A 144179-nucleotide genomic window follows, 5' to 3' on the forward strand; every position below is an offset into this window, starting at 1 on the left:
ATCCTCCTGTTGGTTCTCGACTTTTGAGGATGTCTCAAAATCCTCTGTTTCAATTGACGGGCAAACTGAAGTTGCTGACTGTAGCCATTCAGACTCTGGCACACTGGGGGTATCTTTGGAGTCTGTGCCATTGAGGAAGGCTTCCCACAGATCACAAACAGAGGGTTGTTCTCCCAGATTGTCCTCGGACTTGTCTGATGTGAGCTGAGCTGTGGTCCTCGTTCTAATCCAGATGTCATCCTCATCTGGAGTCCCCGCCCGCACTTTCTCTTTGCCCCAGTCCAGGGATAGTAGGGGTATCTGGTGGTATGTCATTATTTGAGGGGTATCATTGGTTTGTTTCTTCTGGCGTAATCGTAGGAGACTGGAGGCGCTGTCCCTTAGGGGTTTGATGCTGATGTCAGGCAGTGAAGGTGGTTTCTCCAGTCCATTATGTGGTAGCCCATTGGAAATGTGTTCCCGTCTTGCTGCCTGCTCTCGCTGGGAAAAGCATTCCTGCACTCGTGCTGAACGGGCCGCCCTTCGTCTGCTCCTCTGACTATCCCCCTGTCAGTCAACAAGAGAAGGAAAAGGGCATATTTAGGTTTGGACTTAATTAGTTGCCTACACTAAAATGTGTTTTAACATCTGATCTAATAAGGACTAATATAAAACATATTTTAACTTATTGCAAAAAATCAAATATGTAACTTTTGTAGAATATTGCAATGAGATTGGAACTTAGGGTGCAATACCATTTTTTTGCATGACTGCAATAAAAGAACGTATGGTATGCTCTGAAGTATCATGTAAAATGCCTCACAGCCTCCTCACGTACAGTAGGTTACACCGACTCACGCGTAACTAGCTGAAGTACAGACATACCTTACTGCAGAAAGAGCATGGTTGGTAATAATGGTCAAACATGTATTAACTATATGTATTTTATGGTGAGAAATGTGTTAAATATAGTTTTCTGTCAAATGTGTATGAGAAAGTAGCATAGCACCCCACCCAGGACATATCAAAATGTTTGTCAGCCCTTTAGTACAAATTATTGACCTCACCAAATGTTTGTGATGGTAATCCTCATGATGCAAATTAGAGAGCAGATGCTCTGCGTTGTCCACTGTTTTCCTGCCAGCCCCCTCTGCTCTATGTGTAGCTGAATCTGGAAAATAAATGGCTCAAAGACTCAGATCCACAAGCATGGTGTTCAGAATTCACAGACATAATATGAGCGATACACACCTGGAGAGTCTGTAGTGGTCTCCAAAGAGTTCTCCTCAGCGCTGTACATCTTACTGTCAACACAGAGGAGAGATCAAATTACATGAAGTGTTATGGGGCAAAAAAAGGAATAGTGTTCGTCAAGAATCAAAACACAGAGGTAGTTAAGCTTTTGGTCCTAAAGTTAAAAAAAAAAAAAAAAAAAGGAAACATGTTTTTTTCCCCCAGTCAATATCAGACGTAATGGAAAGATGGAGTGGCAGTAGATCCCCGACACTGGATCACATGGGGAGCTATTTTATACAGTAGCCTAGCACAATGGAAATCTCTGATAAAGCTAACTCCAATAATCTAACAATCATGCACAGGTGATCCATCTAGAATTATGTAGAAGACATTTTATTTATTTATATATATATATATAAATATGTCACACTAATAATCAAATATTTTCCTATTTCACTAAGAGATAATAATATGCTTTAAGGCTATTACTCAATTTGCTGGCAGAACTACTATTTGTTTGTAATCTATGCTATAGTGATTAATACTTAGTTCTTTAATACTTCAGTGATAGTGTGTTTCTACCGTTTACTGTCAGCAGCGGGAACAAGAATAGGACCGGGATGACTCCTCACCTGTTGACTTTCAGACAGCTTCTCTTCTCTCTCCAGTTATTTACTTCCTCTAGCTGAGGCTCCATCGCTATCAGGTCTCTGCCTCCCTTTTTATGGCAAAACAGCACATAGTTCATGTCACTGTTGTTTGCCCAAAAAGTTCCCACCGATGTCTCGTATCTGAGGCAGAACTCCACTTTGGTGCCCTCCATCTCAAAGGGAGGCACGAGGGTAAGCCTGAACGCAAACCTGTCCGTTGTTCCATCGCTGGAGCCCGGGACGTACTCAGCCAGCAGGTCAAAGTTGGTCTTCCAGCTATCCAGAGTGATCCGGATATAAAGGGATTTATTGTAGCACAGGTTCACCACCCTGATAATACCCCTGAGCGCGGTGGTGCCAGGAAGTAACTCAATGCTCTCCAGCTCCAGCTTCTGATCCTGGAGTCTCTGTTCGAGTTCCTCCGGAGACGAGGGCACGGTAAACAAAGATGACAGGAAATACTCGTCCGGTTCTTTAACTTTGACCTCGGGCTTTGGGGGGTCAGCGACCTCTGCCCCCGTCAGGTCTGTACTGTCAAACTCCTTGACGTACACCAGATCTAGACCGAAGGCGTCAGCAAAGGACACCTTCCTACAGATGACGGCCGGGGGCTCGGGCTCCGAACCATCTGACTCGTCCGACTCGTCCCTGGCGCTTTTCTGTGGGGGGAGGCTTCCTCGCTCCTCTTCCTCCCTCACTCCCCCCTCTTTAATATCCCTGCTGCCCCAGGTTCTGGTGTCTGGAGCCTCCATGAAGTTTGAGGGCCCGAGAGGCCTTGGATCGTCTGCAGACAACAGTGGGCTGGCTGTCTGTCTACATTGGGAAGGGAGGACAGAACCAGAGCACTGTGACGACACTCGAGAGGACGTGACTTGACATATGGGGTCCAGTTACAGCTGAATATTGCGGTGTAAGCCAGGCCTATTAATAGGTCTCATATAATATGCTAGTCTGGCCCCTGCAGTCATCTGTCACAACATAACGTCTCTCATATCTGTTGCAATAAAGAAATATACCAGTAATAACAAAAAATATATAACAAATTTAAGACAGAGGCAAAAATGTATATTGAACTCATCTGTGCAGATATATTAAATGACAGAATAAGATGACTTTGCTTTCACTTACCGATGGTGGACGGTGTTTATGGTTCCTCAGACCGCAAATGTTGCGTGCAGGTCACTTGCAAGTGTCGATAAAGTCCTCCAGTCATGGATCAAAAGTGGAGCCTGGGCCAAGTCTCAATCCTCAACAATGGATTCCTCATCTGTCCTATACCCTCTTGCCATCATATTACTATAATTCCCCAAGTCTCAGGTTAGTGAGGACAAGGAGATAGGACTTAGAAAGCAAATTCAGGGTAAATTATTGTACAGTAGCCAAGCTCTCCCTGGCTCTCAAACAATCACCTCTCTGATTTTGACGTAAGAGTAACATCTACTTTGTAAAATGACATTTTCATTCCTTGAATCTGGTCAGATAGGAGATGTAAGAATACCTGTAAATCTAACACACCCCTTTCAACAGGCTGTAGGTCTAGTTATACAATGCAGCCCAGGTGTGTAGACCGGTTTCACTCTCAATGGATTCTTTGTGCAAGGTTGTTACTGGGGCTAGATGGATTTTTTTAGTCTTGAATTTGCAGGTTTTGTTTTCAACATTACAACAAAACAGTGCATTGTTATTTCTACATAAAATGTCATGAAACTGACATGAGTATGATATTTACTGTACTGAATAATCAGATCAGTAGATGGCAGTGTATGACCAAAGTGGATTTCATCCATGCCCAAGTACTTTGATACGGCATGAGGTCATCTATTCAGCACACCATGTTTGACCTCAACATATATTACTTTTTATCGCTGATATGCATTTCAACATCATCAAATGCATTAGGTTAGGTAAAGTCAATAATAGCTAGATAAACAACACACATTTATTAACCTATTATAAGACATGCAGTACATACCTGTGACCCGTGTGAATGGAATACACTAAATTACCAGTAGGTGGCAGCAAAGCACCATTTTCCACACATACATTTATACGTTTTTTTTTATACTTCATGACATCCAAAATGATCTTTCCTCCTATTTATAGAAATTATGATGGGATGATCATTCTCACTTAGAATCTTCAAAAATGTCATGGAATTGGATCTTTTACGAAAAATATATTGTATTTTAAACACTTTAAAGATTTTAATCTTAATCGTTGATGCCGTTTATAAAATCTATATGAATTTATTTCATTTTGAATGTACACTATTCCCTTTTATATATTTATCATATCTGCACATGCAGATTAACTGGTGTGAATTGCAAGTTTGAAATTGTTTACAAGTTTGACAATGATATGTAATATTTGTTTTTAAAGTAAGAGTATTGTTCATTTGTTGTGCATAACAAAACGGAACAATAAAATACTAAAAGCATATCCCTAACATTTAAACAAAGCAGAGGTTTGAACGTCACATTGAAATTAATGTACCTTTTTTTACACATAAAAACGGATGCAAATTATTTCAATCAAGCTTTTAATCAATACAAATTTGTTTCAGTTTCATTACGCCGACTTTATAATTTAAAATATATATACGTGCATTAAGGAAAATGTGTTTTTCCTGTATAGGTAAAACAAACAATTTTCACCCAATATTTTATCTATAGGAAGAGTAAATAAACGTAACATACAACAGGTCAGACCTTGCACGTCAATCTCTCCGGTCCACACCGGTCAATGTAGGTTCATTGCAGTGAGGAGCAGACAATGCGTTATAGCAAATAGCTTTAACATATATAAAGGTTTAAAACATTAAGATATTTCTTAATATATTGATGTCTAGCACTGGTCTAATTTTAAATGTTTACAGACAAGACTGATCAAATTGCAATGGCACAAAGATGACTATTAAGTATATTGATCACACATCAATAGATCAAACGATCAAACGTCATCACCATTTACATTCCAACGTTAGCCGTATGTATAGCTTATTCTGATGAGTTTGCGTGTTTATCTAATCTCATCATGAATCATAGCCTATTTTAACATATTTATTCTGCACATGAAAATATAGTAAACAGTGGGCCTATATAAATTCTCTTTTCAAAAGAGTTAAATGAACAAAAATATTATAACAAACCGTTAGGCTACATATTTTTGCTAATGCATTTTCTTTGCGCTGACATTACCAATATACACCCTTATTTGGGACTGATTAGTTAGTAAATGTGCACTAAACGTTTTAGTAATTGCTGTTTTGGTGTCTACATAATTTATTTCCATGGTGTGCACATACCTTCCAAATAAATATCCGTGTTGATGCTCACATTGATTCATATCTGTTTAAGATCAGTAGGTTAGTCTACAAGTAACAATGTATATGTTTATTATAGAATAGATTACACCTTATTAGGATATTTAAATATTTCATTTTTCAAACTATTGTCTTTCTCCTGTGGCCAACTGTGTATAGATCTCGGGGCTGGCTTCATCTGGAACAAGATTTACATGGAAATGGGACTGTTTGCTTATCGTTGACTTCCAAAAAGGAACATATATATATATTAATATATATATAACTTGCAAATAGTTTTTTGTTTACATAGCAGGTGGACATGACGTCACATGGGACCGTAGCACTCCGAAAAATAACAAGATTTAACTCCGGGTAAGTGCCTCCCCTGGGGCTGCATTCTAATAAGCTAGTCCAAAATAGTTCGTGGAATACATCTTGATGTATTGAATCGCATTGCAAAAACAAGCTACTTCTTCGCATCACGCGTCATGCGAGAGCATTCAAACAGGACTCAGTGTACTGCTTTTTCTGTTACATTAGTAATAACAGCAGCATTGACTGAAGACAGCAGGAGCGCAAGACAACGCTTGTATCTCTGAGTGCAGCGCCAACGGAGGAATATTTGAGCTTTTATTTACTCTACGGCTTGTTGTTCATTTTTTTCTGCTTTATGGTTACTTGTACAGTCACGTGTGAAGATTTCTTGAAGCTGAACGTACACCGACTTCTTCTCACCTGGAGGCTCTTGTTTTCCATTAGGAAATAACGCTGCGTTTTGGTAAGTTTGAACCAACGTGTTTATTTCTTTCCACCCTCTTGAGTTTCACTGATTCTCTTTATCGATTATTGCTGTCTACTAACTGAAATTATGATGCCATAGTTTGTGCGGATGATTGTGAACAACTTCAAATCATCCCAACAACTATATATTGCATATGTATATATATATATATATATATATTACATATTTCATGTTTGTTTCTTGTCGTGTACGTCACACAATAGTCGACTGTGCTTTTTCGTTGCCAATGACCCTCATGCAACACTGTCCGGCGTGTGCAGCCAATAGGGAGGATAGAACTCTTCTATAGATGACCACTGACTCGCTGAAGCCGATATTCAACAATGTATCCTACGCATCTTTCATTTCAGTATATCAGAGATGGAACTACGTATTGCCATTAGCACTAAATACAATACAACGTTATGATTTTTTTGTTGTTGCGTAGGTTGAAAAGTCAGATAGAATAGTTGTAGGCAACCAGTTGAAAGTAGCCTACCAATTCAGAGATGCATTAACTTATTCTGATGTTTTTGATCTACTCATAAAATATCCTATAGGTTAGGCGAATTAATTAAAAAATATATGTAATATTCAAAGTCACATTCATTCACTGGAATGGAATCTCAAAGTATTCTCATTTAAATGTAACAATGAAAGTTTGAAATGCAGATACATTTATTTTTGCCCATTGTTCCAATTATAATTTGGAAAGTACAGCATTCACCACTATCATATTAATATGCAATTATTGGGAAAGTATTTTCTCTAAAACTCAAAGTTGAGCTATTATAACTGATTCATTGATAATAATGTATTGCAATCTAGTTTACTATCTGTGGTAATGAGAATTTTTTTGTAGTGTCGTTATCAGTTGTGCCACAATTCTTACTATTATCATCACCTATGCCTAATACTACTATAGTACTACTACAGTAACTTACTTCACTACATTACTATTATCCGATGTCCCTTTTACACTACAGTTACTACATTACTACTGTTGCTGCTCAGACTACCAATGCTTCAAATGAAAGCAAACGTATAATAGTATAACTAGCTGTTGATGGGGATGATGATGAAGATCAATGGTTAACACCTTACCGTTTACATTCTTGCTCCATTCCTAGCTACAGCATATTCCATATCTTCATAGCCCAGGTATAAAATGAGAGACCAGTTTCAGCATTATCCTCATAGTTCTTAATGAGCATGATGGACTTGTAGTTTGGACGATGGGTTTCTACACATTGGTTATGGGCCTCCCTAAAAACACTCTAAAGTAACCCACTACTTTAGTTAGCACTGCACCTAAATCGATAGCCTAGGTGTAGCTTTTTTTCTTATAGAAACGCTAACAAGGTTCCCTCAGTGCTGCACCCCTACGCATGCCCTTGGATCAGTTTTCACCCCTGGTGGCTTAACAGGACTGGACCCTTTTGTTCAAGCCGTGGGTGCACAGGTGTTCCCCAGCCTGAAATGCAGGTGTGCTCCACTGTTTCATCACTCAACACTTTTCCCCTTCCAACGCCTGTTGTGAAATATTTTAGGACCATACCCTATCAGCCCCTTGTTTGGAACCTCTGTAATCATTGCATGGTAGGAACTATATCAGTCTGTAGCTATAGAGGCCCTGTTTCAGTGCTTTTTAGTTTGTTGTTGAAGTTTACTTTTGGGAAAGTAACCTAATATTTCACTCTGCTGTCTGCGTCAAGGCTATATGGTTGAATGTGGACAAATGGTATCTGACCAGCATTAGTAGCGCGGTGCACTTATTATTGTGCCACTCTGCATCCATTTTCTGATTGCTGCATTTATCATTTTGTGGTTTGCTGCTACATTATGGTAATATGAAAATGAATGTCCTCCCAAGGATGAATAAGTATACGTTTATCATACCTTTTAATCATTTATCAAAATTGAAGCTGCCATATATAACTTTTTTGGGCAAACTGACATAAATCACATAGAAATTTGAGTAATAGATCTGTCATTCTCATTGAAAGCAAGTCTAAAAAGCAGTAGATCTGTTCTATGTGCACTAGTTCTATGCTTCCGTTCTTAAATTTCGTGTTTGCATCTTTTACTTTCGGTTTTGTACACCAACTTCAAATAGCTGAAAATACAATATTTTTGGTTATTGATTTTTTTTTTCTCCCACAGCTGTTTAGATGGTACAATGATTCTCTACAATCTAAAGTATACATTGTTGTTTTGTCACATAAGCTCTAATTAGGCGAACTATTCAAATTTTAGCAAACAGGAAATGGCGGAGCGATTTCTGCATATTGCACCTTTAGGTTTAAGATTTCAGGCAACCAGTCACAGGTTAATGCATGATGTATGCTAGTAACTGAGAAATAGTAGATGACTTGTTCTGTTTTGCATGTATATTGAGTCTTCATTTAAATCATTCAAAGGACATGTCATGTAGTGCAGTCTGTATTTTGAATAAAGTACATACTGTTTTATTTTCATTTATTACATAGCAACTTTGAAACAAATACCTACTTTTTCATTTAACTGAACTCTAGCCTCTCTCTTAGCTTTTGTATCATACCACCACCCATCCCCCAACATTTTATTTTTTATAACTATCAACTATTATCAACCTTAGAGGTGTTGCTCTGTTTTGGGGGGAAAAGGAACAACAAAGGGTGGAGCACCCATAGTTTCATTTGTCTAAATATGAGCCCTGTACCCTGTCTGTGTTTTAATGTATGGGCAAGTCAACTCTGCTCTCTAAGTCTAATGGCAATTAAACTGGAAAGCTTTCTGTTTTTATCCCGTTAACTTCATAGAAATGTTTCCATGACAACCTCCATGCAAGTTAAAGCAACCAGAGGTGATCAAGTTTTTTCTCCCTCCCTCCCTCCCTTCAGTAAGAATGGAATTTGTTTTGACAGTTTTGGCCTTTAATGGCACTTTTGTGCTGCGTGAAAGTATTTGTTTACCAGGATCATATGCTGCTATCTGTCACCCTAGAAGAGATTGACTTCTTAAGATAAAAGAGTATATAACATGCTTAAGAGGCCCCCAGGCACTGTAATAATCCACATAATGGTAATGGTGTTTTGTGTGCCACAGTAACTAAGAGGCCGGGAGCTCAGACTTTTTTAGTTACGCTCCGGGTCACTTCTATAAGCTGGACTTTCTGCTGTTGTGGGTAAGAAACACTGTGACTTTTGGCCAAGGAAAGATGTATTGGGTGGGGTCAGGGGATATGGATTAAACGGAGATTGCAGTCTGACTCAAGACTTAAGGCTGCGTTAAGTGTTGTCTTTGAAACAAGTCTCAACACCGACGTGTTTATTTTACACTGAGCATTTGTTTGACTTTCCGGACTAGTTTGGAGGAGTGTCTCATTGCTCATTGCGTTATGACTCATTTTAGAACGATGGGATGCTGATAACCGTTCTCACTTGTCAGTTTGAAACACTTGCCAATATTTATATTTATGTATAACAGTCCTAAATGCCCGTGTTTCTAAGATAGGCATCTAAATATCACCTTGTACGTCACCGTGCCACGATCTCAGGGTTGTTGCAACACAAACATATGACCAATAACATGTGAGCCGCAGGTTCAGCGGGTTCCCAAAACCTCATAACGACTCCTGTACTTTGACAAAGAATAGAACCTGCAAACTGCAGCCAGACTTGTGACTGATGTAAACAAACTTGCTTTACCACTAACCAACAAACCATTGTTACCATTGCAGTCTACCAATGCAGTCCTGCTGTATCGGCTAAGGTCTAGCAGTAGATGCTTGATCATGACTTATAGACCTTGACAATTGAACCACCGGTTGACCCTTTAAAAGGCCATTAGTTCTACCTGTTACGTGCACTTGCTGCGTTTCAACCTGTATTATCTATGAAATTGTGCGATGTCTCTTTTAGTGGTTTGATTGCCAAACGAGAATAGATTTGATCGTTTTGGATCACTTCTTGTTCACATTTTCCCCTGTTTTGTGCAGCCAACACTTGTTTACTCTACATGACAGGGATGACAGGGATGCCAGTCCTCAGTGGCCCGGAGTAGTGTCACACTTTTTCCCCATCCCTAGCAAACACAACTGATTAAACAAATTGCATTTTAAACCGAAGATCATGATTTGTTGATTATCGGAGTCTGGTGTGTTAGCGGGGCTGGGGCAAAAGTGTGACACCAATCATGCCCCCGAGGACTGGAGTTGCCCATCCCTGGTCTATGCTATGGTCACAGCAGTGTAAAAGAATGACAGCTTTTGCGTTTCTTTAAGTCACGGTTGGATGGAGAAAGAAGGGACAGTGTACTGGGCTGGTGTGAAAGAATGTGTTGGTTGCAGGGTCTTGCCCTGAATCAAAGATGGATGGTCACTCATAGTGAACGGCAAGGTCGCCATCACTCAGGCGAAATCTGCCACAAGACTGTCTGTATCACCGTAAACAACTACTCACTTCAGACAGATTGAGAAATAACAGGGCTATTGTCCTAACTCTACAATTGTTAAACGGTTAATTAAGAAACAGGTCACGTTCACAAAATTGTGGAATAAGTCATGTCTAGATCTGAGTGCTAGCTTCATCTTACAATCTGATTATATTGTTGGTCAAATTAACATGGCTTTTTAAACATCTGGGGCTCATTGAAGTTCTAGGAAAAAGGGAGGGAATGGCTAGTATTGATTTGAAGCAGGCATGTGCTGCTCAAACAGCAGGAACACAAACAAACACTGACCTTCCTCTCACTGGTGCTGTGTGTCTCTGTGGACAATTCTGTTGGAGAGAGAGAGATGGCAAAAAAAACTGTTTATTTCAAACATGTTGTAAAAACACAGGATTTGTGAGGGTAATGCTTTTTGACAGGCACATTAGGCTGCAGAAAGAGCATCGAGCTCGGGGCTGGGGGCATATGGTGCTGCCTTCTGCCGGCGTTGCTCTAGAACAAGTTACAACACTCTGGCAGGGTCACGACGGTCTCAGGTTTGTTCCTTCTGTCTCGCTGGCTCGTCAAAATCAAAACAGCCAGGGAAAAAACAATAAGGCTTTTACAGCTTTTGTCTTTCAGAAAGACATGGACACACTTTAAAGGACAAAAATGACATTCTTGGCCATGCTATTTTACAGTGATATAAAAGGGAGGCCATTTTCTGGAATATGCCTAGCTATTTGTTGTTGTGTTTTTGATATCATGGCCACATTATAATATCTACTGCACGTTGGCTAGTTGATTAGACCATAAATGTCTCTAAGAGTCCTATTAGCACATTCTAATACTTTGAATACTTTAATGATTTGCCAATGTATAACACAGAGGTGACATTACACGCTTATAAGCTATTTACTAGCTAGCTATTAGTAACACTTCATACCAACATTTTGCCCGCTATAGAGTTTCCTCAAACTTGTACTTGGACAGTAGTCCTTTTGTCATAGGGCCATAGTTTTATTTCCTGTAATTTCAGAGGGATGTACTTGGACATGATGAAGTGAGATGCTGACGCAGTGCTTTGGTTAGAACAGAGGGGATTGGTTGAGAGTAATTACAGGCTACTGTGTGGCTTGTAGGGTTTCCCTGGATGACAGGGCCATGAGCCTTCATTCAGCCACTTTTATAAAAGAAATGGCCACAACATATGGGCGCAGCAACACAATGGTTTATTTTTATGATATTTGATGGGTGGTTTTTGATTTAGATTGTCACTTCTGGCAACCAGCAAGGCAGATGGTGTAGACTTGAGTGCCCATCAGAGCCTAAATACCTTCGGGCAGCTGTTGCTAATAAACTTTTTTTTTGTGCATTTTTTTCCTTCTAACATGGTCAAGAGGAGTCAAACCTGTTACAACACCTGTTTCTGCATATGTAAATCTGTTGATTTGTCATTTCATTAGACAAGAAAAAAAGGTAGAGGTCCCTCGTGGTTGCAAACGCGACTGGCACTGGGCCCACTTGGCACGGTACAAAGACAAAAGGGAAAATACCTTAGAGAGAGAACGAGGGATGGAGGGTTTCTGTAGGGAAGCCATAGGATGCCTCCTCTGTTTTAAGCTCTCTATCTGGAAGGTTGCCTGCAATTCTGAAGAGAGTGGAGTGGGTCCCAGAGACTACTGGACAGGGAAGAGAAGGCGTTCTCTCTCTCTCTCTCTGTCTCTGTCGCTCTCTCTCCCTGTGAGAGTAGCGGTGAGGCAGGACATGCCCAGGAGCCAATGACTGGCACACGCGTGGCTGCCACGCGCCACACGCTTCCCTCCCAACCCACCCATCATCTGGTGTGCCCCTGTGGCTCTTGCCTCTCAACCACATGTGCCAGGGTCTGCTTGGACTCAGGGGCTAATTGTTCTTTGGTAAACCTAACGGCATGCTTGTTGGATCCCGACATTAAAACCGAGACGGGAAGGAAGATCGTGATCTTTCTAATGCAGTTATTTTTCATGAAGTCTTGAAGGTTTCGTTTATAATCTGGTCTGTGTAGCTGAATGTAACAAATGCACCATGAAATTAAAGGTTATTGCCTGAACGTTGTTCGAAAGCTTGGAAGATTAGTGTTTCTCTGTGCAGAATTAGAGCAGGGAACTTGATATGGCTCGTTCTTGCATTTGGATGTTATGCTCCTTGAGAGAAATGGACTGACATGCGTCCAGAAACAATGTTCATTGCCTTGTCATCTTTCCATCTGTCCTCCATTCTCTGGTGATAATGAGGTATTTGAGGCACTTAATGTTGAAGTGTTGCTGATGTTGATACTGTGAAGCCAATGTGTAATAGCATATATTCTACTCTATCCCACTCTATTCCACTGTCTTCAGTAGTCTTGACAGACCTGGGGTTGTATTGGCCCCATGCAGTGAGCTGGTCTAATGTGGCCCTCCTCCAATAGCTGTGGGTTGTTCTGATTTGTAGCACTTCCTCTTTCCCTTCACACAAGCAGCCAGACAGGCAGCATTAAAAACAGGCACAATCCCCCTCTGATACAGGAGTTCATTAGAGATGGGCCTTTGATGGGCAGCCTTTTTATGTGACTACGGGTTTCAAATACCTTGATGTAGAAGCTTAAGAATCCATTGTGCAGTAAGCCCTCCTTTTGATGCGACTTATTTAGATCTGCATAGTAAATCAAGGAGAGTAAATAACGAGGCAGCAGATGGAAGCAAGGAGATAAGGCCCCGGCCCGAACAATCACATTTGTATTTTGTTATGATGTTGACAGCAGCTAAAACTCACTAATCTAGCTCCACTGATCTGCATTTCAAAGAAATCTCATTTAGCAGCGGGGAGGATAAAGTTCTTCCCATTGTGTCCGTTTTATTGCGTTCTTCGTTAATTTATCTGCTGGCAGATTTAACGTTCGCCGGTGCTCGGGGAGGAGAGGAGAGAGAGCGGCGTGCGCTGTGGCGGTGGCGTTGCAGAGAGATGGGGTCTTAAATTCTGTGAAAGCGGTAACGTCTAGACTGCGAGCCCAGGGTAATTACACGTCCGGTGATGAATAGAATGAGTTTGAAGACTCATCTTTGTTCGGGGGCCTGAATTGCTCGCCTAACACCGATAAGGACCATTTGGTTCCCTGTAGAAAATATTATTGCCGGTGACTTTGCTATAATGCCCCCCCCCACCGCCGTAACACAAGGATGGTATTTACGTTAAAGATAAAATTATTGTGTACAGTAATCTGACTTGTTAGCATAATGTCCCTCTTTCATCCCCAGACCCTTCTATAGCTGCTGTGGAGGTATTTCTGCCCTCCATTTTAAATAGTTTATCTTGACTAAGTGCAGCGCTTTATGTAAATAACAGCCTATGGTATTATTAGGCCCCTTGAATGCTTGAATGCAGCCTGTATTTATACGTTGATAGAATTTAAAGATCATTTTTTTGTATTTAGGCTAAGCATAAAGATATGTGTGATATTTGTAAATCTCTTGAATTGGAGGTCACACAGACTAATAGCATTCTTGTTGCTTTTCCTCTGAATAGAGTATTACATCTTCACAGACCACCGCTGTATTGAAGTAAACTCAGCAAGTCATTTTGGATGAATGGAACATTAACTCAAAATTATGTTTTTATCCAACTTATAAGGCATTTTACTTGAACGTTTATTCACACAAATATAGCTAAGTGTTAAGTAGTTTGATGCAGATTTGGTGTTGTGTTATTAGTCCTTTATTACATGTTTACTTAGCCTTCATGCTAGTACTAAACAGTATAGTATTTTCGTTTGAAGTACATCAGTACTAGAATAGATGATTGTGTACGCTAACAGAAACGTCACCATGCCTATTTTCGCAATAGACAGTACAGTAGATGGAAGGGGAGATGTGTATCCTTTTCCCACTGCACAAATGTTACACGGCAATCTGTGTGTGCACTGTGCAACACTTCTTTCCCCAAACTCAAACAGTAAAAATAATGACACTTGGCAGGTTTTGTTTTCCACGGTGCTCTTTGGGCTGAGGGCTTTTTGTACAGTTCAGAGAGCACATTCCACAGGATTCAGCAGTTGCTGGTTGCCTACAGGGGTCATTGGAATTTGGGAAGAAAAAAAAGAAAGACAAATTCTACAGGAACGTCCAGGCTGGGCCATTGGTCCATGTGTCTTAAGTATCAGAGAGAGAGAGAGGCTGCCTGTAAAACACTCGCTCAACCACGAGGGGAATTCAAATGTTGCGAGGGGTCAAGCGCTTAAACACGATGTATAGGCATTAAAAGCTTCTGAGAGGTTATGTGGCTGCAGTTTGTAATTTTTACCGTAATGTAATAAAATATAGCAAACTTTAGAAAGATGCATGTGAAAATAACAGATTGATGATTGAGGATTGTTTGATACAGAATTGCAGTTAGGTGTATTATAAGGACATGGAACATGTCATTATTGTCGTTAAAACCTGTCATTTACTGGTTGATCATTTGAGCCTTCAAGGCACTGCGACCTTTCGCTTGGGGAAAAGACACTTCACATATATTTCTTTAATGTGTACTGTACATTACCTAAATTCAGAAGATCAGCCCTCATCTTTCTTGCACAGCCACACACACACACACACACACACACACACACACACACACACACACACACACACACACACACACACACACACACACACACACACACACACTCGCATGCACCCACAAGTACACCCCTCCTTTTTTTTTGCAAACTTCACATTTCCCTAGTATAGGCTACTTATCATAATGAACGATATCTGCAAAAGGCCTGCGATAAGTGATAGGTATGGTCGGTGTTGATAATTTTCGGTTTATCGTCTCAGCTCTAACATGTACACACAGGTACATATTCACTCACATGCATACAGTCATCTAACAGGCAAATCCAGTTGTACTTTGTTGTTCCCAAGTTTATTGCTTTCCCCTAAAAGCCATACTAATAACACTCATGTGAAAGAAAACCTACCCACATTTATCCTATACATGTTTGCGGCAGCACCATCTACCCCATTTACAATTTACTATTTGAATTGGAAACTTGGTTGATAATGTTTTACTGTATGGGAACATGCTTTTGAGTAATGGTTTCTCTCTAATCTGCTCTCCCTCTGCAGATCCTCTACAGACATCTCTGGACTGGAGTCCTTCCCCTCCTGGAAGAGACGGACAACAACCACACGTTTTCACCCTCAGGGTAAGTACTATAGCACAACCTTTCATGTCCTGTCAAAGGTTTTCTCCCTTTGGACTGATAATTGCTGTGTGTAACTGTGTAACTATTAATGGATGCAAACAATGTTCTTCCCCGAAAACATAGCAAAACTACACAATCTGTTTCAGTAGCTATAGTTAGCTAGCTAACTATATAGCTAGGTGTCATCATCTAAAATAACCCTAATTTATGAGACAGTTCTTATTTGATTAATGGTGGTCGGACCCATCTATGTGTAGCTAGCCACAATAAGGATTAGCCACTATAGTGGACTTTGCGGTTACCCTTCAAAATAAAAGTATGTTATTGACAGTGATGCAAATGTATACAAATAGTAGAATTATGTCATAATTGAATAGATCATGCTAAACGAGGTTGGAATATTGTTATATAAAATCAACAAAAGACAATAATTTGTTAATTTGACAAAAATCTGTTGAAATCACACTGGATGTATTATACTTTAGAATTGCATTGGGACATACTTATTTCACTGTACAGCCTTACCTATGGATTGTGGATCAATGACATGGGGTCTGTCTACTCAGTGACACCCAGAGAACATTAGCATCGTAGCTCTTATTGCGAGTCTCTGAAACAACTGTGAGTTGAGCCACATTTATTGTCAACCTAGGTGTATTGAACACTATTCTCGAGGAAAAACAATACTGCGTGGATGTTTTGGAGTCTGATAACTCTGAGGAGGACGTAGGGGTAAAATATCTTGGGTATTGAGTAGACTGTTACCCCATTTCATTGATCCCCAATCCTTAGGTAAAGCTGTAGAGTGCAATAGGAATGTCAATACACACAATAGGCTGACTGGGGAGGTGATTTCACACAGTCACAGTCCTGCGATAAGAGCTACAACACTAATATTTGCATAAACTCTTCACAGTTGTGTTCTGTGGGTGTCACCGAGTAGACTGATACCCCATTTCACGCTTCACGTTCCATTTTTAACATTATCTAGTCTAAATATGGCATGATTACAACAATTGTAACCTTCTGCATCACTTTCAAAAATGTACTTTTATTTTGAAGGAAAGCAGCAAATTCCACTATTGTGCCTAATCCTTATTGTGGCTAGCTTCACAACACATAACCTGGTCAGGTCGAGCCTACCTAGACATATGAAGCTAGCTGGCTGCTTATACCGTTAGCTTTGGGCAACAGTGTTAAGTAGCTGGCTAGCTATTTATTTCCATGAACTGAAGTTCAATTTCAATAGGCGAAAATCAAGTGGCTACCTAGCTAATACACACAAGGATTCCTAAATCATTGCTAAGAGTAGTGAAATTGACTGCAGTTTCTACTGGTCATTGTTTTCAGGCTGGTTGTATTGGGGCTAGCTAGGTACCAAGCTAAAGCTAGCTAGCTTCCCCAGAAGTTGCGGTCAAACAAATAATGCTTTATTACCAACGCAGTATTGTAAACACGTCATTCGTGGCCGGTGTTTGCTTGTTTGCAGACTTTTTTGTACAGCTTGACAGTGCTACTGATAGTAGTGGTGGCGCTTGGCTTGCACGTGCAAATTCAGAACACACAACATTCTATAATGGAACTGTATTATTTGACTTGTCAAATTAAAAGCTTATTTAACGGGTCAAATAGTGTTATTTGACGTGTATCTTTTTTGACACGCAAAGACCCAAACGGCGTTCCATAGTATGTCGTGTAGCTAATAGCAGTGACACTATTACTGTGTAACTCCGGTAGGGCAACATCTGAACAATAGCGCACTTGGTAACGTTAGTGTGTACCGGTGCTCGACCAGTCGCGAAAGCCAACATCACCCACGACAGAGAACGGTTGATTGTCAAGGGCAATGAATTCCATTATCTTGCCGTTAATGGATTTCGCCTTTGAGTTAACTCGCAGATTTTTTTTTACTCTTTCAAATGACTGCTCGACTTGTTGACTGCTCGATCCACACAGCAGACATTGTGGGCTAGGTTAGGAATGCTGTGTTGCAGTTGTAGCGCAAAATTGTACGTGGCGTCATTGCGTCATGTACCTACGTTATATAGGTATGCACGTCACCTTTGACATCGGTTTTTGACATCGGCGTTAAACTAGACATCGGGCCGATACCGATGTTGGCATTTTTAGCTAATATCGTCCGATTCCGATATGTTCATCGATATATATCGTGCATCCCTAGTAACTATACTTAATATTTCCATCCAAGATCATTAATCTCAGAGGCGTCATGCATACCTTTTTTTGCGAGGGGGCACTGATGGCCAAATCTTTGACTTATGCATAAAATAAACTATAATTTCTCAATTTTCAGTGTACAAATGGACGAAACTTAAAGGTGTTTAATTTTGTTGTCGTTTTTTTACTTGTACCTGGGCAGGAGTGTTACTGCTATAGCCCAGCTGAGGCACAGTTACCACCATAGAATGTAACAAATCTTCATCTGTCCACCATGATAGAATTCCACCTCTGCAATGAAACCTTTCAGGTTGCGCCTGTTTGGTCTTCACACTTCATAGCCTTCCAATCTACTGTAGCTTTGAAGTTATGATATGTATTAGATTCAACCAATGTGGACTGGGAGGAAGGATATCTGAAAGTCTTCTTAGTGAATGTTGGGGAAAGTTTTCTAGACGCCCATATTTAATTGAGAATGATCTGTCCGAACACATCACAATAAACAGAGGTTATTAACACCGAGAAGCTTGACGTGTTGGAATGTATTATGTGTACATGCAGGAAGGTGGTGTTGAATATACACCAGAATGTTTGCTCATAACCAATGTTCATTTGTTTAGGATGAAATATGCAACGGCTGTGAGAAGAGCATCCACATTCTGAAGTCCAAAGTGGTGAGTCACACTGTCTTTTACACTGATCTTTTGCATGCCCTGTGTTGTGTGTTTGTTCTGATTATTGTCCGATCAGAACAGTCACATCCACTGCCAATTCATGTTGAGATCAGCTCGAGGGATTCACATACACTGGTCTTTTGAGGCTTGAGGTACAAGACAAGACAACTCCTATAAAGTGATAAAGCTCATTCAAAATTTCAAACTGAGAAGCGTCGATGCTTGAATCATCGGGAGACCCAGTGGCAACACACACACACAGTTTGCACAACTCAGAGCTTCTGTAGTCCCCTTCGATTCCCCTCTATGAGACGCTCAGCTTCTGTATCTGTAGCCCCTTAGATTCCCAATGAGATTCTCTATGAGACATCCAGCGGTGATAACCGAGGCAGTTTGTCGTCACCAAGTCAGTACAAAACGAGCCTAAAGAATCCCAACCAGCACAGTAAGTGTGACACACACTGATTATGTGACTGCTACTACGGCGGAGGCCTGCCGTCATTACTAATGTGTCCCCACAGCAGCCAGACTGAGACAGACACACAGGTGGTGTCTCAGACTGAACAGAACATTGCCAGACGGTAAACTGCAGTAGCGATGGGGAGGAGAAGCCTCATCATCGTGAGGGGAATGAGGGAATGGAATTTAGCCGTAATTGGATGGGAGATAGATATCGAATGCTAACTTGACAATGGGTGATTGTTCAGTGAGCACAGAACAGTTGAAGTGAATTGCTTTGCAGCTAAAATCAAGTGTAAAGGTACTGGCTTCTGTGTTTGTAGTCCTCCATAACTTCTCCACTATCAATTATTAGTGTAATTAAATGTATGTTGCAGGTATTTCTCAAGTATTTTTCATAGAAGTCACCCCATAAACTTTTGAATTGGAATAATTCTGTGAAAAAAAGTCAGGGCTTGCGTTGATCTGTTTTTCAATGTTGCGGAGGAGAACTACTCTTTGTCAGGTTCATTCCTGAACCCAGGCCACTGGTTTAATTTGATATTTTGACCCCGTCTGAGGAAGAACGTCTATTTGTCTCTGTATTCAGCTGCAGAGTTTTGCCTTTTGAGGTCCCAAGTATGATTCAAGCGAAGCAGCTAGGAGCCAAGCGGAGCGAGAGGCTGGGTTAGGGTGGCTCAGCTCAGCTGTAGGCCTCAGCCCCGGCCCACATCCCAAGAGTCATCTTCACAAGACTAAGCAGAACCGAGATTCCCTTCCCTATTCCGCCTAAAAGAGATTTGAATATTAGTTTTTAATTTGTTGAGTATCCCATTTAAATCTTCAAAGATGAACTCTTAAAGTATATCTGTTCTGGAACAGAAGTACTCTAATCATCCCAAAGAAGTATAATTGACCTAACTTTCACATTACTGTGAATGTACACATATATACAATCTACAGCAATTAAAGCATATCTCTGGCTAGTTTAAAGAAGCAGGCCACAGACGGATGGCTTTTCCTCAGACTTCCAATTTGGAATTGATTTCTTGTTATAGATCAGAGCTTCTGTCATTTCATTTCCAAAACCCTAAAGGGTTTTCTGAGCCAAGGAGTCCGGCTGGCTTCCCCCTGAGTAGGAGAGGGTAACCTCCACTACTGGGGAGGGAGAAGAATCAAAGGGACTTGAGTCGTCCCTGTTGGCAGGCTCCATTGTGGGTCTGATTTGGGATTGGAGGGGATGGGGATGGAGATCAGGCTAGCGCCCATTTTTCTAATCTTTATCCACCATTAACCCCGGCGCCCAGTGTGCGGCTGGGATCAGGTCATTGGTCAATCCCCCATTCAGAAACACCCCGGAATATTTCAAAGTTAAGCCCCGTCTACAACAAAAAAGTATTACTCATCAAACGTTCACTTTCTCACTCTCCAGTCCTCCCAAGGATCTGCCTGCCTCCCCTTCTTCCCTTCCTTCTTATATTCCTCTTTATGGTCCACTGTTTTGTCTTCCCACTTGGAGGGGAAAAAAGTTTTGGAACTTCCCCAAGTTTCCATATTCCAGTTTAATGAGGTTTGGTTTGGGGTCTGATAGTGTCATGCTGTGAGCAAATTGGACCAAGAGTGGACCCACGTCCTACTCTTTACAACTCTTTGGTTGGATTAGGAGTTGGAGTTTTTTAAATACAATTCTGGAATTGTACTTTGCCTCACAGGAAATATATATTCACACCTGATGCATATATTTTCAACCTTCCCCTCGTCCTTCACTTGGCGCAAGCACACCATGTGTAGCCTATTGCTTCTCCACAGTATGTTCCTTCAGTTTCCAAAGTCTAACAAGGTAGACTTTTAAAAAAAACTTCAAATCTGTTTTTATCAAGAAAGACCTTGGCGCTGATTTGTTGTCTCTTTACCTTTTCGATCCGTTTTGGTTGTTACAAGGTTTATTCGCCTCTCCTCCTGCCTGTTCAGAAGAGGAGTAATGAGGACCCAGGAAGAAAAGAAGAAGAGGAGTCTGGAATAGATAGAGTGTAGAGGAGTGTTTGTCTGGAGTGGACAGTTGCCATGAGAATAGAGTTACAAAAGGGGGTGTCTCTACCTAGCTGCCATCACTCCTGATGGAGAAGACACACTGACTCAATGAGATTATTGATCCAGAGAGGAGAGGAAGGGGGTATGCTAATCAACAGTGTGAATGGCCATGGATGCAGTCCTGGCGGGCGGCTGGTCAGTCAGCCAGTCAGTATCTCTCTAAATGTCTCAAAGGCTGAGCAGATCACACTGGGGGTTGTGGCCCCTTATAAACTACTCATAGGATAAACTATAGGACTTAAGTCCACCTCCCCATTCAGCATGCATTGGTCCCTGCTTGCTAAGTACTTTGGACATGACTGATTGCGGATACTGTATGCACAATCTTAATTTTTTATAAACGAGACACATCTAGTGTTTCACATGTCATTCTTTCCCTCTGACTCAATTTGGGAAGAGCCTTGGTGCGGAAGCCCAGCCTGATGGCATGTTTCCAAGTGCCTGAGATTATTGTGAAACAAAAGCCTCAAAAGGCATGAGATCAGAGCGGCATGACATCAGAGCGGCTTGACATCGGTTTGAACTCGTTATTTCAGGTGGGAAGAATTACGAGCCGCTACAGTTGCAGGTGATCGTGTCCAATGAATTGGTTTCACATAGTTTCCCGTTCTTTGCGGCAGGTCTAATGTTGATTATCTCGACAGTTTGAACCTGTGCGTTTTCGTCGCAACATTCAGGAAACACGGTCATTTTTCTAAACGTACACAAAGCCTCTGTTGTTATCTTTTGCTATCTGCTTCCTTTGGATTAAGATAGGTGGGGATTTGTCAACACAATGTTTACCGATCATGTTGATAGAATGTATGCGTGTTATAAATATATGTGCCCTCCCTAGCTCCTTAAATATCGTCATAAATCAATATATGTGCAGCGCAGAAAAGAATACCCATGACCCATTTTGAATGAACTGTGGCTGAATCCTATGTGGAAGTTGAACCAAAGTGAAAACATTGTGTAAATGATGTCAATAAAATAAATACGCTATTAGCAGCTATTGGTTTCTAAGAATCCTACATTTTTAAACCTTTGAAGCAATGGAGTCTGAAGGATTCCGGCCTCCTGCGGTGTTATAAGACTCTCCGATTATTGGAATAATTGGCCACAAAGAAGGTTCATATAAATGTAAATGATAATACATGTGCTCAGTTTCACATGTTGTATATTATGCAAACTTTTTTTTAATACTAATCCAAATAGAGTAATTATTCACCAACACCACCAGGTTTACATCTTTCATTTTGATCGTATACGTCAGTAGCAGTCCAAAGTGTAACACATTTTTGTTTTGGAACATTAAAGAAAACTTAACTGAGATTATTAAGATTGCGAATTTGGCATCAAAATGTAGCGCTGTGTTTGCTCTTCAAGTTAAGATCCTGTAGATAACGCTATTTCACAAGCTATTTTTCCTTGCTTCAAAATCAAGCCCCAGTCACAGCCATTGCAAAAGCTTTTACTACAGAGGCAACAAGCCAACTGCTTTGTTCATTATGATCATTTGATCGGGGCTTGAAAAGAGACGCGGAGGGGAGGAAATACTACAAGCGCCTCGAATCCCACTTCCCTGTCCACAAACCACAATCCTAGACAAAATGTCACTTGCTACCTGCTTTTCCCAGAAAGAGAAGAAAGCATCTGTCTATGTGTCGAGACGACAAGCCGACAACTCGCTTGATTTGGGTCAAAACCCTGACAGGAGTTGGAATGTAGAATCTATATATGTTGACAAACTTGGCTACCCCTCTGAATGGGGTTTCTGATTACACCTCATCATGCGTGGGAATTTCAGTGTGTCCCCAGCCCTCTCCGAGAGGTGCCTCTCGGGCAATCATGTGGTCATACTACCTGACTCTGTGCTGCTCAGAGTGCAGTTGACAAAAACAGCCTGAGGCACATCATGTGGAAAAGATTCGGTCTGCATACATACATCCTGTCTGCAGCACCTCTCCAGTTAAGTGAATGAAGCACCAGGCTGTCTGTTGGTCCTGCTCACCTGTGAAGGGAAATGGTGTGTGTGAGAGTGTGTGTGTGTGTGTGTGTGTGTGTATGTGTACTTGTGTGTTTTTCCAACTTTCCCCCCTAGAGAGCCTCTCAGTTATACTCTGCCGCAGCAGTTGAGTTCCACTCCTTCTCATGTCATGTAAAATGAAGGTCCCGGTCAGTGAGAGCTTTCACTTGTCAGTCATCCTGAAGAGGTCCTGGGGTGTAGAGCTGCTCACCTGTGTTTATTGTACACTTTCTTGACCTTACTAGTTTCTTTCTCTCTCTCTCTATCTCGCTCTCTCTCCCGCGCTTATCTCATCCTCTCTCTCCATTTTACCCACTCTTCCTCTCTTTTCCTTTACCCCCACCCCTTCTCTCTTCCCTCCCTCTCCCTCCCTCTATCCATCTCTAGTCTCCCTTCTTCCCTTCACTCTCCTCCCTCTGTCCCCTTCTCCCTCCCTCCTGCTCTCCCTCCCTTTGTGTTATTAGAGCCCTCTCACTGCACTCGGTTGCTTGCAGCTCAGCCTGTCTGCAGCGTTGCTCCCTCCGCTGCACCTCGCAGAGCACACACACTGCTGCGCTGGCTTTAACGCAGACTGACGCCGCTGCCATAGGACTGATTGAAATTCGTCTCTCAAAGTTGCTAATGCTCACTGAACCATTTTATTGAAGATAAAGTAAATAAAATAGGTTGCCATATGAGAATTCTCTGGAATAGACTGGAATGATCTGGCAGGTAAAACACACTCACTCACAGGCAGGCCGGCCGACAGGCACACACGCACGGATGCACACACGACCGCATACACGTACACGCACACAAACACTCACACGCACGGAGTGTGAAGAGGTACAATTCCTATTGGCTCATGGAGTTTTGTTGATGGACTGGGTGGCGGAGGTGGGGTGGTGATCAGGAGGTATGAGGGAGAGAGAGGTATTTTCTATGGCTCAGGAATTTCACAAGTCCAATGTTTTTTAAGAAGCTTTGCAGAAAGCTAACAGTTTGATTTAAAGCCTGTTCCAGGGAATGCCACCTATACATTCACAATCTATAGATTGTACGGTACAGCGTCCTTGTCTAGCCCATACTTTTGTGATGAGGTAGTGTACATACGTATGAATGTATGGTATGTGGACGAATGACTATCCTAAATCATTGTATGCTTAGGGTAGATGACACGTGTATTGCTAGCATGCAGAAGTTAGCATCTGAAAAGTTGCTTACAGTATTTGCATGAAAAAGGAAAATGTCCTCAGGGCTCTCATCTATTTGTATTTTGTTGGTTAGTGGTAGGAAACTGTCCCAAACCAAATAGCCCCTGACGACAGTCTCAACTGTGTCGTAAAACTCTTATTGACTGTAAATACAGAGTTTTTCCATTACTCTTCAACTTGTGCCTACACAAACAGCCCGAAGGGTGCACATCAGCCAAAGACGTTCATATCATTTTTTTCTGTTGAACTTTAAACCTCCTTGCCTTTTCTTTCCCATTAATATTTCAATATATTTTCTGAATAGATGGACTAAGTGTGTTGGTTGAATCCCTGACCCAGTCATTGTTACTTCAGGTTTAACCAAATCACATAAAAATGATCATTGTGTTCATTTCTTAAACTTCTTGTAGACCACTATGGACCCCTCGTTTAAAGAACCTGGCTACCTTTCATATTCTCAACCAGAATTATGTAAAATTCCCCTTGTGTTTGATACGATTCCTTTCTGCATTGGAAAGTGGTATAGGTGACAAGGTAATACTTTTGCCATTGTGCTCAATAATAAATATTCTTCCAGGTCTTACTCAGTTGGCTGCTCACGAAAGAGCGTTTGGACTGTGTGTGCATTGTCGCAAGGCGGCGAGGTCATTGGGAATTCAGTCTCTCTTGCTTTTGTCAAATATTTCTGTGCTGTGATAGTTTTCTCATTTATTTAGTGAATAGTTGGGGGTGGATGGAGAGAGAGAAATAGTTTTTACATTATGTAAATGATGGAATGGGTCTCATAATCTCACATGTATTCATCATAGCAGACATTGGACCCTGTGATACTGCCCTCCATTTTTACCATTGTTCGCGTTTCTCCCCTCTTACTGTTCCTCTCAATGGCTGTACCAGGCTTTAATCCAACCTGCCTTTCCAATGACAATGTTTACCACCTATCATTCAATAAGAGACCAAGAAGAGCACAATTGCCTTTGTAAGTAAATGCTACATGAATGCACCCGAGCCAGCCACAGAAGAAAGGGATTGTTAGCAGTATGAGGATAAGGTTGAAAGGAAAGGTTAGTTTGATGTGTGTGTGTGTGTGTGTGTGTGTGTGTGTGTGTGTGTGTGTGTGTGTGTGTGTGTGTGTGTGTGTGTGTGTGTGTGTGTGTGTGTGTGTGTGTGTGTGTCTGTGTGTGTGCGTGTCTGCGTGCGTGCGAGCGTGCGAGCGTGCGTGCGTGTTTGTGTCTGTCCTCATAGGAGAACCCTTTTTGGTTGAAGGTAGAGCGCTCTGTTGAAAACGTTCTACCTGGAACCAAAAAGTGTTCTTCAAAGGGTTCTCCTATGGGGACAGCCAAAGAACCCTTTTTGGTTCTTGACAGCACCTTTTTTTTCTAAGAGTGTGTAGTTCCACGTAGGCTAGACAGCAGCGTATGTTTCTGGCATTAGCTAGAGATTAACCTGTACAGGCCCTTTGGAAAGGTGTCTGTCTACGGAACAACAAACTGACATCACAACATTAGGTAATTATTGCCTGTAAGTAGGGATTAGATTGTAGATGTTGACAGTAAATTGGCCCTCCGCATGTGTGTTTAATGCACCTTTGTGTGGATCAGACACACTAATGCACACAGGCAAAGTGTCTGCAGGCACATACTAGAGTAAGTCTCACCACCAGTGTCCCTCCCCCCGCCCCTTCCTCCATTTTTACAGATCACCACAAAAGGAGTCTTTATTTTTTTCGCCCGCCGCATTGTCATGTCTCTTTCTGTTTGTGAGATTGTGCATTATAAGTGAGCTAATGAGGTTTCTAAATATAAAGATTTGCTCAGACTCCTACAGTGTGATGAAGGCCAGATGTTTGTCTTGGCGTGTTCTTTTTTCGCTTTTTTTCCCCATAAATTGTTTTCCCTTCAAGAGTCTTGACAGCATTAAAGATTAGCACTACAGTATAGCTGCTAACAACCATTAAGTATTTTCACCATTGTGTCACACAGTGTTTCTCTGTGTTTCTCCCCCCCCCGCCCCCACCCCTTCCTTCGCGCCGAAGCAGGGAAAATGAAAAACAATCATTCTGACCTCTGGCGACCCTTTTTGACGCACAGTCAGTTAAATGGTTTGTAAGACGTTTAATTACCAAATGGTATAATCGTTATTCATCTCATCATTAGATGTATGATATTAAGTGAATCGCCTCCCCTGAGTACTGTGTTTCACAGATCAATAGATTTAGACAGGGCTGGAAGGGAGGAGAGATTTAAACACTGGATATGAACAGACACTCTTTCTCTCTGTGATACCCTCACTCATTTATTTATGTAATTAGCTTTTATATAGGTTTAATTATGCAAATTGTCATTCCACACTCGGGGATGGCGGCAGTGTCTACACCTCGTTTTCCACGGTCTATACATCCTCGAGTGCATATTTTTCCGGGTGTAAGGACGTGTAACAATGGGCAAGGTTATGGATTTTCCTGAAAACATTTTATTCTCTTGTTAGTTGGAATTCTTACGTCGCACTGTACACACAATACAATTGATATGAGTATTGTTTTGAAGGCATTTCATGATTCTTAATTATCTGTGTCCCCAAGAGGTGCTAAGAAACGCTTACAGTTAGATAGTGAGCATAAACCAGTGTGAATCTGGTAGATTGGGGACCTTGGTAGACTGGGGACCTATTCGTTGGTTGCACCTCTGTCACTTGGTTACGCCATGCCGTTGTTATGAACGTTCTCAAGCCGCCCTCCACCACAGTGGCGCTCAAGAATCGTAATAAGCCCAGGCATTCTGAACAGAGGCTGATGACTGTTTCATCTAAATCACACTACAGTGCTTGGAAATACGATGACATTGCTAAAGTAGGCAAAATATTTAGTAGGAAGCAACTTTGCCGTCATTGTCCTGTCGTCAAATTTACTTCAGACAGATGTCAATCAAATCAAATGTAATTTGTCACATGCGCCGAATACAACAGGTGTAGGTAGACCTTACAGTGAAATGCTTACTTACAAGCCCTTAACCAACAATGCAGTTTTAAGAAAAAAACAAGTGTTTACGAAAGTATTTACTAAAATAAACTGAAGTAAACATATATTTTTTTAAATAACAAATAATTAAGGAGCAACAATAAGAGAACAGTAGCGAGGCTATATACAGGGTGTACTGGTACAGAGTCAATGTGCGGGGGCACCGGTTAGTTGAGGTAATTGAGGTAATATGTACATGTAGGTAGAGGTCAAGTGACTCTGCATGGATAATAAACAGAGAGTAGAAGCAGTGTAAAAATGGGTGGTGGGGTGGGGACAATGCAAATAGTCCGGGTAGCCATTTGATTAGCTGTTCAGGAGTCTTATGGCTTGGGGGTAGTAGCTGGTTCAGAAGCTTTTCGGACCTAGACTTGACGCTCCGGTTGTCATTAGCTAGCAAAGTTTGTAAAAAAAATGCTAGCAATGCCAACGTTAGCTAACTAAAAATCAGATGGCCTCACATTTATACTGCATCTAAAGTCAATCTGGCGACATAAACACGAGACAAAAGGTTTTCCTAAAAATGATTTTCCTCCGTTTGAAATGTCATTGTATTTACAAGCCACTGTTATGCACTTCTGATGAAATCTTCAACAGCGCTCATTGACAATACATTGAGTAGAAATATCTTGTGCCTTCATCTTCTGTATTAACTCCTTCACGGTCTACTGAACAACCCATCGCCTACACACTGTACTGGCTATATCTGTCTTCTATCTTTCGTCGGATTTATGAAGATATCTATTTGAAAAACCTTTGAATACCTGTAAATATGTGCAAGTTAGTCAGTGGTAAATATCTATTGTTGTTAACACAAACACCGATCACTACAGTGAAGGCTTAAGTATCTATTACTGTTACTGTCAGAGCCCTAATCGGAAGAGGGATCTGTCTGTCTTAGCACTTGAGGAATCCTCAGAAATTTCACTTGATGGCACTGTTTCCTTTTTCCTCCTCTGCGCCCCCAGGCCAAAGCAACAGGGGATGTTTTATGTATGTTCCGCACGCTCCAAAAGCCTGGATCCCTCTTCTACTACTGAGACAGAGTGGCTTTCCCTATCTTTATCTATGGCTCAGGGAAACAAGTTAAGGATGAACCCTGACAAACAAAACAATAATTGAATTTGTTAAAAAGTAGGTTATTATATTACTACAAACCTGATAGTTGAGTGTGACAGATACAGTATAGTTATGGCCTAAGGCTTGTCTTATTTCAGGTGCCTTATTGAGTATAAATTAACAATTTATTTATTTATTGGATGATATTTTGGACATAATGTTCTTAAAAAGTCTTAATGATATATCTGAAACGCTGATACGAACATTGTTTCCTTAGCTGACCTCTTATCCGTCTGTACCTCTTCAAAGACGGAGCATAGCCTTCCCTATTGTTTAGTATTTCCCAAGCATTGCCAATTCCTGAATTCCAGGAATGTTAATTTTCAATATAAATCTCTTACAACAGGAATTCCGTAGTTATTCACCCGTTTAAATTAATTAAATTAGATTCCTCTGATGCTGCCAGGCGTTCCGTTGATAATTGCATCAACCAGGCGGTACATAATAAGGCTGAGAGTGTTTCTATGGCTGCAGCAGTTCATTTAAATCCACATCTTTACCTACCTTCGCCACCACACTTGATATACTGGTAACTATCTGTCGGTAGTGTTTCAGTAATGGCCTCTGCGCGTTTTAAAAGCCTCTAATTCTTTGTTCTTTCTCGGACTTAAAAGTCTAAAATGCTAAAGCATAACGGCTGAGAAAGAGAAGGTGTTCAAGAAGAGAGCTATTGACCTTTTTTTTCATTACTCCTGATCCTGTCTGAAATAAAGTGAGGGCACCTCGTTTTCCTGTATGAATCAAACTGAGTTTAAAGATGGGGTGGTGGTTTGGGGCGGAGGGAGAGAAGATATTATGTGCTCCAAACTAAATGGTTAAGCATAGCATTCATAGGTGTTGGTCTTCTAATGCTCCTCCATGTGTACAAATACCCTGTATAAAGGCGATATATCATAGTGAAAAATAACCAGGTATGTCAGTAATATCTGCATCATAAATCAAGGTGGGAGCATAATTGAGCCCGAATTATTGCGTGGGGGGGGGGGGGGGGTGTCTCCCCATGGTGGAGATGAAAAATGGAAATCTGTGTACTGGTAAATAGATAATCACACAAAAGTAATTGAGGTTTTCAAACCCCAATCTACTCTGCCAGCGTGAGCTCGTTTGCATGTTAATCACCGGAGTGATTCCCTTTCCCTTCACCGCGAGGAAGTCCGCACACTTTCATAACCAGCTTTTAATTGCATTTAAAATGTCACAGAGGTGGAACACATGTAATTTAGCCATAACTGTGTCCAAATTAATGGGCACTACAGAGCCGTTCCGTTGGATGGGCTGAAATGAGACAGGCTGTTATGCGTCTTCATTTTATTTCGAGATGCTTCACTGTAATATAAGTGTCTTTCTGATAACGTCTCAAGGGCATCTTTTGACAAATACGTCGAGATATTTATTTACGCTAAATCAAAATTGAACTCTATGAAACTGTGTGTATGTGTCTTCGTCGCAATGATTGCCACTCATTGGAAACCCGTGAATGAATGCGATTAAAGAGAGGTGAAAGAGTCAACGTATTGGGTTTGAGTGTATTTTCTTTCATCGCCAGGTGTTCTTTCGCGTATAAATTACCGAGATGATGTTTCCATAACACAGCTTAGAGCACTCCGGAGAGGGAAACCTGCAAAACAGACCTATTTAATTTTTCATAGAAGAGGACCATCAGGAGCAATAAGCCAATATTCCTCTTCCCCCCCTTTTCCAGATGCTTTTTCCACCCCTGCATCTTTCCAAACCTAGCCCTTACATTTTTTCCCAGAAAAAAACAGCGGCAGCACTGCCGAGACCTACATGAAAGGAAGGAACTGTTGAAATGTTAATTTTACCATCTGCTGTTGAGGCCTGCTACCTGTTTGGTGTTTTTTCCCCCTGCCTTCTTTAATTCCCAGTAGTTCTGTTCTGTTTTATGAATGTGCTGGTATTTTGGTTGTTTGAAGTTTGGGGATCTCAGAGCACGACTCTGACTGAAGGGGGGGGGGGGAACGGGGAAAAAACAGAGCGCCACGTGGAGTGACAGTCCGGTTAGCCCTCTTTTTCAAGTCCCAGTGCCTCCTCCCAGTCTCCCTCCTACCCGTCTGTCCCCTGATCCCAGTTACACTGTCTCTCCTCCCCAGTAACCCCCCCCGTCTCTCTCTCCCTTTCTCCTCCCTTCTCTCTCTCTACCACTCTCTCTCTCTCTTCTCTCTTTCTCTCTGAGTCTTAGTGTCTTCAGGGACCCATTTAGTGTGTTTATCTAACTGCTTGGGATTTTAATCATTAGTTTACAAGACCCCAAACACCCTTTGTCTAATAATGCTTTCTTTGTAACACTCACACAGTCTGCATAGCTTCCTGTAAGCCTTATAAACCCCCTGAAAAATAAATCATACGAAGCCAAATGTTTAAAAAAAAATCGAATTCCTTTCAAAACTGTTCGTCTCCCTTTTTTCCCCGGTAAAAAGTTGACACTTTTTAAAACGACATTTCACCAGGTTTTGCTATAAGGCTTTTGCCAAATGGATAGATTCCATTGTGAGATTTGATAGTTGGCAATTAGGGTGAGACATCCTGTGTGCAGAGTTGCTTAGCATTTTCCTTGGCTGGGATCTGATTGTTTAGTCTGCTCTCATTGTGAGCTGTTTCTGAGCAGCAGTTGACGGTTGTTTGCAAAGTGCTAGGAAAATGTGAGAGGAGGGCAGGGGCTGTGCTGCGCTTTCTCTTATATTTATTTATTTTTCCCTGTCCTTGGAGCTTGGACATCTGATTTGTGTTCATGTTTCTCTATTCTTTCTGAGCGGTTTTTAAGTGTGGCTGCTGAAATCTAGACTTTGTATGACCTCACTGCACGGCCTGTATTTCATTAATGACCAGGCCTGTGGTTTGGGGGGAGAGGAAAATCTTTCATATGATACCGTCTTGCATTAGTGCATAGCAGCAGCTGCAGAAACCCCCCAAAAACATCACATTTTGTGGCTTTGAAAGGTGTGAAAAGTTTAGCTCCTTAAAGCAAGCCTTGCATTTATAAGTGTGTGGTCTGTGTTTAGAAACAGAACTACTGTAAATAAATAAAAAACATCTATTAATGACACATTTGTCTTTCATTCGTCCCGGCATCTTGTAAAGTCAACAGGGAAGAAGATACATTTCAAAGCAAGATGTTTCCACACACACTTTGACGCATTGTACGTCGGAGAAGCCACCTAAAATAACAAGCAGGTATCCAACAGAAACTAGGCTGTCAGCATTTTGGCATTGACCCGTATTATTTTGTGTACTTTAAGTACTTTAGGCTCTACATGGTCTTCTTGTACAAGTGGGTTGTGTTGTTTCTTTTTGTGGAGTAGTGGCACATCTGGCCTGTGTAGCATTTCTTCACAGATTGATTTGCCAGGCTTTGTTGGAAGCGACTCACGCGAACCACTCCGCAATTGCTCTAAAAAAGCCATTCGACAATACAACAGACTCACTTAGTGAACCTCTGCTCTCTGTGCTCTCTCCTCCTAGCTAAACTTCCAGACACTAGACTACTGTAACTCTGTTGGGTACCTTGCAGGATATTGAATATCCAAAAAAGAAACCCCAGATTTGTCCAGTCCAAACAAAGAGCCCTTGTGTCACCCCCCCATCATCTCTTTAAACCAGAGAACTGTCATCGTCATCATGACACAACAAATGCTTTACCTCAATGCCATAAGAAGATACCATGTGCATATTTTCCCAGATAATTCCTACTATCATTCATCATCAAACACTCCCCCTATGTGTGTGTGTCAGCGTGAAGTGTTCCGTTGTCAGTTTGGAACAGGGGAAGGAGTTTGGAACAGCAAAGATGGCCGCGTACCAAATGGCACCCTATTCCTTATTATAGCACACTACTTCCAGAGACCGTATTGGCTCTGGTCAAAGCTAGTGCACTATAAAGGGAATAGGGTGCCATTTGAGAGGATTACCCAGAAGATGGAGTGAGGTTGGTTAGTCAGTGAGGCTCAGTGGGTCTGAACAAAGGAGGGATTACCTAATAGTCCCGCTATGTATTTGAAGTCGAGTCTGCTGTTTGTTTGGGGAGGTGCAGGGTGGATGGGATGGTGGGATGTGCTGTGAAACATCTCTGCAGCAGCTGATGGGCACTTTTAAGCTGTCAGAAACAGCCCCATCTGCCATCCGTCTTTCTCAATAGATAGGAACAGGCTTCGACGGGGCAGGGCAAAATGGAAAGGGGATAGAAAGTTTAATGATGTCAGAACGTTCTCCCAAGTTAGTACGCCCTATAAATACAGTGTAATCGGGTGTCTGTGTTGTAAATTAAAACCCACCCAGATAATAACATCACAACATCTTCCCAGTATATGACTGTAAACTGCGTTAGATGCACAATCCAATAAGTATTTTGGGATCTGATGTGAAAGGATCTGTAGTGAGAATGCTGTCTAAATGCATGTAAACTAACTCATTAATCTAATGTTTGTAAACACACTCCCGGATTGTCACAGAAAACGGTGTTCCCTATTACGCAGAGATGAATTCTGTCTCAGCAAAATATCATCAACTTGTCGTAAACCATTTAATTGCATGCCAAGAGAGTAAAAACAAGCCTGTAGGAGAAACACAGAACACATCACACGTTTGTTGTAACTGTTGGGGACTTGGGAACGACTTAAGGTAATTGCTTTAATTAAGTGTTGGGTTTTCTTAGATTAACCTTCACAGCCCCCCATTTAAAAATACATCAAAAGTGATAGAGAAACACATGTTCTCTACACGAGTCAAGAGTTGACTACAAGAGATGGTTTCTTTCATTTGTCGGCAATTTCTACAAAATGAGGGTGTTCACTAAGTTATGTCATTGTAGCCTACCCTGCACAGGGCAGCTTTTTTTTTTTTTTAACTACTTGAGTTTAAGCCACTCAAAATTTCTCCAACAAATTTCGAAAATATGACCTTTCTCCTTGTCATTTTGAATCAGCCATATTACAACGTGTACGCCACTCTCAAGCCCACCATCAATTTCTGTTTTGATCAATTGTGCGCCTATTCCCGCTTTTAATGCCATCGCAGTCTGCTTTTCCCTCCACTCAAAGCCCTGAATGTGGACAGCTTTTAAGGTAGTGAGGAAGAAAACTGGTAAGTGGCTAATTTCTCCGGCTAATGTCTTTTTATTGCAACTTTAATAGTCGCTTTATAATAAACTATAATGTATTCCTCCAGATTGCAAATGTCCTCTCATACGTTGGCCGCCTGGCTATGGCTAAAATGTGGTCTGAAAGTTATTGTGACTGTACCTTTTTAAAAAACACCAAATAAATTACATGTTGTTTAGGTAGTTAAGCCCGCTCGGTCACTCTGTGTTCAGTCAATTTTCCCAATGCCAAATGGAATGGCCGTGGAATAATTGCAGTAGGTAACTATTTTCAAACTGATATTCTTCTTCATTCACTGTCCCACTCTGCAAGATGAGTCTGTATTTGTTTGTGGTACATGCCCATGGATGGTTGTCAATCTACTACATACTTGAGCTCACCATACAAGAGTGCACTGGAACGAACGGGTAGTCATTGAAAAGCAATGTGAAGCTTATTGCCAATCCCGGTATTTTCAATTGGATGGAACATTGGAGTTTTCATTGACATTGACATGTTCCGGGAAAACCATCAAAGTGACTTCTAAATTCCACCAAAGTTCAGCCAAAAACTTGTTGCTGAAAGACTTTTTTAGTTTTCCGAGGCAAATTGCAGAGCATCACACCGAGTCTCGAGAAGTGTGTCACAGAATCATCTACCAGAAGTAAAAATTGCCACTTGCATACTGTCTTTGACCGAGGAAAGCCTTAACCACTCCTGAGGAAAATGTGCCGTTTAGAAAGATATAAAGAAGTAATTTTATTACGAGGTACATCTCCCTCTCAGAAGTGATTTCATTTCTCCTTTCAGCCTCCACGGGAGCCTTTATTTGATCTCATATTCCTGAGTTTAACTGCCTCAAACCAGCCGGCCTCAGTTTATTTTCATTTGGAAAACAAATTTTCTGCTGAAGAGGAGGTGGAGGGGGTGGTTGAGGCGTATATCTTGGAACTGCAAGTTTCTGTATTGAATGTAAACGTCCCGTTTACAGTGCGCCTTTTCACTCTATTGGATTGTTGGAAACCAAACCAGACGGAGAAAGAAGCTTGATTGGTGTGTTTTGCCACGCTCACAATTTAATCCCTATCTCCTCCTTCTTCCTCTCCCTCACTTCCTCCCTTGTGAATGCAGAGTTTTAGGAGTCTACCTCCACGGAGCTTAACTTCATGATTTAAAAAATGACATTCCGCAAAAGTTTCCAGACAAGCAACTACTGTACCTTCATTGAGTAAATTCTTTGAGACTGTTGACCAAAAGTTGACCACCAGGTGCGGTAAAATAGAGAGAGCTGGTCCAGCATCTCAGTTCCAGAACCTCAGGTGTGTGTTTGCCACCAGCCTGAGTGTAGAGCTTATTATAAACCAAGACTTAACAGAGCTGGCATCCCACCAGCTTGCAGGTCCTCTCTGACCCCCTGGCCTTTTACACAAACCCCCCCGCATGGGCCTCTACAGATGTCCAGCTGGAGTAGCTCTCTCCCTTTCCTGCCTCTCTCTCCTTCTCTCTATCTCTCTCTCTTTCTCTCTCTTGCTCCCTCTCTGTCCCTCCCTCTCACTCCCTCCTTCCCTTCCACACCTCCATCTCCAGAAATCATCTTTCTCCGCCTGCAACACCTACGTCTTCTTTAAGCCTAGACTGATGACAGCACGATGAAAACATTTTTTTTGTGAGAAGTGCAGTTTCAGAGCCCGGAACTCCCACTCTCCTGAATAGTTCCCCTTTTTTATTTGGGTAGCCTCCACTGGGCTCCGTTCCATTCTGAGAATTACCTCCAGATGTAATTCCTATCCCGCCCTCGCCGAATTAGTGGCTAGTAAAAATTAGGTTTAAATTAGCGGCGGTGTGGTGAACGGTTAAGTTAGAAATGTCCATATAATGATATTATTATTCTTTGGTGAGATGCCATTTTTCCTGAATTAATTGAGGTTTTCTTTTATGTAATTGGTGTCTGGTTGAATGGTATTACTGTCATGAATGGATGGCCTCTGTGTGTCAGTGGTAGTTCAGAACAGTGGGGTAAGTGGAACTCCAGTACCAGACAGGACAGATCTATGTACCACTGAACTGCTGCTGATAGCACTGGCCTTTTAAACACCATCTAATCTACTGTCTATATACACTGAGTGTACCAAACAATAGGAACACCTTCTTAGTTTTGAGTTGCACCCTGTTCTACCCTCAAAACAGCCTCAGTTCGTCAGGGCATGGACTCTACAAGGTGTTGAAAGCATTCCACAGGGATGATGGCCCATGTTGAGTCAAATGCTTCCCAAAGTTGTGTCAAGTTGGCTGGATGTCCTTTGGGTGGTGGACCATTCTTGATACACACGCGAAACTGTTGAGTGTGAAAAACCCAGCAGCGTTGCAGTTCTTGACACACTCAAACCGGTGCGCCTGGCACCTACTTCCATACCCCGGTCAAAGGCACTTAAATCTTTACTCATGCCCATTCACCCTCTTGAATGGCACACATACACAATCCATGTCTTAATTGTCTCAAGGCTTAAAAATCATTCTTTAACCCGTCTCCTCCACTTCATCTACACTGATTGAAGTGGATTTAACAAGTGACTTCAATAAGGGATCATAGCTTTCACCTGGATTCACCTGGTCAGTCTATGTCATGGAACGAGCACTCAGTGTGTATCTATGTTATCAAACTAACTCCACCATATGGAATCTACAATGGCACCTGGTACCTGCAAATCTATAGCCAGGATGTTGTTGACATAGTAGAAGGAGTTTGTGGTGTGTTAAAATACATGTGCTGCGGTCTTTTGATTTTCACTGGACTTTGTCTTAACTCTCATTTAACAGCGTAGCTATGGTTATGTGAAGACTATGGGAAGCAGTGGAATCCTCAGCACACAGTGTACGAAGGTCAGAAATGGCTTTCCTGTTTATCTTTAACAGGAAATACATCTGTGGAAGCGGGCTATTGTATGAATCCTTAACCGTTCTCTTTCATCTGATGACACCTTGCCGGCCAGGAACATTAAAACCCAATATCCATGTATTTTTCTATGAGTACGAATCTAATTTAAACTGCAGCCTTTACAATATGATAATATCTACGGTGAAAAAAAGGGGAAGTTGTCTGCTATGCTATGCTCCTAGACTTTCATCTGTCTCCAATCTGCTGTATAATAGGTAAACTGCTGTGAGGTGCACTTGCTTGTTTAAATTTACCCGCACAGCCGAGCCTTTGATTTCATCAACGCGTCTAATTCAAATACGTCCTTTTGAAGAAAACCTACATTTTAAAGGGAGAGAGGAGAGCGGAGCGCAGAAGAGCCAATTTAACCTGGAGTGTCTGTCGCATTCTCCCCCAGTTTTTCTGTTTGAAGTGCCCGGTCAGCTTGAACTGTCTGACTTCTGTCATTTCGATCTCTTTTATTTTTCTCCGCTGCAGCAGTAACATATATACTTCAGTTCCCCTGCCTGCAGCTGGGGGCTGGTGGAAGGGAAGAGAAAGGAAAGGGTGCAGCTAGGCAGGCAGGTATCATTAAGCAGCGAGAGGAGAGAGAGAGAGCTGAAGCCAGTGGAACGGCGCTGAGCGAGTGCTATACGTGGCTCCTCGTGGCGCATGTTGATATTTCTGTCCTTATGAATGTGCAGCCGGGTTTATTTTCAATAGGAACTGAAGCCTGGGCAGTTCCACCTCAAGCTGCTTATTCGGCCTGTTGATATTGAGTCAAGCAAACACTCACTCTGGGATGTCCTGTTGGGCACCGGGCCAAAGTCGCAAATGGAAGTCAAATGTGAGACTCCTATGTAGGGAGGGAGGGAGCCTAAAGAAAGGCAAGCAGCCAGCCTAGAGGGTTAGGGTTGGTGAGCTGCCCAGTGACCACCAGTTTAAACTATTCACTTAACAGCTAATTTTTAACCACTGGATGGAAGTGGCATACTGTAAATCTTGATTAATACACTGAGTTGCTGTCTTGATCTGTTAGGCTACGTCGCCGTGAATCTGAATTGTACTTCTTTTTTCTCAATACAGCTGCTTGGCTCAGTCGCGGCCGGCTCCTGCTTCTTTTTTTTAGATGAATGACTGATTAAAAACATATTCTCGCTGTTGTGACTGTGGCAGCTGCTCTCTGTCTCTCCCTTTCTCCCACTTCTCCCTTCATCTGAAATATCTATGCAAATATGTTTGGACACTGTCATTATAGGCTACTTAATATGGATTTCATTAGGGATCGTTCTTAGCAAGGCACAGGGAAGTTGCCATGGATACTCCAGTGCTTAAGTACAGTATATTAAAAATATTCAGCCTCTAATATAATCACTGAGCTCTAATGGTCCATTTTGGCCACATTCAACTTGTTGTGGGGGGGGGGGGGGGGGGGGGGGGGGGGGGATAAAAAGGCTTAAGATCATTATGTCTTGTTAATGTGTTTGTGTTTACATGCAGTATAACTGTGTTATTCAGTTTTGCTTTTGGAAACGTATCATAGTGACATGAAGGTGGTCTGTTTGTAGATATACTAGGAGGGATGCTCATTCTATTGACATACTGCAGGTGTCTGTCTGTATGAAGTCCAACTGTCAGTACCAGTGCAGTGTGTTCGGTGTTCAGGATATTGAGAGGTACCATATATTCAGCTGTTCACTGCATATTGTAGCTCTGGTCTGGTCTGGTTTAAAGGGGAGGGGAGAGGAGGAGTGAATTCATGTGGATAACCCTCCATGCAAAGTGAACATCATGGCGTTTGGGCAAAGGGCTGAAACAAATACACACTCTCTCAGTCACTGCACACACAAGCCATAGGGCAGGGATCATAAAATAGATTCAACCGCCGACTGATTTTTTTTCTTGAGTGGATGGTCGGGGGAGGCGGAATATAATTACAAATAATTTGTAGACTGCAAGAAGCCCAAACAGATATAATATTTGACTAAAACATAATCATTACGAACCTTGCTTACATTTGTATGTGATCACGTGTCTCTCTATTACGCGTGGGAATACTTGGGAACGGATTTCCAAAATTAAAATCACAAATCAGCTGTGTTCCTGTTGTTTTTACAGTCCAACAATGAAAATTCTAACGACAATTTTCTTTTTATATAAATATTTTTTTACTCGGAAAACTTGGAGGGCCAAATAAAACCACCCACGGGCCTAATTTGGCCCATGGGCCGCCAGTTGGGGAACCTTGCCATAGGGTCTCTCTTTCTATCTTTCCCTTTCTCACTCTCTCTCCATCTTCCTTTCTCTCGCTCTCTCTCTCACTCTCTCTCTACTCCAGACTCATTCCATTGCTGGGCCCCTTTTTAATGCATTTTTCAAACGCAGCACCTCTAAGTGGCAGTTCCACACCAGTGTTTTCCCCTTCCTCTTAATTTCCATTTGTTTCAGCGTTGAAGTGTTTTGGCCATAATAAATCATTCTAATGGTGGGTAAGGTGAAATAGGCTTTGGGTATCTCTGTGTCAGCCCTGAGCCCAGACAGCTGCCTGTGAGATTGACTAGCCCAATGGCGCTAGTGGTGATGGTGGTGGTGGCAGCGGCCATGGTCTCAGTCTCCAGCATGGAAGTGTGGAATGTAGAGATGAGGCTCTTGACACTGTCTGATGGCCCCGGGCAACGAGCTTTGTGTCTGCTTTAATTGAAAATTAATAGTTAGAGGGTTGCTATGGAAATGATGCCATCGCTCCGAGATAGAAACCTACACCACCACTGCAACTGCCATAGTTATTACCATCCCCCACCCCGGCACTACCCTCCTCTCTACCCCCCTGCTACCCACGTCTCTTCTTCTGCCACGGTGAAGGGACGCTAGTGGCGTTGTTTGTCCTTATTGACCTTGGTGCTGTGAAGGCCTGGAAGAAAATACAGGCAGAAAACACACAGTGAAGTGTTAGTGATGCACAGTGTGTTGCTGTTCTCTGGCTGACAATGTCAAGGAGTGGTGGCCGGGTGGCTTTTCAACGCCCAGACCACTGTCTCGTGTTTTGTCTTTTTAAGGATGGCCCTCCAAGTGGTTTATGGGGTGTTGAAGGAGCATCGTAGCCACGTGGCTCGACGTGTTGAAAGTAAAATGGGTGTAATTGCTCGGCCTAATGTTTGCGCTTAAAGCAATTTAGAGCATTGAGACAGTTGTGTGTAGCGAGCTGTTTCTCAGGCACAACTCCCCCTTGATCTTGTTAAGTGTTTACCACGCTGCTTCAGACAGTGAAGGCAAATGAAAATGCTACATCTTTTTGGCCGCTGTTTGCTGTTTTAATAATGATATCATACAGCTCAAATCTGCTGGTTGGTATATAATGTGCTATTCAGAGCATGTTAAATCATGCTAACGCACTGCTCCGAGCTGTGAGTTCAAGTGGTCTTATACCCCGAGTTAGAGGCTGGATCTTTTACAAAAAAAATCTGTCATGCCTGCCTTGGGTGCATCTCTCGGAGCATGAACGTTCTTCCTCTGCATACTCTCACTGTCTATGCGTGCATGTTTGCACGCGTGCGTGCGAATTTGTATCTGTTTATCTTTGCTTACGCTGTAAGGAGTACATATTCATCCACCAGACTTAAACACACACGCACTTACGCCTGTGCGCGCACACACACACTAGCACACACACTTGTGGGGACACGTCTGTTTCTGGTCTGGGGAAGCCTGTGTGAGTTGTACCAAGCCTTTCCTCCACATCAGCCTCCCCTCCTCTTGTTTCAGTGGTGTCTACACAAACACAGCCAGCCAGACGAAGCCTAGGATTAAATCTCCCAAGTCCATGTGGTGTTGTGAGCTGGTAGCAGATGGACTTGCTTTTGCATCTGCTGTGTGCAAACTGGGCTTTGTACTGTTCTCTTGGGGGATACCGAGGCTTTCTTCTCTACTAGTAGATTCCTGTCTGCTGGAGCAGCTAAGGAAAACATCTGTGGCATGCAGGAAAAAGAGAGAGAGAGAGAGAGAGAGAGAGATTTTTTTTTTTAAGTGAAAATTGACAAACAGCATTAGTTCAAAATGTTCCGTCTCGTTTCTGCCGGTGTGTGTTGTTTACAGTACAGCAAATATGTGGCGACGCTGTAGCTGGCAGACAGAGAGGACGGTTGTTCTTTGGCTCCGGTTAACCATCGTTAAATGATGAAATGCACTTGTGCAAAAGACTTGAGGCTTGATGAGCATCTGTAAAGACAAATGTGTCTTTTGTGAAGTGGTTGCGAAGCTTTATCTGATGCGGATGGAGGAAAAGCTGTGAAAAGCCTGTCTGCTGTTCTTTTCCCCCCCTTGTCTCTCTCCCCTCCGCTCGAATACTTCCTCTGAAAAGAGGACTTTTTCGAGTTTCGCCAGGCTTACAGCACATTGCCCTGAAAAGGGAATACAGAAGCATATTAATCGGAGTCGTGAGAGCCGCATGGCAGAAGAGGCCGACACTCTTCTGTAACTGGTGTTTTCCTGAGAAAATAAGTGAGAAAGGCACTCACTGTTTGGAGATCACGCCTGGTTCGCTCCTGAACCTTTGTCACTCCTCACGCTTGCTACGCAGAAAGAAAAACACCCCCTCGACCCCCCCCCCCCCCCCCCCCCACACTTACCCCCTCCCACCCCCCTGCCAACTCCTACCACCCCCTACTTCCCCCTACCCTTGCAATCAAACCGCTGATTTTTGTGTACGATTGGTCCTCGGGTGCCAAAACAATCAGAGGGGATGCTTGACTTGTTTTAATTACCAGATGTTGAAGTGCAATGGGTCTTGGACGTGAGCAGGCAGAGGTGCTCTCTCACAGTAGTGTCAATACTGCTGGAAATACCTTTTTGATGATGCCTTTGACAGTTAGCGTCAGCTAGTTTTTCTTTCCTCCTTTTTTCTCTCTCTTTCTCCCTCTCCCTGAAGCTGTTTTCTACCAGTGGCATTTTTCCCCCCTTGATGCGCCGTTGTTAATGCTCCGAGGCGTCTAAGAATATCTTCAAATGACTCTTACGCGGGGGAGTGGAGTTCTCTCTTGTCATTGTTTCAAAGGTTGGTTACTTTCTCTCTCTACTTCACATTATTAGCAGTTTGTCTCGATGATTTGTGTTTGTGAACATATCTGTGTGCATTCGTAGTTCTGTGTGGTGTGGTCTGAGGGCAGTTATCCAGTAATAGATAGAGCGACGTGTCTAATTGTTTTTAAGAGCTCTGCTACTCTCTCTCTCTCCCGGAGCACAGTGCACCGAGCCGAGGCTACAGGCTGCTCTGCTACACTCGCTCTCTCCCACTAATCCTATTCCTGTTTAGACAGCGACACAGAGACAGAGACGCTGAGAAAGGCACTGAGCTGTGCTAGAAATAAAGCCAGGCACACATACCTCTCTGCCAGGGTGTCCGAAAATGCTCCCTTTCAGCTGCGGTTCTCCCTCAACTGGTTAGTTAGTTCCCCTCGACGCGCCGCCAGGTAGGGATGCAGGCTGTGCCGGCGAGAGCCGAGGCAGCTCGCTCGTGTGTGTGTGTGTGTGTGTGTGTGTGTGTGTGTGTGTGTGTGTGTGTGTGTGTGTGTGTGTGTGTGTGTGTGTGTGTGTGTGTGTGTGTGTGTGTGTGTGTGTGTGTGTGTGTGTGTGTGTGTGTGTGTGTGTGTGTGTGTGCGTGTGAGAGAAGGAGAGCTCCTGCAAGTAGCAGATGTGCGTTGAGAGCGAGCGGTGTGAGAGAGAGTCGCCTGGCAAGCGTGCAGACGAGGCACGAGGGGAGACCCGGCTCGCATCCTGTGAGGAGTCAGACGCTCTACATGTACGCGTGTAAAGGTCCCCACACGCACACACACACACACATACACACACACACACGCTGCACTCACTCTCACACACTCACTCACTTACCCTCTCACTCACTAGCCAAAAGCAGTAGTAAAAATTATTATTATTATTTTTTAATTGTTTTTGAAGGTCACTCTCAGATCAGAGACCGAGCCGTAATAATTGAAATGTCTTCAAAGGCAATAAAAAAGGAGAATGAAATGATAAGTAGTGTTTTCAAGTAATTGTGATATATTTCATCAGCGGTCGGCAGGCCAGGTGTATGATGGTCTAATTATGTCCTGTGTGTCAGGAGAGAGAAGGCACTGTGTCTAGGCTATACATTTCCATGTTGTGCACTTTTTTCACTCCCTCTCTCTCCTCTCTCTCTCTGCCTGAGAAGGCAGGCAGCAGCCCCCCTCTCTCCTCTCTCTCGCTCTCCTTCTGATCAGCTCCTATTGGGCCTGTCTGAGAGGGGCTGCCTGTTGGTAATTGCCCGGTGACAACTGGAAATGATAGAATAATTGTCAGGAGGGCCGTTTTTTAATGGGCGACGGGGTGATTTAAGTATGCATGAACAGGGCTTCGAGAGAGGCAGGGAAGAGCAGTGGCGGCGTTGTCTTGTTTATGATGCGAGCCTCTATAAACACAGTTGGAGTGATGACACAGATAGAAGCCCCTCTCCCCCTGTGACACCCCAGTCTGCTCCTCACCACTGCAAACAACACCAACAGCTTTCCTTCTCTGGCCACCAGACACTGTCTCTGACACTACTCCTCGCCTTCAGGTAATAAAGCCAAGCAACTCCAACTTCATCCATCCTTTCTCATCCTCCTCTCCACGCACCTCTCTCTCTCTCTCTCTCTCCGCTCTCTGTACCGCTCACCTCTCGCTGTATTAATGGCTATGTTTTTATCGGCAGGAAGGCGGGCTGCTCGTCCAGTATTTAGCTGCTGTACTGTGGCTCGGGTTGTGTTCTGTGTGTTTCTGTGGGCTGTGCGTTCACGTGCTGGTGGTTAATTGCGCTTGATGAATGAATGGTCGGGCTGGTGATTAGTGTTTGACTGTGGACCTGAACATGCTGCTTTTACGGAGCTCTTAGCCGTCTTAGTTTTGTGTCGGCTTCTTTATTTGATGTGTGCAGTTTAGGGCGCTGTTTAGGATGTTGTGTTGATGTGGAGTTTGCTGTGTTACTAATGGGCAAATTATTGACAATTAAAATCAAGAGGTGAAAGTAATGTTTTTTTTCGGATGAGATTTTACTGGTCTAGTGGTGATTAAAGAAAAAAGGGATTCCCCTCCACCGTGATTCTTTATAAGCTAATAAAGATCAAATGTGAACGAGTTGCAGATATTTGTTTTACTAGGGTGAGTCTTTTATTTGGAGTTATTTAGCGAGATAAAATAAAATAAAATGTGCAAGGAAGGATCCCGAACTTTATAGGGTATATCTCAGAACAGCATATCCATATAGAGAAAATCCTTTAAGAAAGGAGAGAGAGGGAGGGTCACTGAAATTATAAGCGGGCGAAATACTAATTATCTTTATCAAAGGCGGGTGAATAATTTGTTTACTTAAATATTCATGACATTGAGTAAAGCATGGTATTGGGCTATTGTGAGCATATTATTAACATTTCATAGGTCTTTGTGCTGGAATGCGGATTGGCTTCCTCGTCATAATTTAATACCCAGATGCATAATGAGCTATGTGATTAGTTCACGTGGAGAATTGGTCCAACTCCATTTTGAAGGCAGATAATTTACATTGTTCTCCAGAGTCCTGAATATAATAGGTTATTTAGTGCAATAAAATTAAATGCTACACGTTTTATATTTCAGCTTACAAATCCCCCTGGCGATATTCTGTTTTGGAGCTTTTTTTCCCCCTCTCCTTATTCTATCTGTCTATCTCTCTCTCTCTCTCTCTTTGTGTCTCTCAGAAACAATGAATTTTGAAATTGTTTAAATAAAACACATGTTTACCTACATGTTTTATTTAGAATGCACCGTGGCCAATTAACACTGTTCATTAGCAGAACTGAGTATTTGTTTTGAAAGTTTAACCAATCACTTTGTTATGCTAATTGTGATGTAATTTAATTTGAGTCCCGTAATGATGATGCCGCTATTATCCACATAAATGATGCAGTTAAGCAGCACCACGCTCATTTGCATGTGCTTGAAGGGGAGAGCGGAAACGAAGCGGCTCCGGTATCACTTTGCTGTAATTTTCCACCTCTGTTCACTCCCGCCCTTTGGATCGTCCCGGGCTGTCGTTGGCTATTGATGATCAGCACTTGTATCAGATTTTTATATTTTTTTAATGGCAAAAGAGGGTGCCAACTGATTCCAAGAATTGTAGGATGTGGAAATTAAATAATTGAAAAAATGCAAATTATTCCTCAATCGACGTATCAAACGTTAAGTGAAGTCTCCGTAGAAACGATTGATTTGTATTTATTTTTCTTCTTCTTTTTTGGGGGGCGGGGGGGGGGGGCAGAGGGAGGGAGGGGGGGGAAGTACCTCCTTGAATTCACATTTGCACATCAAAGTGGATCCTTTGTTGGGCGAGAGCTTAATTTTGTATCTATTGATTCCATCATCCATGGTTTGGACATTATGCAGATGGGGTCTAGAGTGATTAGCTGGCTGTGTTTAAAATGGAAAGTAGCTGTAGCTGGTCCTGTAGTGGGGCGGGTAGCTATAGCTGGTAGTATTTTTAAATCAATTCCTAAAATCCTGAGAGGGGCAGGAGTGATCTCCGTTTGGAAACCTCCAGCTGGCTGCTTGGTGTGTGACTAAGCCACTGTTAAAGACTCCCTTTTATCTGTTTTGTCCAGGGTTAGACTGGTCATTTTCTTCTGAAAAGATGATTTTTCTCCTGACCAATCTCCCCTGTTATGGACCTAATTGGTTACATAAATCTTGTCTCGGTATGAATGAGAAATGTTGGGGTCTTGTCAAGTGTAATCTTCACCCTTATTTACCAATTCATTAAGATCTATCGATGCAGGACTGGTGAGGGGGAATGACAACATAAATCAGGCCGGGGACATAATGACCCTAATCAGCCAGAAATAACTGGAAACGTCACAATGAGCTATGTCTCTGTATCACTCTGACTGGATCCCTCTCTCCTCGCTGCAGCTCTGCCCGCTGTCCCTCCGTCCGCTTTACCGTCATTAGCTCCTCTGTTCCCCCCTCACCTTCCCTCAGAAGAAGCCGTAAGCACCTCTCTGTTGCTTGCATCAGTCAGGAAGTCCTTCTCACCTCACAGCTTGTTTTATCTCATGGCCCCAGCAACAAAAGCAGACCATGTCACGACAGATAATTACATCAGAAAAATGCAATGAGAGATGAAATATGCGTCGGAGGAGTTGGGTAAATAGTCCCTGGTAGATAGATGGATGTACAGGTCTCCAGCCACTGAAGAAAGTTATTTCTTCCCTGCTTCACAACGCTGCTGCGTCCTCTGTAGATATGATTGGAGCAGACAATGGGGCCTTCTCTTTTATAGGTCAATTACTCGTGATTAGGTGGGCTAAGTTAATTAATGGGAATTTCCCAAAAACGCAAACGAGGGCCTAGCTTGATGAGCTTTCGTCACTGTCTGCTTGTGGTCGCCCACTTTGGTGCCACCTCCTCCTCCTCCTCCTCCTCGCAGAAGGAGGTGCTTGATGGGTAAAATGTAAATGATATGGGAAAAGCTTAAGAGGAGAACTTACGCACTAACCACACGAGGACTTAGAATCTCCTCCTCCCGTCAGTGCTCTGCTACTGTGTATTACAGACCCAGAGGGAGATAGAGAGAGAAGACACTCTCCATACACAGACAGGTGTAAATCTCCACTGACGTCCAGAAACCTAAAGAACGTCGTGGATTTTCATCTCAGATATAATTAAAGACCAAGTTGAATATTTATTTCCCCGGACCTTTTTATGTATTATCATCGATTTATATCGAGTGTTTTCATATTTAAGGTGATTTGTAACCAATTGGATAATTAACTGGAACAGTTAGCCATTGTTTTGTATATTAAAACACACTGTCTTAATGGAGAATGAAACTGCAGAGTAAGACACTGTGTAATATGAATTATTTAAATGTACTTTAGGACATTTAATACAGTGTAGACTTCCTTGGTTACGGTGGCAGAATACACACACACACACACAAAACACACACACACATGCTCCCAGACACTTACACGTACTCTCCCCTTTATCTCATTCTTTCTGTCTCGTCTTCCTAATGTAAACAGAATAGAATTAAGTTCGGAACATTCTTTCCACAGAATGACTGGGAACGACTATTTATCGTCAGCTAAAATGATGAATTGAAATATGACTGAGGTTTTCTGAGCACGGTCTCATTGTGCTGCCGATAATGACGTGTGATACCGTTTCTGGAGAATAATGTTAATCCAAAAAAAGCTAAGTCTATTATTCATTCATATTCATCCCTTTTCCATTTTTTTCCTCCAACCCCTGATTTTGTAAATATGATTTCTCCCCCTGAAGCAATCTCATCTTCTCGTTCCGTTGTGAGTCACTTTGAAATCCCTTTATCTGAAAGAGAAACCCTTACCATTATACACAGGTTTTAGAAATAGTCATTAATGCTCTTTATGGTGTCCCTTCAGTGCCAAAAAGGAAGCTTGTATTTTCTGAAACGGCTAGATCTGCTCTGACTTGCCTATACTTAATCTCCACTAGTGTAGCTGTGTTGAACAGAACTTCAGCAGTGGCTGTTCTCTCCCTGATCCTGGCTCACTGCTTAGGGCTCCGGGAGAGGTAGCAATAAACCACAGTGACTTCCTTGGGCTGCGAGGAGCGAGGAGCTTCGCTAGCGAATTACACCTCAAGTACAAACAAGCATCTTGGTCACGTGTAAGGGTTTATGTAAGCAACGAGCTGAGTGGTAACATTCAAATGAAATAAAATTGGGTTTTTTTAACTTCTTTTTTTACATTGTTATTTCAACTCGGGGTTGGTGTTATCATTTTCTAAGTGCCAGCTCAAAGCCAGTGTTTTAAGTGGTTGATATCTGTCATTTTGATTTATTAAGCAATCTTAAGTGTTAAATATTTGAGCATAGCCAGGGCCCGGCACTTCTTTATTTTGAATGCGTTGTAACTTATGGCAATGATTAATTAATTTCACTGGAGCACAGAATATGTGATTATTTAAAACGGTATCCATGTCTTGACTTGATCTGAACTGAAGGAGCCAGCAGACGGTGAAATGTCATTTTTGTATTATTCTTCCAGTGAAAGTAACGTTAAGAATTCCTACTACCTGAACTGTGAACTGATAATGAATAGACTTCTTGGATCACGGAGTTAGTGGTCACGTTTGGTTTCTGAAATGGTCATCAGGCTTATTTAGACTGGAGTGCTGTTTCATATACAGTATCATGCAGTCACAATGAGAATGGATCAGGGTTCCTGACTGCAGAAAGACACTGCAGAGTGGAATCCTGTACACTCAGGCTATTTGAATCCTGGGCAAATCTCAAATGACACCCTATTCCCTATAGTGCACGACAAAGTCCACTACGAAGTAGTGCACTATATAAGGATCAGGATTTCATAAGAGATGCAGCCTATGTGACACCCTGCCACCTCAGTTCAGTTTTGGGGCAGATGGAGACCTTTATGTGTCAAATAGGGGACAGTATAACACAGTACATCTAGATAGATGGCCTGTGTTGTGTGTTTGGTACCTGATGAAGAGGGAGACATGTTAGTTAATGAGGAAACATTAGGGGCTGTTAAAGCAAGGTAAATGTGTGTGTGTGTGTGTGTGTGTGTGCGTGCGTGCGTGCGTGCGTTTCACAATCACAATTCACAATCTCAGCCCGGAATGCGTTGTCAGGATTCTGTCTGGGATTCTTCACCTGATGGAAAAGACAGCTTTGCACGGCGTAAAATTCAAGAGCAAACATTTACTCAGCCGTAGAGGAGTAGCAAGCAAGTCACCGTTACAGGGGGAAACAGACAAAAAAAGAGAAGTGACTTTAAAGATTCGCAAATAGTGTGTCTCTCTCACTGTATCTCAAATGATTCTCTTTCTATCAGACCCCGTAATAGGAACGTTGGAGTCATCCGTGATATTTGACCCGCAGACGGATAAAATAAAGAGTTCCGTTTTCTCTCACTATCTCCCCTTAAACACTTTGTATGACTATTATTTTCCCTCCCTAGCTGTACACCTATAGTATTACCAGTGAATTACGCTGGCAATAACAGTCTGTGTCTGTGTAACTGATTCATATAATATGTGGTCTGGTACTCCTCATTGGAAGATTATGGCTTGAGGAAATGGCGTCAAATAGCTGGTGTGTTAAAATGCAGGACACTACCAATTTAAGGGATGTCAAACACACAGGCAAGGCAGACATCCCCGAGCCTTATTCACTCACTCATGCACTGTTCAACTCCTCCATAGCCCATAGACTCTGGATAGCGCTAGTCCAGTAAATATTGTTACTCTGGGTGGAGGACTAGATGCTTCCGGTCTAGTTGATTCTAGGACAGGCTGATCCCAGGGCAGACTGGTTGGTACCCCCGAGGGGTATAGAACATGGGAGAAGACCTGCGATAGACATACACTCACATACACACATGTACGCCTAATGCACAAACACACACAGACACACACGCACGTGCGCGTAAGCGTGTCAGACACACACGACACACACACCGATACACACTTACCCTCTGGGGCCGTACATTGTCACTATCCATCTCTCTCAATGTGTACAGTGAGCCCTGACACTCCGGCAGTCACCACCACAGTCAGATCCTCTCTCTGTGGTCTGCAGCCAGGGTGGATCTAATTGACATTCTAATTGGCAGATTTGAATGCTGCCTTTAGATGGCTAATTAATTTGTCTCACCGCTGTCATTAAGGTTAAAGCACCATCTGATCTCTCGGAATATGATTAGCATATATCTGCATTGTCATTATTATCATTATCATCGGTTAGACACATGCACAGATTTTTGTGGAGGAGGGAGAAATTCTACCATTTTCATGATTAAGATGGATATTGTATTAATGTTTTGCATTTCCTTGATTGAAATGACAATATGATTCTCCCTTGTTTCTCGTTTAAGCAACATTTGATAGGTGGAAGAGGATTCACCTTCTTTTAACCATATTTCTCATTCCAGTTCAGTTTGTTTTATGATTTATGAATCATTTTCAAGTAAATTACATATAGTAAATTGAACCTGTCTTGTGGGTTATTAAAAATCGAATCGGTTTAATTTCAAAATCCCTTATTTTAAGTTGAGTTAGGTAATGCTTCACATTGTATTAACATGTCATTAAAATATCCTTATTTTTCCCTCATATATCTTCAAGTTTTCCTCGCATCCATCGCCCTTCCCCAAAAAATCTCCATTAGAATTTTCATAAAATCCTAGTAAAGGCAATCAGGCAGTCTTTCTCTGAATATTTTAAACATTGGGCATGTAAAATGTATGCCTAATTTGAATACTTATTAGCCGCATGATCTCGGCTGCTGCTTTGTGCTTCTTGGGCTGAGATTCATCACTGGTTTGGGTGTCACACATTGTGCCAGTCTTACCCTCTCGCTATGTCCTTCTCCTCTCTCTCTCTCTCTCTCTCTCTCTCTCTCTCTCTCTCTCTCTCTCTCTCTCTCTCTCTCTCTCTCTCTCTCTCTCGTGCGTGCTCTCTAACTCTCTTTCTCTCTCTCCCCCTGTATCTGCCCCCCTTTCATGGTCTCTCCTTTTATGTCTCTCTCTGTCCCCCATCTCTCCCTCCCCCTGTCTCTCTCTGCCCCCCCATCTCTCCCTCTCTCCCTCCCTCTCCCTCTCTCTCACCACTAATGTGGCTGTGCCCTGTTTTAACAGGGAGTGTTTGTTCATAAGCACGTCTTGTTCACTGCTTATTTACTGTGGCCGGAGCAGCTGTCACCCTGCTCTGTGTAACTCCCGCTCCTGTTTGTTCTGCCTGTATCCTGTTTATCCTGCACCCTGGACATCCTTTAAAGACTGTCTGCTGTTAGCTGGCTTTGTGGCTGGGTCTGCCCCTCATCACACAGTTACACAGCCTGGCCCTGTCATTCTAATGGCATTTACTGATGTGAGAATGCGGTTATGTTAGAAGCAGAATCTGTTTTGTTACCTGAACTGTGAATTGATAATGAATAGGCGTCAGAGTTGTTGGTCACGTTTGATTTCTGAAATAGTTATCAGGCTTTTGAAGACTAGTGTGCTGATGTTTTATATACAGTGAGCTCCGAAAGTATTGGGACAGTGACACATTTTTTTTGTTCTCTAGTACTTTGGATTTGAAATGATACAGTGACGCACAAATATCATTCCCCAAGACATGCTAACCTCTCGTCATTATTCACGATTCATTCAGGATTATCCTTAATCATGGTAGTATCCACATTAATGTAGAAGTGTTTAGAAACATATTCTATTCTTATTTACAATAAAAGTGACTCCAAAATGACACAATACATTATTTAACATTAATTTCTATTGGGCACAAAATAATCGACCAACTACTACACTTTTGACTGCTTTTATACACATATAAGTGAATTTGTCCCAATACTTTTGGTTTCCTTAAACTTCGAAATGGTTCACCCAATATGGATAAAAATACCCTCAAATGAAAGTTGACAGTCTGCACTTTAACCTCATAGTCATTGAATCATTTCAAATCCGAAGTGCTGGGAGTACAGAGCCAAAACCACAACAAAATTCACTGTCCCAATACTTTTGGAGCTCACTGTATCATACATGGAGATGGGATCTGTGTTTCGACTCAAGAAAGACAGACTGCAGAGTGGCGTACAGTCTATGGGCAAATCTCAAATGACACCCCATCGTGCCTCCTCAGCAGTCAGTTTGGGGGCATTTGAACCTGTATGTGTCCCGTTATTGACAGTATAACAGAGGAAATCTATATTCCCACCAGATAGAGATGGCCAGTGTTGTGTGTTTGCTGCATGATGAAGAGGGAGACATGTTAGTTAATGAGGAAACATTAGGGGCTGTTAGAGTATCCCTTCTAAGGTCAATGTGTAGTGTGTAGTGTGTAGTGTGTAGTGTGTAGTGTGTAGTGTGTAGTGTGTGTGTGTGTGTGTGTGTGTGTGTGTGTGTGTGTGTGTGTGTGTGTGTGTGTGTGTACGTGTGTGTGTGCGTGCGTGCGTGCGTGCGTGCGTGCGTGCGTGCGTGCGTGCGTGCGTGCGTGCGTGCGTGCACTGTGCACGAGCACGTACGTTTGTGCATGTGCAGGCATGTGTGTATGTGATTGTGAGTGAGTGATTGAGTGAGTGAGTATAGCATTTCTTTATCAGCATTATCTCTCAATCCAAAATCAGTCATGGTACAGGATGCTCTGAATCAAAACGTAGTATTAATTGCTCAGCCTAAGCATGTGACACAATTGGTGTATTTAATCTCAGAAAGGGAGGAGGGCAGTACTGTACCACCGCAGATATAAAAATGGATATTATTTAAATATGAATAACCATACATAACGATTTGAAATATAATTATTGCATACAGACTACATTAATGGTATAGACATTATATTTTATTGAAGCGAAACTGAAATATTAATCCGCAAAAATGATACATTTGAATTATTAGGTACTACCTTAATTAATATGCTAATTAGGGAGAGGCTGTCAAGTAGAGGGGCCCCGTCAGAGAGGCATTAGAGATGCAGAACACACCTCGAACAGTGTGTTGTGTTGGGCCAGTCAGTGTGATCTGACTTATTTTATTTATTGTGAGGATTTCCACTGATCCTGGGCAAGACTCCACATTGCTCCAATTTATGCAGGGAAAATTATTTTAAACGATAAAAAAAAAAAATGTATTACAGGAGAGGAGGTTATATGCATAATTGATGCTGTTTTTAGCACAATCATTAGTGATATTCGTGATCTATTTTTTTTTTCTCTCCTTCATCTCAGCTTTTCATATCTAATAGATTGCCGGTGAAATTAGTTCAATATCTTACATTTATTTGCCCATGTTAAAATTGGAGGCTTAAGTCTTCGTCTCGTCGTCTCCCACTGTATGGTTTGATTGCAGTTCACGGACCAGTTTAATTGTGTCCCGTGGAGAACAGCAGTAAATGTTTTAAATGTCACCAAAATAAATTAATATTTGAGGTTTGATTAAAAAAGAAAAAAAATCTAGCCAATATGTGACATATGAGCTTTTTCTCTATGGAAGCCTCGGAGGCACATTTTATTTAGACACAGCTAAGGGAGAGGAAGCCTATTATATCATTTATCACCGGGTGATACCATGTGATTTGGATCCCACCTCCTCCTCTAGCACATTTTAATTTTGCATGATTAGCTGTGCGTCATTAAGCAACTTCGTTCAGACGAGACTCGCACTAAAATCCTGACAGAATCAAGACGGGGAATAGTTTAGGAGGGTCTGTGTCTGTGTGTGCCTAGACAGGGTGAGGATATATCAAATGAGTGAGCATGTAAAAAAAGAAGTGTGTGTGTGTGTGTGTGTCTGACTGCGTGTGTATTTGTATATATTTTTATGCTACCCTTAGAAAAAGTATTTCTGTATTAAAAAAATAAAAAAATACAGTCATACATTAAGTGTCCCATACACATATATTCCCAACGTGTGCGTAATGCAGCAGAGGCCCTATTTGTGCCGAAATTCTAGTGATTAAAACACTTATCACGTTTAGACTCTACACCTCCTTTACAAAGAGACCAAGAGGACGTGCATCTCTTTGTATTGCTTCATTTACACAATGAATGCATAATTCCTCCTGCATCACCCCCTCCCCCCTCTTAAATGCTTTAATTTGCAGAGGGACCGGCGTTGATAATAATGGGAGCTTCAAAAAAAAAAAAAAAAAGGGGGGAACAATGAAAAGAGAAGGAAAAAAGGGTTGTAACAAGAGCCTTAACTGGTGCCTCTTAATCACTTCTAGGTTTTAAGTCATGATGCAGGAGTCGGCCACAGAGACAATAAGCAACAGTTCAATGAGTCAAAATGGAATGAGCAGCCTGAGCAGCCTATGCAGCCAATTAGATGCTGGCAGTAGAGATGGAAGATCAAGCGGTGACACGAGCAGCGAAGTAAGCACAGTCGAGCTGCTGCATCTCCAACAACAGCAGGTAAGTTGTGTTTCTCCTGCACATCACAATGCCCTACTGCTTAGCACAGGGGACAGGCACTCTTTTTATGGAGATGACACTGTGTATTTAGTATAGAAATAAGGTTGTGTTTTTGTTTGATGGATTTTTGTGTGTGTTTATGACTGTTTTTATTGATAGTTGTTGATTGTGTGGTTGGGCATTTATGTGTTTGATTTTGTCATGTTGCTGTTGAGGAGTACTTGTCTGGAGGTTGTGTAGTGTAGTTGTTGCTGGTGTTTTATTGTGTTTTCTGCTGTTTTTATTGATATTTGTGTGTGTGTGTGCTGTGTTGAGAGCACACTTCAGCTGAGGCCGTGTGTGTGTGTGTGTGTGTGTGTGTGTGTGTGTGTGTGTGTGTGTGTGTGTGTGTGTGTGTGTGTGTGTGTGTGTGTGTGTGTGTGTGTGTGTGTGTGTGTGTGTGTGTGTGTGTGTGTGTGTGTGTGTGTGTGTGTGTGAGAGAGAGAGGGAGCGACGTACAGAGCCGGCTGCCGCTGCCGTTGTGTGTGTGTGTGTGCCCTGTGTGTGGTTGTGAGAGCCGTGGCTCAGCTGTAGCCACCAGAGGGCCTCCTAACTCGGTCCTATAGCCGTCCACTCTACTCTGCCACATCCCCGGGAGGCAAACCTTTGACCGGACCCACTTCTTTAAAAGAACCAATCTGCATGATCTCTGTTCTGACTGCTGTCTCTCATCTGGCCTGTGGAATTAACAAAGAATTCATACATTTTTGTTGTGTAAATGTAGGTGCGTTTTTATTTTCTGTTCTGTTGATGGTGTTGATTTGATTGATTGCTGTGGGATATTTAGATGTGACTGGGGCTGTTGTGTGGGAGCTGTGAGAGTCAGCCGCTGCTGGGGAGAGGAGTCAAGTGCTCGTGTCGTTTCATGGTGAATGATGGCTTTGACAGTTTGCCAAAAGAGCAGCGGTAGAGGTCGGGCTGGGCTTAAGGAGGCCAACGCCGCGGGTTTGGAACAATGCGTGTTGCTTTTGTGTTTGGAACCGTGCGAGTGTGTTTATTGCGTGTGTTGTCTACTTGTAACTGTGTTTTTTTTTGTTGCTGTGAGAATGTTTCTATATTTTTACATGTGTGAGTTTGTGTCTGTGTGTGTCCGTGTTAGTGTGTGTGTACGCGCATGCTGGTGGAGGCAGCTGAAGCCCTGTGGTTAAGTCGTGCCGGTGTGTGTGTGTGTCTGATGGTGTGTGTGTGGGGGGCAGCCAGTGTAGCAGAATGAGGCATGTCCTGCAGTCCTCCCCCGGCCCCCCCCCCCTACACCCCGCCTAACCCCCCTGCCCCAGCCCCGCACCACCCCCGATGCTCCAGCTGGTGATTACAACAGCATCACGACACCATCGCCTCACCCCCTATTCATCATCACACTGCCTGTCTCTCTCCCTGCAGACGGCTGATTGGGGTCAGTTCTCTCCTTCTCTCATTATTCTTTATGTTTTAACCTACTGTGGAGGACTGCAGATACAAACTGACCGTATTTCTCACCATAGGGCCCTGTGTGCTATAGGGCTGGAAATCTATCTGCGCTCATTCACTAGTGTCGGGTGTGTGGAGTAGAATAGAGGTGCTGGGACACATTTATTTAAAAAAATAAGTCAAAAGAGTAGAAACAATAGTCATCTATTTGTAATTTTTTTTTTTTCACTGCCATTTTACAGACGTACTATTATTATTTTCTAAAATATATTATTATATTATAATGATGTTTCATGTTATTATTTCACTATGATGAAGGTTAAATCGCGTCAATCTAAAACGCGAGAGCAGATCTTCTAACTTTAGTCAGAAACTCATTTACTGACAAAGGAAGTCGGAAGCCATAAAAGAGAGCCACGGAGGGAAAGAGCAACGCAGGCATAAAGTATCTAGTTAAGTCGTTGAGACGGACACATTGTGAAGGGGAAATGTGGAGCGATGTCACAATCTTCTCCTGTAAAGAGCAGCTTTATTTCGTCGGCGAGACAGACACATTGAAATGAGTGGTCCAGCTAACAGGTCTCCCGAGGCCTTTTTTAAACAGATTCCCTTGTGCTGTTAACTTCACACACTTCCTGTTCTGGGCGCTGGGCTCACATCGCTCTCCCTCTGGTCTGGTCTGTCCGTATGGAGAGGATACCTCTACCTTGGTTAGCATTGGTTAGCATAAGCTTACAGTTGTTCATGAGTGGTTGGTGGATTGGTATAAAGGGTTGTTTTGTGCGCGTGTGTGTGTGTGTGTGTGTGTGTGTGTGTGTGTGTGTGTGTGTGTGTGTGTGTGTGTGTGTGTGTGTGTGTGTGTGTGTGTGTGTGTGTGTGTGTGTGTGTGTGTGTGTGTGTGTGTGTTAACGTGATTTAGGTATGTGCTGATTTTTATCCGTACATACAGCACGGATTGTACTATACCGTATGTGCATGAGAATGCTTATCTAAGTGTATTCCAGCACTTTTGAAGAGAGCCTGAGTTTAATTCTCTGACATACTGTATTTGGAATGACATTGAGTGTTCCAGTGGGCATAAAGGGAGCTGATAGAATCTCCACTCTCTCATCATGGTGCTAGAGAGGATGATTAATAAGCACTGATGAATTCTCCACTGTCCCTTTGGGTTCAGCTGTTCCACAGTCATCGCAACACACCACCTACAGCTATAATTAGAAAGACGGCATTTTAGCATTTTCTCTTTTTTGTGTGTTGATTTTCTTGAAGGACGCAAATCAGCATGTACACGAGAGCTTTTTAACTTTTTGGCCAAAAGGAGGGTGGAGAAGGAAGAAAAAAAAAAAAAATGTGTACATTTTTTTTCTTTTTTTAACTTTTCTTCCTCAATCAAAAACACGATAGCCTTGAGATAATTTCCATGCTTGCGTTTGCATTAATAGGAAGGGATTAAAAACATTTCACTAAACAGGTGGATCGCTAAGGTCAATGTCATTGCCACGTAATAAGCCTTTCTGAATAATAAATACGTCCGTGTCACAGCTGAATTTCAATCACACATTATGTCATCCTCTCATCACCATATTCCCAAGGTCTCCCCTAAATAGGCCTAATTTGATTTCAGATTGTAGATTAGATGTTCTGTGTATCTGATTGCAATTTGCCAGTTAGGCCCAGGTAGCCACACACTGATACATGTTACATACAGCCTAATTACTATGCAAAACCATGATGATAAAAGCACTCAGAAATGTTGCTCTCGTGTTTTTTAAATGAATTAAATCAACCTATACGGCAGTGGTCGTACAAGTGTATTAATATGCGATAAAAATGAGTATACGTGGTGCTCTGCATTGATCTGCTGGATCCATACCATAATGTACTTTAATGGAGCTGTTAGTTGATTGCAGTGGCCTATAATCTATATGGACCTTATCAGGAAAATGGATGACTGTAGAGGAAGGAAAGGAATATTTATTTTATTCAGATGAACTGTCCTGTTATGTACGGAGGCCAGGACCATTCACCTCAGCTCTAGTCCCCTGGCTGTCCCATACCAGTTTATCTGTCACCAGTACCTGATGCTCTGCCAATTTAAGGATTCCACACTTTCTCAATGGATTTAATGGCTTATTTGAAATAAATCACTCTTGTTTGAGCTATTTAAAGTTGTGCATTTCCATATTTGTGGAATGTTTATTTGGCCAATTGTTTAAAAAAATCCCATAACACAAGGTGTCTTTTCTTTTCACATCTGTGGTTCCATCTGCGGTTCCAGTGCCACTGTGTTTGTGAACGTGTGTGTGTGTTATATACATTATGGGAACATCAGCACGTTCCTTACTGAGAACAGAGTTTAAACAGTCACTTAGTGTGTCTGGCCTCGGCTTGTTGGTTTTCACAAATAAACACTCTCCATCTACTGCTGCAATACTAATGACAGAGAGCTCCCCCATCAGCACCTAACAAACAGACCTCTGTGTGTGTGTGTGTGTGTGTGTGTGTGTGTGTGTGTGTGTGTGTGTGTGTGTGTGTGTGTGTGTGTGTGTGTGTGTGTGTGTGTGTGTGTGTGTGTGTGTGTGTGTGTGTGTGTGTGTCAGGTGTGCAGGGGGCCACTGGGAGTTTTAATTACTGTCAGTCAGGAGGATGCAGGCTCGAGACGCTTGTACACAACAGCTTGCCAGGGCTTCTGTTTTCCTCACAATCCATATTCTGGGTCTTTGCCTATAGGGAAAATGGTGGAGGTGGAGGTGGCAATGCTACATTAAAAAGTCACTGATGTGATGCTGGATGCTGTATATATCTACTCCATCCCAGCTCATCAGGACAAACAAATATAAGGATTCCCCCCCCCCCCCCCCCCCCTCAGATGCAAATCTGGGCTTTGCCCTTGAGCATAATTGAAAGGCCTAATCACCCTGGTTCTCTCCCCTCTGGAGCCCGGTGAGGGAGGTGACTCTCATTTGCACTCTTACACAAAGAACCTCATTAGGTTTATCTTTACAGACTGGCCCGACTCGAGTGTGTAAATAACACACCTCGTCGTCAGTCTACCATAGACTGCACTGTGCTTTCCGTCAGGTTATGATAAAGGGTTTCTTCTTGAAAATGGACAGTTGGAAAGAGAAGGCTGTTGTATGTAGTCATCGTTCTAAATGGAGATAAGAGTGTCGGTTTGAAAGGCAGAAAGTGACAGGAACCCACAGTTTATGTCTTACGTATTTCTTTTTTTTCTCTCCATCACTGTGTCCACAGTCGAAGGATGGCCCGTGCCTCCCTGCTCCATGCCCCACTATACATTTAATTTAGAATATTTCACTACTATCTCCCAGACGGTCCCTTAAGTACTGCACATACAGCCTGACATATAGACTCGTCCTTCTCCCCTCTATGTCGATGACACTCAAGATATAGGATGTGAATGACAGACAGGACAACGTTGCTGCTGTTTGCTCCCCTCCCCAGACAAAACAGGAGTATTATTCTTTTATCTTTCTAGTCACCCCTCGCTTCTTCTTCTTTTTTTTCCTGCTTTAAACCTGGAGTGTCCATCTGTGTTTAAGACACGTTACATGTGGCTTCATGGAATTTACAGTGTGGCTCCCGCAGTAACTCCATTTCACGTCCTGGTCTCCTGAGACCCACGGAAATGTCAAGCTGCAAGGCTTTGAAAGAGAGACGAGGAGGAGAGAGGAATGGGGATGGAGGAGCGGGGGAGAGGAGAGAGACAGAAAGGGAGAGGAGTGAAATCTGCTGGAAACAAACACTTATGAGCATTTTATGCTTGAGCAGCTGGGTGCAATTGTGAGGGGAGTTGCGTGCGAGCGGGGCGCGTGCGAGCGGTGCGCGTGTGGGTTGAGGTGCATCATGGGTGGAACACAGCAGGTTAGGGGCAGGTGGGAGGAAGGGGGGACCTGGTGTCAGGAGAGTGTGTTCCCCGTGTCACCGACGGTGTCACTGCCCACACGCACACTCATGGCAAGCTGCCACTCTCTCAGAGAACACGTGGCGATGAGGTCCAGAAAAGTTAGCATTATATTTCTGAAGGTGCTATATTATTATGTGATGTTATGGTACTTAGCATTAGCAAGATGAGAGTAAGTGTAGGCTACATCCAAAACAGTAGTAGTGCAGCATTCATCTTACTCCATAGTGCTAGAATACTGCTAGGACTGCTGTAGGTTAGAGCCAGTGATTAGAGCCAGGGTTAACCTCTCTTTATAAATAAGACCCAGCCAGCCAGTGCAGGTCAGGATCAATGGCCACTTCACAACTCATTTCCTTTTATGCCTCCTAAACCGCCCTGCTCCGCTCCCTACGACCGGGAAATAAATAGTGCTCGATCCATAGTCCTGGATCCGTAAAGCCCCCGGCTATTGCTACAGCTCAATGCCCAACAATCATTTATTTGCAGATGGCTTTTTTTTCGTCTCTCTAAGAATGCATCGCAGATTTTTCAACCCCTTAACAATAATTGTATTGAAACAGGCATTCTGTCATTGTTTGTTGCCACTCCCCTGTCATTGACTAACAATAGACTAGCAGGTCGTTAATACGGCGAGGTGGAGTGGCCAGTCACTGAAGGTGTATACATAATGCCTGGGTTCGTGATGTAGAGTTTGCAGGGGGGGGGGAGGAAGTAAAAAAAGCATCCTTAAAGATGCAGTTGTAGAGAGTAATGCGTTTGCTGCTTGCCTTACGCAAGCGATTCCACAGAGCAAGTGGCTTAGACGTTTGATAGCCTGCGACACCGCTATCCATTTAACAGAGCTTAAATATAACACATATGCATATGCCCTACGTCTTAAGCCGACAACCAAGAGGCAGGATTTGCTAGAAGGCAGCTTTGGAGCGTTGTGAATTTAACAAGCATGTCTAGTATTACAGTTTCTCTCCGCTTTAGCCATGAATAGTCACACATCAGCCTCCGAAACGCCTGCCTTGCAGTTGTTGTTTTTCCTTCCCTCCCGTAACAAATATTAAAATGATCCAAATCTTGTTAAAGGGGATGACTAGAAGTAGGCGGCTCCAGTGTCCGCGGTCCTTAGCCCTTTTCTTAACCCCAATAGTTTCCACAATCCATTGACCAAACACCAGATGTCAGCTAGCAGTCTCTACTTCTTATGTACGAACACTATCAGGTGACTCCAAACAGAATCTTCCTCCTGAATATGTGAATGGTCTGAAAGCTGTGGCTGGAAGCCTGCTTAGGGAAGGGATGCTCATCATCCACCCACAGCCTCCCAACCAACGCTGTATACATATGTAGTAGGGGCCTTTTTCCTCTCTCAACTGGCTGCTCTTCTCCTCTTCAGGGCTTTCGAACAAACGCAGTAAATAAGCCCGGGCCTCACCTCGCCAAATACACAAGAGGCTTTTCAAACAGACATACATGTCACTTAGCTCTGGCTTTACGGTCTGCCTTTCTCACGAGCGGGCTCTCGTTTGAAGCGCCCCTTATTGGTCCAGAGGCCTTAGCCGCTGACGTTCCCGTTCCATTTCCTCTCCTGTCATTCTGGCCCGGACGTCTTCATCACTTCCATCAGCCATTCTGGGTGTTTCTCTCTCGTCTCCTCTTGTCTGGCCTCACCCCAGTTTAAGGGAGGCCACATGGAGGTAAGAGTAGAAGACCTACAGCAAAGGACCCCAGCCTTGCAGACCAGCCAGACCCTCTAAATGAAGCTGTTCTCTGTTCCCCATCCCCAGCAGCCTGCCAATCCTCATCAAGGCCCTAACCACTGGTTATTTACCCGCACTGGGACAACTTAACTGGGGTTGAATTGATCAGTGATAGCAGTGGAAAGCTGCTTCGTTGTTTCAGCCTGATAAGGGAAGGCTATGAGCATATGCAGAACATGCTTTGTGGTATGCGTAGCGGCGCTTCAAGCTCGAGTAGACACTAAGCTGATATTGGGTTTCACGCTTGAGTCTTTGTGCACGAGGCACCAATGAAAATGGGAAGATTTGATTGTTTCTGCATATGCATTTATCAGAAGTTTACATGATAAATATACATTAGCTGAGTGACTTGGCCATGCGTGGGATTGTTTCAGTGATATTGCTGCTTTATGCGTTCACTTGCACCTGTTTGGACTTCATCATCCAATTCCCTATAAAAATGATAATCGTAATTTGCGCGAATGTCACATTTTTACCCCAAACGAGTTTCTGTCGTTTGTCAACCATGGGCTTTTGTCAATGTTGTTAGAGTGCAGAAATATTGCTTCTTTGGTACAAGTTTTTATCATCCGCATAATTTCACAGTCGATTTCCTATATTTCAGACTTCACCATTACAGCATGTTTATCACTCTCTGTACGAATTGTAACGACATTATAGGTTCAATAGCATCGACGATATACAATGCATGATCATCTGAACAATGTTGAGGATTGAGAATCTTACAGTATGAAATCACCCCCCCCCCCCCTTCCTCTTTTTTATATTTCTATGCAGTAGCTCCTTCCTTCGCTATAAATTATCTGTCATTTCTTTTTGATGTAGATTCAAGTCAGAGGTTTTTTTAATAACCAGTGTAATTGTGCCGGGCCTTGTGTGGAGTGCTGTGGAGGGAGTGATCATGCTTTTGGCACATTTATCAAAGCCTTAAAAAAAAAAAAAAACGCAAAAAGCCCCCGCTTCTCACATGGACACACTAAGTGAGCGACACAGTGATACATTTTCTTGTTAGGAGAAATTACATCCACTAACTTGAGTTACTTCAGCATGAAATTGAAAAAGAAGCATTTCTCCTGAATCTCCATTCTTGATTCAATGAAAGATGTAGATTAGCCCTTTGGATAGGGGAGGAAAAGAATGAAACTAAAGAAGTATGACTTTTTTCACGCTAGGAGGTTATTCCTATAAGCGTGTTATAGGATGCCGGTGAAAAAGGGCTTTTGTTTATGGAAGCAAGGGTATAGTCAGCCAGGTAGTGGTCTGAAACAAATATATTTCACGTTGTTTTTTCCACCAGTGTGTGTGTGTGTGTGTGTGTGTGTGTGTGTGTGTGTGTGTGTGTGTGTGTGTGTTTGTGTGTGTGTGTGTTTGTGACGGCTTGTGTCTATGCCTGCAGATGTGTCCACTGGTGTGTGTGTACGTCTTTATCAATGGGGCTTGTGCTCCTCTCATTTCCCACCTTAACCATGCACAACTCTCTAGACAGAGCAGTGTGGTGATAGCGCTTCCAGAGCCATAGCTCCTCTCCTCCTCTCTCCCTCCCAGCCTTCCTCCTCTTCCCAGCCTCCCTCCACCGCGGGCAGGCAGGCAGGCAGGCAAGACACTGATTGATAGACGCGGCGTGTCAGAGAGGAGAAGATAACTGTATCTATCGCAGCTCACTTAAAGGTCAGACCCACGGAGTAATTGGAATATTCACAAGACAACTGGATGAGATAGAGTGGTGGGGATGGTACGTGCAGAGAAGGAGGTGTTGAAAGCGTAAACTCCATAAGCAGGGAAACAGTTGACGGAGATGCATTGGCCCTCCACGGCTAGATGTAGTGGCCATTAACTTCAGTGATCTTTGGTGGAACCGGGCGTTCATTGAGATTGGGCCCCGGAGATCCATCACCCTGGCATCTTGGATGGGCCGGAGGCTCTTCCCATAGAGGCTAATGACAACACAGGACCTAGGTAATCGAACAGAAAACAACCACTTTCTGGTCACCTACAGTAGGTGAAGGTGTGCTGAGCGAATCAGTGCACAGTGTTGTCTTATTAATTATTTCGTTGTTTGAGCCGGCATTGTTGGTAGTGTCAGGAAAGCTAGATTAATCAAGTTTAGGACTGCGTTATTCCTTCTCGCGCTGCCAATTGAATTGGCTACAAACATGAGAAACAGCCTAGCCCAAACAACTGCTGTGTGCGCTCTATATTCCAGCCCACACACGGTACTAGCCTAGCTCCACACTCAGCCCAATGGCTATTGGGTTAGACATGCAGTCATTAAGGTTAAGTCATTTACAACTAAGGTCAGAGTTGCATTTAATCGACCCTGGAGGTAACACTTACCACACAACCTGAGCCCCAACCAGGTCCCGACGCTCTCTATTGACCTGCAGCATGAGAGCCTCCGAGGGGGTGTGATCAACTGGCTACAGCAAAGCACACTGGAGCTGATTATCCCCGTTATCTAAAAGCTCCATTTCTGTGGAAGGGAAGAGTCAAGGTTTCAATCTACTTAATGCCAACGAAAGACGCTCTTGTCATTCATGGACAGTATATGATTCCTGGTTAAGTCCACTTTGGTTGATAAGCAATGATAAGCAATAGGGGCGCATCAAGGTGATTTGGTAATGATGGGTGTTAATGGGTGAGATTAAACACGCAAACAAGCTCAAGGATAGTTAGTTAATAAAACATTCAGATATGGGCCCAGGCCTGTTTTTGGCATTGGTAATAATGAGTTGGATATGGTGAAGCTTTACTCTCATATTTCATATTTTCATTTCAATAAGATTTTGTTTACAGTCCTATTATGACTCAAGGGTTAGGGTTTTGGTAGTGTGTAGTGTAGTGTGTGTGTGTGCGTGTGCGTGTGCGCGTGCGCGTGTGCGTGTGCGTGTCCGCATGTGTGTGCATGCACTTGTGTGTGTGTGTGTTTATCATTTTAGGCATGCGTATTCTTATTGACATCCTGCACAAACACATCATCTTCCGTCGATGCCGTTGAAAGGTTCCCTGCACTCCTGTGCCGTAGTCAGAAAGCTCGTAGCCTCCGGCCGTCCACTTTGGTGTGTGAGCCTCTTAGTAACTCCCCGTCATTAAAGACAGACACAAACAGAACACTGATGGTGGAAAACAACTTCATTCTGCCTTCCCCTAGCGCTCAGAAACACACACGTTTTTAGCTACAATCCATTGCTTTCCAAGCACTGCTTCTTCCACTGGTCGGCCCTGCTCTAAATGAACTGTAGATGCTTTTAATGCAACGTTTAATAGTAGGTATTCTTCCAACGGTGTGACGTTCAGCCATCTGGAACTGTGAAAAGGAGATGGATCATAATCACTTGAAGGGGGAATCAGGTGAATCAAGTGTGTGCCTGAACCATTAAGAAGTGGTAGGGTGCAGACAAACACACAGGCATGCACATACACACACACCCCAACACATATACTGTATACCAAGGAGGGGAAAAGTACAGCTTGCAAGACATAAAAAAAATATATATATAACTTTTTCCCCCCCAATTTCTAGGTATCCAATTGGTAGTTTGTCACGTCCTGACCATAGAAAGCTTTTATTTTCTATGGTAGAGTAGGTCAGGGCGTGACTGGGGGGGTTGTTCTAGTTTATATTTTCTATGTGGGGTTCTAGGTTCATTTTCTATGTTGGTGATTTGTATGATTCCCAATTAGAGGCAGCTGGTTATCGTTGTCTCTAATTGGGGATCATACTTAAGTAGCATTTTTTCCACCTGTGGGTTATGGGATATTGTTTATGTTTAGTTGCTGGTTAGCACTGCGTTGTCGTCATGGTTTGTTTATTCTTTTTTTTTTTTTTGTATTTGCTTAAGTTTCACTTTCATTAAAATATGTGGAACTCAACATACGCTGCGCCTTGGTCCGACCCTCAATATTACGAACAACGTGACATAGTTACAGTCTTGTCCCATCGCTGCAACTCCCGTACGGACTCGGGAGAGGCAAAGGTCGAGAGCCGTGCGTCCTCCGAAACACAACCCAGCTAAGCCGCACTGCTTCTTGACACAATGCCCGCTTAACCCGGAAGCCAGCCGCACCAATGTGTCATAGGAAACACCATACACCTGGCGACCGTGTCAGCGTGCGCTAGAGCTCGATGGGACAAGGAAATCTCGGACTGCCAAACCCTCTCCTAACCCGGACGATGCTGGGCCAATTGTGCACCACCTCATGGGTCACGGCCAGCTGTGACACAGCCTGGGATCGAACCCGGGTCTGTAGTGAAGCTTCAAGCAATGGGATGGAGTGTCTTAGACCGCTGTGCCACTCGGGAGGCCCCAGCAAATAGATTTGAACAAATAATTGGTCCCCCAAAAAATGCAGCCCTCCGTTGAATTTCAAAATCCCGATGTGGCCCCCAAGCCAAAAAGTTTGCCCACCCCTGCTGTATACACACACACTAGGCATGCACGCACGCACGTACACTCACACATACACTCTCTCGCCACACACCTCCCTCAGGTGTAAGTGAAAGGCAGTCTCTTCTCTTTTTCATAGTAGATTGTGGTAGCTTTCAGTTGTTCAGCTGTAAAGGACTTCCCTAAGACGAGCAGATAAAAGAGCTGTGAATGGCCCGTGAGTCACCGTATCTAAAGCCAGTGATATACTGCAGTTTTAAAGTGAAGGCTTTACTAAAGCCACCAGAAGAGAAGCGGGATAAATAGAATTTCATAAGGGAAGAAACAGGGAAGAGATGCATCGAAACGATGTCAGGTGGTTCTCTGACTCGCTCCCAGCAGTGTGTTTTATGTGGTGTATAAGTTCACCTCACAGGTTGCTGGCAAACTGTAAACTATTATGCTCGCTCCATAGACAAGATTTCCTTGTATTTGCACAGAATATCCATGACAGTATCTGCAGGAGGTGGGAAGTGTATGAATGTTTGTGGTTGCAGTGAACGATGGCAGGCTCGCTTTGTTTGGTGTGTTATTGCTGGCACCGTTTCTCTCTCCGCCAGGGCGGATGGATAGAATATAATAGAATACTCTCTCTCCTCTCTCTCTCTCTCTCTCTCTCTCTCTCTCTCTCTCTCTCTCTCTCTCTCTCTCTCTCTCTCTCTCTCTCTCTCTCTCTCTCTCTCTCTCTCTCTCTCTCTCTCTCTCTCTCTCTCTCTCTCTCTCTCTCTCTCTCTCTCTCTCTCTCTCTCTCTCTCTCTCTCTCTCTCTCTCTCTCTCTCTCTCTCTCTCTCTCTCTCTCTCTCTCTCTCTCTCTCTCTCTCTCTCTCTCTCTCTCTCTCTCTCTCTCTCTGCTGATGGGCTGAGCAGACCCATGTTTTGTCTTTCTCCCGAGCTGGAAAGATAAATGTGAGGTTGCACAATGGAGCAGGATTCCATATTTTCTACCCCCCTCCCTTCCCCTATAAGTGCACAGCTTCCTGGGGTAGCAATGACTGAATTCATCTTCCAATTCACCGGGGAGGGCTGAGCTATGCCGGCTCTGTTTACAGTGGCAGAAAGTTAATATAAATTTTCATCAGAGGGGGAAGTTTACACATATGATTCTATTTGTCCTTCGTTATTAGCACCTGAGTCTGGGGCTGAGGAAGCATAATTGTCTACAGACACAGGCCAAATAGATGCAAGGGCATCTATTTGCACACCCCAAAAATCATTTCCATTGTTTGTGTGTTACAATCCCTCGCCCTGGGATTCTTAATCTAGAGGATCAATAAACAAGGAGAGAGAGGGAGGAGGAGAGAGAAAGAAGGAAAGAAAGAAAGAAGAAATAAATTGAAGGAATTCTTAGAGAGAGAATTACCGAGTGAGAGATAGAGGGGGGTTAAAGATAGAGAGGGAGGGAGAGGAAGAAACAGACGTAGAACGAGAGAGAGAGAAATGGACGTAGAAATAGAGAGAGAGAGAGACTTTAGCTCTGTTAGTAGTGAGTCGTGGCACCAGACGGAGGAAGCAGAGCAGAGCAGCACACAGAAGCCCATTGTTCTGCTGGTTAGCTCGCCTCTCCGTCCTGTGGCTGAAGCAGATTCTCAACGGACTGCTCTCTAGCTCCTTCCACCTTTGCAGACTCTGTTGATTTATTGACTCGTACATAAAAATGCTCATTACTCCCACATCCTCTCCCTCTCCTCTACTGCTCAGGTGTGTGTGTGTGTGTGTGTGTGTGTGTGTGTGTGTGTGTGTGTGTGTGTGTGTGTGTGTGTGTGTGTGTGTGTGTGTGTGTGTGTGTGTGTGTGTGTGTGTGTGTGTGTGTGTGTGTGTGTGTGTGTGTCTGCACAATAACCATAGAAAAACACTATCCTCTGATTCCGCAACAAGTTGTTTTTTCCCAAGTATGAGATAATGGCATGATTTATTTGTGTGAACTCTCTCTCCCCTCCCTCCGATGCTGATCCACCAACTCACTGACTTTTGTTTACCTCTTGTTTGTTGGGCCTTAGTCGAGCTCTCCGCTCCATGCTTCTGTGTACTCTGACTCTGCGACAATTTGTTTCTGTAACTCCAGTCTGAAAGGGTGTCGTTATTTTCCCATAATGGTTTCTATTCTGAGGAGCCAGTCAAGCAGAGTGCAGGCGAATCCCCCTGTATTGTGTTGGAATGGCTTTGTGGAGCTGGGGGATGATAAGGGAACCACTGCCAGGTATTGTTGAAGCCACTGGTGCATTACTGTTCTGGGTGACCTTTTATGAAAGGGATACAAATCTTTCTACTCCTGCTAGTAAGTCACTTCAGTTAGGGGAATCAATAGGAGGATACACCAGACAACCAGACAGAGGCTTTGGTCCTGTGTCAGACTAATTGGACGATTTTGTGTACAGAATATACAACACACTTTGTATGCAGATGTCATTCATGCGTCCGTTTTCCTGTTTGATCCAGTGAAAGACTTCAACAAGATTCCAATTCCATCGTTACAACGGTACCAGGTCACACTTTGCTTGTTTTCGTGAAAGTCCATCCACTTCTGCATTCATGAACTGTGTACAATGTTTTATCCCCCCCCTTCATCCCGCCAGCCCCTCCAAGGAAGCCTAAGCCTCTGTTCTACCCTGAATCCACTTACATAACGCAATGTGGTGTCAATATTTTGCTGTGTAGTGTCAGGCCCTCCTATGCTATCTCCTGCAGCCGTACCGCCAGCAGGCCACAATCCAATCAGCCCCTGTTTGTTTGTTCAGCTTAAACTGTTTGTGCCTCGTTTTCCATGGTTTTCTAGTTGTGTTTCCCGGTAGCAGTGAAGGGAGGGTAAGTGGAGATAAGCCCACGGTCTGGTGTCTAGTTGGACATGTCTGCTTGGAGATGTTCTGGATGACAGAGTCTTGTTGAACAGCAGCCCTCTGCTCTGCACAGAGGATGGGGCCTACTGTTAACACACGCACACACACACACACACACACACACACACACACACACACACACACACACACACACACACACACACACATATACACACACATATACACACACACACTAAGGAAGTAGCATCATACAGGTACTCTACATTCTTTAATGACTAGAACGTCCACCACCTGTGCAGTTCAGGAAGTGACATACCCAATCCAAACACAATGTCACGGTTCCTTTTGACATACCGTAATTCTGATTTCAGGGTGCATTTCATACAGTCACTAGTATACGTATTGGAACGTGTGGCATTCCTTCAGATGACTTATTTCTCCCTGGCCTAACATAAAACACAGCCACCATAAGCAATCTGTCGATTTGTAATGGTGTGGCCAGTCATGGCGAGCCGCTAATGTATTTCATGCTTGTTTAAGATGTTGGAATGCCCCCCCCCCCACCCCTCACAAAGGTGCATTGTGATGTGTTCCTTATTACCTCTCTGCATTAAGTCTAAACACAGGCTGTGGAATGAGGGGGGGGGGGGGGGGTGAGGGGAGTGGGAGATATGGCTGACATATGTTTCTATAGTCTGTCTCTCTCCTCTTTGCAGTGATCTCTGCACGCCTATTCATGTAGCAGGGGGGAGCGCCTGTGTAAACATTCTAGTTTCTCCCTCCGTTTCGCATAATAGTTGCCTGAATTCATTTCTCCTGACCTGGCTATCTGAAACCAATTACACCACATCCATTTGGGCTGAATCTTATTTTCCTAAGGATCAGTCGGTGGAGCCGTAGCCTTGTGTGTGTGTGTGTGTGTGTGTGTGTGTGTGTTTATTTTTTTTGTCTTCTATCCCCAGCGATGGATATCAACATCAAATATGCCGTTCTGAGTGCCTTGTTATTTATGTTAGAGCCAGAGCTCTTTTCGCAGGCCCCTTACAGCCGTCTCAAGAATGCGCGACATTATTCTGTTTATACAGTGTGTGCATTAACAGACAGGAGATGTCATTTTCCGTGCATAGCAACCCAGGTTAAATAGGAGGACAGCTCTGTATGTTTTGTCTGCGCGCCGTCACGAATCTTCAGCAAAAACTTTTGATGACTTTTCTTGGCATGCCTGCTTTGTATAGTCAGAGGGGGGAGAGAGCTCTGTGTGTGTGGAGTTAGGCCAAGTATATATGGATGGTGAAATCGGATGGCTGCTTTCCCCCAGTAACGACTGAATATTCAGAAATACTGACAGTAGGAGAAACGTAACCTCGGCTGCACCGATGACTTTCCTGTCAGTTTTAAGGCATCGCAAACTCCCGCGCTGCTTCCGAAAGCGGGGCTGTGTTGATACGGAGTGCGTGAGAAAAGTACAATTCTAGATTGTGACCAGAGTTCTCCTCTAATAAGCTTGAATGGAGTTGAGCTGTACACTCCCAGTCGCAACGCTGTCAGGGCCGATATCGGAAGCGCCATTAAAATGGCTCATTCCCTGTCCTGTTCTCCTCCTCTTTACTTCTGACCCTTGTCTTGTATTGAGTGACTTTCTTGTCTTTGTTTTTCTACAGTTCAGCAGAAAACAGTCCGTATTGATTCCAAGGACAGAGAAACATTTCCTCCTGCTGCCAATTGTTGTGCGGCATCCATCAGCCATTTACCTAGCCTTCCCAGGCTGCCTGATTCACACTACAGAGGGCAAACCAACCCAAGCCACTCGGTAGTGGTTCTGTTTGGCACTGTATTGTGAATCAGGCATCATTGCTGGACTTGGGTTTCAGAAAGTCGCCCAATTCACTGTCAAATTTAGATTCGTTGGAGCCACATTTCAGTACTACACTGATTTCTTGGAAGTCTCGAAGCCGGGAAAGTTGCTCCGTCACACAAATGCGAACATCATTTGAAATCGGAAAACAAATCTGAATTTCTCCTCATTCTAAAAGCCCAAGCAAAGCGTAGAAAGACCGACAAACAGTGACAGAAGTAGTACTGCCAGCCCTGGTAGATGTTGGTGATTTTCTTGTCTCTTTCTTGTGAAGTTTAAGGCCATGGCTCATCACACTGGTGGGTTTCAGCTGAGGCTGAATCGGAGGCTCGTCTTTCTGAGGTAGACGGATCAATGCAAGTTAGAACCCAGCGCCACTGCATTGTGTTTGTTTACTTTGGTTCAGCGCGTCTGGCTCCTGTGAGCCTCCAGCAGACAGACTGTGGCAGCCCCAGCCCTCCCCGGCCCCAGCCCCCTTGCTCTGTCTTTTCATAATTGATCAGGGGGATGGCTGCCGTCCCAGAGGGTTAAGACGTGGCAACCCTCGCTCCCTCTCTCTTTCTCTCTCTCTGGCTCTTCCCTCTCTTTCTCTTTCTCTCTCTTTCTCTCTCCATCTCACTCTTGTCCCTCTCTCTCTCTCTCTCTCTCTCTCTCTCTCTCTCTCTCTCTCTCTCTCTCTCTCTCTCTCTCTCTCTTGCGCTCTCTCCCTCTCTCGTCTGTCTCTCTCCCTCTCTCTTCTCCCCCCTGTTTGCTCAGCATCTCAATGTACTAGTTCAAACATTGTTCACACCAGCTGGCAGTGCAGTGCCATATGCACATCCTGTCAAAGCAGCTGTTGTCATGGATACTGGCAAGCAGCAGGAAAATAAAACAAGGCCCCATGATTCTCAGGGAGAAAGAAGTGTCACTCCATCTGAAGGAGATTTGTTTTTTTTCCCGTTCTTCTTCTTCTTCTTCTCCTTCACTCAAAAATAAACACCTGTGAAGGTGTTGTGTTGTTTTTGTGTTTTTAACTGTATGCGTCTGTTTTTTTTTTGTTGGAAGGATATTTATTCTACAGTATGCTGCTGCCAGCTGCTCTCAATGGTCTTTCTGGCATATTGACTTTCGTCAGATGTAGCCTTGAAGCAGTGGAGGAGTAGGTAGCCATCGTACCTATGAGTTTTGTACTTGTCAGACACACAGTACACTACACGGGCTTCGGTTTTATCTTCTCATCGCACCCTGAAAGTGTCTGGGAAATCAAGCCTGTCTATAAATCTATCAGTCATGTCTAGGTGTTGATGATAGATGTTTAACATTTCCGGAGTGTGATTTTTATAATTCTTTCTGCCATATGTAAACAGCATGTGAGCCAATTTCATCTGGCAGAGAAAGGGCTTCTCTCTCTCTCTCTCTCTCTCTCTCTCTCTCTCTCTCTCTCTCTCTCTCTCTCTCTCTCTCTCTCTCTCTCTCTCTCTCTCTCTCTCTCTCTCTCTCTCTCTCTCTCTCTCTCTCTCTCTCTCTCTCTCTCTCTCTCTCTCTCTCTCTCTCTCTCTCTCTCTCTCTCTCTCTCTCTCTCTCTCTCTCTCTCTCTCTCTCTCTCTCTCTCTCTCTCTCTCTCTCTCCCTCCCTCCCTCCCTCCCTCCCTTCATGCGCATAAGCAGCGTTAATGCATAGTGTTAAACCTGGCCTCCTAGTTAATTCACTCCAAAGGTAATCTGATGTTGATTTTGTCAACTTTAATTACGGCTTCTAGGAACACTCCACATCGCCTGCCTCTACTTCAAATTGATATTATGAATATGCAAATGGACTAGTAATTTGCCGAGAAGTGGGTATTTCAGTTGAGCACACACTAGACAGGTCAATTCTACTGATGCCTTGCTTTTTTTTTCTCCAACCGCCTCTTCAAGGGTGCTTTAGACAAACTGTATTTATCCTTGATCATGGCTCTGTGTGAATTATCACAAAAATGGATCTCTGGCGTACTGTAAGCCATGTCAGAGAGTGTCGCTGAAAATATTGGATAATATTTCTTGGCAGATTTTGGCTAGTTTAATAGCTTTCATTAATATTTTCAGATGTTGTGGTTGGTTGTCATCCCAAAGAAATCTAATGTTTCTCTTTTTTCTCTCTTTGTCTCTCTCTTCTGTAATTCTCCCCCTCTCTTCACCCCCCCCCCCTGTCTCTCCCCCATCTCTATCTCTCCCTGCTCTCTCCCCCTTGTCTCTCTCTCCCTATCCATGTTTTCTTCTCTCTCTTCCTCTCCAGGCCCTACAAGCAGCGAGGCAATTACTCTTACAACAGCCAGGCAGTGGCCTGAAATCTCCAAAGAACAACGACAAACAGCGTCCACTGCAGGTGAGCAGCATGGTCACTAATCTCTTAAATCCATCCATAATACATGCTGTCTCAGAAAGAAGATTTCCTCTGCTCCACAAGTGTTTGATTTGGCAATGCAATTCTGGAACCTGTCATTGGAATTCGCAAACCTGGGACAGCCTGTCCTCAGAGCAAAGCAAGCTGTTTTATACACAAAGAAACAAATCGATTTGTCAGCCTCTGTTTTTCCAACTTTCGGTGGTCAAATCTCCACACATTGTCTTATTTTTTATATCTTTCACCAGATGTAATAGAATTAGGGTGGGTGTTAAAGACGATAAAGTATTATGAAGTATTTTTTCTTTGTGTGATGATAAAGGTTATTGTATGGAATGGAACGCAACGATATTTGCAAGTTGAAGACGTAGGAAGTGCGACGTCGATGATCTCAACACTTTTCCACAATTGATCCATACTATTGCAATGCCACCAGATCCAGAGGGGACTTGTTTGCACAACACGTCCGGTTGAATCCAGGGGTTGTTAAAGGCAACTCCATTTTAAGTAGCTGTCCTTTGAACTCCTCAACGCTCATTTTGCCTTATTGATTCATAGCTACTGTCTATTTTGGTTGTCAGCGATTTGCATAAAGGTCACAGGTCACACTGCGTCATCTGCTCCGTTCTTCCTTCACTCCTCTTCTTCTCTCCTTTATTCCTGTTTATTCCTTCTCTCCATCCACAGTCACACAGGATCTATCACTCCGCTCATTTAGTCAACAATGAGACGGTTATTTGTTATGCTAGCTCCATGGTTATGTAAGCCCCTTGACATCTGCGACTGTTTCTCAAGTTTTCGTTTTTTTGGGGGGGGAGGGTTAAAATTGAAGTGTGAGAGTATGTGCCCTCCACTCGGCTAATAAGTGCTATCAAGGAGCACTGGTTTACCTCATTACTACCCCTGTGCATTTAATGAGAGATGGTGAAAAACTGGCTTTAACCTCATCGTTAACATTTTTCACAGAGTCTAACAATGGCGACACCTTCAATTGGAGTCACACTCCTGTGTACCTCATTACATGGTGGCGATAAGATAAGGTTCAAGCCGCCCGTCGTCACACTTTCTTTTTCATTGAAATAATTCAAGTCGAGGAAATGTGCCTGTGTCGAGAAGTGTTAATATTATCAGGCTTATTCATTCATGGATCATTTTTCTGTCGTGTTTCACGCAAAGAAATTAGCATTACTGGCAGTTTGAAGATATTAATTGTTTATCAAACAAAAGCACTCTATTCTCTATTTCTATACAGTATTGTTAGGTCCATAGCATTTCACCAGTTGGGTATACTGCATACAGAAAATAATGGGTTTCACAACCCAGTGAGTGATCTGCAAATTGCTGTACTTGTGCAATACTTGTGAGGAGTGGGGAATAGTATTAGATGGGGGGGTAAGTCTCTGTGATAGCGCTAGCAGCAGGTCCATGACCGATCCACGGGCTCTAATAACAGCAGAGAATGGTAAATATTGAATATTTACATTTGCTTACTCCCATCCTCTCCTCATGTTAGCGATATGAATCAATATGAATCGGGCGCCGTGTGAGCAGCGTGTAGTGACTCTAGTTAATCCATCTGTTGATCCGTCCTTTATTGACGTCTTCACCTCTTTGTTTTAAGTTGTCCGGACAGAAAGTCTTTGTAGAGACGTAGTAGGCTAGCCCGTTGTAGGCTAGCCCGTTGTAGGCTAGCCCGTTGTAGGCTAGCCCGTTGTGTCAACTCGACACCACGTTGCTTTGATTGTTGCTTAAGCTGTACGGTTTTATTTCCGAGTCCGCCATTTTGACTTGTCTTTCTATTGTTAATAATGAATATTTGGATCGTTTCAAAACGCACGATAATTAGTACAGTGTGTATGCTATTCAGGGCCCATGTCACCCAAGAGATTCGCAATAACACTGTCACATTTTCATATGGAGCACTTTTATGGGACGGTATCGCCGATCTTCCAATTGAGTTTACCCAACAATCTAGCTTTATTTACCTGGATTACAAGGCCAAAAAGCTCCATATCGTCATCACTTCAATAGTACCTGTCTTGATTGAGTCACTAGCAAAACTAACTGCATGTGTTCCTCTGCATGTATCAGAGAAATTGATCCCCTTGTCTTATTAAAGCAGCTAGACACATGGAATGGATTAATATTAGTGTGACAGGTCTGCTTATTGCTTATACGATTCTAAGTTACTGATAAATCCCAGCGTTTTCCAGTATTTAAGAGCAGGGTTAGACAAATACACTGTAGGTTATTTAGTACACAAGCATATAAATGCATCAGCTTGCAATTTTAATTACTTGTATTAACGGCTAAAGGCTCGCGCCTGACTAATTCTATCCGGTGGTTCATTGCGGTGTTGACGTGGCGACACAAGCTGCTTTTCCACATTTGCGTAATGTGACAGGTCTATCATTACCCGGTAAGCCCATGGGAGCGCTCAATAAACACCTATTTCTCCCAGTAAATCCCCTCGCCTTCGCCATGCTGCTTACAAGGATTTCCCAAGGCACACAACACCCTCTCGTCTCTGTTCTACTGTTATACCCTCCCTCTCACTGTGGCAATATCTATCTCCCCGAACGCATTTATACACTGACATTTGGAATACAAATAAAGAGACGGGCGAGATGACGAATAGGGAAGGGAGGATTACCGAGGCCTTTGCAGTCTGACAATTGTTCTCCCGAACCAAATCACCATCTCAAGTTGTCAGACGCCGTCGATAAGGCTCTTGTTAGTTTGTTTGTTTTCTATTGTCTGATTCCCTCCTCCCTTGATGTGGGCTGGTCCCTGGCAGCCTTAGCATTCCACCTGGGACGTATGTGCCTTTTAACACGCTGGGTACACCACAAAGCCTGGCACGGTGACACATGTATAACGTGTGCGCTGAATAACGATGGTGCCGCGCCGTGTGGTAGGCACGTTAGGTGTTTTCGGGGGGAAGGGTTGGGTAAACAGCTGTATATGGGCTGGATTAGCGTGTACGTGTCGGGGAGTGAGGGGCTGCCGTGGTGGTAGGACATGTCACATTGATGAGCACAGCATAAAGAAGCTGGGGGTGATTCGCTGACCTCCTCTGAAGACCGTTGGAAAGGGTTGATCGAGCCCAACACACACACACACACACACACACACACACACACACACACACACACACACACACACACACACACACACACACACACACACGGTGTGAGAGGCGCATTAACGAGGTGATCGCACCGCACTGTAGATTAACAAAGGAGGTCTTCACTCTGTGTGTCAAAGACACCCCGTGGTGGAGTAGCTAGCTAGACCCTCCATGCCTCTTCAGATTATGCAACCCAGACAATAGATCAGTGCCAGAGGTTAAAATTGGATTTGCCCCTCAGCTCTATTAGCATAAAAGACATAGGAAGACTCTCTAGCCTCTCCCTCGTTGACTTTCCCTGACTCTCTAGTAGTTGACGGTTAACCATCAGCCATGCAAAACCCGAGCCGTGACAGGTGTTTTCGAAAGCAGTTTCTCTTTTATGCAATGTTGTCAAGGAGTGCATCAACCAACACTATGTCATGTTTTTAAGGCAGTTTAACGGTAATGACACCAAGTATCATGCCACCAAATCCACCTGATATGAACATACAGTACAGTGGTTGAACTCTGAACCGTGTTAAATGACTGACTGTTCCAGGTTGGTTTTATGGATGAGAGGAGCTGTATTATAAATATGATGTTGGTTCTTGCCTTTCTTCGTGGTTTAGTGACTCCAGATCTGCCTCCCAATCAGACTGTGGGCACTGGGCCATCCTGAGGGTGTCACTGTTTTAAAGGTCGCCGCCATACATCTCATCACAGTAAAATATCCCTACGCCACTTTTCTTAACATTCATCTGACTATAGTCCCCCATCTGGAACACGGAACACTGAGAAAAGGCTACAGAGACATTGGTGGATAAGGTAGGAAACGTAGGCTGAGGATGGTATTTTACATTTACATGTATTAATATCTATCTGCTCTGCATTCCCCCTGGTAGTGGTAGGATCTCAAAATAGGAGAGAAAAAATTATCACAGCGGAAAAACATTTTGTTATTATTCATGAAGAAACCTTCTGTTGACTCTTGGAGAAGGAGGAGGAAAAAAAGTGTCAGCACATTTTTACTCAAACACCCTCGGTGACTGCATGCTTTTGTAACAAGAAAACAAGATTTTATTCTCCCCCCATCTGTGTTAGTTACACACACCTACAGGACAAGATTGCTAAATTGTCGAGGACAGAGGAGGTTCATCATTGTGATGCAAAATAAGTTGAAATATAACCCCAAGGCAAGCGGCGGCAGAGTAGAAAAACACGAAGAAAGTGCTACATCCCCAGACCTTTGATGTAGCAGCAACAAATGTACCTTCTGACAGAAGATGCATGGAAGCAATAAGCGAGTTATACCAGACCCTTACACATGCAATCTGATTATTCTGGCCCGGGTGTTAATTGGATACTACCTGGCAGATCTGATACGAGTAGCAGCCCTGGTGGTGGGAAGCCTTTCCAAGTGATGAACTATAATTCACTGAGCTGCTTGAAGCACTTGTAATTTAGAGCGTGTCATTTGATGAAGCGGCTGATCCAGTGGTCTCTGTAGTACCTGGGACATCACGAGGCGGACGTGCTACTCCAAGAGTACCAGCTACTACGGCACACACCAAGACAACTGGTAGGAGACCCGTTCGGGAAATATCAACTGAGAAAGATAGTACAGTCTGCTAGTGTGATAATACAGTGTGTCTGCTCCTCTCCACTAGCCACTGGAGGCTATAAACACTATTATAGACACTGTTGTAATGACATATTACAGTTACACAGTACATGTCCTCCGCTTTATCAACGAAAAGGTAATCAGGGTTATCTACACAGAGATAGATAGGTTTTGTAGGACCACTGAGCCTACCATAACCCCCCCCCCCAACTGTTTTATTAGATGACTTCATGCCATTGGTGTCTTTATGTTTTGATAGATTGCATGTCCCATACCGTGCTGATTTGGGAAAACATTTTCTACTTTACTTAGCTCTAGTCCTGACAATCTGGAGTATTGATCTCCTAATCCGAAGTGTGTGTGTGTGTGTGTGTGTGTGTGTGTGTGTGTGTGTGTGTGTGTGTGTGTGTGTGTGTGTGTGTGTGTGTGTGTGTGTGTGTGTGTGTGTGTGTGTGTGTGTAAAAGAGCAAGAGCCATTACATTATGTATAGCACTATGCCCACTTCTCTGGGAAGTTCTGAAAAGTTAGCAACGCTTGCAGGTAGGGAAGGAGGCCTGGGAGGAAGCCTTGGTGGTCTGGCTGTGAAGTAGCCCCCTATCAATAAGAGCCTGGCCACCATTGGCAGTAATTGGTTAGTAAATGAGCAGTGTCAGCTGAAAGGGACTGGAGGGGTCAGAAGTTCAGCAGCTCAGAGGGAGTCTGTAGTTTGGGGCCCATGGCCCCTGGGGAGCCCGGGATTGAGATGAATTAGTTGGGGACACTGGAGGAATTTCATCCTCTCTCTCTCTCGCTCCTCTCTCTATCTCTCTCTCTTCTCTGGGCTAAAATGGGTCTAACACCTTAATTAACACTGAAGCTTGTCTCTGCCAAGCAGCTCAAGTAATTACCACCTTACGCCCCTCCATTTCTCATTTTATTTATCTTAACAGTATCTGTGGCAGCACTGAGACCGTTTAGCTAGTGCTGAAGAGACCCTAACGTTATTCACTCCATTCACCATCAAAACCCGGCCCTGTTTATGCCTCAGTCCCACATCTAATCGGGAACTTCCCCCACTTATTACCGCTAAGTGAATTCTACGGAAATTGAGAGAAATTCACGTATTTTTTTCACCCCTTAATTGTTTAAGTTTTAACTCTGATACTGTGGGATATCTCCTACTCCGGCCTTTAGTGTAATTTGATTTGGTCATAAATCCATTGTCCTAAAGATAAGCCCAATTGCGTATAATCGCCGAAGGTGCATTCATTTGCCCATTGGTCCGGTTCGATGCAGAGAGCCACCGAGCGGCGGTGTGTTTTTAATCGCACAATTCTCAGTCAAATCAAACAAAATACGAGGCCTCTCACCGGAAATAAACCGCAACCGCTGCCTTGGCGGAGTCTAGAGGTACCTGATCACTTCTCTCCGGAGAAGAAGTTGACCTTTTGCAGCCGTGAAGAGGTTTGTTTCGTTCTCTGGCACGGAGTGTGACGAGCGAGAGAGAGAGCACCTTAATGATGTGCTTGTTCTTGTGAGGGGCAGCCAATGTTTTCTCATCAGGATCCAATTTAAAGGTCCTTTTGTTCTGCACTCAGACTTTGGACCTAAGCAGCAAACCACACGGCCTCCAAAGTTCAAGTTGATAGTCATCGTCTTTCCTATATACCTTCCTCCGCTTTCTTAAGGCAAAGGAAATAAACAAATAGGGAGCAAACAGAAAGCGCCCGAGACTGCTTTGATTGCCATGCTGTGTATTGTTTTGTTTAGAATCATGTTAACCCACATACCAATGACATGATGTGTTACTTTTTGAGGATTTGGAGTAGGATCATTTTGGAACACGCCCATTTGGGAACAATTTGCACATACACAGAGGTAGCAAAACTGTACTTCAAATCTATGATACTCCCCCACTTAACATACTGCTTGACTAGTTGGGCCCAAGCTTGCTGTACAACATTAAAACCCATTCAGTCTGTCTACAAACAAGCTCTCAAAGTGCTTGATAGAAAGCCCAATAGCCATCATCACAAAGGCCAATCAGACTTGTGAACATAATCCCTAGGTGTGTATTGCCGCTTTCCATGTTGTATGTAGCTCATGAGGTGTGGAAACACTGTTGCTTTTATGTATTTTGTTTTGTTGCTTTTTGCGCTATTGCTCTGTCTGCGTGCCACGTGTTGCTTGTTCTATGTTTCTCTGTCTGGGTGCTACGTGTTGCTTGTTCTATGTTTCTATGTCTGCATGCAACGTGTTGCTTGTTCTATGTTTCTCTGTCTGCGTGCTACGTGTTGCTTGTTCTATGTTTCTATGTCTGCATGCAACGTGTTGCTTGTTCTATGTTTCTCTGTCTGCGTGCCACGTGTTGCTTGTTCTATGTTTCTCTGTCTGCATGCAACGTGTTGCTTGTTCTATGTTTCTCTGTCTGCGTGCCACGTGTTGCTTGTTCTATGTTTCTATGTCTGCGTGCAACGTGTTGCTTGTTCTATGTTTCTATGTCTGCGTGCAACGTGTTGCTTGTTCTATGTTTCTCTGTCTGCGTGCCACGTGTTGCTTGTTCTATGTTTCTATGTCTGCGTGCAACGTGTTGCTTGTTCTATGTTCTCTCTGGGTGCTACGTGTTCCTTGTTCTATGTTTCTCTGTCTGGGTGATACGTGTTCCTTGTTCTATGTTTCTCTGTCTGGGTGATACGTGTTCCTTGTTCTATGTTTCTCTGTCTGGGTGATACGTGTTCCTTGTTCTATGTTTCTCTGTCTGGGTGCTACGTGTTCCTTGTTCTATGTTGCTCTGTCTGCATGCTACGTGTTGCTTGTTCTATGTTGTTCTGTCTGCATGCTACGTGTTGCTCATTGGTTGTCTGTATTGTTATTGTAATTGTTTTTAATAACCTGCCCAGGGACTGCGGTTGGAAATTAGCCGGCTGGCTAAAACCGGCACTTTTACTGAAACGTTGATTAATGTGCACTGTCCCTGTAAAAATACAAATAAACTCAAAACTCAAATATATATTTATATACATCCATTTCTGTTATTTCCGTCCTCCCCAGTTACCAACCTCAAATGTAGCCAATTTTCAAATGATTTAAGAATAGATTGGTAATGGCTGACAGAGGAGCTACTGTAGCTAGCTAGCCTAGCGTTGTTGGATATCATGGTGGTTGTCTGATCCTGTGTGTGAGAGGACCGTTCATTGTCTGCCCGTGTTTATGACGGCGACGGTCCCTGTAAATGCTCATTAATTTTGTCCCTTCGTGGCAAAATCATTTCGAGGAGAAGCAATTCAGCCTCTGTTCCTTTCAATTCACTGCTCTTGTCAATCAAGCGGCCCGGGCTGCGGTATCCTGCGGAATGGAGGTGTTATATTCCGGCAATTATCATGTCATATACTCGAAAATGTAAATGAACGTGTGTAAAATTAAATTTATGGGTTGTCAGTGAAGAATAAGAACCAGGAGAGCAATTACTTATCGTCTTTCATCTTGGAGGCTCTGATACGTCAAGCAGAAAAGCGTGCAGTTAAACGCCTGGAATTAGCATTGTGCTGGGGCTTCAACAATGAACCGAGGGCCGGGGTCTTCCTCTCCTCCGCCTCGCCTGCCTCTCTTTTTGTTTGGGGAAGAGCGATGAAATGAAGATGATTATCATCCATCACTCGCTAGCTAAAAAGCTAATGAAAGCGGGAAAGCCACTTCCGTGACTTCATTTGTTGCCTGTTTTTCAATTTTCGGTTTTGAATCCCCTTGTTTTCCTTCTCAGGATGTGTAGGCTTTTTCCCTGGCTTGTTGTTCAGATACAGTATTATCCTCATCCTGTACAACTGGGCTAGTAATGCATGTATATATACCTCTTACAGAATACATGGTGTTTAGTGGTGTAGCGATTCATTATATGATATTGTATGGTTATGTCTTTTCACTATTTACATGTTTACATTTAAAAACCCAGACTCACACCGGGTTCCCCTTTTCGTCAACCCCATTAACCGCAGGATCCTCATTCAAGCAGCCAATTAATGGGTTTTAATGAAAGCATTGTCATCCTGTCCACCACAATTCAACGGGGTGGCCCCCAGGGTAATTGCAAGTCTCCGATGTATCTTAAGGTTTAATAACACTGAAGGTGGAAGCACAGCGCATTTAGTTACGTGCAGATGTTTCATTTGTGACTTTTGTTGCTTTGTTCGGCCTCTTTCTTTTGTGTCTGCTTAACGAAGTGCGGAAGAGAGTGAGGCTACTGCTATACCACAACAGCCTTCACTCACGCCCACACACACACACACACACACACACACACACACACACACACACACACACACACACACACACACACACACACACACACACACACACACACACACACACACACTCTCTAAGACCCTAATGAACAATGGTGTCCAGACTAAGATTTGTTTGAATATGAATGTGGCGGTGCGGCGGGGAGGAGGAGGAGGATGGGGCTGGGGATGGAGTTTGACCTTCAGCTGTGATTTTCAGTTCATCAGGATTAGTCAAGCTGGGCGATCAGGAGCGCTAATGCATAATGACTTCTAAAATGAAAAATGTGTAGTGACCATGCAAATGTCTCAGCTAATCAAAGAGGGGAACCTGGGCCGAGGAGAGGAGGGAAGAGCAAAACATGGACGTGTCAAGGCCTGAGAGATGGGGGTGGGGGGGGGGTTGAGGGGAGGGGGGAAGAGCAAAACAAGGACGTGTCAAGGCCTGAGAGATGGGGGGGGAGGGTACAAGGAGAGATGTATGGAAAGTAATCAAGCAGCTTGATTAGACAGCAGCGTTGCACGTTAGGGGGACAGGAGGGTCTTATTGGCCCTTTTTGTCATGCCGTCGTAGTATACTTTCATAGCGACTATGTGCTAAACGATGTCGCAATTAACGAGGGCTATGGAATGGCCACGACTAAAAGATTCAGTGTAGTCCCATTCTTTAAAGATGCCTGCAAGAGGTTTAATCAATCTTATCTTAGCATAAGATACTATTTGGTAGACTATTCTGCATCTGCAATGGTTGGATGTGTAATAGAATATTAAAATGACCAAAGCCCTTACAGTCAAATAACACTTTCAGATTAAACCGTGGCCCCAACAGGTGAAAGTGAAAGACTCTGGGGAGAGTTTCAGATTCCTTCGTTTTGAGTTTTTGTTCCAAACTTCACTGCAGCGTAGAGGAGTAAACAAACTCGTCCCAGCGTTTGTTTTCATTCCAGTCATTGTAAAAAAATAAATAAATAAAAATACCAGGCATGAAGAATTGAACATAAAGTGATAGAGACATTAGAGGTACATTCCCCTGTTGCTATGTGCTCATGCAGGCAATCAAAGTGAGAAGCAATGAAAAGTTGGATCTTTCTTGCTTTGTTATTGATCTGTTGTGTTAGAAAGTCACTATCTACTGTCTTATAAGACTTTGGCTGAGAAAAATCTGTCTTTGTTTTGTTTTGGGGAAGTTCTCTCGAGCAGTGTTGACAGCAGCTCTTAGTCGAATGATTCTTATCACCTAAGAAAATGTCATAGGTTTTTCAAAATGACACGTCAGTCAGGAGAAAGAATTGAACCTCTGGCTGCTTTTCGTGAGAATGAAGAAGTAGCAGAACTTCAGCAGAAAGGCAGCTGGTAATTCCACTCTATAAACAGAATTGTCTACTAGCACCAATCGCTCTTTTCCTCTCTGAGAAAGCTTCTCTAAGAATCATCTCCCTCTCTGTCTCTCCAAGGCTCTTTCTGAGTGATCTCCAACCCCAGGGTCTGTCTGGGTGCTTGCATGCTGATTGTGCATACCAAGTGTCCACTTCAACTGTGTTATTTTAATCAACTTTGGAGTTGTGCATTTTCCTGCTGTTTCACAATGGCCGCCACTGATAGACATGCCTAAGGCGGTTCAAGGGTTCAGCTAATTAGGGTATACGTCTATTTAAATCCCTCTCTTCTCCCAGCGGGCGGACTGTCAAAAATAAGGCAAGGAAACACAAAGGCACAGCACCCATCCATCCTTCAGCACAGAGTGCCACAGCACAAGGGTGACGGGAGACATGCTTTCTCTACCTTTTGGTCCCCAATTACCATGCTCCCAGTGGGGTCTGAGGCCAGACCTGATGAATTCTCTCTCTCTCTCTCTCTCTCTCTCTCTCTCTCTCTCTCTCTCTCTCTCTCTCTCTCTCTCTCTCTCTCTCTCTCTCTCTCTCTCTCTCTCTCTCTCTCTCTCTCTCTCTCTCTATGTATCTCCGTTGCTCCCCCCTTCTCTCTCTCTCTCTCTCTCTCTCTCACCCACCCTCCAGGTGCCGGTGTCGGTGGCCATGATGAGTCCCCAGGTGATCACCCCCCAGCAGATGCAGCAGATCCTCCAGCAGCAGGTCCTATCCCCTCAGCAGCTCCAGGCCCTGCTCCAACAGCAGCAGGCTGTCATGCTGCAGCAGGTACCTAACATATACACACACACCTAGTAGATACACACAGAGAGACACTCACAGTAACACACCCACCCACACAATCACATACACATCGAGAGACATTCACCTAGATATATACACACATAGTTAAATAGTCATACGCGCACAGTTACATGCATATGGTCACATAATGCCTGCACACATTGAACCACACACACACACACACACACACACACACACACACACACACACACACACACACACACACACACACACACACACACACACACACACACACACTGCCTGTGTAGCACTGTATGCACAATACACATAATGTACAGTACATCTGCGCCCTTGACACAGTTATAAAAGAGAGACTAGAAGTGACGCACTTGACCACGTCACAACCAATTACCTGTATCCCTCCGAGGGTCTATTTCCTGGGAGCCCTTGGGAAAGGTAAAAGGTGTCAGGATAAAGACATAGTTACTGTAGTTATGAGGAAGTCAATGAAAGAGGGGTGGAGCCAGTACAGGAAGGGAGACAGGCTGGGTTATATGTGGAAGGAGCTGACTTGTAATTTCATCATTACTTCCTAGATAGACTACAGTGAGGATAACTTTAAGTAGGGAATTATTGTTTCATTAACTACCCTCTTTAGTGGAATTTATGAATTAATTAAGTTTCAGGAAGATGTCCCATGCAGGCTAGAAACTGATTGCAATTTTCTATTCTTTATAAGACCTTTCTTTACCCTACTGTACCTCCTCTATCTTCAGGAGTCACTGAGAGTCGCATAGACAGCAGAGAGTGGATGTGATGTGTGATGTGTGTTAAACGCCTTACGTTTAGAGTGATGAATCCGTTCCTTTGAGTGTGCTGTATTCACTTTAAAGCATTTCAGTGCCTGTCAAGACATTAGACCAAAAACTGTATACTAGTTAATATGATTAATTGTGCCCCCTCCAGTACTGTGCGAGGCCATTTAAAGTCCATATGGAGAAGACATGGCGGGAGAGCGAGACTACAGTATGTGTCCCTTCCCCCCTGCTAGAAAATGAATCAGATTATGTATGGCACTTCAAATATGTGTTATACGTAACCAACATGTGTCGGTGTTGTCATGGCACCTCATTTTCAACAACAGCAACAAAAAAACTAAAAAACAACGACAAACAAAATGAATTACAACATGTCAGAACCTTGGCGAGTGCTCTTTTTGCTGCTCTGGTATGGAAACAGATTCCTCATTAACTTTACAAACACATTGCTACAGTATTATACCGTATGATCAATATACTCTGTCTCAGTAAATCGAGGCTTTCCACTGCCCAAAACGACATACACCGTACCAATGAAACCAACAGCAAAAAAAGCATTTGCCAATGTCTATTTACATAGCCAGAAGATAATATGGACATTCTCCTAGGTTACCTGGAATATTTTTTTTATCATCTATCTCTCTTTCTTCCCCTTCCCAGCAACATCTGCAGGAGTTTTATAAGAAGCAGCAGGAGCAGCTACACCTGCAGCTTTTACAACAGCAGCACCCTGGAAAGCAAGCGAAAGAGGTGGGTATCTGTTTAGACCCGGAATGGCCTGACAGTGGAAGTGGGAGGGAATGGGATTACAGGCAAGACAAGCAGGTAAGAAGTCTAGAGGATGTCTGTTCTGGCTGTCTCACTCAGTTCAGTCTTCAGGTTAGCAGCCGTGGTTTGGGGAAACCTTCCCATGTTTCTGGGATTCCACAGACCAAGCTAGCTAATCCAAAGCCAGTGTTCTCTAATGTCAGTTAATGGTTCTCCCAGTGTTACTGGATGTGTACAGTATGTGCCTTTGGTGGACAAAGCACTGACACTTGTTATCTGCCGCTGGGGGAGACTTGGGGAGAAATGACGGCTGGGGGGGGGGGGGTTGGGGTTCTCTCCCTCCTTCTAAAACATGTAAATGGATGGACGTGACGTTAAATAGCTAAAAAGCCCGGTTTGATCCGAGTGAGAGGACCGAGTCACAGGGTCTGCTGATTAATGAACTGCTTCTGTGGGTTTGGGCCGAGTGCGAGGAGCAGAAAAGTTAGAGTGTGACGCGCTCATAAATCACACTGACAGCCCGCCAGTCTACCGGGCCAGGCTCGCAGTCTGTCACAGGAGCCGAACATCGTAGCACGCCACGCGCTGTGCCAGGGCCAAATCTAAACAAAACATGGGGAAGCAGTTCAATTGATCAGGAAAAGGTATCGCAGGCACCTTTTCCCAGACACATCTCTCTCCCTCTCTCCCTCTCTCTCTATCCCCTCCTCCCTCCCTCCATCTCGCTCTCTCTCTGTCTCTTCAAGCGGCCCATTATGTGGACCATACAGGAAGCTGCTACTGACCTCCCGGAGGCTTTGTTTCTGTTTGGATTTGTGAATAGAATTTTCAGCCCTCCGTCGCCATCAAATATGGAATAGAAATCGCTCCCTTATTTCTCCAGAGACAGTGGGTCCAATCCACATGACTTGCTCCATTATGCAGTCTGTTTTCCAGTGAGCGCATCACAAGTTTTGTCTGTCCCCCCATCCCACCCCCCAGGCTAGAAAGGAAAGGGTCTTCCACTGCAGCTTGTCTCTCTGTGAAGTGTGACTTCCTCCACATATATCCTCGGGAGTGTCTCTCCACAACTCGATGGCCACCTTGGTCTTGTAATTCTTGTCAAGAAAAGCAAAACATTTATCCTAGACTCTCCTATAATAACAAGCCTTTCCTTGAGCGAATTGAAACAAATTGCAATGGAATCTGATAGTAGAAAGATAGTGGAGGGAAAAAGAGAGGCGGACAGAAAGAGAGAGTGAGAGAGAGACAGAAAGAGAGAAAAAGAGAGGAGGGAGAGAGCGATGTGGAGCTAACAGAGCCAGTTGTATGATAGCTCCAGTACCTCCCATGTTTCCTAATAGACCACCAGAGATCTCATCAACAGCCCAAGGACTAAACATGTTTAGCTGTGAAAAAGAGGTGCCATTAAACTGGTAATGAAGTAATGCTCAGTTCTTGGCATGTTTACTGTTATAGAAACTGATTATACCATGGTGATACACAGTTACCTGTCTGATCGACATCTGCAATAACATCAGCTTATAGTTCTGATTTATTGTTGTGTTTGTGTCTGTGGGATAGTACTGTTATGATTAAGCCACACAAGTCTGGCCGTTTTTCCCCCATGTTTTTCTGTGGTTGCTTTGGCAGTTGTTTCTTGTTGTTGTTGTTGTTGATGTTATTGTTTAGCTCGGGCTGTCTGGCTGGCCCAGTGGTAAACAGGGTTGGGAGGGTGGGTGGGGTGTGGGCGTAACGCTGGTGTGCTCAGTTGCTGTAAATCTCCCAGCGAGTTCCCCTCGGCCCCATAAGCTGTAATAGACCATCAGCAAATGGAAGACAATTAACTATCAGCTGTGGGGGGGAAGGGATTACCCAAGGCTTAATATCACACAGAAAACTCATCTCATAGCAGTCTGGAGGGGAGAGTGCAGTCTATCAGCCCAGTGTGCCTAGCTATGCCTCGTTCAGCAAGAGGAGGAGACAGAATAGAACAGGAACTAGGCAAAAAAGGAGGCGAGGAAAAAGAGAGAAAGGAGAGAGGAAGAGAGACAGGCAGTAGTTAAGATCATGGAAGGAGCACCGGCAGCATCGGCAATGGAAGTATCCTCGTCGTCGGTGTGGGCGCCCACTTCCTTGTTCATTTGTGTCATTTGTGCTCCTTTCCTCCTCCACTCCCCCTCCTCCTGCTCCTATTCACTATAGCAACAACAGCAGCAGCAGCATCAGCAGCAGCTCGCCGCCCAGCAGCTCGTCTTCCAGCAGCAACTCCTCCAGATGCAACAGCTCCAGCAGCAGCAGCACCTGCTCAACATGCAGCGCCAGGGCCTGCTCTCCCTGCCCCCGGCCCCAGGACAGGCAGCCCTCCCCGGGCAGACCATGCCACCAGGTAAAGGGGTGGCTGAAGGGAGTGAAGGGGGAGAGGAGGGGGAAGGGGAGAGAGCCTGGGGCTTCTGGGGCTGGGGGGCTGTAGCGCACGTGACTGCCGGCGGCCACACCAATCTATCTCTCTCTCTCGCTCTCTTCCCTTTTTGTTTCTACCTCTTTCCCTCTCCCTCAGCTCTGCCTGTCTCTCTGTCTCTTCCCGTTGTCTGTGAGTGGTTTTTTTTCTCTCCCTCTATTCCCTCGCTCCCTGCTCACCCCTCCCTTTCTGGGTTGTTGTTGTTGTTGTTGTTGTTGTTGTTTACTGCCTGTCTCACAGTAGGCAGCGAAAGAAAAGAGACAAGAGGAGCCGCTTCCATTTTCTCTCGCCTCGCCAAGAAGTAAACACGTGTTTACCAAAATGGCAGGGGATAAAAACAACAACAACAACAACTAGGAAGAAACAAAATGAAGGGGGGTTAATTACCAGTGTGGGGCTGAAACAAAAGGGCAACGCGCCGTTTATCTAGCTAGATAATATCATTTGTGCTAACTGAATTCTGCTTCCTCTATGAATGTAATCCAGTGGCAGCCATTGTGGATCGATGCCCGTGGATCCCTGTAGATTTCATTGGAACACTGCATTCTTATTAAGCAGAACCGCTGACAAGAGATCATCCCAGTTAATCTCTCAGTGTAGCCGTGTGCCATTTGGTTAAAATACTAAGCCTGAGCGGTGTATCAACAAGTAAGATGGAGATGTATGTAGGCAGTAAACAGGAGGAAGTTATTTGTGTTGGTTTGTGATGACTCTGTGTTTACGTAGTCTACAATACGGGCATAGTAGTGATTGTGTAAATGGATTGTAACTGTGTTGGTCCTCTGTTTCTCCCCTCTCCCAGCTGGACTGAGCCCAGCAGAGCTCCAACAGTTGTGGAAGGACGTGACCGGCGTCGGCCACAACATGGAGGACAACGGCATCAAACACAGCGTCGGCGGCGGCGGCCTGGACCTGACCACTACCAACTCTTCCTCGACTACCTCCTCTACCCCTTCCAAAGCGTCACCTCCCATCTCGCACCACTCCATCGCCAACGGCCAGTCTCCCGCACTCAATTCCAGAAGAGAGAGAGAGCGAGAGAGGGAACGGGAAAGGGAGAGGTACGGAAAGTGAGCTACTCGTCCGCCACCCACTACACAACACATTGTAGACACAGAAGTTAGGACGCACAAAAAGCTTGTTGTTGGCTGGTAGTTGTTTGTTGTTTCGATGGCTTTTAATAATGTACAAATACATTTGATATCTGTCTATAGAAACTCCCGATCAGAGTATTTGTCCCCCGTTTAGAAAATGAAAAAAACATATTTGTTTCTGCCGGGTTGAACGTGATGTTTTGTTTGTTTGTTCAATAGTTTATTAGTGTCTTGGTAATATTCAAAAACCAGCCTAGGCCTCCCTAGGGACAGCGTAGGATGCTATTGAACACAGTTACTTACACCATATCAAAAGCAAGGAGAGGAAGACACCGGCAGCAATACACTGCTGTGCGAGCAGAAAGCAAAGGTAACCACCTCGTACATTAAGTATTTAGTGGCTCTATCTTTTGAAATTACCTTGCTGCTCCGCTTGTCATGTAAACAGAATACGTAATGCCAAGGTGGTATTTTAGAATGTTTATCCTTGTGATGCCGCCTTTATATGTGGTTCTGACTGTAAGAAAACACCGTTCACATATCTGTCTATCTGGTTCTATGCATTATTCAAGGCTCTTTCCTGCGATATATTAAGAATGTGGCGTAGTGTAGCGGTGTGGAGAGACTTCAGTGGAGGCGGATGTGTTGCGTAATTGGTTTAAAGTAGATGCTATCTGCTACCGCCACTAAAAGGGGGCTTGAAAAAGATATCTTTAGATGTTCCCCTAGAAGAGAAACAAAAACAGGAGGAGGCGGGAGGGGAAAGAGAAAGCACTTTTTATCTGTTATTGTCCCCCGGGGGGGTGTGGCGTCTCGTAATGATCGAACACGGAGTATTGTCAAGGAGAGATGCTTACTAACACACAGTGGATCGATGGAGGGAAAGCCTGCCTGTAGAAACCGTGTGTGAGCTCTCACACACACACACACACAAAAGCCCCCTCACACACACCGACACACAAGCACACACACACCCTCCAACCCGCCAAATACAGAAACAAGTGGAGCCGAAAGGTTAAACCGTCACTTTTAATAGGATGTGCTGTCTACTCGGGGTCATAACTTATTTGGGTGCCATTATCCAAGCAGAACCCCCTCTTGTCCTCAAAATAACATAAATGACGGAGAATATTATTAATCTCGTGATGAAAATTATATGGCCGTCTGGATTTTTCATGTTTACTTGAAAGCCCTCCGTTGATCGCTTTACAAGATGAAGAAATAGGGGTCGGGGGAAAAAATAAAAGGAAATTGGTCCCTCTATGAATGGATTGTCTGGATGGTTTTTCACACATTGTTTAGGTGTTTGCAATAACACTGGGGATAAGTAAACCTCTAGATCAATAATCAGATGTTAACCATATTGCTAGGCCACCCGCCCTCATCTTTTCTCCCTTCTGTTATTAGGAACACCCTAGTCCCTTTATAGTGCACTACCTTTAGCCAGAGTAGCAAGAGTCTCATGGGCTCTGGCAAAAAGTAGTGCACTATATAGGGAATAGGGTGCTATTTCAGATGCAGACAGTAACTTCCATCCTTGGCTTAATTAGGCTCCTTCCCTCCTCCTCCTAGCATCCTTGGCAGTTGAACTATTCAATAGAACAGGGCTGAATTGACCTGTTTTGACCTGCTTGTCACTGATGGTAACCTGACAGCCACCAGCAGCCTCAAGCCATTATGGCTTTTTTGATGAATCTGACGCCAGTCTACCCTTCTCTCTCTCCTTCTCTCTACCTCCGATCCTTCCTTTTTTTCTCTCTCTGTCTCTGTCTCTCTCTGTCTCTTTCTTTCTCCCTCTCTCCCTTTGTCTCTCTCTCGTTCTCTCTATCCATCCCCCCTCTCTCTTTCTCCCCCTTATCTTTCCCTCTCCTCACCTCTCTCTCTCATCTCACTCTCTCTATCCATCGCTCCCTCCTTCTCTCTCCTTTTCTCCCGCTGTCTCTCTCCCTCTCTCTCTCGCTCTCTCTCTCTTCTCTCCTCAGCTCATTACACGAGGAAAGCGGAGCCTCCCACTCCCTCTATGGTCATGGGGTGTGCAAGTGGCCCGGCTGCGAGAGCGTCTGTGAGGACTTCGGACAGTTTTTGAAGTAGGTCTTACTCTGAGAATGTGCTCTACGCTGTGTCTTATACTCACCTCCCCTTTCCTGTACTGACCGACCTCATATATCATCATGTCTTAGCTTACACTGTGAATTTACTTCATGACTGTGCATTACGTTACAGTCTCCTGTGTTAATACTAAAAAAAAAGTACAAGCTCGATGACAGTTGCGTTTAACAACCACGGGTAAAGACAACGGCCCCCATGATATCCGATAAAGCTTCATGTCACCCAGCCAAGCGCCTCTCGTGCCTCTTTCCCACAGCAGAAACGACGTCTTATGTTCCATGGTATAAAAGTTGCCATTCATCAACTAAGATGAGCTTAGCTGCTGTACATTTTTTTGTTTCTCGGTAATGAAGCTGCAGAGGCCTATTCTGGGTTATTTTTCCACAGAACCAGAGCGGCTCTTTGCGAGCTTAATCGAGGGGGGCCCAACAAAGAGATAAACACGCTTGCATCTCAGTGGGGATATTTGAACGTGTAGATTGTATAGACTGTCAGGCGGCTGGCTACATTAACTCTAGATGTAATTGATCTCCGATTTACACCCAAATCTCCTCTTCAAGCTCGCAGAGTTGCCTGATAGGCTGGTGTGAAGAGCCTCAAAAACGAATGGCAACTTGTAAGGACGCGCAAGGGGCCCCACAATGGCTGCATTCAGTGTTGTCATGGCGCCTGCGGACGGACTGAATGAACTCTTCATGCTCCATCAACAATTTAGTTAATTAGCTCATTTGTAATTGGTCTGCTTTGTTGTCTGGGATGTTAGTGGGGGACATCAAAAGGGGAAGGTGTTCGCTCGTGCCATAGATTACAGGTTATCACGTTGCCACTCTGGAGTAGCGAGGTTCTTTCTCTCTCTCTTCATTCGAAAAGAGAGAAAAAGGGGCCGAAGCGTTCATTGGAATATTCTAATTAGATTTGTAATTAACTGAGAAATAATGATCGCGTCGAGCGTTTTCACGGGTGTAAATGTTCATGTAAATTCCACACAAACTCTTTTGAAATTGAGATATTGTTCTATTTTGGGGAGGCAGATTCTTCCTTACATTACAGTGCTGTAACTCCATAACCGTGGTTCTGTGATGACATGGAAGCCCACCAGGGCCAAACCAGAGTTGTAGGATTTAGGTCAGGCAAAACCAAAGGCAGTAGCTTGGTTAATTATACAGCCGTCTGTAGCACCAGCATGTGCATTAGGGCTAATGTGTGTCTGTGCAAAGAGAAATGACTGAAAGCCAGACTGGCTTAATATACAAAACCTCTACAGACCCCACAAGTGAGACAGACAAGACATTTCATGTGCATTATATCAACACCTCTGTTCAACGGACAGGCCAACAATAGACGCACCTTTGAATTCATTATTTCCAGGTGTATTTTAATGGATATGATGTGCTTATCCCCGGGGGAAGATGCACTGCGTGGAGCAGCATGGTGGATGTGGGGGAAGGCAGTATAGTCAATACTATAAGGTTACATTATAAACTGGGTGGATCGAGCACTCAATGCTGATTGGCTGACAGCCGTGGTACATCAGACCGTATTTTTAGTGCTCTAATTATGTTGGTAAGCAGATTATGATCGCAGTAAGGCACCTCGGGGGTTTGTGATATATCGCCAATATACCACGGCTGTGGTACAAGGGCTGTGTCCAGGCACTCCGCGTTGTGTCGTGCCTAAGAACAGCCCTTAGCCGTGGTATATTGGCCAAATACCGCACCTCCCTTATTGCTTAAGTATATTCTGGCGGAGGCCCTGGAGCAGAGGAGAAGTTTACCTTGCAGCTTGAGAAAGATGTTGGCTGTGTGTGAGACTGCATGGCTATAGCGGATTAGTGGTCTATAGTCATACACTCAGTTCACTTTGTCTTACTGAATCCACCCGCTACTGTAAATGGCCTTCCATGTAAACACGGCTAAGTATGTTTACTGTATGGACATCTTTATAGCTTAGTTTCTCATTTAGGTTAGGGCATAGGTACACAGTAGGCTATAAAACATGTGACTGTATATATTCTTTAAGAACAGTGTAGAAAAAAGGATTGCACAGATATACTTTACAGTAGGCATATACTTTACAGTAGTAGACTAGAAAGAGGCGTTGCAGGTAATTCTCTGACAACTGGTATAGTATGGAAGGGACCCTGCTTCAAACAACTGTCTTTACAAAACAGCCTTAAAGATTCTGGGTGAGACTCCACGTCGTTGCATCCAGCCTGCGAGGAGTCAGAGGTTCATGTACTGTAACCGGCACATGAAAACAGACAGCAACAGAAGACAGCGTGATCCTGGCAGAACAAAGATGGCTGCTTGTCTGCCTTGCCTTGGAGGAGCTATCGTCTGTGTCAGGGAGAGCCTTTTAATGTTTTCGGAGATGCCACTCATCTCCTCGGCAACAGCCAGGTACACACGCACTTTAAAAAGGTTTACATAAAATAGGTGTCAGAATCAAATGGCACTTTAAGAGGAGAATGCGAGGAAGGGGGGGAAACCTAGGTAACCTGATGGTTGGTTGCTGGAGGTATGAAACAAAATCTCATGCAGCGGGCGCGTTTAGTCATCGTTTGTTGTGTTGCGGTAGGAAACTTGTCAAGATCAGCATTTAATAGCTCTTCAGTGTCTCTTTTATGTGTGTTCACCTGGAGAGCTAGCCTAGAGGTTGGCTGGCACGTTGTGTTAGCTCTGTAGTTCAAATGTAATATTAGCGTGGGAGTGTTCGAGGGGGTGTCGGGGGGGGGGGGGGGGGGGGGCGTGTGTGTGGGCCTGTGCGTGCATGTTGATGCATGTAAGTGTATGTGCTTCTAAATAGTTTTGAGGCGCATGTATTTTCAAGGAGGGTTATACAGGAATGAGAATAACTAATTTCACACACAGGTTAGATTAGTGTTACAGTGATATGTATACATTTTTGGGAATGGTACAGAACTGTACAGTGCAATCAATGCAGAAATATTTGATTCATTCACATCACATACCTTTTAATACTCCATTCTGTTTAGTATTATTATATAATGCTTCCTGCTCTGTTCCCTAGTTCTATATTGATTTACTCTCCCATCTGTGATCTCACACACACACACACACAAACTCACACACACACACACACTCATCCATCCGAGAAGAGTTAGTTACCGTTTGATTATCATCTCCAATTAAACATCCTTCAACCCGTCAGCCCATATATATTCATACCCACCATCCGAACCTCCAGCATGCGCCGACCGCCAACCCCTCGGAGCAGGGTCTCCCTAAATCGATGCACCTCGCCGTCTACACAGACAATTTATCTGCCTCCTCACTTAACTCTTCCCCTCTCCCCCTCCAACGCCATGTCCCCCTCTTCCCCCTTACCCAGCAGGCAGTAGCATCAGAGAGAGAAATGGCAAGCGGAGAGAGAGAGAGAGAGACGTTAACCTGACCGCGAGTGTCTCTAACCGTTGCTTAATTAAACCCACAAGGCAGTAAGAAGCCCCCGGATAGGCCCCCTTAGCGCTACTCTGCCAGACGTCTGGCTGGGTGTGACAAGACCTTTAAAACTGAGGGCATTACATTAGTTATGCATATGCTGCTGTCTGGTCTGGTGTGGGTCTGCAATGTGTGTTTGTGTTACTCTGCGCCATGCTAGACAGTCAGGGAGGATGGAGGCCCCGGCCTAGCTAGCATGAAGGGGCTGGGTCGACGAAGCTGTGATAGGACACATGGAAAATTAGACACACCATACTGTACGTGTGCTTGAAGGTATATTAGCAGGCTCTTAGAACTCTCAGTGTATAACTTCAGTATATTGTGTATATATTTGTCTTAGTGGTCGGTGAGGATAAAAAATGGACAACATAATATGATACTCCATAGGAATAACTATCCCAAAGTGTATAACAGCCACTTCTCATGAACTAGGAACCTTTGCTTTGTTTTTGTCTAGAAAACCCTGCTATACTCAACACACAACTGTATTAGTGTGGCCTCGCTGTCTCTGAATCGCTCCATCTGTCAATCTCCCCAGCTCTCCCTCTTTCTTTCTGCCTTCCTGTGCTATTGGGCCCATCACATTGGTTATTCCCCTCTCAAAACAAAAATCAATATGCCTGTAAAGTGACCCATAAATTATGTGGTGGCTCCAGAAATGTTTGTTCAGAGCTGTCTTTGTGAAGGCGTCCGGCCTCTCTTCCCTCGCTCACCTCTCTGTTTGAACTGCTCTGAGTCTGACTGGGCCCGGCTCATTAGGGGATATTCTGGTGACGATGACAGATAACCTGTCTCTCTCGCTTTCTCTTTCTCTCTCCCTCCTTCTCTTTCTATTGCTTGTTGTCTCTCACTCTCTCCCTCTCACTCTTTCTGTGTCTCTCTCGCTGTCAATCTCTCTCCCTCACGCCATCTCTCTTTCTCTCTCTCTTTCTGTCTCTCTATGTCTCTCTCACTCTCTCTCCCTCTCTTACACTCTCTCTCTATTTCCCTCTTTCTTATGAATGCATAATAGCAGCGCTGGCCATTTGAATATTTCATATGCAGGCCGTAATCTGTTTGTAATCACCTTGCTAACTGGCCAGCAGGAGAAGAAGAGGAAGACAAAAAAGGTCGGAGGAATATCGAGAGGCCTTCTGCAGCTAATTCACAACCTCCTCCCTCCAACAGGAGAGACAAAAAAACACCGGCTGCTTGTCTGTCGATGAGAGGGAAACTTAATAAAGATTTTTTTTTTTTTTGTATTTGGTAATGAAGGATCTTCAGGGATAGTGGGCCAGCCCACTTGGTGCTTTTGAAGTAGCTGTAATTTATGACACACACCATACATCAAGTGCATAAGATAGCATTATGAGCATTGAAATGAAAAGGGTATTTGCAGCATTAGTTCCCTCTTCCTGCGAGGGACGTGATTAAATGATTAATGAAATGCCCCTTTGCATGCGCATTCTGAAACAGCAATTAGACACGGGCTGGAGAAACCCACCAGTCCAGCCTCTCCCCCTCCTTTTAATGCTATCTCATTCCTGATTTAGAATGGAACATATCTGAGCATTAGACCTGAAATGGTTACAAAAGCATAAAACAGAAATGAAATTGGAATGGTTTTAAATGTGCCCGGCCATAATTGAAAGGTACTGGGCTATTGTGATTACAAATCTCCCATTCCATGCTTTGATTGGCATACTAAGGCAGGCTGGTGAATACGTTTGTATTGTTTAGCATTTAGCATAAATAGGAAAAGACTATAAAATATAATATATGGTGGAACGTGTGTGTGTGTGTGTGTGTGTGTGTGTGTGTGTGTGTGTGTGTGTGTGTGTGTGTGTGTGTGTGTGTGTGTGTGTGTGTGTGTGTGTGTGTGTGTGTGTGTGTGTGTGTGTGTGTGTGTGTGTGTGGTGTGCGTGTGTGTGTGTCAGAGAGAGCGATTTAAGCTCCCACTAATGCACTGGAGGCAGTGCTGTAAATGATCATTGAAGGGTCTGCAAGCTAACCTATAATTACAGGAAAGAAAGTGGCAGCTCTGGCATTTCATAACCATGTCTTCTCAAAGCCCGCTTTGTGAGTTTGTCACCAATGATAATTCAGATAGAGGCTCATTACCGAACATCACAACACTTTAAAAAACCTTTTTCGCCTTTGTAGCGCGGTGCAGGGAATAAAGGTCTATTTTAATGGCGAGGTTCTTTTGTGTCCTGCAGACAAAATCCAATCAAGACGAACCGTCATCAACTGTTATGGCTGTCTGCTTTTTTTTTTTATTCTAATGAAGGAGATACATTTAATAAGTCTGCCGCTGAATAAATGCCCACTTTGGAAGGGGAGCATTTTTTAAATGTTACTCAACGTTAAATTGCCTTTATTGTTTTCTGTAAATGAATTGGAGACAAACCCATTGTGCCAGACCAGCATCTTTTATCCTCTAAAGACTAGTGCTCTGGGTAGTCACTGACTCCTATCCACACTACAGAGGGCTTATTGTCATGGAAGATATGCTGCTGGAGTCATATTGGAGATGCTTTCACTGTTTTATACCGGAACAACATGCACCAGTATTACATATAATTTCAGAATGATGTTGACAACAACAACAACAACAACAACATAATAATAATAATAAGTTATGATAATACATCATCTAATAAATAATCACAATAAATAATCACATTTTTGCATTTTAATAATTTATATTACAATGCCTGATTTTGTGAATTTGTATGCATATAACATCATTAACGACTTCTCCCTCCCTCCCTCCCTCCCTCCCTCCCTCCCTCCCTCCCTCCCTCTCTCTCTCTCTCTCTCTCTCTCTCTCTCTCTCTCTCTCTCTCTCTCTCTCTCTCTCTCTCTCTCTCCCTGTCTCTCTCCCTGTCTCCAGGCACCTTAACAATGAGCATGCTCTAGACGACAGGAGCACGGCCCAGTGTCGAGTCCAGATGCAGGTGGTACAGCAGCTAGAGATACAGGCACGGCTCTTTTAGCATTACTACATTGTCGTTGATTTCTAATTCTTTTCCACGTGCCTGTTTGTGTGGCCGACTAGACCAAAATGCAACACACTAAGAGGTGGACACAAGCACACCTAACAGAAGCTTATATAGCGAGACCTAAACAAAGGAATCCTTGGGCCCGCACCAAACCCATTATGACTGTTTTAATTGAATTAAGGATGTGCTTATTTTCTCTCCTTTCCAATTAATAACGGAGTGCATCTCTCCCCTTTCCCTGCATGTTAATTAAATGCACTTTGCACCTGAAGAAATCTTCTGAAGAAGGGAACTATTTTTAGTAGGTGGAGCGTGACCTTATTAGCGTGTCACTCTGTCGAGATAATGAGTCCTGTGATTGAACGACATTATTACTCAGCATCCACAGCATTCCCACAATGCACTGGATTTACACCACGGCTGTCTATTTTCTGTACTGGATTTACACTGTGGTACTGACAGTCAGGCCTGCTTTAGGCCCGGGGTAGCATGGACAAACAGACATGCTCTTCGAGTTCCAAGTTCCCACACACTCTCGCCCTCTCTCTCGCTCTCACACACTAAGCTGGCTTGATGCTGATCTGAATGCTGCCCAAGCGTTCCACTATAAAGTTTTTTTCCACTCCGACAAACATTTCGTTTTTATGTTGTTGGGGTTTTAGAGGATCTTAGAACCAAAGAAAATGAATAATTCTTGTTTATATGTAAAAGAAAACTAAAAAGTATTGGGGGTTTTTCTTTGCTTTTTTTGTTTGTTGCTGACACCCAAAGCCACCGAACCTCGTGTTTACAGTGTGACCAATTACCAGTCGGCGTGTGCTGTTTTATGTCCTTCCTCTCCTCCTTTTTTCCCTTCACTCCATCCCTGAGAGCCGTCACTGGTAATGAGGCCCAGTTCAGTCTAGTCCAGTGTTGCTGGATGCTGCTGCCGCTGTCTTCGTGTTGTAGCTAGTGCACGAGGAGTGTAGTTCAGTCTGTTCACACTACCTGGTCCCTGTCACTCCCAGTGAGTTAGATTGATGATAGCAGATCGCAGGGCCTCTAACTGGACCTCCAAGGGAACAGGGGGGAGCATGGAGGCGGGCCTGGCTGGCACTCTGTTTGGAGGACCCCTTCACCTCTTGGCAGCTGTTGGCTAGGGTCCATCTCTCTAACAGTGTCCACAGGACTTTGAGGAGGCACTCAGGACCCTCTAATTTAGAGCCTGAGTAGCTTGTTGCTGTCAAAGCATCCGTGACCCAAATTCTGCTATTGACAAAAAGATGAAGCGCTATTTGTTTTCCCTGACCTCTTCGCACTAACTCCCCCTTGCCCGACACCACCACCAGCAGCAGAAATATTTTGTCTCTCTCTTCTCTTCCTTTCCTCCGCTGGTTTGGTTTAAGTCTGTGTCTTCAAGGCAGACTTAGCTAGGAGCCGCAGACTGGGCATATGCAGGATTCATTACAAGAGAGACAAGCTCGATAACAAGATGTATTACTGTTGCAGTCTGGGGAAAATCGCTCATTTCTAAAACTGTTTTATTTTCTCTCCCTCTCTCCGCTAACAGCTTTCTAAAGAACGTGAGCGTCTTCAGGCGATGATGGCCCACTTGCACATGCGGCCCTCGGAGCCCAAGCCATCTCCAAAACCTGTGAGTGCATATTGCTCTATATACAGTAAACAGGGTTTGGCTGAATGAGCCCCAGCAGATGAAATGAGACAGTTTAACCGTCAGCAGTTGAAATGGATGGAGGGATAGAGGGATGATAGTGGGATGGAAAGGCAATACCAGGTTACACATCTCCCATCAGATACATCTCAGTCTATGACAGAGAGGACAATAGAGCCAGGCGTGTATTAAATCACAGGCTTGAGTCCTTTGCCAAAACGCTGGGCCATTTCATTGTGATAGATATAATGGTCAAAACAACCTGTTAGCAGTGCAATAGCTGCTTAGCACCACAGTCCAAAGCAGCACTTAAAGTCGAGTGGGAGAAATGAGAAGATGTTTCATTTGGACAACAAACATCTCAACTGATAGCTGTACTGGTAAAGATGATGAGCAATGAAATAGCCCAGTAATAAGTATGCAATAAAATGGGCTTAAAATGGATATAATATCCTACAAATATGGGCAAAAATTGCCTAAAATCTATTTGACACTTGTTCACTTTAATATATATTTGCATTGAATATGGATACACTCACAATGCAAATATATTTAAATTATACACACAATTTTAAGTATTAGATTTGCAAAAACAATGCATCATTTTTGTTAGTATTATTTACCAAAATTTTAAAGCAGTTTTAAAAAATTACAGTAGAAACATTGTTAGTATGTTGCTGCTGCTTAGTAAGTGTCTAATTTCAATGGGATAATATTCCTGCTCATCACCTCCCATCATATAATCACAAGATAGAATAATTATCCTGCAAACCCGTCAGGAATCGTCTGCTTTCCTCCAATTTATTATTCAATCACTTTTTTCCACCATTTTTTTTATTTTCAAAACTCCAGCAGCTTGGTTACATCTAGTCTAATAAAGAATGTTCAGGACTGTAATCCAAGACTGCATATGAATGAATAATGTTAATGAAGTACTGCGTTACATAAACCGCACATGAAAGAACTGCTAATTGCATTTGATGATGGGTAATTCAGTTTTAAGGCTCCCCCCTTTGGAGAACTAGAGAGGATTGTAGTTTTACTGTAGATTTTGGCATGTGAAAATGACTACATGTGTTATATGTGAAAAAATGCATAGTTCCACCGCAATAGGAGATGGGTAATAGATATCATCATAGCATGGGTTTACAGCCCGAACATGGCTGGGGTTGAAACAGCCCACATATTTGATAAATATTAATAGTGTGAATTTATTGCCGGCTGCTGAAATGAGTCTTGTTGGTTCGTCACTGCAACCCTTAACAGCTATCAGTAGCCCAACACAAGGTGTTCCTCGCGCTGGGCGCACTGTCTATTATATGACCCCATTTACTCTCTGAATGGCACTTCATTAAATGTTACCTTTTGGCCATGCCATGGATGGATGAAAAGCAAAGTTACCAAGGCTGCAGGTCCCTGAATAATGAGTTTTTTTTCTCTCTCCCAGACCCAACCTTGAATATATATATTCAGATGAGCAGAGAGGTGGCAAAGTGCTCATCCCTGCCTCTCATTCACTCTCCCTCTCAGTTAGGGCTTTAATAAATTCCATTTTGCAAATACCAGGATTGTATGCCTGCAAACATGTTACGCTTGTTGCCGTACCTGGTGGGGGGAGAGGGGGGGGGGGGGGAGAGGGAATCTTAACACTATAAATATACATGTGATTACACACACACACACACTTGATAGGATTTATTATGGAGTGCATTTTTGCTGTGTCTGACAGCGTATCCAAACCCTTTGTGGGTCCCTGTGTTGAACATGTAACACATAATGACTGTTCAGTGTAGCTGTGTCGTGTGTGTGTGTGTGTGTGTGTGTGTGTGTGTGTGTGTGTGTGTGTGTGTGTGTGTGTGTGTGTGTGTGTGTGTGCGCGCGTGCGTGTCTGATGCTGTGAATGGGGGATTAAGTAGGAACACACTTTAAAGACCTGGTTGGTTTGGTGCCTTGACCTGTTATGAATTATATGGAGATTTCTGTATTATACACATCCAACACACTCTTTTGTAAGCTGTTGTAGGGGAAATATACATTTTCCTTTTCAATTGTCATGCTAGTTTACTGGCTGTACTGTGTTCTACAGTGACAGTTGCTGTCGTCTAGTCTACTTTCCTCCCAAAAGTAGTAAAGCCTTTCTGTCTCAGACAATGATGGATATAACTTGTCCATCATCCTTATTATTCCGTAATTCAATTACATAATTAGCACATGAAAATTAGAATTCATTTGCAATTGATATTTTTCACCTTTAAATAAAATCGTCTGATATGCATGTTTTTGAAACTTACACTCGTCAGTCGTAGATTCATTCCTCCTTCCACTGTGCGGTAGAGTAAACTTGCACTAAGGCCACAGCTAGCCTACGCAGTAACTCTGCCGTCCTATGGAAAGTTCTTCTCTCTTCTGACTAGTTCGAGTTGATGTAATACATAACATTATATGTCACTTAGCAGAGGCTTCTATCCAAAGCGACTTGCAGCCATATAATTTTTTTTACGGGTGGACCCGGGAATCAAACCCACTATCCTGCCGTTGCAAGCACCATGCTCTACCCAACTGAGATACAGAAGTACTGATGTCAGTACAGGCCATACTGTTAACTAGCTGCCAGTCATCTCAGCCCAGACAGTCCCTCCCAGTATCAGCTCATTAGCTTTAAGTGGTGCTATAATGATCAGCTGAAAACCATAGATGCACCATAGTCTTTCCAATCTGACATCTCATTGCATTTATCAACACACGCTGTCGCAAATTATTGTTGAGGCCTCTCGCTCTCTCTCTCTCTCTCTCTCTCTTACAACCTTGCTCCCCTTTCAAAGTGATCTCCATACACTTTTAATTCACAACGTTCACAAGCATTCCACTCACCCCATTCGCAATTAAGCCAATTTGGTTTGAATATGTAATGATGTCATTTCCATTCCACCTAAATTAGCACAGAGACGCAAAGGTCAGGGTGGAAATTTCCACTCGGTTGGTTGGAACCCCTACAATCACATCACATGAGCCCAAGTAAAAAAAGAAATACAAAAAGAGGGAGAAAAGCTATGTGGATTAGTGATGGGTTTCAGTTAGCGTTAGCGGCGAGGTAAAGTGACACTCTCTGGTCGGGTTTCAAAGAGGAAAGAAGCCGCGGCCACCAGGCGCATCGCTTTTGTTTTGTATCCAGGAAAGGTCAGGGTTGCCTGTGCTGTGGCCCGGACAGCTGTAGCCATCTGTAGCCAGGTGGTGGAGGTGGCTGTCTCTGGCTCTCTCCCTACCACAGTTTAGTACACACTACATAGTGAGTTGTCTCTATGTGGGCTAGAGATGGTGGTTGGGATAACACGGAGGGCTGATCATGAGATCACCTTTAACAGCGTGCTCGAATAAGAATTCTTATGATACAATTGTATCCTTTAATTGGTGGAGATTGGCTGCTTCCTCTAACGCAGCTTATTAGTGGATCCACAGCTGTAGAACTGTAGAGCGAATCCACTCTCATTTGTCAGAGAGCCCCTTCTGATGTAAAACCGTCTTTCTTTCTTTCTCCCTCCCTCCTGCCTCTACTTCCTCCTTCTCACCCTCAATCATATTTCTCTCTGTCTTCTCTCTGTCTGTCTCTCTCTTTCCCATGTTCTCTCTTCCTCCCCCCCTTTCTCTCTCTCCCTCTTTCACTCCACCCTGTCTTACCCTCCTTCACTCCCTCTCCTTCCTTTCCTCGCTCCCTCACTCCTTTCCTCCTTACTCAGCTGAACTTGGTATCGAGCGTCACCATGTCGAAGAACCTGCTGTCGGTGTCCCCTCCGAACGTACCTCAGACCCCCACCACGCCCAGCGCCCCCGTGACACCCATGTCCCAGGTGCCCCAGGTGCCGTCCCTGCTCAGCGCCGCCAACGTCCCCAGCATGGGCGCCATGCGCAGACGTCACTCCGACAAGTACTCCATGCAACTGTCTTCAGGTAAGAACCTCTACACTAAGCCCAGTCACCTAGAGTTAGGATCATTAATAAAGTTGGGTTCATTGAATTGAATTGAATACTATGTTGGACGTTCAATGCATTGTCACTATTGGTTGTTGTTGTACAACCGCACAGTGTTTGTTCCAATATGGAATGTTATATTTAAAAGGAAAAAAAGCCTCTGTATAATCAATCTATATGTAAATACGCCAGAACTTTTTTCTGAGCGTAATTATTACATGAATGTTAATTAAGTTCGAACGTTTAGATGTTCTATGTTTTAAGCTCTTTGCATCTGTCTTTGATGTTTATATTTACTCTCTGGTATTTAGTATCCAATGTGCATGAATTATTCATGTTCATACAAAATATCTACATTGATCTAATTTCATATGGATGTATTAGTGTTTAAGATTTCTCATGAGAGAGATTAATAAAAATTATATTTTGTTAGACATGGAAAATGCTGATTTGATGTGTGCTGCCCCTCCCTCTTCTCTTCTCTTTCTCTCCCGCTTTTAATTTGATGAAACCCTGAACTAATTCCAATGCCTTGAAGAATAAAATTTACCAATTATTTCAGGTGGTGACACAGTATTTATTTTTCCAGAGATCGCCCCAAACTATGAGTTTTATAAAAATGCCGATGTCAGACCGCCATTTACTTATGCAACCCTCATAAGGCAGGTGAGTGGGAGAAAAAATAAATTAACTTTGCCTGATTAGATGTAAATTAATTGCTGCTTGAATCGCAGGCAGCTCTGAGAGTGTGTCTCATGCTGCCTAGTTAGTAAACCATTATTTGATGTCATCTCATTTCAGGGTATCATGGAGTCGGGCGACATGCAGTTAACGCTTAATGAAATCTACAGCTGGTTCACGCGCACATTTGCTTACTTCAGACGCAACGCAGCTACTTGGAAGGTACCTACCCTAAACCTACTCTTACAGCCTTAGAGTACACTACTTCCTCATTTAGAGACACCTCTTTGTGCCATACCTGCAGTAAGAAAAGCTTGGAGGAACATTTATTTACTTGACACCAACAGATTAGTATCCCATTCCCCTCTCTTTAACCTGACCTCTTGAATAGAGTGAATTTTTCCAACCTCTTTCTCTCAGATGACAAGTGAAAGAATAATTCTGCCTCTGATATCGTTTTCTAATTTGGTGCAGTGGGGAGGAGTGGGGCCTGGCACGCTAATTACAATACAGCCACTCAATCATCAGCACCTTTTGTTACCATGCACCGTATTACTTCTCCTCCTGTCCCTCCCCTCACTCTATATCTATCTCGCTCTCCTCTTTCTCTATCTTTCTCTCCTCTCTCTCTTCCTCTCTCTCCCTCTCCATCCCTCCTCCCACACACACCCAGCCTCTCTTGCATATCATTGGTTAATTAGTCTGAAAGATGGCTGTTTGCCTAGGGAGGCTGGGGCTGTGGCAGGGGGTTTTGTGTTTAGTGTCTGGCCCGTGTGCTCCTATACACACACACCATAGCTCATAGTGGCGGGCTGGTGGCCGCGTGTCCGACTGAGGGGTTATGGCCGTTCAGCCGGAACTAAAGGAGACCCAAAGTGAGAATTAGCCTGTCAGGGAGAGAACACACTTCATTTACCAGGACAAAAGGACTCATTTGTATCTCTGTCCTATACAACTTTCATTGCCTGCCTCTCCAACACAGTTAAAAATGTCTTCTTGATGCATCTGTTTTGGGGGGAAATGTGTGTGTGTTGCTGATAAGTATATTCCCTCCCTCTACCACAACACTACATGTATCCTATCCGTGTTTTATTCTCACCCACCTTAAGCATAATTCGTTAGCCAGTAAGAGCCAGTGGCAGTGGCCATTGTGGATACTCAGGAGGAGGAGAGGATGGGGGGGGGGAGATCAGGATACATCCACCTCTCATCAGCATGCAAAGCATATCAGAGCACTAGGTTTAGCAAAGTGAATTAATTTGGATTTGGGATGCAAATGATGTTGGCGTGTGATTACTGATCCACAAGGGTGTGCTGCAAAAGACTCCGGACTCTTCCGGATTGTCACACAGTCCTGTGTGTTTTTTTTTACTTGTTTAGTCAATTGTTTTATCACTAACTGGTCATTAACTAGCACATACACTGCACACACTCTCTCTCTCTCTGACACACACACACACATTTTCTTTTTTTCGTGGCCCGGTCATGATATAGAGAAGGGGGCACAATGGGCATTAGAAATATCTCAGTCCCTCTCTCTTTCACAATAACCTAGGTGATATATTTACATGTTGAGCTCCCACATTTCTTTTGTAAGGCGTTAGAGGGATGATCCGTGACGGGCTTGTCATTTGATTAACTGAGAGAACTTTAGAAAAAAGAAAGAAATGAAAGGTGATTTAATATCTGAGCTTGGTCTCATCAGCTCTGAGACTGGAGGATCCAGCCTCCACTCTGCTCCTCACTCCTCAGCAGCTTATTAGATCTAACTGTATAGCATGCATAATAAAACTGCTCATTTTCTCATTAATATTAAAATGATCATATTCAAAGCCATGGGCATTAAGATCAATCAAATCCTGGGATTTTCAGGTCAGATGCGAAGATCTGCTTATGGGCTGTTTTTCTCTTTTCTGAATCTCTTTTCTTAAAGGGAAAAAACTGTATACCTCGTTGGAAAAAGAATGCATGTGAAAGCGGGCGATATTAAAGCAAAGGTTGTTATTTGTAGGCTTTTTGATGCATGTTTTAATATTGATTTATCTGGAATGTTGGGGAAGAATATTGTATTTCTTTTGTTGATTTTCTTTTTTTGTATATATTTAATGTTTGCATATGCACGCAGTAATGTGTATCTCAGGTCATTTTGATAGCAACACTTTGCTTTAAGGGTATGTGACAACATTACAACAAAAAGGTGTCAAGATCTGATCATTCGTTTGACTCCTATCTTAACAGCATGCACAGACTATTTCGATATAGTAGACATCCTTGTCAGCCTACCCCAAAACCACCTCACACCCACAAATCGTACCTTCTCACACCAACCCCCCTCCTCCTCTTACCCCCCCACACCTCATATTGTCACCGGGGTTAGTGGTTAGCCACCGGATGGGAAGGGCCTCAAATCTGTGATACTGTCATCTTCTTAAGATACTGCCATTAAGACTAGAGCAGAGGGTTGAGGGCTGCTGCTGCTGCTGCTGCTACTGACATCACCATTATCACCACAGCATTACCACTTCTGTCACCAAAAGCCATTCGCTATGCTGATTACCTCCTTTCAGCCTACTTACTCTGATTGATATGTACTGTGTGTGACTTGTAAGTGCATTCGTACTCGCTCACTTTTACTAATTAAATCAATGGTGCGTGAACGTTAAGAATTTCCCCAAAAAATCTATTTCCCTTCCTTTCTTTCCTTCCTTTCTTAGGTGGATAATAAAAATAAAATAAAAATGGACTCTTTCCATAACCTTTCTCTCCTTGTTTCCGCCTGTAGAACGCCGTTCGCCACAACCTCAGTCTGCACAAGTGCTTTGTGCGTGTGGAGAACGTGAAGGGGGCCGTGTGGACGGTGGACGAGATGGAGTACCAGAAACGCAGGTCTCAGAAGATAACAGGGTACGTTAGAGCAGAGCTGTCACTCTAATTCCCCACCTAGTCCTAGGGCCTGTACCGTATTACCACTAATAATCAGCCATTTTTAAATATCACTGTAGTACAGTATATGGTGTCTGTTCAAGGGCTGCCGTTCATTCCAAAGTGATTTAATGTCACAGCTATTAGGAGAAATAGGTATTTTACAATGATGTTAGATATTTATTTGTTTATGTTGGAATATGCCATTTTGTAAAAATAAGAATGTTTATTTCAAACTGTTTTGTGTATTTGTGTTTCCTGGTGTAGAAGCCCGACGCTTGTGAAGAACCTTCCCTCCAGCCTGGGCTATGGAGCTGCTTTAAACGCCAGCTTACAGGTAAACACCCAGTATTAACCTGCGATTGCTCTGTCAGATCCTGTACGCTAGACAAAATGATTCCCCTCCATTGTATTGAGGGTACTATAGCCTACAGCTGTCTATGTGTGGGGTTTCTGTGGGGTTAAATGGAAGTAGTTCTTAAGACCTCAGCCTACTGTATTGTATGTTCATAGTCAGCAAGGGAGATGCAGAAGAAAGTGGCTAAAGTTGAGTGGAGGGTCTCACTCTTCTCCCTCTCTCCTCCCTCCTCTCTCTCCCTCCCTCCCTCCATCTCTCTCCATCTGTCTGGTAGAGATCAGTGAGAATGGAGGCCACCCTGTGGTTAGAGCAGGCACCAGCTCTTTCTCTCTCTCCAGCTTGAATACAGGCACAGATTGATAGCAGCCGCAGCAAATGCAAAAGCATTTGCATTAATATTTATCCAAGCTGTCATAAATGATTTGGCTTCTTACTTTCGGGCCAGCCGGCAAGGTGCTCATAGCCAAAACGTCAAATTTTAATCGCAAATATAACTGCGCAGGAGGCAAAAGTGTCAGGAGTTCTATCTTATTTTGGAGGTAAAGTTTTTGGTCTGTTTTAATAGTCATCGAAAGCCAACATGGTGATATCAGTGGCATCAAAGATCTTTCATTGTGTGGAGTTATATTGAGTCGAATAAACCATCAGTGAAAACTGTCCAATGATGGTTGTAAACTATCCAATCATTAGTCATTTACAGCCTATAGAAAGCATCCAGTAATTGTCTTAAAGGAAAACTCCACCCAAAAACTCTCTTTTGGTATTTGTTTCATTAGTTCATTGTTGATATAGTCCCAAAAATGTTTTGCATGTCAGCAGTCAAGTTTTCAAGATATACAACTTTCAAAATACAGCTCCCCATAGCTGTTTTTGTCAGCATAATTACTTGTTAACAGTCTTTACTAGTGTTATCTGTATTTTGAAAGTGATATATCTTGAAATTTGATTGCTGACATGCAAAACATTTTGGGACAATATCAACAATGGACTATTGAAACAAATACGAAAAGATAGTTTTTGTGTGGAATTTTCTTTGTGTGGAACTTAAAAGTGTGAGGTTTATCTCAATGATGGCCTATAATCTGAATACCCTTTTGTCTCTAACTTCCATCACTTTCTCTCTCTCTCTCTCTCTCTCTTCCTTTTTTCCCCTTCGCTCACTCCCTCCCCCTCTCTATCAACCACCCCCCTTTTCTCTTCCACTCTTTTCCTCCCTCTCCCCTTCCTCTCCCTCTCTCCCCCCTCTTCCTCCCTCCCTTCCTCCCTCCCAGGCGGCGCTGGCTGAGACCTCCCTGCCTCTGCTGGGGAACCCTGGTCTGATGAACAGCAGTTCGTCTGGCTTGATGGGAGGCAGTCCTCCTGGTCTAATGGGCGGGAGCCCCCCTGGTATGCTCGGCGGTAGCCCCCATGGATTCATGGGTGGTAGCCCACATGGATTCATGGGCGGGAGCCCCCATGGGTTGATGGGTGGCAGCCCCCCAGGAATGATGGGTAGCAGCCCCCCAAGCCTGCTCCAGTCCGACTTGAACGGATCGCTGGATCACCTGGACACCAACGGCCACAGCAGCCCTGGAGGATACTCCCCACAGGCACACATGTAAGTAGCACTCAGTGGCTTCTCGTTGGTGGTGATGCACGCACACACACACAGTAACGCATGCACACACACACCTACCCCAGTGTGTTCACTGTAACACAGAGAGAGAGTTGGTGACAGACCTCCCCCTCTTTTCCATGTACCAGATGATACAGTAGCAACAGTGGATCCCCACTCTCCCCATAGCTGTCTTTTGTTAGCATCGTAGCTTGTTAAAAGTCTTTACTAGATTATAACATAGTGGGAGGTTTTTGGGGACTAATTTGATTTTAGTACTAAATTAACAGCGTATTTTGGCGGTTCAAAGAAATCTTCATTTCAACGACATGTTATGCCACACCTGAGGTGAGTTTTACATACATGGTTGTCAGTTGTAACAGTTATAACCTATAAAAAAGAAGATAATTACACATTCGGTTTGAATTACTCCAATGTCTGCATTGTAGGGGTTTAGATGTCATATTTTATTCAAGACCGTCCATATTAATATTTAGCAGCTAACTGTATCATTAATTACTTAAAAATCTTTGCCTTCTCTATCTTTTTTAATGGAGCCCAGAGAGAGAAAGAGGGCCATTAAAAATGTATGTCATGTGGATTTCAGGAATGTGTACGTTACAAATGTGCTCTCCCTCTAACCAGTGATGTCACACGTGTCACTGTAGTCCATGTTTACCTAGCCAAAGATAGGAAATGGAACACCAAGGGCGCTGTATGTGAAGCTACTACTTCCTCCATCCCCCACACACTTCCTCACCCCGCCCCCCATTTGAAATCAACGATGCAAGCCCAGCCACAGTAGCTAACTTGCTAGCCATCTCTGGAGTAGCATCGGGAATTAGGCCAGTTCCGTATCGAAGAAGGGGACTGACTGTTCTGAGAGGAGCTGGCCTAACCCATACATTAATTTGTTTAGATGTGTTTATTCCTTTCGGAAATGGGCCAGAGTGGGGGGGGGGGGGTTAAGTGGGGCATATCTGCAGTGCCAGACAGAATCCCTGTGTATCCACTCCCCCAGGCTGTTTAACTTTTAATAACGGACAGAACAGGAGACTCTCTCTCTCAGACGGCCTCGCCTCAGTGTGAGGGGGTGCTGTGGAGGCTGCCTCCACTACCGCTCTCCGCCTTTACACGGCCGCAACATCCTCAAAATGGAAGAAATGTGTTTTTATGAGTGGGTTCTCTGGGATGCACTTAATAATGAAGGGAGAGTAACACTAACTAAAGAGTACACGGCGTACCAGCCGGTCCTCAGGAGAGAGCAGGGAAACTTCAGAAACCAAGTGAATCGAACAATTAGACAAACCTTTTTCCCCCACTTCTGGAGGTTAATGCTATCAGCCAAACAGCGACTCAGATAGCTCCAGGCATGTTACCATTTATGTGTGTGTGTGTCCCCTCAAGGGTATGCTTAAGAGGAAGAAAAGACTAAAAAAGACAGGAACTAGATGTGCCAGCTAGAATTACAGTACAGTAGGATGCTGCTTAAGGACTTCAGTAAAAACAGTTCCACTTTGAATAAAAGAGATTTAGACTTTCAAAAATGTACGCATATTGACCACAGTATCACATTGTAAAATTTGTGAAAAAATTGACCCAAAATCCTTAGTTTTTTATGTTGCATTGTTATGTAAGGCCATTACGTTGTTGTATGTACTTTATATCACTCCACACTCCTTGATAACCGTAAATGATCCATGTTCAGACGCTATCATGTGTGTCACTCTGTCCTCTGATCGTCCCCCGCCCCTCGTTAACATACGACACATAGCTAATGATGTTATTTGCATCCCTGCCATGCCTCATACAGAGCGTGATTACCAGTGATCATAATCTGCCAGTGATGGTGATGAGTCTCTGTCCAAGATGCACTTATGAACCACACACACACACACACACACACACAAACACACACACACACACACACACACACACACACACACACACACACACACACACACACACACACACACACACACACACACACACACACACACATGAACTTCACGCACACACACATAGCTGGTATTTATCAGACACAGAGCCGAGGCATTTAGTCCAGACTTCATAATGCCAGCTAGCCATTAACGAATAAATGACTCATCCAATGGTTCTCTAATACAGTGTAAAGCCACAACGAGGACTAATCATTTTTCTCCTTTCTTTTTTTCATTCTCCAACCACACAAGCATGTTAGTGGTTTATAATGAATACAAATGATAACTATGAGCTATGCCTGTGATGATGAGGAGAAAGGGTTGTGCTGCTGGGTGTCTAATGGCTGTATCACATCCGTCCGTGTTTGGGAGTCCCATAGTGCGGCGCACAATTGGCCCAGCGTCGTCCGGGTTTGGCCGGGGTAGGCCGTCATTGTAAATAAGAATTTGTTCTTAATTGACTTGCCTAGTTAAATAAAGCTTACATTTAAAAAAAAATATATATATTTAAAAAATGGCTGTGCTTCTGACCACCATCTGGTCCTGCCTCATTTATCTCCTGTTAAGAATATCGTCAATGTAGCATGTTTGTTGTAACATGTTAAATACAAATGATTTATTACAAAGCTTGAGGGAGATCACCAAGGATTTCAATATACTTCAGAAAGTATTCACACCCCCTGACTTTTTCCACATTTTGTTGTGTTACCAGGAGGGATTAAAATGGATTTCATTGTCATTTCTTGTCAACGATCTACACAAAATACTCTGTAATGTCAAAGTGGAAGAAGATTTTGCCTGTGCTTAGCTCTATTCCGTTTATTTTTATCCTAAAACACTCCCTAGTCCTTGCCGATGACAAGCATACCCATAACATGGTGCAGCCACCACCATGCTTGAATATGAAGAGCGGTACTCAGTGATGTGTTGTGTTGGATTTGCCCCAAACATAACGCTTTGTATTCAGGACATAAAGTTAATTCTTTGCCACATTTTTTTCAGTTTTACTTTAGTGCCTTATTGCAAACAGGATGCATGTTTTGGAATATTGTTATTCTGTACAGGCTTCCTTCTTTTCTCTCAGTCATTTACGTTAGTATTGTGGAGTAATTACAATGTTGTTGATCCATCCTCAGTTTTCTCATGTCACAGGCATTAAACTATGTAACTGTTTTAAAGTCACCATTGGCCTCATGGTGAAATCCCTGAGCGGTTTCGTTCCTCTCCGACAACTAAGTTAGGAAGGATGCCTGTATCTTTGTAATGACTGGGTGTATTGTTACACCATCCAAACTGTAATTAATAACTTCACCATGCTCAAAGGGATATTCAATGTCTGCTTTTTTTATACCCATCTACCAATAGGTGGCCTTCTTTACGAGGCATTGGAAAAACTCCCTGGTCTTTGTGGTTGAATCTGTGTTTTAAATTCACTGCTCGACTGTGGGACCTTACAGATAATTGTATGTGTGGGGTACAGAGATAAACTAGTCAATCAAAAAGCATGTTAAACACTATTATTGCATACAGAGTGAGTCCATGCAACCTATTGTGTGACTTGTTAAACACATTTTTACTCCTGAACTTATTTAGGCTTAGCATAAGAAAGGTGTTGAATACTTATTGACTCAAGACATTTCAGCTTTTTATTTTTAATTAATTTAAAAACAAATTCTAAAAACATTATTCCACTTTGAAATGATGGGGTGTTGTGTGTAGGCCAATTTTAAATTCAGGCTGTAACACAACAAAATGTGGAAAAAGTCAAGGGGTGCGAATACTTTCTGAAGGCACTGTATATGTTTTTTTGTAAAAAGATGAATTGGGAGAGATATCAAATACTTAATATCAAAATATCAAAACATATGTCTGTTGATTCGAGTGGTAGCTCTGAATATGAATATTGTTCATTGTTTTTATTTACGACAACAATAAATGTGTTACCAGATAACTAGAAAGAGTGTATAGAAATGAATCCCAGATAATCGTTTCATCCCCCTCTTCTCACCTAGAGGGGAGAGTTCTGTTTATTCTGGTTTCTCCTCTTGAGTGTGTGGGTTGAGAAGGAAACAGAAATATTCAGCACACCGCTGAGCATCCTGGAAAGGCAAAGCTTCTCCTTCTAGCTACCACATCTGAATATGAATTTATTTTGCTATAAATATTAAAGTAATCTGTACCTTTTAAAATTATTTTCAAATTCAAAGTTCCTCCTGCCATTGATGAAGGCAACCCAGGAGATGGCTGCCAGACACATTCTAATACAGAGAGTACTTGATAAGGATTTTTCTTGGTCTCTCTCTCTGTCTCCTTCTCTCTCTCTCTCTCTTTCTCTCTCTCTCTCTTTCTCTCTCTCTCTCTCTCTCTCTCTCTCTCTCCCTCCTGTTAGTCCACAGGGATTCCCTGATGCATCTGACGTGTCAAAAATAATTAGGTTTTGTCAGATTTATCATCGCACCACAAACCCTTTCCCTGAGTAGGGCCCCGGATCATGTTAAGCCTTGTTTGTGTGTGACAGCATTATTATTCTTGTTAGTAGCCAACCACACTTCCTCCCATCCTCTCTCTGTTGTTCTGGAGGGGAAACGTCCCCACTTCCTCACTCAGTCCGGTGTTTCAGTGTTTTCACACTGCCTTTATTGACAGCGGCTAAAGATATTCATTCGTTTAGAGTTAAAAACATGTATCATGTATGTCCGACTGAACTGCCGGGCTGAAGCTGATTAATGGCGGAGACTAGCTGCAGGTTTTTCCTCTGGAGGAGCGACACGCACGCCCCTGCATATTAACGACGCATTGCGCTTTCTATTAACCAGATAAAAAAAAAGCTTGACTCCCCTTGCTCCGGGGGACTAGAGGGGATGAGAAATTCTCCATTATTTAGCATGCAGTGTGTTTTATATATATATATTTTAAGTCAACCAGGTGTCATCAGTAAACTCTTGATGGCCAACCATGTCTGGGTATAAGCCATTTTCACATTTTTGTCATAAAAATGTTGATGCAATTGCTTAGAGTGGAAGTGATCGTTTCACAAATACTATGGTTGTTGTTACACGCTGGTTAGCAACGTAATGCCAGATTTGATATGTTTATGATAATTCGGGCTGATTTCAATTATTGCGTTCAAAATGTTTTATGTTTTCTCTGAAAAATACATACTGTAGGTTTATTCTATGGAATATCTTTGGGGGACCCGGGTACGATCCCGGGCTGTATCACAACCTGCCGCGATCGAGAATCCCATAGGGCGGGGCGCAATTAACCCAGCGTCGTCCGGGTTAGGGGAGGGTTAGGCCGTCATTGTAAATAACAATTTGTTCTTAACTGACTTGCCTAGTTAAATAAAGGTTAAATGAAATACAAATAAATATTGAGGATACATTCTGTAGAAGACGGAGGCTATTTGAGTTATTTATTAGTTGTTGTTTTTTTCTGGTTCACCCCCTATTAATTGTGCTGAGGAGCTTCTCCCTCACAATCTTTCTAATTACCTTTAACAAATAGCAGCGTGATAAAATATGTGACCAGGGCGAAGAGTTGATACCCTAGAGCCTTGTACGCAAACAACTCAGATATTCATAAGAGGATCTCTTTGACTTCACTGCCACTGTAGACCCCTGTCTGCAGCTCACTGACCAACCACCGGACAGGCAGAGAGACAGGTTTAGTTCAAAGCTGTGTGCTCAAACACCTTGGTAGTGCATGGGTGAAATCCAGGCTTGTGGCACTCATTTGAATTGTAACCAGCCTAACTTCTCACTTCAATCATAGTTTTTGTGTTTAATTGTATGGGAGTTCACACATTCACCACTGTATGACAGTAGCTTCTACCTGGGTGGACTATGGGACTATGGCACACTGGTGGAACAGTATCAAATTTCCTACTCGGATATCATGTCTTTATGTATAAAATAATTTACAACATATTTCATAAATTCCTTTCCAGGTCAGCGATCCACGTCAAGGAGGAGCCATTGAACATGGACGACGACGACTGTCCGATGTCACTGGTGACGACAGCCAACCACAGCCCAGAGCTAGACGACGACCGGGAGCTGGAGGAGGGCAACCTATCAGATGACCTGGAGTGACTACTGGAGTCCCTCCCACTACTACAGGCCCCTCCCTCCACCTCCGTCACACTGTCCTCCTACCTGTTTCCTCACAGGCTGTCCTCCTAGAACCTGCTAGAACCAGAACCACTCCTCACCCAGAACCAAACAGAACCAACAGAACAGACCACAGCTGACTCTCCTCCCTCCCGACCCGCGGACTGGAGTATTTATTGAGCATGCATCCGGAAGACCAGGCCCAAAGGGACTCTTTGTTGCAGCCCTATGGGATCCCTGACTGAACATGACAGGCATGAGATGTCTGGTTTTTAAAACGACTTTCAGACCTGTTTCATTAAGATGGCTTGGCGACTACATATACACAGACACACACAGAGGCTCATGGACGGAAAACGACAAAAACACGAGTCTGGAAACCCGTTCTGTAGAAAGCTAACGGCCTCATATACTGCCAAAAAAAAAGATGTTTAATTTTGTGAATATCAAAAAACCCTCACAGTAGTTGTTGATGTTAGAAACAATTGCTGGTTCAATTCAAACGTTGTTGCTCTGTCCGTCATTTGCACAGGAGTAGTATCAGAAATTAGTGTCACTGCCTGTATGTTGCAAAAATTCTAAAAACAAAAAAAACAGTCTTTTTTTTTCTTCTTTTTGCGTTCTACTTTTTGTATTCTGATTTCTGGCACCACCAACTGTAAATGCCATTTCCTATTTCCCAACAGTAACAGAAGCACGGTATCAAGACTGTTGCAGCTGTCAAAAAAAGTAGGCTTCCAGTCTGAACCTGTTTGTGATGAAAAGTAATTAACGTGACATTAAGTTTGAGTAACTTAACTGTTTGTGTAAGCACCAACCAATACGGGGGAAAAAATGCATTTCTGCATATTCTTCTGCTGTTCTCTTTTACCTCCTTGTTCTAAAGCTTTGTCTACCTGCAAACAGTCACAGGCAACAGCTAGAAACCAAAGCCAACACTATCAATGGCCAATAGCTTAGACAGAAGCCACCAGACTCTTTGGTCAGCCTTCTGTGACTTTAACTAGTACAAAGAGAAGCTTTCCGCAAACTACCTTCTAAATAACCTCTGGGATCGTTTCATTTAGCCCTGTACAAAGATGATTCAAGAAAAAAATACAAGATTTTGATGTGTAATTTGATAACTTGTAGTGTCCACTTGGAGTTTAGGGCGAGAGAGGAGAGGTGATGTGATATGTAACTACAAGCTATGTGATAGGGACTGGTAGAAAGCAGCTCTACTGTAAAAGTGGATCATGACCAAAATGAACATTTGTGTGTTCAATGGAAGTGCAGAAAATTGTGTTGTTGTGAAGATTGTTTTTGATTTCTTTGTTTTTGTTTTTCCGTTACCCATCATGTCATAGTTTTCTCTAATCTAGTGAATATGTCATGTTTAGTGGGACTGTCAAATGTGTCATGTCTTATTTCCATGCGGTTTGTTTAGAGCCGCGTTTGAAACCGAAACTGAAAACATAGTAACCAAACATTTAAAATATCTAGTAAAGCCAAATAAGTCATAATTTCAAGTTGATATGAAATGATGTGGCTTGGTTATCACGTAAAAGCAAATAATATAGCCATTGTAGAAGAGGGATATCAAAGGTGAAAAGAAGCCTTTTCTAGGTGATATTTGCTTTATTCTATAGTTTAAATACTTCATTGTCTAATCCATAGCTTCTTAACTATATAGATACAGTCAGTGATAGCATAGGAGAAGCTATCTTTAACTGCACTGCATTCTGTTTGGGGTAGGCAACTTGTATATCACATTTGGGATTCTAGTGGCAGGATTAGAAGTTAGTGATTGTCCAAAAATATATTTCATTTCTCTCAGCTAAATGTCATCTAGAAAAGTGGATGTTGTTGCTTTAATGGTCATTTCCGTTTTCAGTCAAACCAAAGTTACACAAGATTCTGCCTCTGGTTATGGGATAGACACTCTAGAAATGACACACACAAACCCTTTCAAAGGCACACACACACACACACACACACACACACACAGTCCTGTGTGTTTGGTCTGCCAGCTTTCCTGGTCCTTGTTATGGTAACCTTCAGATGCAGAAAAACAGATACTGTCAAATAACTGACTGAGTTGTATTGTATTTTAACTATCAGTGTGTGTCTGCTTTGTGCGTATGTATGGAAACATACTGTGCATATATGTTGTTTTCAAGTGTTGTGCCAAGCCAGACAAGTTGGCTGCTAGAGCTTAGCGCACTACTACATACATAACCAAACACACATGCATAACCAAACACACGTTACACACACAGTCATGCCAGTTCCACTTCAAGAGGGTGCTGGGCCCAGGAACAAAGCTTCTCCCTTATGTACTTTGACGGAGTCAGCAAAATGACTTGAAGACAACGTTCAGAATAGTCTTATCACACCAAATATAAGGACACAGCGTCTTTCAAAAAAAAAAAAAAAAGGATTCTCCCACTTTAACCCCAAAAATGAAGGCTTTCTAAAAGGTTCTACCTCTGCACAACCAATTCAGAACAATTAAATGGCGGATTGCACGTCGAGTTATTAGAAAGCCACAAGAGCTGTTATACTTTACTCAATGGACATGGCTCAACGGACAGTTTACATTCCCAACATCAGATACAGAAAGAAGATTAGTATTGTAATAGGTTGTCCTCAAACATTTGTAGAATGATAATGTAAAAATACCTTTAAGGGAATATTGTGTTTTAAAATGCATGTCTAAAATAATTTGGTGGACTGGAAAACAATCATTAACAAATAAAAATAATATAAGAAATACAAATGATCAGGAGGATGACCTAAATGTAAGTACAATGCATAAGAATGCGTACCTCAACTATACTGTTTGGGAAGGAAAAAACTGTCAGCCACAGAATGCATATTACCTGTAGATTTTGCATGGGTTTTGTAAAAATAAAAATGTCTAAAATAGTTGCTTGCACATAATACCAGAAAGATCCCAGAACTGCAATCTGCTCCTCCACTAGATTTTAGGATTGTCTGGATTTTCTGGGATGATTTTGTCTGTATTTTGATAACTGTGCATACTATGTAAAAATGTTGGTGGACCCATAAAATTTACCAGACTTTTTTCTAAGCGAAGAAAAAAAAAATCTGTGTTTCTTTTCTGAATTTCATGATTTTTTACTGTTCTCTCATTGCTCGCTAAGAATAGCAAACCTGCTTTTTCTGCATCTGCTTTGCGTAGCTGTAAGGCTTAACCTAATGTGTGTATTTATTGCTTGTACCTCTGTGCATACTTTATGAAGTATTATGTCAGGCAGTTGAGTCCTGTATACTTTCTACTACTATCATTCTCTAATAATTGGGAACATGATCCCTCTATGTATACAGTAAATTGGGACTGTAGCAAACACATATGTTTATGTAATTGGTGAATACATTTTATGTTTTTTTGTTTTATTCCTTTAGGATCGAGGTTAACTCATTTTTGATACCTTCATTACCGTGTACTGTGTCCATGCGTTAAAGATTCTCTGACACTAGAAGGTCATGGTTGAGAATTGTAACAGTCGTTATTATTTTCTGTATTCATGGCTTTTCACTGCTGACTAAAATAAAGGACCAAAACTAGGATTTTGAAAAGCAACTGTCTACCTCCAACTTCAGGGAGTTCTTACTTTTTTTGTACACATATACATTTTATTCTACAAAGGCGCAACCATGAAACATCTAGCTGGCATTACGCTTTTAACATTTCAGGACTGTGCTACTTCTGAGAATGAGAAGGGGGAAAAAAACAATTCAATTTTTATGTGTATGTTACAAGGCTTTGTTCCAGATTCTAGCACCTAGAGTCTTGTTTAGAGGATGGGGACATGCGGATCCATTGGCAGAGCCCTCTGGAGCCAACCCCCTGGCCCAGTAATGGCTCAGGGGCCACGTGTTCAAGCCACCCTTTGATCAAGTACAACCATGGCCCAGTACACTATTAGGCCTGTAGTTACTGGAGAGTTTATCATAAGCCTTGACTGGGGGTAGTTTATCCAGGGAATAGCATACGGTAGGGATCAACAGAGACTCAGAAGAGAAAGGGCATATAACATGCTTTTTATAAATTGCTGTTTATGGTTATATTCCAATGTTGCTGTTCCTTCTCATTTTTCAAACCAATTCTCGATGGAGATGTGTTGACTGATGCTATAGAGAAAGGAACAGTATGGATGACAAACAGTGGATAGCTCAACTCATCCCAGCTAGGTTACACCTTGTCGGTCATGGAGCGCTCTTACTGACACGCTCATTGAGATTCACACTGAATACACCATGACCAATAGGTCCCCATTAGCTCCTCTGTATTCTAAGGGCTCGTTCACGTTCCAAAGAGTGGCCAGGGACATTCTATCTGGGATGCTTTGAATCATGTCCGCTGGTCATTTAATGACAACTCCAACCCGTATGTTATTTTCTCTATGTGATGTCCCATGAGAAGTCAATTGGAGAACACACACACAACCCCCCCCATGACAGCCTGAGCCGCAACCATGCCTGCTGTTATCTCCCTCAACGGCGTTCCAGAGCATTACCTCGTGAGGCACACTCGTCTCTCGTGCTATTTATGCACTTGGAAGTGTCTGTGAATTCAAGTGAGGAGTTGCAACACGGACGGGGCTGTGTACTACACAACATCAGAGAGAGCTCCCACATTAAAGTGTGAGGCGACGTTACAGACCCCTCTTTCAAAGACCATGAAATAATAATGTGTTGTGGTTAGAGAGGTATCCGTGAGTCACACTGGCTGCTCTTCATAAAGTGGAGTTATTTACAGTGCGATGAATAAAAGAAAGGGGTAGTGGTGCAAACCTTTTCCACATGAACGCCGGGAAGAGAAGTCCCTTTTATATCCAGAGGAAAAGGAGAGAATTCTCTCTTAAATAGGTCAGAGTTAATTTCGAAACTCCTTTAGAAGGAGCGGTGCACTGGGTGAATGTAGCAACACCTATATAGTCACACACTGGAAGTGTATCTGTTATAGAACTACAGTACATTTTTGACTCAAATGCACATAAAAGCTGATGTAGCCTATATGGAGATTGTTTTATTCTCAGTGCTTTTATTTGTTAGTATTCATCTTCTTTTAAAAATTGATTAGAACAGTTAACATTGTTATTGAATTCGAAAGTTACTTGATCCTTTTAGCGCTTGTAGGATACTGACTTTATCCTTCAAGTGGTTGTGTATCATTTGAGCTTCGGAATTAGTCCTAGCAAATGAACTCCATCCAGCTACATTTAATTTAATTTCTAACACTGACCAATTAGGTCAATTTAGGCCGTCTCCTCCTGGGACGTTGCAGTAAATATCTCCAGTCACACGTTTATTGATTGAGCGTCCGTCCGAGGACTCGTCTCCCTCTCCTCCTCTCCTCCTCCTGGTCTGACAGTGTGTGTCAGCTCTCCAGAATACCCTCACCCCCAGGCTGCAAAATTGCCTGCTAAATAGTCAGAGGCAATGGCGACGCTAATTGAGATCATCATTATTATAATTGCGGGCCCTGAAAAGCGCGTCTTAAATAATTTGCATTGCTCTCGAGTTGATATTGGACTCAGTGCAAAAATAATTGCATAGCTTCGAGGCACGTTTGGGTTCGGCACTCGTTTTTCTAGCGGTGCCAGTTTTATGCCATGACTCCATGTTCCGTAACGGACGCGGTCACGCCACTCACATGTTTGTCCTATCAGCAGCACAGAGCCAGACAGGGCTCTGCACTGTTTCAGTTATATTAGGCTGACAAATGCTTTTATTAATGAAATCTATACAAATGATACAATGTCTTGCCATGATGCAGTATTATGTGATAACAATATAAAATGGTATCAGTTTAGTTGAGACTGATTAGATACCCTTTAAAAATAACAGTTTTCACCCCTTTTTGTTTCACTGTTTAAACTAAATAAGACAATTAAATTAACAGTTTTTAATTTTACATGTATAACAAACCTTTATTGAAACTAAGTATCCTATTTGCTCGTAATGTTATACAGCGTTGCCTCTGTGGGGCCAACAATTATGTGGCCCATAGACATTCACAAATCATGACATCAGTGGGTCCTGGGGTAAAGGTACATTTTACTTCCTGTGGATATAATGGGCTGTAAATGAAGTAATGCATGCTGGAAAAATGCATATTTCTCCCACTGAAACAAGGGATTAACCGAACAAAGTGGTGAGAAACTGCTGATATTCATGAATTCTTGCCTGTGGCATATCCAGCACCTACCACACACACACACACACACACTGCCCCACGAGACACACACACACACACACACACACACACACACACACACTCACACACACACACACACACACACACACACACACACACACACACACACACACACACACACACACACACACACACACACACACACACACACATGCTCAAAGCACAAATAGTGAGACTCCATAATGACAGTAATGAATATTATATCGTAACATGATATCGTTCAGTAATTGTTTTACAGCTGGTTATTCAGAAAACAACACATTGAGAAAACACATTGAGGCAGTGGGTAAATCTCAGACTGTAAAATGAGAACACATCAAACATGTATGAATGAATGAATGAATGAGAATCAGATTAACTAAATCAGCTTATCAACAACATCCAATCCCTTCCACATAAGTATTTTACTGCACGTTATTACTTATAATATATCAACATTTGAGCTTGATAATGTGAAAGTGGCTGGAGTGATATGGCTCAAGGACCTCCACTATCAATTTCAATCCATTCGGTGGGAATCAGATCAAGACCTAATTGCCAATTCATATGAATTTATTAAGGAACGATTTCAATTACATACCACCACCATTGAGTTCTGATGCACCAAATTAAATTAGGACACTCGATTGTATCTCCGTCTTTAAAACCCAGTGTATTTAAGTCTGGCATTTTTCTGCTGGAACTTCTGAGGAGGAACTTTCTGATCGGTCTTGGCCCCCCAAAAAAAATTGACGAAGAGGGGGATGAAAAAAACCTGAGGAGAGGAGTAAAAAAAGACAAATCTAGCATTAGTGGGGAAAAGTGGGTTAAATCACTTACTGAAGATTTTTAATGACATTTCAGTGTTCCTCGTATAATTACTCTTCATCTAAGATATCCCATAACGATGTTGGACAGTCTCGGTTCAGGCTCGCTGGCTCGCTTCATTAGCGTGTCATTCCCATTTCACATCAGAAGATTTAATTGTAATGCTGAATATGCACAGCTCTCCACTGAAGCCCTAATCAAAGTGGATCCACTTGTATTATTCATATCAGAAATCGGCCTGCTTGCAATTTTTTATAAATAAAAGAATACAGATGCATAAATCAGCTGTCATTTATTAGCACAATGCTGGCATATCCGCTAGACATGCTAACCCTAACCCTTCTATCTTTCTCTCTGTTCCTCCCTCTGCAACATTTATCCCCCCCCCAAAAAAAATTGAGAAAGAAAAAGTGGGAAAAAATTACATTAAATACACATACTAATTCCTCACATGAAGTAATCAAATTACAAAGCAGGTGACATTGGGCATTGGAATTCAAATGATTGGCAATACGAGAATGAGAAAGGTGCATGCATAGAGAAAATACGAAGGGATGGGGCAAGGACACGGGGAAGAAAATGGGAGGGATGTGGGAAGGACAGGAGAGGAGGAAGAGAAGAAAAAAGGGAAGATTAAGGATTTACATTTAATGGCAAATACTTTTGTCCTGGGAAGGAAGAAACATTGGCTTTGAGGTGGGCTGAAGACTGTGTCAACCTCCCACACAGGTTCTGCTGACCAACCATAAAATACAGCTAGCTGTGTTTAGATTCTTCTGTCAGTCATGCATCCTGTTCAAGTGTTATCCAGATGGGCCAAAGCCTTTTATATTAGTGAAGAACACTGCTGATCTGGATGGCACACAGGGTGAATCAGAGGAGGATTTGAAATGGCAGGTTATTGTGACTGAACTATGAAGATTAGAGAAAGAGGCATTTTTGGAGAGATTAACCCCTCATTATTATTTGTCATCCACATCAATAAAAATGCTTTGTATGCGTTTGGCATATATCCTCAGATTGGAAATTATGCTTATTTTGGAATAAATCACATTACCATTGTTCAGATCTAACCAATTCTAAATGCAATCTTATCATAAAGCCTCACAAATAATTGTCTTTAGTAATTCTTATGATTTTGTTACTCCTAATACTTAAACAACACAGTATTTACATACAAAATATTGACAGTATTGTCACTGACCTACACTTCCCTTATCTACACTTCACAGTTGCGTTTGTTATGATGTCACCATTATAAAGCAATATGATTGGCTTCTCCTCCAGGTCAGATGGCACGGGTCATTAATAGTAGCCGTGGCAACACCGAGCCAATCAGAGCCACATTCTCAGCTGTTCTTCGTCTGCTACTTAGACCTAGGAGGCTTCTCACCTGCTCATCTCACCTCTACACACACACGCCAGGGATGGTTAGCAGGATCTGAATTCTGAAGTATTGCTGGATTTATTTTCTCCCTGGTCATTATAATAGATTGATTAATCACGCCACTGATTGGCCATATTTTCCACTCACCTGGTGTCCCAGGTCTGAATCAGCTCCTGATTAGAGGGTATAAAAATCTGCAGTATTTCTGACCTTCAGGTCCAAACTTGAGAAATGCACTGCTAGGCTAGTTTCATGGACTATAGGCCTATACATTGAACACAGTGAGTGTTAAAGTATCTGTCCAGTCAAAATCTCACTTTTAAAAGTTCATATTCTGTTAACTCATATTCTGTTAACTCATACCCAAATAATGTTGTTGACTCATCTTATACTTGTATTTGTGGCCAAAGCATAAATTAGAGAAAAAAAACACAAAAAACCCCACCCTAAACTTGTATCTAAATAAAAAATGCTTGCTATTTCCTCATAGAGCATGGTGTCATCCTCCTGAGGAGGACAAGCTGGCCAATCAGCGGTCTACTTGCATGAATATTTTTTAGGACCGGTATATGCCCACACCATTCTGTTGTTAGGGTACGCCCAAACCATTCCAACATAGAAAAGCTGCTTTTTAACATACTTAATTACAAATTCACTCATATTGTAATTAATTACAGGTCAAAGTTGAAAGAAATCTGGAAACACTGGACAGTGACTTTAAAAGAGAAGCACATACTTATGTGTTAAAAAGTGGTATTGATTATTTAGAACATGAGGTTCCTATGTGATGTTTATGTGTTCATGACCGGATAGGAACTCTGATGTTTTATCTACAGTAAGTTGGGAAGACAGTGTAGAGTACTGTACAATTGAATCAGGCTGCCAATATCAAACATCATCGTCATGCCAACAAGTAACAGGGGAATTTGGCATTCCTTTGTGAAGAGCTCTTGTAACCTAAGCAAACGATCTGTGTGTACTGAGTGATGAAAGGGGGAGTGCTTTTACCACAGTGACGAGAGAGAGACGGGTAGAGAAAGAAAGAGAGGGAGGGAGAAGGAGCTCCGGTCCAGCACAGGTCAGCTATGAGTTAGGTATCTCTCCCATACCCATTATACATAGCCCAGTGAAGTGTCATGGCGAGGAGCTGTGATGATATTCACTCCAATCTCTCCAGTTTTCCCTTCCAAACCCCTTTGATCTATCATTTGCATTTTACTGCCCACGGGGCAAAAATTATTTGGAGGAGATTTTCTTCTTTACCCTCAACACACCCAGCGTACCTACTGTGGCTTGTAGTCATCCCTCTCTCCCTCCTTCTCTCTCTCTCTCCTCCCTCCCCACCCGCCCTTTAATGGCTACTCTCAGTTTAGCCCGGGATCGAAACAAACAAATCCGGGGACAAGAGGAGGCAGGGATTCAATCTTCCCTCTTCACCTTCCATGAACCCCAGAGCATCCTGTACAAGCCTCCCAGACAGCAGAGCACGACCAGAGGGAGTCCGACAACATGGATCCCCCTGAGGAGGGGAGGAGGAGGGTAACCCTTGGCTGAGTGATTCAGGTATAGAGGTTATGGAAGCCTGCACTGCCATTTTTTTTTTTACAGCAGAATGGGCCCGGCAGAGCCGAGCTGAGCCGAGGTCTCTCGATATGAATGAGTATGTGTCTCCTGCTGTCTTTGTATCCGGCCTTGGCTCTGTGTGTCTGTATGTCACCCTCTTCTAGATTAACACCATAGCAGTCCGGGTCTAGCTACAGCTCTCCTCGCATTTGATGTTTTTAAACAATTTATATTTGTTATCATATCAAAGAAGGAGGCGTGTGGTTATCAAAAGCGTGAGGAGAACAGGCTGCCGAGGGCTACTCCAGCGTCGCGTTCATTCCTTATTCTATTTTATCTTTCTTTTGGTTTTGACTAATGTCAGTAACAGCTACCGGTAATAAACTGGCTTGTTAGGGTTTTGCTGTTGCCTCAGAGCGCAGGCTTTGATACATTGTCAGCCCTATTTGGCCATGTTTCCTGATTACCGTATACCCCGACTGCATGTTTATTGATGGAAGTGAATAAAGCACAAGCAAGCTGACTTCCACCACCGCTTCATTTTAAAGGAGACGTTTCCTTTGATGTGAAAGTGATACATTGTCCCGGCAAGTAAACGTCTGGTGTGTGTTATAATGTCAGCTGTGCTTCAAGGCCCCCCCATGCCGAGATTGGTGTTATACCTTGGAAATGAGTGATCGTTCACTGCTGGTGGGGTACAGACACACAACAGAGGCTTTTTCTCTGACTGCAGACTGATCTCATTTCAACTGTATGAACAAGAATATCAATGGGACAAAACCCTGTCTGTGTGTGTGTGTGTGTGTGTGTGTGTGTGTGTGTGTGTGTGTGTGTGTGTGTGTGTGTGTGTGTGTGTGTGTGTGTGTGTGTGTGTGTGTGTGTGTGTGTGTGTGTGTGTGTGTGTGTGTGTGTCTTGTGCCAAACTGTCTGCTATTCAGATCTCTGACCAAACAAATGATCTTGTTGTGTGTCTTCCCCTTGGTTTCCTCCTTAGTGACATGCTTGTGCCTCCGTCTCTCTCTGCCTCCACAGACAAAGGCCCTGTACTGTATACAACCCTCTCTCTCTGTGTCTGTCTGTCTCTACACTCCACTGAGCCCAGACTCGTGTCAAATCAAAATAACATCTTGAAAAATTCAGTCAACATAGCCCTACAAACAGCAAGGCTCCTGGTTTTGTATTCATGTATTCAGGTGTACATTGTATCATGGTGTAGGCCGTTCTGTTGCTCGGGAGACGAACACGGCGATTCCCATCAAAATTTGATGTATTCATTTATAGTCACTAGTAAGTCTGTTTGTTTACAGATAACGGTGATGTTTACCGGGTCCAGACCTGCCAGGAAGAGTGACTTCACACATGCAAATAGGTGTCTTATCATACAAGTGGTCGCCTATATACAAACCTGCAGGTCATATGTCTTCTGGCGAGTCTCCTATGTACGGTATGTATGTCTCCACAACTCCTACATTCTCATTCTCCAAATGCTCTCCTTCGTCTCTTTCTCTCTCTCTTTCCCCCCTCTCTCTCTCTAACTCTCTCTCTTGCTCTCCCTCTCTCTCTCTAGCTCTCCCTCTCTCTCTCTCTCTCTCTCTCTCTCTCTCTCTCTCTTTCTCTCGCTCTCTCACTCTACCTCTCTTTATCTCTCTCTCTCTCCCTCCCTCCCTCTCTTTCCCTCTGTCTGTCCCTCTCCATCTGTGTGGCGGTCTGTCTATAAGCACACACACACACCTGAGAGAGGCCATGACAGTAGAGCCAGGTTGAACACATAAAGGCTGGTGTGTATGTGTGTGTCGCGGTGTCAAGAGCCACAATATAGCCCAAACGCACGGCTGTCACAAACACCAGATGTGCCCGGTGTGAGAATTATTGGCTCCCTTTCCTCCTTTCCCTCTCTCTCAGTGTATTTACATCCTTGTTTAGTGTCATCTTCCCAGGGTCAAAATAAAGTGTTTTTGCCTGGGGCTGGCTCCAAGGTTTGTGTACCACTGTGTTTGCTGAACGTTCGCACAGCCTGGTTCCTATCCTGTCATTTTTTTTCAAATTAGTTATTATAAGATACCCGATGGCGGTCTCACTTGCAGCCTGAGCAGATCTAGAATAATATGTAAATAGAGAGTACTGAAAGTTCATTTAGTTCATTCGCAGACAGCTTACTAAATCAGGAAGGGGAGCCTGCCCTTGTTGGCCTCCTCTTGTGACCCCCCTCCACCCCCTCTCTCTTGCCTGTCCCACATTTCCCGTTGTGCTCTCTTTTGGATCCGTCCCAAAAACTCCTTTCGTGTCAAAATGCGTTACGAACACCAAAACATTTCTGTTTACAGCATCACGGTCGTGTCAATTAAATCTGATAAATTATTCAAACATTTATCTTCTCCCTGGCTTGGGGAATTTTTAATCAAGCTTTGGTATTTGCTTTAAATTAATACTGTCAAGTGTGCATTTGTGTAAAATCCCTCGTATCATTAAAGATTTATCAATTGAAATCTGTTTGGGTTTATTTTGCTGTTAATTGGCTAGCAGGCGTATGGAGGCTGACTGGGGCTCCATGTTCCATGCCTTCTGCTGCAACAAGTGGCTCAGAGCCAGAAGCTAGAGCCAGAAGAGGCATTGCAGTGGGAGGACAGATGTGAACCACATGTGAGGGGTTGGCATGCAGGTCACACGAGGGTCAAATGCCATAACGGCTCTCTCTCTTTCTTCTTCTTCTCTCTCTCTCTCTCTCTCCCTCTCTTTCTCTATCAGATTCAGAGTGCTTTTTTGGCATAAAGTACAATTTGTAGATATTGCCAAAGCAGTATAGTGGTACAGCATTTCAGTAAATACAGTACAATGCAATGAGGTTAACAACAAAATGTACATGGATGATGGTTGCACTATGCTTTACTTGTAAGTTATATGCAATGTAAATACTTCAGGGAATGAATGTTTTAATTCCAATGTATCTCTCTCTCTCTCCCCCTTTCTCTGTTTCTCTAAATGTTTTTCTCTCTCTGTTTGTGCCTCTCTCTCTCTCTCTCTCTCTCTGCAGATCACACCATTCTCTCATTCCTGCCCAAACGTCTTACGTTATGTGTTGTGTGTTGTGCAGTGTACTACTTACACTTGGCATGTTTGAAGCAATATCAGTGGTGATATGTTTTGACAACATTTCAAACCCCTTGCTTTGTAATGCTAATCTCACTGATTCAATGGGAAAATACGGACACATGCTAAATGGATAGCTGACGGATGGTTGAAGTCTTAAACATTGATGGTTGGACTCTACGTTCGTGAAGGATAATAATATTAACTGGTTGTGATGGAAGTGTTTTCGGGGTTTCACTGGTTCCTCTCGCCGCTCGGACCCAGGGGTCATTGTCAGGGCTGGAACACAGGCTCCGTGTGCCCCAGACCTGCGGCTCACATCTGGCTGCAGCGCTGTTCTCCTGCACCACTAAACGCGGCCAGGTGTTGGCCCACAGCGACGCTCACGTCTTCAGGCTTGCAGACGCTGATGTAATTGCTCTTTTCGTTGAACTGTGAAAAATGAAAAGTCAAATAGACACAGAACTGTGTGTGTGTGTGTGTGTGTCTGCCTCTGTTCATGCCTGCGTCTGTTTGTCTCCGTGTCTGTGTGTGTTATTTGTGTGTTTCTGTCTCTATGTGTCATGCGAGCCCTCTCCCCAGAGAAACAAGGCGGCCTTGCACTATAGACGAGAGGCCTGCTTGCTTTTAGAGATGATATGAGGGCAAGATCCATTAATGTATTCATGATATTTATATATTTAAATATATTTATAAGGGAGTAACCCATAGGGGTGGTGGCCTCCCATCTTCCTAATGATATGCAAATGGGGTGTAATACTTAATGTTTTGTTCTGTCTCAAGTTCATCCCAGTGTGTTCAATGGGGTTGTGAGTGACACGGTAGACAGCAGACAGAAGATGACTAGATGACTGGCCTATCGAATAACGCCACGAACACTTGATGCAATGGGCAGTTAGAAATCACAAAGGAGCTTCACCAAAGCAAATAGCAAAACAACCATTTCTAATGCAAAGCTACAGTAAGAACATATTGAATTGTAATTTGTGAGTTAAATGTGTTTTATATTGACTGTAATTAAGTCTCTTATCGATAGGTTGTCTTATCTCCTCTAATATGAAACAGCGTCATAACACACGCACGCGCACGCGCACGCACACGCGCACAGTCTCATCAGGATGCTGAAGCAAACCCTCCCAGGTTAGCCACATAGGGAGATATAATTAATCGGATCTAATCTTCATTTAACTGGAAACCACAGGGGGTCTCAGACAGGTAATGCTGCATTCATCGCCTGGTGAATTAAGGTTGTTGTTGTTCGTTTTAAAATGCAAGGCTCTCAAATCCAAATTTCATCGGGGGGTTATTATAATAATCATTTAAAAAAAAAAAGCTATTGGCTCCAAAGTCAAACATCAAAATATCAAAGGGGTTTAAAACTGTGAACGTTGAATAGGTATTAGTTTGTGGGACACAGTATCGTCTTAGAGTGCTGCCCGTGATGAATGTCCTCTTGGTGAGACTGAGCTGTTGTAGTGTTAGTGTACAGTGCAGTAGCTACAGTATGTGACAAGGTGAGAACAGGTCACCATGTTGGCTCCCCAGCCTGGTTCCAGATCTGTGTGTGCTGTCTGACCAATAAAAGGCCATAAGAGTTGACAAAACAGCACAAACAGATCTGGAACCAGATTATTTTACTGGAGCACAGGTTAGCCACATCTACATTCCTCTGTCGCCATGACACTGGCAGGAGATAAACGCCGAACCGAAACAGAGCTGGAACAGACTCGGTTCTCTGTTGTTCTGTCCAAAATGGCACCCTATTCCCTACATAGTGCACTACTTTTGAAAAAGTAAATAGGGCAGGGATGGGGAAACACCAGTATTCGGGGGCCTAATTTGTGTCACACTTTTGGCCCAGCCCCAGCTACCACACCTGACTCCAATAATCAACTAATCGTGATATTCCGTTTAGAATGCAGTTAGTTTAATGAGCTGTGTTTGCTAGGGATGGGAAAAAGTGTGACACCACTCTGGCCCCCGAGGACTGGAGTTGCCCATCCCTGATATAGGGAGTAGGATTCCATTTCAGACACAACCTGGAACAGACTCTTCTCTATGAGCTGTGTGAATGGCTGCAGCACTGCAGATAGCATCAGCCAGCAGTCATTTGTAATGTCAATGTGGTCATTGAGGATGTTTTCCAGAGGCCCCTCTGCCTTCTGATAAAGTTTGGCCAGACTGTTTTTCAGTTCTGTTCTGTTTAGCGTCCTTCCATTTCTAGGAACACGTGAGCAAAGGTACTGTAATTAACAAAAAACATGTTTTTTCTGAATCAGCCGAGGATCATATTTACTTTATTGAGTTGTTACATTTCTCAGTTCGCGCTCAACACGTATGTATGATTAAACCTCAAAGTTATTTTGCAAGTATATTTTTTCATTATGGTTAATATCATATTTATTGTATTGATTTGGCAAGCTGATTGGTGATTTATCGTTTACCTTCTCAATCCTAATCCTCTTTAGTAATGCTGACATTTGGAGAATTCTTGATTTACATAATTAGACATCTTTGATCAGAGATTTGTGAAATCCCCTCTTTCTCCCGTCCTGCCTTGTTTCCTTCCACATCTCACAACCTTCACATTAATTCTGTGAGTCCTTGGCTTAGATTTGACATTTGAAAAGGCATGTTTGACTGTATGAAAATAGAAAAATAGCATCATCACATTCTGAATGGATACAGGCCAACTCAGGCTTGTATTTACGTGAGGTGACACAGGCACACACTCAAGCGCACACAAGCTGTCACGGCCGTCAAAGGAAGTGGACCAAAGCGCAGCGTGGTGAGCGTACATTATCCTTTTATTACAGAAAATGACGCCAACAAAACAACAAACGAAGAACACAAACGTGACGCTCACGAGGGCTAAGTGCCACAAACACAAGTCAACTTCCCACACTGAAAGGAGGGAAAAGGGCTACCTAAGTATGGTTCCCAATCAGAGACAACGATAGACAGCTGTCCCTGATTGAGAACCATACCCGGCCAAAACATAGAAATACCAAAATCATAGAAAACATAACATAGAATGCCCACCCCAAATCACACCCTGACCAAACAAAATAGAGAGGCTCTCTAAGGTCAGGGCCCACACAAGCACACATAAAAAATACATACTCACAAATACACATAATCACAACACTGGGCCTGACGGCTTTGAATAGTATAAAGATGCCTGTGGACGTATTTCCCCTTTAACTGAGTTGTCAGTCTATGTTGGGAGCAGGGTCCTCTATGATCCACAGAGAGAGAACACACACACACATACATACACATACATTTCTACTCGATGAAGGAGACCACAGAGAGCTCCAGTGCTTTATTGATTTTTAGGTGCGCTCCTCTTATTCTTCCCAGAGGGTGCTGAGTGGTGCTCATCGGACACATACCTCGGACTGTGATCCCATGTCAGTGAGACCAATGCCTTCTCAACAGGCCACCCCTTACTATACTAACAATACCCATTCTACCTGTTTGTCAATAACATACACTGTACATCAAAGTCAATTGATATTTTTCAATGACAAACTACAGCAAGGTGTATTTGACTGGCGTGCATAGTAATGGCCGATAATGAGTTGAGAAGGAAGACATGGTTGGGGTTTATTTGGGATTTTAGAATTCTAGTCTAAACAAAGTGCTTGACCTGATTCTACAATCAAGGTAAACAGCCATCCGGGCACTTAAAATGTCTCGTCAGAACACATCAAACAGTCTAAAGAGGAGATAGCTAATTAAAATTCCCTAATACTGTTACACTGTCCACTATTGTGCCAGCTATTCGTACCAAGCCGTCTGGATGTTACACCATTTCAACATTGATGTCATTGTGTCTCGCCTTTAGCTTGGTTTGTCTTTAATTATTGTCAGAGCCGCACACAGAGCCAGACCTCATCAACTGGATAAATATTTGACTGCTGTTCCATACAAATTGCATTGGGTTTATTTTATATCTGCACAGCCAGCCAAACCTAGACACTGTGGATTGGCTTCTTTGCAGGTGACCGCAGTCCTCCACATGAGGTAAATTAAAACCCACATTTATTAAAAATGTGATATTTCTTCACTTCCAGATTTGCCTTATTTAATTATAATATATGTCAAAGTCTAATCTGAGGCTTATGCAGGGCCATTCAATTAATCAAAAATAGGCAAAATTGTAGTTTTGTGGAATATTATGGCGGCTTCACAGCGTTGTGTATGTGTGTGTGCACGAATGCGTGTGTGTGTGTGTGTGATGATATGCCTCTAGTCTTGCCCTGCTGCACTCAGGGGGGTACACTAACAGGACTCTGGGGTATGTGTTTGGCACTGTGTGAGACGGCTCAAAGCTGGACACACAGGCTGTGTGGCGTCACGCCTTCCCAAATAAGTAACCTACTGTGCTTTTTTAGCCAGTCTCTCCACTGTATATCTTTGGCTTAGGTTTATGCTAATGATACGTCTCTGATGAATCAGAAAGATCCAAATATTGTGATGGTGTTCAGCTTTGAAAACAAAGTCAATCAGATCCAGCCAAGGACAAGAAATGCAAAAAAAACGCTCAAAACTTTAAAGGGGCAATCTGTGATTGCTACATCCATTTTTGTACTTTTTTATATAAACCCACTGATTCTTGAAAAATATAACTTCTGAGTTTAGTTCAACTGTTATACCCCATCAGAACCCAAAATATAAGCTTGTTTACCTCCATTGTTTGCAAATAATATACAGTACAGTAATATACAAAACCTGGTTAAAACTATACGTTTGATATCATGGATGGTCAATCCTTGCGTCCATAGTTCTGTCAATTCATTTGAAAGTGTTTACATCTCAACAGCCCCATCCCTCATCCCTTTACCAAAACATTGGTGGAGAGGTCGCTTTGTTATTGTTTGAATTGCAGATTGCCCCTTTAAGTTAACAAATCATATATTTTATATTAACAAAGCAGAGAAGAGGTTTTACATATCTTTGGTTTGCATCGCAACAGTCATACCGAACACAGACTACATGTACTGTACCTTCATCACGTACCACATCAGCTGTGACACACTGTCCACATCAACATGCAATCTGTAGCTTATCAAAGAATGTTAACACGAAGGGAATTAGCAACACAACCTCTCACGTGTCAAACTTTCCGTAACCTAGAATGACATGTATTTAGCATGTAGTCACACATTCCTCACTTACTGTGGTGTCATTTGACATGTTGTTGGTCTCACATACTATAACTCTGCTGAAGCTGTGAAAGTGGAGAAACTGGCATGAGAGCTACAGGCTGCTGGTGGTAGGGGTTAGGGGGGTTGGTTGAGTGTGTGTGTGTGAGTGTACATGTGCATGCGTGCGCGTGTGTGTGTGCTTGTGTGTGTGTACATGGGTTTGGGGGTGCTGATGAGTGGTGCAATGATCCCCAGGGCCAGGGGGTCCAGTTCCACATTTAAAACGAACTAATTCTGACTCAGATTAACTCCTTATTCACTCTTACTCTCTGCTCATCTGTATCAACAGCAGAAAATTAGTGCAGGACTGCGATGGATTGGATTATATGACACATGTATCTGTGGCTTGGGGTAGAATGTCAACAAGGTTAAATTAGCAGCAGATGGGCCTCGACTTTGATCTTTGGATCCCATCATCAGGAGCTGTCAGCCATATTGTTCTAGCCTAACTGTCACGTTGTCCTGCTGCTGTACATGTGGACTATGAGTTGTCTGGCCTTAGTTATCATCATGAAAACCTGCCGAGCTGTCTTTTGTTTTTTTAAACATTGGTTTTCCATCAACTTCTCTTTTGCTCAGACCAAGGGCCATTCTTTTGTTTTTTTTTATTGGAGAGAGGGATACATATTCATGAACTCATGGCTAGTCTGACCCGGTGTGAACATTTGCTACGGATTACGTGCATTCTTCACTCATTCCAAAGTTTGAGTCCAGATGTGTACAAGGCAAGCGGAGGAGCAATATTACTCAGCTGCTCTCTTCTTCTTCTTCTTCTTCTTCTCTTCCTTCCCTTGAGGCAGCTGGTGTTTGTTTGCATTTGAATCACCAATCAATTATAGCAATTACCCAACAGTGCTGATCAGCAGGAAACTTTTTAATGAGTCTCATGTCTATTCATGTCATATTTGTTTCAAGCAGACAGCTCCAGACTAGGCTTGCTCTGTGAAAACAAAGTCTGTCTCAGTGTCTGACAGTGAGACCAATAAAAGGGTGCAGAGTGTTGATCAGAGAGTATTTCAAAAGCCGTCAGAAATGACCATAATGCTGTTAATCACGCAGGGCGTCAAGGGTCACCCAATGTCACGGTCAGCTTGGTCTGTGGATGGCTGGCATTTTTTCCTCTGTTAGCATCAAAGCTCGACGTATTAAGTTTCTCTCATTCTAGCCATTGACTTCCTTGTGAGTTTCTTTGAAGGTTTGATCAGTTACGGGTGTGTATTGTGGCTGTGCTGTGGTGTTGTGGTTCAAAGTGTCACCTTGTCATTTCGCTTGGCCATTAAAGTCAAGACGAGGACCCGGGTCCGTAGGTAAGCTTCACATTTCGATTCCAATCACAGCGCCGAAGAATAAGCTCATTAGGCGTAATTACAGGTTTCCAGTTCTACTGCTTTTCTTTTACGCCGTTTGGTGTGAAACTTTAATTCCATAACAAAAACCAAATGCTTCCACCACAGGCCGCTGGTGAGAGCGATGCATAAGGACCATGGTGTACCTCTTAGTTAACTATAAGTACATCAGCAGGTCCTAGTTTAGGGCTATTCAACTCTGGGCCTTGAAGTTCTCCTCAGCACTGCAGGGTTTCCTTTCTTTCCCTCTAATCAGGGACTGATTCAGAGCTGAGAATGAGTGGACTTTCTGGGCAATCAATGACATTAATCCATTAATCAACCAATCATGAACTTCCAGGAAGAGAAAAAAACAGCATGAGGGCCAGATCTGAATACCACTGACATATTTCCATCCCCTAGCTTTGAACAGTTTGTTCTTACCTAGGAGCACCCACATAGCCTACTGTAATTAAGTGACACTTTTCTCACTTGGCTTGTATAGTCATTGATTATCAGTTAGGAACACGTTGCGAAGCACGTGCCTTGACTCTCAGACAGAGTGGGCTTCTGTGGCAAATACAATGTATACATATAGTGCCAGTCAAAAGTTTGGCCACACCTTATCATTCAATACTTTTTCTTAATTTGTACTATTTTCTGCATTGTTGAATAATAGTGAAGACATCACAACTATGAAATAACACATATGGAATCATGTAGTAACCAAAAAGGTGTTAAACAAATCACAATATATTTTATATTTGAGATTCTTCAAAGTCGCCACCCTTTGCCTTGATGACAGCTTTGCACACTCTTGAAAAACAAATGATAGTCCCACTAAGAGCAAACCAGATGGGATGGTGTATTGCTGCAAAATGCTGGTTAAATGTGCCTTGAATTCTAAATAAATCACTGACAGTGTAACCAGCAAAGCACCAACACCATCACACCTCCTCCTCCATGCTTCACGGTGGGAACCACACATGCGGAGATCATCCGTTCACCTACTCTGCGTCCCACAAAGACACAGCGGTTGGAACCAAGAATCTCACATTTGGACTCATCAGACCAAAGTACAGATTTCCACCGGTCTAATGTCCGTTGCTCGTGTTTCTTGGCCCAAGCAAGACTCTTCTTATTATTGGTGTCCTTTAGTAGTGGCTTCTTTGCAGCAATTCGACCATGAATGCCTGATTCACGCAGTCTCCTCTGAACAGTTGATCTTGAGATGTGTGTGTTACTTGAACTCTGTGAAGCATTTATTTTGTAAGGAACGACGCTGCAGAAGAGAAGCAGGTACGGGGAGTTGACATTTAATTTGGAACGGACATGCAACAGGACAGGAACAGCGTCAGAACTGGGAAACACAAAGACAGATGACAGTCAATACAGCAGCGGGGAACAGAGCTGGGAAACAAATATAGAGGTAATAAACAGGTAAGGCAGGTGTGCGTAATGATGGTGGCAGGAGTACATAATGCAGGGCAGCCTATCGCCCTCGGGCGCCAGGGGGGAAGAGTGGGAGTAGAGTGGGGGAATATTTGGGCAGCAATCTGAGGTGCAGTTAACTTTAATGAACTTATCCTCTGCAGCAGAGGTACAGTAACTCTGGATCTTCTTTCCTGTGGCGGTCCTCATGAGAGCCAGTTTCAACACAGCGCTTGATGGTTTTTGCGACTGCACTTGAAGAAACTTTCAGAGTTCTTCCCATTTTCCGTATTGACTTACCTTCATATCTTACAGTAATGATGGACTGTCATTTCTCTTTGCTTATTTGAGCTGTTCTTGCCATAATATGGACTTTGTTTTTTAACCAAATATGGATATCTTCTGTACCACCCCTACGTTGTCACAACACAACTGATTGGCTCAAACGCATTAACCTGTTAGGCGGGCTGTCCCGACATCGGTACACTTATGACAACATCCAGCTCAAGTGCAGGGCGCGAAATTCAAAATCTATTTTTTTTTAAATATTTAACTTTCACACATTAACAAGTCCAATACAGCATTTGAAAGATAAACATCTTGTCAATCCAGCCAACATGTCCGATTTTTTAAATGTTTTACAGAGAAAACACCACATATATTTATGTTAGCTCACCACCAAATAAAAAAGAGGACAGACATTTTTCACAGCACAAGTAGGATGCAAGTAGCATGCACAAGCCAACCTAACTAACCTAGAACCAACCTAAATAACCTAGAAAAAACTACCTCAGATGACAGTCCTATAACATGTTACACAATAAATCTATGTTTTGTTCAAAAAATTTGCATATTTTAGCTATAAATCAGTTTTACATTACTGCTACCATCATAGCTACAGTCAGAAATCGCACGGGAGTAGCCAGAGAAAATACAGACACCAACGTCAACTACTAATTACACATCATAAAACATTTCAGAAAAATATATGGTGGATAGCTAATGAAAGACAAAGATCTTGTGATTAGAGCCAATATTTCCGATTTTTGAAGTGTTTTACAGCGAAAACACAATATATCGTTATATTAGCTTACTACATTAGCTAGCACACAGCAGCATTGATTCTAGTCAAACGGTAGCATAGCACAGTTCGACAGATATATGAAAAAGCATCCCAAATTGGGTCCTTATCTTTGTTGATCTTCCATCAGAATGTTCTCCAAGGGGTCCTTTGTTCAGAAACGTCTTTATTTCGATCCAGAACGAACGATTTCCCTCTTGAATTAGCAAGCACACTGGCAGTGCGACGCTAACCTCTCCATCTTGACAAAATTCTTGCGTCGCATCACGTCTAAAGTCCAGAATAAATTTCAATAATATAATTAAACTATATTGAAAAAACATACTTTAGGATGATATTGTGACATGTATCAAGTAAAATCGAAGCCGGAGAATATATTCACCTATAACGACAGTTTTCCAGGAGGCAATACAAGGTCCAACTTCGCGCCTTGGAGAAAAAAAATTATGGCGGTCCTCTCACTCCAAGAGGCAGTAGTCAATCCCTGAACGAGATATTCAAGTCCTTTCTGCTCTCACTTCCGCATGACACCCAGGGGAAGGCGTATGACGTGTTTCTATGGTCCCAAGTGACATGCCCTTTTATAGACAAGCTCTTGAAAAGAGACCTCGCATTTGGAAATCTCACTTCCGGATAGGAAATGGGCTGCAGAAAAAGTTCTGGTTCACTTAGAGAAATAATTCAAACGGTTTAAGAAACTAGAGAGTGTTTTCTATCCAATAGAAATGATAATATGCATATTGTACGAGCAAGAATTGAGTAGGAGGCCGTTTGAAATGGCCACCTATTTTCAGGTTACTCAGTGCTGCCCCTTGCAGCCATAAGAAGTTAAGAAGGAAAAAGATTCCATAAATTAACTTTTAACAAGGCACACCTGTTAATTGAAATGCATTCCAGGTGACTACCTCATGAAGCTGGTTGAGAGAATGCCAAGAGTGTGCAAAGCTGTCATCAAGGCAAAGGGTGGCTACTTTGAAGAATCTATTTTGATTTGTTTAACACTTTTTTGGTTACTACATGATTCCATATGTGTTATTTCATAGTTTTGATGTCTTCACTATTACTCTACAATGTAGAAAATAGTACAAATTTAAAAAAAACTGGAATGAGCAGGTGTGTCCAAACTTTTGACTGGTACTGCATTTCTATATCAGGACTCTATAACTTTCTCTAAACAGTGTGCCTGGGCTGCACAGTATGTATGTTGTAACATTATAACACCGGATGGCCTTTTGTCACTAGAGTAGCGGCGGTGGTGACAGATAGTTTTGCTTCATTTTTTGCATTGTAAAGTAATGTGTTTTGGACAGTGGACTCAGAGAGTGAATAGGGATTACTGACTGGCTTTGTCTGGATCCTTTCTACTCCAGCAATCAGGCAGGCTGCCAAACAAACAGATGAAGTCAATAGAGACATTTCCTGTGTCTTCTGAGATGTGACTGCAACAGATGCACAATGCTGACACGGCGCTGACACGACACTGACACAATGTGACAACCTGCTGTGATGTAGTGTGTACACAGAGGATTCCACCTCGACTTATTTAGGCGCTGATACCGCACATGATCACACACAAGATAGTGTTTGTCAGTGTGTGTCACTCTCTAAAAAAGGCAGGGGAAAATAGATTTTGCAATGTAGTCTGAATGCGTGAAAAATCACTGTCTCAAAGAAGAAGCTTAACTTGCGCAAGAAGATATACATCTGAGGTACAGTATTTGAGCTATTTGTAGTGCACAGCATTCAATCTTTGACTTGTACAATATCCATTCCACCAAGATCAGTGGCCTATTACTTTAATGCGATTTTAGCCATTTCCGTTCCCAGTTACCATTGAAACACCCCAAACAGACAGGGGCAATAGCTTGGAAGCACAGCAACCGTGGTTTGCCGAGTTTTTACCTTTAACAGAGTATCTGTATCCAGGTAATTACCATCTGTGGGGCACAGAGGCCCACTGTGATTACAGATGAGCCCAGTAATAGATTCAACACTTAGAAACAGAGAATGCTGCATTCCACCAGTCCGGCTGCAAGGTGGGTAGATATCTGCAAGATGGATTATGTGGGGTTTGTGAGTTCAACATTGACACAGATTCATCGTAAATCATTATGCCAGAGACCCGGAGTGATTTCTGCATTAGGAGCAGAAAATGGAGTTCACCCAGTCAATGAGGAGGGCATATTTCACATCAGTCAGACCCATTCTCATGTTACATTTCACTTCTGTTACCAAAAGGGTTCATGGTACATAATAGCAATCAGCAAGATACTGCGCTAACAAAAGGCCCTATACGGATCCTGCACAGGGGCCACGGCATGGGGTGCTATCTTACTTTAAAATTAATGTTGAACTAAATAAATGCATGTCCAATGTAAACGTTTCGAAAACAGCGTGTTGTCTTTTTAAGACATTTGACACAGAGCTGTGAGGACAGTTCCCACTAAGCACGGAACGACTTTTGGACGTATTTTTTTGGTCCTGTGGCCTTGATTTCAATGTCCACGGATGTTGCTTTTTGGTCCGGTCCGGACCATATCCAAACCAATCTTAGACGTTTATGTGTGGTTCAGATTTAGTCTGGACTGGCCTTGATTTCAACATCTATAGACGTCTGGTCTGGTCCGGACTAGCCTATATTTGGCCCAAACATAGACGTCTATAATTGATTCAGATTTGGTCCGGACCAAATCTGAACCAATCATAGACATCTATGCTTCACAAGTTTGGACATCACAGTACAGTACAGTAGAGCACAGCAGAGTTCAGTTCATTACAGTACACTATAGCACAGTACAGTTACGAAAAGTAGAGTATAGCACAGTACAGTACATTAGAGTATAGTACAGTAGAATAAAGTACAGTATATTACTATAATGTACTCTACTGAATTAAACTAGTCTGTACTACTGTACCATACTGTACTCTACTCTACTGAATTAAAATCTACTGTACTGTACCGTATTGTACTGTACTCTACTGTACTCTACTCTAATGAATACAAATGAAAATCGAATCAATATCAAAGCAAATGCTATTTGTCACATGCTTCGTAAACAACAGTTGTAGACTAACAGTGAAATGTTTACAGGTCCTTTTCCAACAGCGCATAATTAAAGATAAAGATGAAAAAATATATAATAATAGAAATAGTGACACAAGGAATAAATATACAGTGAATAATGAATTTATTTATACCAGGTAAGTTGACTGAGAACACGTTGTCATTTACAGCAACGACCTGAGGAATAGTTACAGGGGAGAGGAGGGGGATGAAAGAGCCAATTGTAAAACTGGGGATTATTAGATGACCGTGATGGTTTGAGGCCCAGATTGGGAATTTAGCCAGGACACCGGGATTAACACCCCTACTCTCACGATAAGTGCCATGGGATCTTTAATGACCTCAGAGAGTCAGGACACCCGTTTAACATCCCATCCGAAAGACAGCACCCTACACAGGGCAGTGTCCCCAATTACTGCCCTGGGGCATTGGGATATTTTTTAGACCAGAGGAAAGAGTGCCTCCTACTGGCCCTCCAACACCACTTCCAGCAGCATCTGGTCTCCCATCCAGGGACTGACCAGGACCAACCCTGCTTAGCTTCAGAAGCAAGCCAGCAGTGGTATGCTGGCTTATAAAGTAAAAATAATATACAGGGAGTACCAGTACCGAGATGATGTGCAGGGGTACGAGGTAATTGAGGTAGATACTGTATCTACATATACAGTGCATTCGGAAAGTATTCAAACCCCTTGACATATTCCATATTTTGTTACATTACAGCCTTATTCTAAAATGTATTTAAAAAAAGAATCCTCATCAAACTACACACAATACCTCATAATGACAAAGCGAAAACAGTTTTTTTTAAATGTTTGCAAATTTAGTAAAAATGAAAAACAGAAATACCTTAATTAAATAACTACCCTTTGCGATGTGACTCGGAATTGAGCTCAGGTGCATTCTGTTTACATTGATCGTCCTTGAGATGTTTCTACAACTTGATTGGAGTCCACCTGTGGTAAATTCAATTGATTGGACATTTGGAAAGGCACACACCTGTCTATAAAAGGTTCCACAGTTGACAGTGCATGTCAGAGCAAAAACCAAGCCATGAGGTCGAAGGAATTGTCCTTAGAGCTCCGAGACAGGATTGTGTTGAGGCACCAAAAAGGGTACAAAAAAATGTCTGCAGCATTGAAGGTCCCCAAGAACACAGGGGCCTCAATCATTCTTAAATGAAAGAAGTTTGGAACCACCAAGACTCTTCCTAGAGCTGGCTACCTGGCCAAACTGAGCATCGGGGGAGAAGGGCCTTGGTCAGGGATGTGACCAAGAACCCAATGGTCACTCTGAAAGAGCTTAGGAGTTCCTCTGTGGAGATGGGAGAACCTTCCAGAAGTACGACCATCTCTGCAGCTCTCCACCAATCAGGCCTTTATGGTAGCGTGGCCAGGCGGAAGCCACTCCCAAGTAAAAGGCACATGACAGCCCACTTGGAGTTTGCCAAAAGGCAGCTAAAGGACTCCGACCATGAGAAACAAGATTCTCTGGTCTGATTAAACCAAGATGGTTTGGCTTGAATGCCAAGCGTCACATCTGGAGAAAACCTGGCACCATCCCTACAGTGAGGCATGGTGGTGGCAGCATCATGCAGTGGGAATGTTTTTCAGCTGCAGAAAACAAATCAAATTTTATTTGTCACATGTGCCGAATACAACAGGTGAAATGCTTACTTACAATTCCTTATCCATCAATGCAGTTTTAAGAAAATCCCCCCAAAAAGAAAGAAATAAGAATAACAAATAATTAAAGAGCAGCAGCAAATAACAATAGTGGGGCGATATACAGGGGGTACTGGCACAGAGTCAATGTGTCTGTGCGGGGCACCGGTGTCGAGGTAAATGAGGTAATTATGTACATGTAGGTAGAGTTATTAAAGTGGCTATGCATAGATAATAAGAGAGTAGCAGCAGCGTGGGGTGGGCAATGCAAATAGTCTGGGTAGCCATTTGATTAGCTGTTCAGGAGTCTTATGGCTTGGGGATAGAAGCTATTTAGAAGCCTCTTGGACCTAGACTTGGCGCTCCGGTACCGCTTGCCATGCAGTAGCAGACAGAACAGTCTATGACTAGGGTGACACCGCCTGGTATAGAGGTTCCTGGATGGCAGGAAGCTTGGCCCCAGTATTGTACTGGGTTGTACGCACTACCCTCTGTAGTGCCTTGCGGTCGGAGGCAGAGCAGTTGCCATACCAGGCAGTGATGCAACCAGTCAGAAGGACCCATGCCAAATATTTTCAGTCTCCTGAGGGGGAATAAGCTTTGTCATGCCCTCGTCTTGGTGTGTTTGGACCACAATAGTTTGTTGGTGATGTGGACACCAACGAAGTTGAAGCTCTCAAACTGCTCCACTACAGCCCTGTCGATGAGAATGGGGGTGTGCTCAGTCCTCCTTTTCCTGTAGTACACAATCATCTCCTTTGTCTTGATCACGTTGAGGGAGAGGTTGTTGTCCTGGCACCACACTGTCAAGTCTCTGACATCCTCCCTATAGGTTGTCTATCGCTGTCGGTGATCAGGCCTACCACTGTTGTGTTGGCAAACTTAATGATGGTGTTGGAGTAGTGACTGGCCACGCAGTCATGGGTGAACACAAAGTACAGGAGGGGAATGAGCACGCACCCCTGAGGGGCCCCCGTGTTGAGGATCAGTGTGGCAGCTGTGTTGTCACCTACCCTTACCACCTGGGGGTGGCCCGTCAGGAAGTCCAGGATCCAGTTGCAGAGGGAGGTGTTTAGTCCCAGGGTCCTTAGCTTAGTGATGAGTTTTGAGGGCACTATGGTGTTGAACGCTGAGCTGCAGTCAATGAATAGCGTTCTCACGTAGGTGTTCCTTTTGTCCAGGTGGGAAAGGGCAGTGTGGAGTGCAATAGAGATGCATCATCTGTGGATCTGTTGGGGCGGTATACAGATTGGAGTTGGTCTAGGGTTTCTGGGATAATGGTGTGGATGTGAACCATGACCAACCTTTCAAACCACTTCATGTCTACAGACATGAGTGCTACGGGTCGGTAGTCATTTAGGCAGGTTACCTTAGTGTTCTTGGGCACAGGGACTACGGTGGTCTGCTTGAAACATGTTGGTTGAAAATGGTTCACCGGTTTAAAATGCCGCGGCCTTGTGGATGTTGACCTATTTAAAGGTCTTACTCACATCGGCTACGGTGAGTGTGATCACACAGTCGTCCGGAACAGCTGATGCATGCTTCATTGTTGCTTGCCTTGACGCGAGCGTAGAAGTAATATAGCTCATCTGGTAGGCTCGTATCACTAGCCAGTTCGTGGCTGTGCTTCCCTTTGTAGTCTGTAATAGTTTGCAAGCCCTGCCACATCCGACGAGCGTTGAAGCCTGTGTAGTACAATACAATCTTAGTCCTGTACGCTTTGACTGTTTGTTTGTCTTATGGCATAGCGGGACTTCTTATAAGGGTTCGGGTTAGAGTCCCGCTCCTTGAAAGTGGCAGCTCTACCCTTTAGCTCAGTGCGAATGTAATCCATGGCTTCTGGTTGGGGTATGTACTTACGGTCATTGTGGGGACGACGTAATCGATGCACTTGTTGATGAAACCAGTGACTTATGTTGTGTACTCCTCAATGCCATCGGAAGAATCCCGGGAACCTATTCCAGTCTGTGCTAGCAAAACAGTCCTGTAGCTTAGCATCTAGGTCATCTGACCACTTCTTTATTGACCGAGTCACTGGTGCTTCCTGCTTTAGTTTTTGCTTGTAAGCAGGAATCAGGAGGATGGAACTATGGTCAGATTTGCCACATAGAGGCAGAGGGATTAGGTTAAAAAAAATTGTAATATGGATTTAAGTTTCCCTGCATTAAAGTCCCCGGCCACTAGGAACGCCACCTTTGGATGAGGGTTTTCCTGTTTGCTTATGGCCTTATACAGCTCACTGAGTACGACTTAGTGCCAGCATCGGTTTGTGGTGGTAAATAGACAGCTCCGAAGAATATAGATGAAAACTCTCTTGGTAAATAGTGTGGTCTACAGCTTATCAGGAGATACTCTACCTCAGGCGAGCAAAATCTCGAGACTTCCTTAATATTCGATTTTGTGCACCAGCTGTTGTTTACAAATATACACAGACCAACACCATTTAACATTTAATTAAAGTCTTGCCGATGCAGCGTAAACCCCGCCAGCTATATTTTATCCATGTCGTCGTTCAGCCACTACACGGTGAAATATAAGATATTACAGTTTTTAATGTCCAGTTGGTAGGATATTCGTGATCGTAACTTGTCTATTTTGTTATCTAATGATTGAACTTTGTCTAATAGGACTGATGGTAGAGGCAGATTACCCACTCGCCGTCGGATCCTTACAAGGCACCCCGACCTACGTTCCTAATATCTCTGTCACTTTCTCCTGCGAATGACGGGGATGTGGGCCATGTCAGGTGTCTGAAGTAAATCCTTTGCGTTAAAGAAACTCGTTAAAGAAAAAATCTCTGTCCAGTACAAGGTGAGTAATCGCTGTCCTGATATCCAGAAGCTATTTTCATCATAAGAGACAGTGGCAGAAACATTATGTACAAAATAAGTTACAAATAATGCGAAAAAACACACACAATAGCACAATTGTTTCAGAGCCCGTAAAAGAAGACTGGGAGACTAGTCAGGATTGAGGGAAAGATGAATGGAGCAAAGTACAGAGAGATCCTTGATGAAAATCTGCTCCAGAGCGTTCAGGACATCAGACTGGCACGAAGGTTTTACCTTCCAACAGGACAACGACCCTTAGCACATAGCCAAGACAATGCAGGAGTGGCTTCGGGACAAGTCTTTGAATGTCCTTGAGTGGCCCAGCCAGACCACGGACTTGAACCCGATCGAACATCACTGGCGAGACCTGAAAAAAGCTGTGAAGTGACACTCCCCATCCAACCTGACAGAGCTTGAGAGGATCTGCAGAGAAGAATTGTAAAAACTCCCCAAATACAGGTGTGCCAAGATTGTCATACTCAAGCAGACTCAAGGCTGTAATCACTGCCAAAGATGCTTAAACAAAGTACTGAGTAAAGGGTCTGAATACTTATGTAAACTTGATTTTTCAGTTTTTTATTTTGAATAAATGTGCAAAAATGTCTAAACCTGTTTTTACTTTGTCAATATGGGGCATTGTGTGTAGATTGATGAGGGAAAAAATTATTTA

At 43.2% G+C, this 144179-nt stretch overlaps 1 protein-coding gene across 1 annotated transcript; it reads left to right on the top strand.

The window, feature by feature from the left end:
- Positions 1-15499: 15499 nt before the first annotated feature.
- Positions 15500-114344, top strand: foxp2 (forkhead box P2). The gene is made up of 19 exons (XM_038995581.1): positions 15500-15572; positions 18371-18424; positions 53067-53253; positions 71706-71795; positions 82819-82956; positions 84411-84500; positions 86721-86886; positions 87761-88019; positions 90035-90139; positions 96498-96585; positions 98156-98239; positions 101992-102202; positions 102813-102889; positions 103025-103126; positions 105687-105808; positions 106094-106163; positions 107456-107517; positions 107692-107781; positions 113668-114344. Exons 3-19 carry the CDS (start codon positions 53077-53079, stop codon positions 113810-113812), a joined length of 2076 nt encoding a protein of 691 aa, XP_038851509.1. The 5' UTR covers positions 15500-15572; positions 18371-18424; positions 53067-53076; the 3' UTR covers positions 113813-114344.
- The last annotated feature ends 29835 nt before the right edge of the window (positions 114345-144179 follow it).

Source organism: Salvelinus namaycush, chromosome 6, assembly GCF_016432855.1.
Source record: "Salvelinus namaycush isolate Seneca chromosome 6, SaNama_1.0, whole genome shotgun sequence".
NCBI lineage: Eukaryota > Metazoa > Chordata > Actinopteri > Salmoniformes > Salmonidae > Salvelinus > Salvelinus namaycush.

Bases quoted from the DNA above. Each gene is read 5' to 3' on its own strand.
- foxp2 (XM_038995581.1), top strand. From the start codon at position 53,077: ATGATGCAGGAGTCGGCCACAGAGACAATAAGCAACAGTTCAATGAGT. The intron at 88,020-90,034 runs GTACGGAAAGTG...TTCTCTCCTCAG, and splicing joins AGGGAACGGGAAAGGGAGAG to CTCATTACACGAGGAAAGCG. The intron at 107,518-107,691 runs GTCTGGCTTGAT...CAGCCCCCCAAG, and splicing joins GGTCTGATGAACAGCAGTTC to CCTGCTCCAGTCCGACTTGA.